The following is a 133,193-nucleotide window of genomic DNA, read 5'->3' as shown; positions in this document are numbered from 1 at the left end:
CAGCGCCGCCATGTGCGGCAGTTGCTGGTTCACTCACGCCAGAACGAAGCGGCGGAGGGAGGTCGCCGGAGCAGCGTCTTCGGAGCTGTTAGATTAGGTGACGTCGACGGAGGGAGTATCTTGGGGTTTTTCCGCCGGGAGAAAAGGGAAGAGGAAGCAGCGCGCCCCGCGCGCGGATTGACGGGAAAGCTGGACGGCGAACTCGCCGTTCCGGCGAGCATCTCGACGGTGAACCCTCGTCGTTCGTCGTGCGTGCAAACCTCGCACGATGAGATAACGATGAAGGAATATTTTAATGATTTTTAATTCCTAAATTAAAAGATATCATTAAAAATTATATTATTTAATGAAATAAAATATTTTGGGAAGATTTTCCTAGATTTTAGGAATATTTTGATTATTTTCTATATCTATGGAATATTTTATATCCTAGATGATATAGATAAGAATAATTTAATAGTTTCCTAATTATTATATGATAGAAAGCAAAGATCTTTAAAATATGGTAAATCTTGGGCCCAAATCTAGGTCAAATCGGATTCGCCGCTTTTCACGGCGGCCGCCACATAACCTCCGGCGGTCGCCGCGGTAGTCTAGAGTCTCTGCCTCTTCAGCGGCGGGCCGCCGCACATCCTCTGGCGGTCGCTGGACGAGACTCCTTTGCAAGCTTGAATTTTCGAGGCGGGTCGTTACACTTCATTGGCCGGCGGTCGCCGTACAGATGCTAGTCGTATTATCTCCCAAAGGGAAAATGCTATAAAGGAGGCGAGCAGATCGCTTCGAAAGTGTATTACATGTGGTGCGATGTGCCATCATGATTCGAGATCATATCCAGAAAAAGATACGGATATAGGCAATGAGAAGCGTAAGGGGAAAAATAAATCGTGATAATTTTTTTATTGTTTTCCAAACATATTGTTTCTAACAGCTGCTTTGACATCTACATTATTTAGTACTGAATGATTACATTATATTAATGAGTTTTCGTACATATTTACTATTGAATGACTACCTAATTTATGAGTTTTTGTACATCATTCGTTTAGGCAGTGAATGACTACATTCTTCACTATTCAATGACTACATTATATATGAGTGAAAGACTACATTAGTTATGACTTGTATGTACCTCTTCCTATTATTCTATTACAATGGTACATTACTATATCATGATGCGTTACGTTCTCCTTACATTTACATTACCAACACACTTAATAAATAATGTACACATTTTTATACATTTATTGTACTATTCATACAATAAATAATGTACAGTAGCATAATGCACACAATGCTATCATTAGTGTACAAAAATCAAATTGTACATAAATATTTTAAACAATGTAAACGCTTTTGTGTCACGCTCAGTCACCCAATCCACAACCATTTCCTCCCTAAATTGGTGTATAAATGAAAGGGGAATGTCTTCATCAAAGTCGGTGGTTGTCCACTTTGATTCTAATAAGACATGCATACATGTATTAGTCCAGATGTAAATTGAATGTCTAAGATTGAAATAATCGATGTAATATAATGCTTCAAATTAGAATGATGTACAAATAAGACTGAATAATGTATCAATACATTGTAATTAATGTACACATTAAATCCTTACACATGTATATTAATTGTCACTTTTCATACATTATTAATTGTATGCAATCTAAAACTCATGAAAAAATGAAATTCAAAATGCATGTGGTGGTACTATATCCTAATCCCATGGATTTCTAAACCCTAGGAGAATGATTCAAACTCCCTACCCATGGTGATGTTTCTGTTTTGTTAGTGGGTACTACAACCTAGCCCCATTGATTGCTAAACCCAAAGGGTATGGATTCAACTCCCGCCAAACATTAAACCCTACAATTGAAGGCTAATTTTCGTACATTATTTACCGTGTGAAAATCAAAACGCACATAAAAAAATGAAATCATATAAAAATAGAGCATATAAAAATAATAATGTAGACTGGAAATAATGTACATATTTGATTCAATGATGAAACACAAACAAACAAAGAATGTATTATAACTACATGATGTATCATAACATAGTAATGTATCATTGTAATAGACCTTTTGTCAATTTCAACCAGATATAGGATGCTAATGTAAATGACATTAACTTTATCAAGATTCAATTTTGAGTAAAAAAGGGTAATCAATAACAACCGATTAACTAATGTAGACGGAAAGCTTGAAAATAATGTTGAATAATGAAAAGGAGAATTACAATGCAACATCAATTAACAAAATTCAAATTCAAACCAAAAATCAGCCACTCAACCATGGAAAAAAACCCATCAACACAAACTAACCTAGAAATCAAAATTGATATGAAATAATGTACACAAACAACCTAATAACAAATCCTCAAGTTTAGAAACTATTGGAATTTGAAGAAAATTTAAATTTTGGGTCTTACCTTTCACGCCGCCGTCAAAATCAGTCGGTATTTGAACTGATTTTGTTATTCCACCAACTCTTCGTCGTTGAAACTGAAGTTCCTAATTATAAACTGGAATTCCCGCTTCGTGATGGTCACCGATTCGCCGTCCTCTATGTCGTTCGTTGAGATGAGAGTCGGTAGAAGTGATTTTGAGTGAGGCAGCGACTAGGGTTTTCATCGATTAGCGATTAACGAGGGAGGAGAGAGGATGGAAGAAAAATGGGGGAGAGAGTGGGAGGGAAACGAATCGCTTCTGAAAAGAAATGCCGTAAATCTCGTAAATGAATTTTGAATTGTGAACCGTCTAATGTTTTGATACCCAAATTGCCCTTTAATGTACGAAAACAGTATCATAATGTACCGACTGATACTTAATCAAAGCCATCATATTTGTTGATCCAAAGGATTAAATTAGACCTAGTTTTATACTAGGGGGTGATAAGGAGGGTAATGCACCCCTATATTCATCTCACAAATTAATTAATTACGATAAAAAGTAAAAATACTAATTATAGTTGTTTTGGCTGGGTAGGAATAATAAAATGAAGGATCATCAAACAAGAATTTCTCTAAAAATGGTTATTACCGAAAACATCTCCAAGGAAAAAAGATAAATTGAAAAGATATATTTCTCATTTTCCTTTTCATAAAGGTAAGAGTATCTCCAAAGGGAGAGATAAATGGAGAGGTAAAGTCAAATAGTAACTGCCATATTTACCTTTTTTTCCATGAAAAATCATTCTCCAAAGAAAAAAGTATTTGAGAATGTGTTATACATTTTCCTCTCCATTAAAATCTTTTACCATATTTACCTTTTAAAGAGGTATTTTAGCTCTCCATTAAAATCTTTTACCTATTTTCATGAAAAACCATTCTATAAGGGGAAAGTATTTGAGAAGATATTGAAATTTATATTCTTTAATATATTTTGTACTAATATTTTTTTTTTTAAATGATTTACTTTCTATATACTCCCTTTTTCCTTTGAATTTTGGAATGTGTTCACTTTTGGAAGGATATATTTCACTTTTTGAGAAGGTAAAGAGATGATATACCTCTTTCATTTACCTTTTCTGGTTGGAGATGCTCTTACTATACCTTCTTAAAAAGTAAGAGCATCCCCAATGGTGCTCTTGGGGAAGGACGCCGTTCGTGCCGATGGCGCGGCACCCTGCTGTCTGCCGCTGTGCTCGTGCCATTGGCACGGTCCTGCTTTATGCATAGACCACGTCCGTGCCAACGGCAAGAGCACGAGCAGCCGACGTGGCATGCTCTGATTGACCGTTGGTTTATCATTTTTTATAATTATTATTTTTTAAAAATTCGAAAAAATCTGAAAATTTCTGATTTAATAAAAAAAATATTTTCCCACTTCATAATAAAATATATCCATTTTTTCACACTTTTAATTTAATTTTTCATTATTTTTACCCCAAAATTCATACTTTTATCTATAAATACTCTCATTTCAAACACAAAAACAAATGACATTATACCAAACAACTCTCTCAATCTCAATTTTTAGGATTTAAATTATGTAATTTTTAATTTTTAGGATTTTAATTACGTAATTTTTAGTTTTTTAGTAATTTGTAATGGTATTGGGTATTTTTAATGCATTTGAATATTATGGAAATGTTTTTAGTAATTAAAGTATTTAAATTAAATAATAGAATGGTGGGACTCTTGAGCATGCTCTTGCGATAAAGCAAGGAATAAAAAATGAATAAAAATGGGTCCAGGCCCACTTCCATGCTCTTGCCAAAGAGCATGGTTGGGGATGCTCTAAGGGCATTTGCAATAAGGGCCTATCTCCGGAACCCATCTCAGAGCCTATCTCCGTTTTATCCTACCACGTCGGCAGGCTCATCCCAGAGCCTATTTCCCTGCAATGAGAGCCCATCCCAGAGCCTATCTCATTTTCACATCATTATTTTTATTTTTATATATTTCATTTTTTAAGACAAGATAATAAAAAAGAGCAAATTTCATTTTTTTAAAAAAATATTTCATTAAAAAAAATTACTACAATAAAAAAAAACAATTCTTCATTAAAAAAAAACATACTACATTAAAAAAATAAGATAGATAAAAACAACAAACACATATCAATCATTAGGTTCCGGCTCGTCATCCTCGTCAAGACCCATCTTCTTCTTCAACCCTAGGATGGTGTTCCAGATGGACTTCTTCACAGATCGAGAATTGGATTTCATGTGCATGTTCTTAGAGTTTGTATACTAGAAATCACGTTTCGAATGATTGAATACTGTAAAACTCTTATTTTATTTTCCAAGTAATAAAACATATTATTTTTTTCATAATGTTGTTATGTTTTACATTTAATGGATGTTAATTGCATGTTTAAATGTATAAGTTAACTTAACAAAGTCTAAGTCTTTGTTTTAGTAGACCGGTTGTGGGCGGCGTCCACTTTAAGTTAACATGGTGAATCCTAAACAAAGAAAAAGAAGAATTTCACAACCTAGATGGAATTAGACTATCCATCGTGAAAGGTTGCAATGTCAGTCCGCATATTTCTAAGCCTTACTGAAATAAGATGACATTGGTGTGGTATAGCACTGCACGAATCTAACAGCAAGACTTGTCCTTGGGCTATCTACTGAAAGGCGAGGTCTTGATAAATATTTGTTTCTTAATCAATGTAGGTTAGCATTGAGCATACGGTATTGATTATGCATTACTTTGACTTATCTAATGGTGCGGGTTTTTCGTAACCCAATAATCCTGATATATTGGGTAGTGGTGATTAATATCTAGGGGTGCTAGGATTGCTATTATGTTGAATCGTGCGCGAGGTGAGTCTCATTTGATAATGTCCTCAAGAGGAGCGCGAAACAAGGTTTTATTATTCGGAACCTAGCTAGTTGGAGTTTGATCACTCTATGAATAATAAATCAGTGTTTCATGCTAAGTCCACTCTTGGAATTAAAAAGAAATTCATTCATTAAGTCCATAGCAGACATTAATTAATTAATGAGCATTTTTATCTTAAGCGCGGGAAATGAAAGTTAAACGAAAACCCGGATTACTTATAATTTCGGATTTGGATGGGGAGAGTTCAATATTACTTCTGTAGTGGCTGCTCGTAATATTCCAATTAAATCTTATAATAAATTGTGGGTTCAATTTAATTAGTAAAAAGTAAATTGGATGAGCTCATATCCAAAACCTTCCATAGATCCCTGTCTTCTTTACAGCAAAATCATAATTTTTACAGCAAAAATTTCGCCCGCCGATATAGAGAAGTGTTCGAATTTTTCCTCTCCTCATAGGAGTAGAACTTATGTCTTCTTTATTTAAGTCCTAGTATTCCGGTGAGATCAGCCACACTGATATCGGAGTACAGTTCGGGAACCAGAGAGAAGATCCATGGTCTAGTATTCAAAGCGTCACGTGGAGAAACTACTAGCCATCATTAATTCTTTGGAGAATTAATTAGGTATTTTCCTGCTTCGTAGAAAACATGTTTTAAGTTTCAATATTCTTAAAGCATGATTAATTCAAGTTATGAGCATGATACATGTGAGAATTACGCGAATAGATTTTGTCTAAATAATCTGCTAAATGGATCTGATTATTATGTGATTTATTGGCTCGATTAATAATTGTTAAATTATGATAATCCCACCCAAAACGCTTCCGCTGCCAGTTCCTTCAATGTTGTAGAGGCCTACCATTGATTGTGCGAAGGCGGCATGACTGATACGCTTGGATTTTGTACTGTTTTAAGACCATTATTTGGTCCGTTTTTAATGTCAAAGTTACATTACATGTCCATTGTTTGCAAATTTTATCTATTTTGGTATTTTTACATGTTTTGTGAGAAATGTGCATATTTGAGCCTAAAAAGGGAGTCAAAACGCGAAAGTAGGAAATCTGGAACTTCAGGTAGCGTTCGGCTAACGCCGCAACACTTCCGACGACCACCAGCGCTCAGCGGCTGACAAAGACACACCCGATGACCGCCGAGAAGTGTGTGGCGACCGCCACAAGGAGTCAGAAGCTTCTAATTGACGCGCGGCGACCGTCGGCCAAGGTGCGGCGGTCCGCCACAAAAACGTGGTGCACGACAGCTGTGTTCAAACTCACTTTTCTGGTGATCCTGAAGTCCGATCAGAGCGTTCTACATGTCATTATCTTCTTCTTCGAAAGAGCTTCGCGTTGGTACCAAGATCATCTCAATCGGAGTTTTTTAGAAAAAGTTATGGCCGTTCTACAAAGGTTATGCAAAACTGTCAAGTGCAGAATTAGGCGGAAACTCAAAGAAGGAAAGAAGACATTACCTTGTGAAGCCAAATCTTTTCTTTCTACTCTGGGGAACGAAAATTCCATCTTTCCTATTGCTTGGAGGAGACTTTTTACCAAATTTAAATCCTTCTCAAGCCTATATATACCCCATAACCTAATTCATAGAATTGACCCTTCTATAGCCCCCAAAGGGGAGCTCTCATAGCTCCTCCTCCAACCCTAATCCTTCATCTTTTTGCCAATTAATTACACATCATAAATTTGAGAGTTCTTCATTGTGCAAGGGGTTGGAGCAAGAAGCAAGAGATCATCAAAGAGCTACAAGGATTCAACCTTTGGGTATTATTTGCTTTAATACTTATGTTTATTTTGTCTTCACTTCAATCTATGTTTTTAGCTTATTCAATTATGTTTAACTAAATTCATAGGATTCCTTGGATGTGTTAGAACTTTTATTGGTTTATACAACTCCTTTCTTCTATTTAATATCCGTTTTGTTTATACTTTGTTTCTTCCCTAAGTTAATCTTGACGCTTCACGTTTGAGTGACACATTCTGTGTTGATCTAATATAACTTGCTTCGTAACTATGAGAGAGTTCCAGCGAGTTAGGTCCACTTAGTAGACACTACAATTAGCTTCCTTTAAAACGACACTGATAATTGAGAGTGAGGACTTTTCAAGGGTCTTAGGAGCTTTATGGAGTTACGTGTTACGATTGACAACCCTAATGTTAGTAATCAACACATGAACATAAGCTAGATGACTTGTCCTTTCAAAGTATAAACTGTGCTAGGGTATTGTAGTTGGAATTTTTATAACCATAATGGTGAACGCACATCCATGAAATTCTCTTATCTCTCATATTTTATCTTTGTGATTTAATTGCATTTAGTTGTTTTCTTGCTTTTAACTGTTTTTACTTTCAAAAATCCAAAATTCTCTTGTTTCTCTAGATAGTATTTGACGCTTAGTACATAATAGCCAGTTGCAATTATATTCCTCGTGTTCGATATCCCGGTACTGACCTTTAGCTATACTATTCCTACTCTGTATACTTGCAGATATTTATAGTGCTAATAAAAAGTGCATCAATGACCTAATGCATTATTAGCCTGGATCGGTGCGGATTGGGCATCCGTTCCGCTGGACTCTGCCTTCCTCTTTCCCTTCCTCGCTTTTGCCTTTGGCTGCTTTCATGCCCATTGGGCGCTGAGGAGTAGTCTCAATGGGCGATTGGTCCTCTGACAAGTCTATTGGCTCCGCTCCGCCGCTGCTATAGCTCCCGGAAAGCGTGAGGAGTGTCCGCACCGATCTCGTCCGCAACACCTCCGACATACCCGTTTTGAATTTGGGAAAATCCTACAGTTGTTGATATGTATCCCAGTACTTGAATCCTTTTGAGTTAACAGTGGCCCTAAACTCATTCATCGACAACTCTCTGACGGAGAGTTCGTTCGCTCCGCTACGCATTTCCCGCAAGCTGCCATCGTAGATACCGTGAAATTTAGCGCATTCGAACACTAGGCATTTCCAATGCTTGCGTAGATCGCCAGGCTTGTGTGTCAGCGCTCCATCGGGCTTGACTTGTTCATATCGTTGCGTGATACTCCCCCAGAAACCGCGCCCACCCTGATTGTTGACTACAATCGAGCCCTCGGAGATATCTGCCCAACAACGAGCAAGAGCAATCGACTCCTCGATGGAGTAGGTACTCCTTGTGCGCCCTCCTCGATGGAGTAGGTACTCCCACTTTCTCCTTCTTCTTCCCCTTCGCCGCCGCCTTCGCCCTAGGAGGAGATGGCTCTATATCGGACACCTCGTACTCGTCGGTGCTGAAGTTCAAGTCTCTTAATGAAATGGATGAACAGCATCACTGGAACTCGATGTGTTCATCGGTCTACCAGCACCGACGTAGCATCGACGTAGTCGCTTTGTGGGAAGTCGAGTATTGGGTACCGTGGAAAAAAGGTAGACCTCCTTGAGACAGAATCTTAGTTGAACATATCCCAAACTGGGATGATTGGGTTCCCAACCCGAACATGTTTTCCGCAGGAAATTGGCCGCCTCTAGGATATTGGTTTCCCGCTAGTAGGTTCGAAAACCCACCTCCTTGGCCAGTAAATTGGTTTTCGCTGGAATTATTGCTATCATTGGGATTCATTTTGCTAGAGAGATGAATGTGTGAAATGAAATGGATGAACAGAAAATAAATTATGAGAGTGAATGTGTGCAATGGAGGAAGGATGTATATATAGAAGTAATAAAATTAAAAAAAAAATGAAAATCGGCTCCGTCATCGGCCCGAGTCTTCGCAATGGAGGTCCATCGCAGGGCCGATGCGCCATCGGCTGGGGCATTTATCGGTCAAGGGGCGGAGACGTTGGGGAGGAGGAATCGGCCCTCCCCCCACAACGGTGACCTACCGAAGCCGATGAGGGGGCCGATAGATAGGCCCTTACTATCGGCTCCCATTGCCAATGCCCTAATGAACTCCAATAAAAGAAGGTAAATAGAAAGACAAACAAAAGTAACCAACTTTATATCTTTTGTATCAAGAAGAGGTAAAAAGATACATTCGCAAAATTAAAAGAAGGTATAATATCTTCTCAAATACTCCCTCCGTCCCAGATAATTCGTCCCAGTTTTCCATTTCGGTCCGTCCCACATAATTTGTCTCACTTCACTTTTACTATTTTTGGTAGTGGACCCCATATTCCACTAACTCATTCTTACTCACATTTTATTATAAAATTAATATATAAAGGTAGGACCCACATTTCACTAACTTTTTCAACTCACTTTTCATTACAATTCTTAAAATCCATGTCCGGTCAAAGTGACCCGAATTATCCGGGACGGATGGAGTACTTTTTTTTCTTGAGAATAAATTTTTATGAAGAAGAGATATAGTATATGATAGTTGTCTCTTTTACCTCTTCAATTTATCTCTTCTCTCAAGATGCTCTGACAACGACAATGAAGGTGATAGTCATTGAGAATTGTTCCATTTCTCTGTATTAATCACGCTACTAATGGTTAATAAGATAAAGTAATTGAGATTTGTTCCATTTCTCTGTATTAATCACGCTACTAATGGTCAATAAGATAAAGTAATTTGTTCCATTTCTCTGTATTAATCACGCTACTAATGGTCAATAAGATAAAGTAATTTGTTCCATTTCTCTGTATTAATCACGCTACTAATGGTCGATAAGATAAAGTAAAGCTATTGTTGTTCCATTGTGTCTTTAATAAAGCCTTAATAGAGGCTGATGCCTCGTATTACTCTAACCAGTAACCATTCAAGTAACGTTAAAAATGAGCTAAACAAATGACGAAGACAAACTAAAATGGGTACTTATTATTATCTAAAGTGTTAGATTTCTTCAAAGAGAAAAAATATTTTTATTTTGAATTTGAAATATTGGTGGATTAATTAAAGCATAAAAATACAGTAGTAGTACTAATATTATATGAGAGATAAGGAGTACATAAATAATGTAATTAAACTACTCTACAAACAGATTACTTTAATGAACACTAATTCCCAAACATATGAAAACCAAATTCGACGGTTGATTTCTGCAGTAATATGAAGAGTTGTTACTATCAATCTTATCCTATCAGAATCATCCATGAGTGCCAAATTGAATCTATAAATAGGGCTGGAATGGGTGAGAGTAACTCACTCCAAAAAAAGAAACAGAAACAAAAATGTCTTCAATTTCTTTCAACGCTACGACCTCCAAATACCATGTCACCTTCGGCGGAACTACCATCGAGACCACCGTCACCGACCAGGCCGCCACCGCCTCCGCTTGGGTCCAAGAGATCAACGCTCTCTACGGCGGCAGCCCCACCGTGGTCGGCCTCGATGTTGAGTGGCGGCCCCACCACGTTCCCTACATGAGCAACAAGTCGGCCACCCTACAACTATGCATAAACAACAAATGCCTAATACTGCAGCTCTTCTACATGGACCAAATCCCCCAATCAATCAAAGACTTTCTCCTCAACCCTAATTTCACCTTCGTCGGGGTTGAAGTGGAAGACGACATCGCCAAGCTGAGGAACGAATACGGGCTGGACTGCAGCGGGAAAATGGACGTTCGGGCAGCGGCTAAGGCCCGGTGGCCGTATCGGTTTAGTCGGCCTGGATTGAAGGATCTTGCGCGTGTGATTTGTGGGCTCTACATGGCGAAGCCGTTGCACGTGTGCAGGAGCAATTGGGATGCGAGAGTGTTGAGTGAAGCTCAAGTTGAGTATGCATGCATTGATGCTTTTGCTTCTTACAAGCTTGGCCATAAGCTGCGCTTTGAGCTTTAATTCAATGTTTTCATTTTATTGTGTTTTTCTATTCCAATTTAGCAGCTGGCTTATGTTGTGATCACCTTATTAAACAATGGGAATTTATAATAAGAATGCTATGCTGCCTATTTTATTTAAAATGTTTCCCGAATGGGATGTGTTGTTTATAAAGTATACTAGTATTTTCAAACAAAAATATAAAAACTTATTTATAAATAAGTTCTACGTGTAACTAAGCCGTGTTATATAAGTGCCGCCCTCTACATTATAAAGAGATTAATCGCAACCTTTTGCTAGTACTCCTAATACATTTTGATTTGGTTATTACATGTACAGATGTACTCCTAGATTAATTCAATATGTAGTATTTTCATTGTCGACTCTCAATATTATCTCCGCTATCAATACTCATGTCTTTTCTTTTTAGTTGGTGCACAAAATTCTTATTCAATTTGGTTATCTAATTCTCTCATACAGCATATTTTCTTTTCTTTTTTTTTTGAACATCACATTTTCGTATATAGATGATTCAGTTGAAAAAATCTGAAATTTTATGATTTGAAAGTTTTATTTAATAACCAAATTTTCAAATTTTAAATAACCATTAATCTTATTTATAGTCAATTCAATTTCGCCATAAAATGCCGATTCATGATGTTCGTGTATGCTTTATCTCTATGTACTGAAAATAATTCCCAGATACTGTTGCCAATGGAGGCCCAATGCACATTTTTCGCTCACCATTTCGCACCTGTTATATCTCAATTTCTATTGAACTTAATTATAAAAAAATTAATTTTATCTTTTATTGTTTCTCATTTTTACCCTACCAAAAAAAATCATATATTGGTGAAAATATTATCTCTTGTTGGAGTAGGGGAGGTTCGGTACGGTATACAATACCGAAAGTTACGGTTTGACAAAACACCATATTGATACCGCACCAATTTTTTTGGTATACCGGAGCTCGGTATACCGGAAATTCGATAAGGTGGTTTTTAATACTGTTATCATGTCGTGTTTTCTGTATACCATACGTTTGCGGTATACCGAACTGCGGTACGGCATACCGTTGTATCTGTTATACCCGAAAAAAAATCTATTATACCCAAAATATTCAAAAAAACAATTATAGTGTATAACTATTCGAAAACTCCAAAACAATTATCATCACAATCAAATCTTGTTCATACAATCATATTTTTAAAAAACTTTTAGTATAAATATAGCATATACAACGTCTCATTATATTATGTAAATTCACTCCTTATTGTCGAACCGCAAAACTTTACCAAATTAGGGTTTTTAGATATAGTTTTTTATGGATGAGATGTGTAAATGTATAAATTATTTTCGCCTTCATCATGAATCTATTTTACTTCATTCCAGAATATACATCATTCAAGTAGGTTTTTACTTCATTCAAATATGATAATTATTTCATTCCAGCACATACATGATGTTTTGCGGACGGATACGTCAAGGCCACCTCGTCGACGCTGTGATAGTCCCGAAATTCCAGCTACGACAACAAAATAAAGTAATAGCCTAATTGAATGGTGTAATAAGCACATTTAATAAACTATTTGAATGAAGTATGTGTAGAAACATTTGAAGTCCTACTGTAATGAAGTAAATACCTTGTCTGATGAAGTAATAACGTTGTTGAATAAAGTAAATACATTGTCCAATGAAGTAATAACGTTGTTGAATGAAGTAATAAACCTATTGGAATGAATTGTAGTGAATAAAGTAAAAACCCAGTTTAATGAATTCGAATTAAGCATGTGTTGAATCATTTCAAAACATACTGGAAGTAAGTAAAAACATACTGGAGTTTCAAGGTATTACGTACCGGAATGAAGTAATAAACCGGCTAGAATGAAATAAGTTGGGCTTGTAATGAAGACCGAAATAATTTACACATCAGCAAATTTCATCAAAAGGACTAGATCTAATGGCCCTAATTTGGTTTCTAGTTTGGTCTTTAAAATTAGTTCGACATTGATTACAACTCTAACATATATATTTATATATGTTTATTAGGTAGTGATAAAATGCAAACTCGTATATTGTACAAACTCCAAACTTTTCAAAACAACGTCAACACAATATCAACACAATGTCAACACAAACTCCAAACTTTTCAAAACAACTTCAACACAATATCAACACAATGTCAACACAGTGTAAAATTTCAAGATTTTGATGCCAATACAATCTCAATACAATGTCAACACAATATCAACACAATGTCAACACGGTGTCAACCATTGACACTGTGTTGATATTTTCTGTTTCTGTTATTTTGTAATTTGTTGACATTTTTTAACGGTCCAGATCATAGTTTGAAGTTTGTACAATATTTAGAGTTTGCATTAGATTACATTCCTATGTTTATATATATATAATAATCAATCGGTATACCGGTATACCGAAGCGTTGGTATATGTCGACGATTCGGTATGCCGCGGTATAGGAAATCTAATACCGTTACTGTACCAAATCTTTCAGTACGGTATGATTACCATACCGAAAACTACGGTATACTGAAAAATTGGTATTTCGGTACGGTAATTTCGGTATTACAGCATAATTCTCCACCCCTAGCTATATCCGTACAAACACCAAAACTTGGTGCTTGTATAATGATTCGGAGGTGTTGAAAATCATGTTATATTCATTCATTTTGTACATTTTGTACATTAGTGTATTTAATCGTTGTTCTCTTGTGACGGTTTCTCCTGTCGACCAAGCTACTGTTACCGAGCAAAGTGCTTATATGCTCTTTTACGCCAAGGAGGGTAGTGGTTGGTTTGAAACTGCGGCAGTCATTTCTGCCTCTAGCTCTTTTTATTACTAGTTTATTCTCAAAATTTTGTGTTGAATCTGAGTCTGTTGGCATGATGTTTCTCTTCTATCTCTTGCTTTTGCTCTTTGTAATTAGCATTTGTTTCTCTTAGTCTGTTGATTGTTTTCGAAATTCATGCATTTTACATGCTAATATGTTTCTTAATTTCAAAGTTGAGTTTAGTAGTGAAATTTAGGCATTGTGTTTCTCTCATTCGTGTTTGAGTGAATTTGGCATTTGAATTTTGAGAATTTCTACCAAACAGGAACTAAAGAGATGGCTAGCTCGTCGACCTTCCCACTACGCATATCGGAAACTGAGGAGGAGGAGGAGGAGGAGGAAACTGAGCTACCGCAGCCCAGACCGAAAATTAAGTCACCAAGCACTCCCCTCCTTCCTACCAAGGTAACAATGCCACCAAATATTCTGTTCTACATAGTTACTAGTGTTGTGTTTGTGTTCATATATACTTTGTTTAGACTATTGATTGATGTGCTGTGTTTGTGTTCATACTTTGTTTAGGTTGTTAGATTATGTGTTTTGTATACATATACATCAATAAAATTTCATAAAGTAGCTATAGTAAATAAACACAATCGCAACATTCACCGGTGAAGCCAGAAGTTTTACAATGGGGGGCCCAAATTATTGTTAATAGTCATATGATTTTTCGATGATCGCGACGTTGGAAGCTCGAAATAATTGATAGTTTCAACTTTTACATATGTATAATGGATGGAAATGATTTTTTTTAATGTTTAAATGTCACCATATCAAATATCAACGAACATAACAAAAATAATACAATAACTATTTTTAAAAATATTTTATTATAATGATGGAAGAAAACAACTACAAAGTGATAACGAACTAAAATTAACATAGTTATGATGTAAAAGAGAACAAATAAAAAGTATGTTTAAAAAATATAGAAAGCAAAGAGAAACAAAGTATATACATTATATTGCATAAACAGATTGAAGAATAAAAAAGTTGCATTAATAGAAAGAATGAGAAAAATAAGTTGTATAAATAAAATTAAAAGTTGCATAAAGAGATAGAAGAGATAAAAATATAGGAGAAATGTGCCAAGCAATTGCACTAACTAATCCACATATAATTTTGGGTTAGCCCCCACCCCACCACCCCCACCTGACAATATTGGTATACAAACATGCATACAATTGCTATAAATATGTAGATATCTTCCCTTTATCTTTAATTTCTTGGGTTTTAAGCTTACACATTTTATTCATGTTTATGTATTCTATTCTAGTTACTTATTTAACTTTTATCATTAATTTAATAAACTGATTGATTACTCTATGTCACAATCCAAACTATTTCAAAATTCAAAACTTAGATTCTAAGGTTAAAAGGTTAATTGTGATTAATATGAGACATGAGCTAGACTCGTCATATGGAATGGTACAGAGCTGCACAAAGAGGAGATTGGGATATGGCTGGACGAGAACTGACTTCTAAAAAAGACGCATTCCTAGTGAGGATAGACCCTTATGAGTAATCACCACTCCACATTGTCGTGGCCGCTAGGAAGTCAGACAATTTTGTGTCTAAGCTGGTTCAAACGATCCCCGATGGCGATGACTCTGTACTAGCTTTAAAAGATGCGATGAGAAATACCTTACTCCATGATGTCATTGTCGCGGAAAACTACCATGCCGCAGATCTATTGTTAGATACATTCCCAAGCCGCTCACCATGTCAAATGATTGCAACAGATTCCCCTATCAATTAGCGGCTGAATACGACAATAAGAAAATTCTTCAGACGCTAATAACCTAGACTGAGAAGAATGGTAAAATTAGTCCCTTTGATGATGATGCAGGCCTCCAGCTTATACTTTGCATGATAGATGCTGATTTTTTAGGTGAGTTTCGTCAATTAAGATATTTATATAAATAACTGCGGATCATATCTATCTTTATCAGATTTGGCATTTGGTTTGGTCACGAAGTATCGCCGGATGTGCCAAGGGAATCATCGGTTTATTGGTGCAATTTTACAGTGGATAGCATCCAAGGACACATCATTCTCCATCGACCATCAATGCAGCTTTGGGGGACACATACACTAGAGTGAGTAGTTAACTAACTTGATATTTTGGCAGCTCTCAGAGATTTTTGCTTAATAATATTAGCTTGAAATTGAAGGGATGAATGAGGAGGAGTATATGGAACTAATATATGTTGCCATTGAGAGCCAAACAACATACAACACTATTTCAGGCAAGTGATTCACGTCCACATCTAAAATGACTTCTCTCTTCTATTTCTAACTATCTAATACTCCCTTCGTCCCACGGAAGATGACTCATTCCTTGGGCGACACGAGATTTTATGTAGTTTTTGTTGTGTTGCGTGGAGAAGGCAAAGTAAGAGAGAGTTAATAAAGTAGAGATAAAGGTGTTTTTCCATTTTAAGTAATGGGTCATCTTGGTTGGGACAAACCAAAAAGGAAAGTGTGTCAATCTTCAATAGGATGGAGGGAGTATGATTTTGATGATTCCATCACAGAGTCGTCTAATCCTATCGTAGAAAAGCTTTCAGATCTTTGTCGACAACTTCTAGATTTCATTCTTAGCAATGAAAGAATTCAATAAAAAATGTTGATGCACCATAAAACACTAAAGATGGTCAAACTTGTGCGGTCGTGTGTGATCATTGGACTACAAAGATGCATTTGACATCTTCATAGAGGCCTTCTTAACCGCAGCCAAATCAGGAAACCATGAAGTTGTAAAAGTGATCATAGATAATTTTCCGCTTGCTGTTCATAGGGCTGGGGAATTATACCGGAATACCGGACTTACCATACCGAAAAAATACTGAAAATACCATTTTTTCGGTATACCGTAGTTTTCGGTACGGTATGATACCTTACCAATAGAGATCGGTACGATAACGGTATAAGATTTCCCATACCGCGGTACCGCGGTATACCGAAGATTCGATATACCGATGCTTCGGTATACCGTGGTATACCGGTATACCGATTGATATATATATAACATATAAATATATATTTATATATGTTATATTTAAACTATATTTTAAAAATAAGAATTTTTATTATAAAAAAAATAAAAGAATCAAAATTGGGAACCCTATTTTTTGAAGTAGTTGAAAACTAGATTTTTTTTTTAATATTTTGGATATAATAGATTTTTTCACGGTATAATGGTATAACGGTATGTCGTACCACAAAACACGGTATAACGGTATATCGGAATGCCATATCGCAGTTCGGTATACCGCAAAAGTACGGTATACCGATAACACGGTATGGTAACGGTATGGAAAACTGTCATACCGAATTTCCGGTATACCGAAACTTATGGTACGGTATCGGTATGGTTTTTGTCATACCGTAACTTTCGGTACGGTATACGGTATGGCACTCCCGGTACGGTATATCGTACCGAACCACCCCTAGCTGTTCATATACAAATTCTTCGGGCCAGAACTCTCTCCACTTGGCCGTGGAGAACCGCTGCGAAAACGTGTTTAATCTGATTCATAAGAGCAGCAAGTACAGTTACCAATATTCAAACACACTCGATAAAAATGGTAACTCTATCCATCACTTAGCTGGGTGTTTAACACCTCCTCACAAGCTCAATTTGATTTCAGCGGCAGCTCTGCAGTTGCAACTAAACTACACTAGTTAGGTAAGATTAGTATTTATAAATAGAATACAAATATTGCAATATAATAATAATAATAATAATAATAATAATAAATAACTTATAGTATTGTGTTACAATGATGTGATTGAAAGAAAACTCGCAAGTTTGTTGTTCCTTATATTAAGGAACAACCAAACCATAGTAGTGATACTGCCTCGATAATATTTACAAGAGAGCACGAAGAGCTGAATAACCAAGGAGATAGATGGATGAAAGATACGTCAACGCCGTATAGTGTTGCAGCAGGATTGATTGGTACTGCTATGTTTGTTGTTGCCATCACAGTATACGCTGCCCAAGCGACTATTAATTGGTATGGTCACACTTTTCCTTTCCATCTTTTCTATGATGATGGCCTTCAGTGCGACACTGTATTTAGTATTTTGCAGGGAGAAGACATGGGCTATATATTTGTTGGCTCTGGTTACTATGTTACCGATTGTTTCATTCGTGTTGTTGGAGTTCCGACTTTTCATTGAAGTAGTTTTCTCCACATATAGCCGTGGTGCTTTCGGCAAGCCAAGTGGTCGTCAATTTAGCTAAAATCACATACAGATATCATCATCAATATTGTCCTTTCCGTCATTATTGTTGTTTCCTAAACCATCTTGTTACTGCTGGATATATAGTTTCTTGGGATGGTTGCTTTGATATATTAATGTACAAGCAATGTATGTGAACTAATGTGGCCTTAGGCATTATGATTATATATTTACATCTTTTAAAGAATGTATCCCTCATGTGAGGGGTGGTTCGGTACGGTATACCGTACCGTGAGTGTCATATCGTATACCGTACTGAAAGTTATGATATGACAAAATACGATACTGAAATCGTACCAAATTTTTTGGTTTTCAATATACCAGAAATTCGGTAAGGTAGTTTTTGATACCGTTACCATACCGTACAGCATTTCGGTATACCGAACTGTGGTACGACATACCATTATATCGGGAAAAAATTTATTATACCCAAAATATTCATAAAAAACAATTATAGTGTTCAACTACTTCAAAAAGTCCAAAACAATTAAATTTCATCACAATCAAATCTTGTTCATATAGTCATTCTTTTTAAATTTTAGTATAAATATAACATAAGATGATCCAAACAAGAATTCTAAATCCTGAAATGCAGCTCAAATCTTAGCCCTAGGATTATATGATCTAATGGTCAATAATTAACCAAAAACACGGAAGGTCATAATTAAGCAGTTTTAGGTCATATTATAAGATTTGAGTTTAATGTCATGTTAATTTAGGGGTGTGTTATATTGTTAACTCACTCTTAAATTGCTAACTACAACTAAATGATAAGCATTAGATTTTTAAATCAAGGACCAAAACCATTCAACTCCAAGTATCAATATATTGCACGAAAAAAGTCAATTAGGGTATTTATGTCAATTAATAACAAATTAGTTGTAACTAACTTTTAAAAAATATTCCAAAACTTAAAATACATATAACTATCTCGATTTAAATTATTTTTTCACACAATATATATCAAATTAAAGATAATTCTATAAGGATTCTAACGAGATCCTACATGCATATGTTTCGATGTTAAAATTTGATAATATTTTCATAAATTTTCATATATTTCGTCAACAGTTATATGTAACTAACAAAATATGTCACTTTAATACATGTAAAATGTTAATATGAAACTGCGTAAACATATTCAAAACATGGTGTTGATATGTTTAATTCACTGTATTTACATTTTGATCAAAAACCCTAAATTTAGAGGTGAATTAGCAATTGATCACACCCATATGTTTATATACATAATAATTAATTGGCATACCGAATCGTCAGGTATGCCGGTATATACCGATATACCGCGGTATAGGAAATCTAATACCGTTACCGTACTGAATCTTTCGGTACTGAAAACTACGGTATATTAAAGGATCAGTATTTTTGATATTTTTTCGGTACGGTAAGTCCGGTATTCCGGTATAATTTCCCACCCGTATGTTGGAGTAAAAATGAAGAAGGAAAGGCTGCCGATTTTGACTGTTATGGGCCAATCTTAGTTCTAAACACGCTCTTTTGCTTTCATTTTTATATAAAAATTAATTTTCATTTATAATTTTTATAAAGAAATTAATGCTAAAATTACGTAATCGCATGCATTTGAAGTATAAAAAGATTATAGCTACCTCCTTATATGCATTCATGCTATGTTGTTCATGAAATCTTTCATTGTATTGCACAATTGTCGATCTTGTTATCTCCTGGTGTGGACAAAAAATACAAAAAAGAACGAAGTTTGGCTATCGATATATATATAAAGACTTAGGAAAAAGAAAGATAAATTCTCGAGACTTGAAATGACTCAAGTCTACACACCTAAATGTACAAAACCCAAAGGCATGAAGTATATTCTTTGTAATGCAACAACCGTACGTGAAAAGGACTAAATACTTTTAAAGCAAGCTTGCACTTCAAACAATCCAAAACACGATTTGCCAGGCCAAAAACTATCACAGACGAAACCAAGAAACCGAAACAAACACAACGACAAAGTTTAAAACTCAAACTTTAAACTAGAGGGCACTTCACAAAACCTTTTCAACCAAAGTTGAAGCCTCCTGGAGGAACATTTGGCTTGCCATTGGCGAAACTGAAGCCTCCATCTCCTTGATTTGCATCCGCGCCATCAGCCAGATTTTGTTCTTCATCTTCCTCAACCCAGTACTTCTCTAATATCTTCACAGCCTTTTCGTATATTTCATTGTTGTCATGGCTCTGGAGATTCTCTATTTTGTCCAGTCCTTCACTCTCATCAATCATTTGTGCATATAGATTGATTCCACCATTTTGGCCGTTTTCTTTATCAGCCTCGCCTACCTTCAAAATGTTCTCAAGTCCCTCCAGGCATACAGTAACAATCCTTGCATCTGGACAAATCAAGAGATCACACAGCGGCTTAATACAACCTTGAGTCACCAAGAATCTGCAATTTGACATTACATATAGTCAGTCAGCATGTGAAGGTCCACAATCAAAAACAAAAGAAGATATATAAGGGACATAAGTCTCTGCTGATTCCTGCTAGCAAAAGCAGGAGTTAGGTGGGTCCAGAAATGCAGGAAATGTGGATAAACCAGTAAGAGATCGTTACTAGATCAATATAAAAGAATGTTAACTACAAACAATTCCTGAGAAAGAGAGCACAAGATGGTGCACAATATGGCCTATGATGCCTATACTAACATCACTGCAAGTGGGTGACAACAGAAATAACTAAAATTAATTTGAGTTACACCATACTGAATGCCCAAAGTGATATATTTCAAAATGATATTAATAATGAACAGATTGTGGATCATGGATTTGGATTTGGATTTGTTAATAGAAACAGGAGGGTCAAATCGGTACCCCCACCCAAAAATGGCTTGGTACTCTATCCGATACCCAACCCAAATATTATTTTGGGTACCCGATACCCAGCCCGACATTATTTTGGGTACCCGATAACCGATGCAGGTAACCCAACCAATCAGGTCCTGGAATGGATGCAGCAAACACAATGAGTCTTCTAAATGCCACGCATATGCAGCCCTTTCTAAATACAAATACCAAATCAAGGACAGAAACATTCCGGCCTCAATCATACATGAGAGCATGACAAAATATTGTCAAACTAAAAGTGTTTACACAGATTACAAGACTTAATGCTACATACTATATAACACGTGTGTGTATTTCCAGCACTAATTAATTTGGAGTATTGTTATCATTCTATCACCCTAATTTACACTGTCAGTTCTACAATTATTGTTATTACTCCTATTTTGTCAATATATTCACTCATAATTCACAAATTAATGTTATAGAAAAAGGCAATGAAAACTTACACCCCCTTCGAAGTTAATTAATATGTAGTGTTGTAGGGAGAGGCTTAGCCACTTAAAAGTTAATTAGAATTGAAACCCTAACCTAATCCTCCTTGAAATCAGGTATTGGGTATACTGAATATGCAACACGCACACACCTATTACACCCGATCATATACCCAATACCTGCCGGGTATCAGATCGGAATGGGTAATACCCGATATCCGATTTGACACCCCTAGATACAGAAATGTGGTGCCTCACCTTATAACCAAAATGACTCTTGACACATATATTAAGATGAACTATTTTCTGAAAATTCCCTTACACTCCAAAATGCCTAGGCTGCAGGCAGATGGCATGCTATAAATTCATTGATCTCTCTAACATTTTCAAGAAACCCCTAATTTCCAGTGCAAGAGCAAACCCAAATTCTTAGATAAAGAAAAACCTTTACATTTATTTATGCATACATTGTGATGTTGTCTACAAAGATCACTAAATGCATTTTCTTATTGCTTGTGATGGTTTCTGATAAATGTAATTATATGCAATTGTTCTATTTTACCCTGATTTGGAGCTCACATATTATATTCACATACATTAAATAAGATTATTTTTAATATCAGAAACTTTTTAAAGACAATTCAAATTAAGAGAGTGGATTACAGTTTGGGAATCCCAGATAGGAATTGAGGACTAATTTCTTGAGAAGGAAGGGGTATATGTGAAAAGAGGAAGGGAGTCACATTTGAGGGTAGAGGGATTACTTAGCATGTCCTTCCAAATTACTACAGACGACCACCAACCTATTCCTTTTAAATTCCATTATTGGGTGCTTCCAAACTTATCTCTAGAAAAGCATTAAGATCAGCTACATATAAGTATTATGCCTCCACATATATCAACCATATAACTCTGATATACCTAATCTGCTCTGGTGATCCACCAGAGGTTGCATTCGAGATAGCCCATGCAGCCTCTTTCTTTATATCAAACTCTGCATGCTGGAGAAGTTGCACCAACGGCAGAATGATGCCTGACTCAATGACAGCCTGTTCCAGAAACATAGAGGTGTAGATAGGAAACCAGTAACAAAGCACCAGATAAAAAATAGGTAGATTACAAATAAATTTGCTTCTCTACGTACTTCTCTCTCACTTCTGAAGAAATTCTCAAATAAAATCGAAGTCTGTAAATTGCCTCTTCATGCATATAATTACATTCAGTTGAATTCATATTGAGATTATAAACATCTAGCCTTATCCTTTCCTTTAAGATTAAACTTTATAGACATACTGCCCTCTAGGTTTATCGAAACCAAATCATAATTCACAACACCTACCTACAATTGTATATATTGAACTGAAAAAAATATGGCTGGAAAGTATAAACTATTGGAAATGTTTAATTGGCCTAACAAAAAAAATATGTTTACTTGTTTGGACTATTCCTCAAGTATTGCCATATAGAATGTCTTACATTATCTTCTCAATTATCAACTATCAACTACATGTGTTAGAGAAGACATTAGATTTGGTTTTCGGTCCATATATTGCAGGAAGAATAGCTATCTAACAAAGACTCACTTCTAACGATATAAAAAATCAACAACCACTGAAAAGCCCAAAAAATTTGAAAAAGTCCATTAGTGTCCATTCATTTGTATTTGGTTAAGTAGAGGCAGTATGGTCCATTCATGGATTGGACAGCTGAAATGCATTTTATAAAATGGATTCCCTAGCAGGAACAAAGAAAGCGTGTGTGTTGAAGGTACCTGAATTTGAGCTTTATTACCAGCAGTAATATTAGAGATTGTCCAACAAGCTTCCTTTTTTATGCTTTTCTTATGGTTCTGAGTAAGCAGCTGTTGGAGGCAAGGGAGCACTTGATTGTCTATCACAAACTGCCAAATAAATTAACTGAGCAAACATTCCGAGAACATGAAATTGAAGCCAAAAAAACCCCTATAATGAGTATTGCAAGTGTTTTGTGTCTAATGTTCCATCTGAAAAGGGTAAACTCGAACAATCTTATATTTGTCTCACTAGTACTCCACAGCAAGTCATCAAGTCATGGGTATGAACACGACAATTAAAACTAAATAAGATCTATGTGAAGATGCTTGCTTAATTAGATCCCGAAGTACACTACCAAAAAAATTACATGCATATAAGATTCTACAGATATTGTCTTTCATACATATCAATTGAGATCTTAATACAGGACACCATTACAGCTAGTTAATAAAGTCCTTCATGCATACAAGAACGACTGTTTGGCCTACTACACTCACTGCATTGAAAAGGGTAAACTCGAACAATCTTATATTTGTCTCACTAGTACTCCACAGCAAGTCAAGTCATGTGTATGAATACGACAATTAAAACTAAATAAGATCTATGTGAAAATTCTTGCTTATTTAGATCCCCAAGTACACCTCACTGCATTGAATAAAGAAATTGTACACATGCATTAATGTATACATATGATTTATAACTAAGAAATTAGATAAGTAGGAATGATACAAGAAGACTAAAGCAACATAAACATAACTTTTAAACTTTTACAAGAATATTTGGTAGTCACTATATCATCCATAATCATAATGAAAGTATATCCAATAATCTGAACCAATGGGGACTCAATTTTCATTGTAACTAGATAAGATCTTACCAATACTGGAAGCACATTCATCTCCAATAATTAAAAGGAGAGATAAATTGCATCAAGTTCTGAAGAAAATAGTAGGCACAGAGGAAATGTATGAAGTAACCACATACCTGTGTCTGGGCATCATCACCAGTGACAATATTCCCCACAGTCCGAAGAGCAGGTACTAGAACAGTGGCCGATGGATGGCTTCATGAGAAACAAATTGATGTTAGCAACATATAATTGATAGCTACACATTTTAGTACTTCTGCAGTGAGGCAATATATAAAATTCCATTAACTGAAAGAAATATTACAATAATATATATCTATACATAAAGAAAAAGATAAATGAAATTGAGCAAGAAAAAGAACATACAGTAGGAGCTCTACAAGCCTTGGACAGACACCTGCCTCAATCACAGCTTGGATTTTGTCATTTGTTCCATCAGACAGATAAGAAAGAGCCCAACAAGCATCGGTCAAAACCTCCTCATCATTTAGATGAATAAGTTGCCGTAGGACGGGCAATGCAGGCCTTACCTTGAAATGTGCAGAGAAAGACAATGCTAATTTTGAAGGCTATTTATAATAAGAGCAGATCTATGGAAGAGCAATGACCAGTAAAGTTTTTGGCTTTTTGCAACATCTCAATTAAAATTACCAAGAAACTAGACCTCATATTCTAACAACCTGTTCAAATGGAGTAGGTGGCTTCCCACGACAGAAATTTGAAAGTGTCCATGTAGCATTTCTAAGCATAGAGAGCTTTGAGTTATCATTTAACTGAGCTAGCAGTGGCATAAGAGCACCATGCCCAAGAACAAGATCCCTACAAGTTGGAGAATCGCCTGCAACATTACCAAGAGCCCAAACTGCCTGCACAGAAAGAGCAGTTAAAGGAAGATGCACTAGCACCCACTTGGATACCAATAGCAAAAGATAACCATATACATTTATATTTATTAACAACCTTGGTTAAGAAGTAACATAAATATGAGAAAACTCTCCAAATACCTGCTCACGAACATCATCACTGGCAGAACTGAGGAGTTCTACAAACTTAGGTACAGCACCGTGATCAATAACAACTCGTGTGTGTTCAGATGTCCCAGAAGCAACATTTGTCAAAGCCCATGCAGCTTCAAACTTATCACAAAAATAAGAAGTTATTGATTATTTTTTGCTTATATTATGAAAGAATTATCCAAAATTCCAAATGGAGAACTTACTTGCAGTTGAGGCAGATCTTGCCTTGCAAGGAACTCAATGAATCTTGGGATAACCCCAGCTTTAATCACCTCATCAATAGGCGGGCTTCGCTCTGCAAATTGAGGTCACAAAAATATATAGTGTAAATAATATAATCCAGATAAGAAAGGAAATATAGGCTTATATAGATAGTACCAATTGACAAAAGCTTTCTAAACTGGGTAGTTGCATCCAGTTGAGCATTTGTGTCATTTGACCACACTCCTTGCACCATTGAAGGAATACTTTCTAACTGTCAGGGGAATTCACTGTAAGCATCATCGTAAAACAGATTGTATCAAGTGCTAGTAACTTCATCATTTGAATCAAGTAACCGTAGCTTCCACCAATATATAGCCAGCTTCAGATAAAAGTTTTAACAAATCCAACAATAATTTATAGCATAAGAGCTTGAGATATGCATGTCACTTCTTAAGACATCTCAAATACTTGGACCTATAACCACTGGGAAAAGTTATTTTGCATTAAAAGGCATGAGCATGAAAGCAATCATCACAGTCAAGTGAAAACTAACCATCCATTGGTTGATTTCACTATTTTAATTTTTAATTAGGAAAACTGGGCTAAGCCAAAGCACATCGAGAAGATAATATAATTACATCATCTTTCAGAACCAATCCTCAATTCCAAAATAAAAATCGCTAGATAAGAGCTTTCCTTCTCCTACATTATCTCGACAGACCCCAATGAAATACCAAGCGAATCCAATCTGCCAACTATTCCTCTCAGAGATCCTAAAAAACCATAAGATCATTATTTTCTCACCGAAGTCTAAACAAAAATAAAACCCAAGCCACACACGCACCCTCAATTTAAAATCAGTAATCGGCAGATCACTAAGTATTACAGCAATCTATAGTCTATAGCCACTAATTTGCAAAAGGAAAAGGAGGAAAAAACGGATACAAACTTTATTCTCGGCGGCCGCAGGGGATTGCGATGGATCAGGAGAAAAGAGCGGCGTCTGCTGGGGAAAACTGCCATTGAGAAGGCCCTCGCGGCGCTTCTTGAGGAGGTTATCCTCCCTCTTACTCTTCCTGATCTCGACCAAATTGTCCTCCCTCCTACGCCGCGCCTCGTCGGCGTCGACGCCAATCTTGTAGCCCTTCTTCCGCACCTCCGCCCTGCTGCCCGGTCGCAGCGACATGGCTGAGCTCCGATTGGTCTGGTCGAGTTGTTGTGGCGCAGCTGTTGTGTTCGACGAAATGGGCGAGAGAGAAACAGAAGCAATAACCTCAAGAGTAAGGAAAGAAGACAAGAATAGAAAACGCGCAAATAGGTGACCCAAGTCTCAGTTCAACCTATTTATCCAAATTCTAAGCCAATCATCGATTAGTAGTGTATCATTTTTTTTATATTCTCCTATATGGTAAACTTAATTGTCACTTATTTATTAATCCAATTTTTAAGATTGTAGAAGTAGTTATTTTATGGCACGATTGCAATAAAAATATAAGTCCAATATTTACTCACTATTATTAGACTTGACAGCTACTGACTACAGCAAAACATCATCTTTTATTTCATTATAATCGAAGGGCTAATTATAGCTTATGGCTAGAGACCATTATTGTAGTTATGTTATGACATTACGTTAAAAAAAATGTACTCCCTCAGTCCCATAGTTCTCCTATTATGGTTATGAGTTTTAAAAAATATAAAAAATAGTGGAATAGAAAAATTTATGAAATATGAGACCCACTTTTTTATATTGATTTTATAATAAAATATGAATGAAATGAGTTAGTGGAATGCGTGACCTACTTACTATTTATAGTGAACACAACAGCCTGCGCCACAAATCAGAGTATGTTTGACTAGATTATAATCAGAGTGGGGTAAGGTGAACTTATTAAGATTGTATTGCGGCTAACTCGTTGGCATAAATCTTATCAATATTGTATTGCGGTTAACTAGTTGGCATAAATCTACCGTGCTTTTGCCTTTTTTTTGTTTACTCCTATCAAAACATTTTATTCTTGTATTCTTGGTATAAAAAAAAGTTTATTTGTATTTCTTAGATTGGTGCAAGTATCAATGTAACACACTTTAGGTGGAAAAAAATTTAATCCAAATTTAAGAAGCGAAATTGAATGTTAAGCCACATTTCGCCAAATTTCCTTCTTTGTTATCATGTTAAGGTGGAAATTGTGGCTAAGCCAATTAGAAACCTCTGAATTTTATGCTTGTACGACAATGATAACAAAATGTTTTAAAGGAAGAAAATGTTGGAATCGTAAATAGTCAAGCAATTTGATTAGACTGTATAAATAAAGTAAGGTTTAATTTTATTAAATTAAACGGTATATAGAAACCTACATTTTGAATTGATGATTGGACTGTATAAATAAAGTAAAGTTTAATTTTATTAAACTAAACGATATCGAAACCTACATTTTGAATTGATGATTGTGTTATATTTAGTAAATGATATAGAATCAATCTATAATTTAATTTAGTTTATCACTTAAATATTGAGTTTATGGGCCGCAGGCCTATGCCTAAAGCTACAAAGTGGACTTGGACTTAGATATTGACAATTTGCCTTGAATTGTTGTCCAGCTAGTTCGTAGGGGCTAAGTCCTGGACTATTAACTCGAGCTACAACTTGCCCAACCTAAAGATCATTATGCGCTTGGATTAGGTCGGGCTTGTTCTGCATAGGAGATCGTTCAGGTTCATGTCTCGACCTGCCCAAATGTGCATTTTGGTGTTCAAACATGAATTGACACCAATACCATTGGTAACGTGAGGGCGTTACACTAGTACTACTAATGATCAGTCTTGAATGGGTTGGCTGCAAGTTGGGCTATCAGTTACTTTTATAATTGCCCAAAACTTGATTACAACAAAACTCTCATATGTCGTGGGTTGGGCCTATAAATAAAATAGTCATCCTAATGCATTAAAAAAAAAAGGCTTGGCAACATTCTTGCTAATTTTAGAAAGACAAGAATTTGCACTCACTTTGAAACTCAAACTTTGCATACATTTTTACATTCATACCTTGTTAAATCTTTGCACTAACCTTATCCAGTTCTTCAGAGCTAGTTTTGGTTTACAGTGCTGCTACCTTCAGGACGAAGTTGTTTTAACTTTGGGATGACACATCTAAACCAAGAACATTAAAGGGTGTATCTTGTCTTGTGGGAGAGGGTTTTCTTGGCTATTTGTGGTTTTTAAGTTACATTATATTTCGATTTTGTAGTTATTATTTCTTTATATTTTCTTCTCATCTATTAGTCATATTTGAGATTATATTAGGTCCGCAAATATTTTGTAACTCATGCCAATTTATTTAAATGAAAAACCACCTTAGAACACTGCAATAGAAACTTGCACATGGTTGGTTAAGAGATAATTGTATTTTCGTGCTTTGTGAACGGTTGCTTACTTAGTGATTATGCAACATAATTTTGGTCCCCACTCTGATAGATTTCAGAAAAATGGATTTTATTCATTGACCTTTTGTAATTTGAAATTAAATTCGTTGACCTTTTAAATTATTAGATCGAAGCATGCGAATTTTTTATAATAAGGGAATTTTGTTTTTTATTTTTTGTTTTTATCTTTTTTCTCTTTCTTTTCTTATTATTTCTTTCTCAATATTTATCAATTGGCCAAACTACCCATCTTATCAAAATTCTGAAAAATAATCAACATAGTTCTACGATTTGCTGGAGAGGGGTTGATAGAAAAAAATGAGAAAAAAGAAGAGAGAAAAGATACTAAAAATAAATAAAAAAATTTTATTCTGAAAAATTCGCATGCCTCGATTTCATATTTCGAAAGGTCGACGAATTTAATCTCAAATTATGAAAGGCCAGTGAATTTAATTCGTTTTTTCTGAAATTATCTCTCTCATCTCCGTATATTCATGCGATGACGCTTTGATTATGCTACAATTGATTTGCTTAATCTTATTTTGTCCTTACTTTTGTCAATTGTTTGAATTATCTTGTTTCACTTTATTAGGGTTGACTGGTTGTGCTTTTCCCGAATTTTCCAAATACATAAACATTTAATTGATCATTTAATTATATTAGAGTAATTATCAACTTATGGCATCAATTTTACAAAATTATTGATTTGTCAATACTTGGGAAACATTCACAATCTTCAGTTTAGCATGAATTTGGTTGTTTTACAATTACTAAACTAACAGAAATTTAAAGTCTATCAAATCCAATATTTATTTTTGGACATTAATCACTCTACCACTAGGCTGATACACACAAACAATTTTGGTTCTTTCTAATATAATTATATGTTGGCGTCTAATGCCTGAATATATAGATAAAGTTTTTCAAAAATGGATTTACATGTGCACTTCAATCCATCAAATAAAAAAGTATTTAAATCATAACTTTTATTGATTTATGTCCCATAGAACTATTTATTCGGTAAAATTGGTAGCATAGGAGTCGAATTTCCGACGTGGATGAAACGCCAATTTTTCAAAAATTTTATCATCTAGGTACTCTTGAAATGACATTGTTTCAATCATTTTAATCAATTATAGGATATTTCACCCATAATTTGCATCATTAACATTTAAATTTTAGGTTTCGTTATGTGAGGTGTGTGGCTTCGATTGACGACTATAGTTAGCAACTCATCTTTACATGGTAGTTGGATTGAGATCAATACTCAAATCCTCAATTAGGGCATTCACAGTTTGTATTAGGACAATTGCGAATTGTAATAAACTTACGATTTTATTTGTAAAGTTTGTATTAGGACAATTGCGAATTGTAATAAACTTACGATTTTAACTAAAGTGTAATTAAAAATTATAATTTAAATAAAAATTTTCTCATAGTTTTGATGCAATGACAATCCTGAAAAAATGGATGAAACATTAGAATTTGATAGGATATTTTGTAGAAACACAACAATGCTAGAATGGACGTCTCTCTCATCCCATTATAAAACCTGCTCATAGTTCAAATAATTTTCCATTTCATAAAAACAAAAGAAAAGAAAATAAAAGAAAAGGATGTGCTCGTTTTAAAACAGCAATTAATTTAGGGAAGTTTTTAGATGATAAAATATTTCAAAAGTCTACCTCCTTTAGATGGTGAAAAGAAAATTACGAAAAATTGCATCAGATTGCTATAACAATTGTCAAGAAAAAGTGAACATAACAGATGATAGAATACGTAGATCTAATCATCTTATCAAGGTTTTTAGTATTTACCCACTTGGGCATAGATTGTATTATTATTAGTAAAAGAACATAAGAAGAAAATTTAACAAAATCAGGATTTGGAAGGCACTAGAATAGCTATGGTAAGCTTATACATGGAAGCAGAAGATTCAGATTCCACTGGTGGCACTGCCTTGAAAATATGATACCAGTGAAAATGAAGCAGAGGGTTAAAGCATTTACACTTTTTGCACAAGAAAGGCCGCTATGAAGACTTGGGATCCTGCACTACAACCAAAACACAATTTAGTTACTCATTTTTACACAAGCATGAAGCATTTAGGAGGTAAGGGCTACATTTGTTGATAAGATGTGCAGGTTACTACAGATGATTTCTCTTTCTCGGATTGGTCGACTAATTACATATACATGTTATGTTCTACACGACTAACATGGTAGTAAGAGCCATCCTACTACAATGTTATTTCTACTTACCTCACAAATTCAATCACTTGTGCTAAAAGATATTCTTCACAATCATCACCAATTTTATGATTTGCATATATCAGTTTACAGCTAGAAAATAGGAGTAGTACCTTGGCGGCAATATGCCATTCGCCATTTATCCATTCCTGATGCACCCGCAACTGAGAATGATAATACATTAACTCCTTGTCAGGCGTCTCAAAGTATACGAAGTATCTTCCTCTTCTTTGAACCTTCGTAATCGTACCAACCCACCAACCATCATTGTAAGGAGCATCAACCTTTTCGTTAACTTGAAATCTGTCAGTGACTCCAACATCAGGAGGGCTTGGCCTTAAATAGAGTCCATCAGTTTCTTTTCTCAAGAGGCTTGTGCCATCATCATTCATCATTGGTTTGTACACAATCATATAGTTGTCAGCCTCTGTTTCCTCAAGAACAATTGCAGGGAACCAAGCACCATAAAAAGCATCTTCATTAATCATGGCTTCAACATGGTCTCCTGAGTTAAAGTTATGTTCAGTCACTGCTTCCACTTCAGGATAGAACTGCTGTGTTAAAAGGCAAGTTATTTTTAGTCAATGGAGTAAAATACCTTACTACCATAATTGGTAAAAGAAGTGATTAGGAATTTATTAAGAAAATTAGTACTTACACATTGGTTTAAGATACTTATTTACTTGTGATACTTCATCTATGTATCTAGCTTGAGCAATAGTTGTCAACAAGGTAAAATGGGACATCCAAGTACTTATTTCACAACTTATACAGGTTCAAACAATTAATCATCAAGATGATCAGAAACAGCAGGCCACATATCAACAATTCGAATTCACAGAAGTATCATTTAAAGGATGCTTACATCAGCGTTGTACGAGGAGGAGGGATCCAAAGGGGGGACCCACCTCTCGTTGACCCAGTCACGGTGAGGCCTCAACAGCGAGGAGGTGAAGGAAAGATGCTCCTTTGTCATGTCCAATAACACCTGATATCTATCCGCTTCCTCCAATGTTTGGGTGATCTTCCCCTCCCACCACCCATCGTTTAAGAAAGCATCAACTTTTTCGTTATATTTTAATCTTCCAGGGACTTCACCATCAGGAGGGCGTGGCCTTAAACGGAGTCCATCGACCTCTTCTTCAAATAGGCCTGTTTCATCACAGTTCACCAGTTGTGGGCAGTCAATTAGATATTTGCCAGCCTCTTTTTTCCCCAAAACAATTGCAGGGAACCAAACACCTTGAAAACCATCGTCATCGCTTCTGGCTTCCACACGGTCTCCTTTGTTAAAGTTGTGTTCAATCACCGCTTTAGACGGTGATGGAGTTTTCTGTACTAAAAGGCAAGAGATATAATAAGCACACGCTCTGTTGCGATTTCAGCTATGGATGAACTGAAATCGCAAGCTCAATCACACCCTTGCACAATCCATGGCGTAATCGACACAACAACTCCACGATCCACACCAATCAATACAAATCAACACCCAATCAACACTTTAAACTATAACAGAAACTATAAGAACACAGATGAGTAACACCAAATTGCATAAGTTGAGCTGAATATGGATGTAATCGCGAAGAGCAACGAGAGTACGTAAAGAAAACGATAAGGAATCATGGAGACAAGCCTATTGACCTTCTTCTTTATCATTGCTGCCTCATTCTCTCTAATTCATTTTTATAATTGGAACACACTTGTTCTCTTGTTCCTCCGCTTAAGCAACTACTCTCCATCTTTGCAGCAACACGCTCTTAGTCATTGAAAACTAGGGAGTAAAATGCAGTAACTAACCATAGTTGGAAAAGTAAAATCAGCAATTTGAAGAATAAAATCAAGAAATAAAATAAAATCAAATCAAATCAAGAAACACATATCAGCAATTTGAAATGACAGAAGTATGATTGCAAGGGTGCTTACATTTTTCGAAGGGAGGACCCACTCCTCATTGATCCAGTCGCGGTGCAGCCTCAACTGCGAAGCGGTGAAGGGCAGCTGCTCCTTCCACAGGGGGAAGTGCACCAGATATTTACCCCTAAAAGTTTGGGTGATCTTCCCCACCCACCACCCGTCGTAGTAGTAAGCATCCACTTCGTCGTTGATCTTAAAGGAAGGGCGGTTCTCCTGAGGCGGCGACGGCCGCAGCTGCACCAAGTTCAGCGGCTCCCTAAGTGCCCGCTTTCCCTTGTGGTTCTCCGCCAAAGTTGTGTACATCACAAGAACGCTGCTGGATAAGTCTTCCGGCGCCCCAAGCACGGTGCCCTCGTACCAAGACCCGCGAAATCCGTCGTCGTCGATCTTTATCTCGATTGCAGCTCCTTCCTTGAAGTATTGTAAGATGCCGTCGTCGCCGGCGCCTTCCATTCCGCCCAATTTTTCTAGGGTTTAACTATTGCGGTGATCGGAGCTGAAAGAGAAATGGCGGGACTCTGGAGAATTTGATTTGTCAGTTTTCAGATGACGTGTATGCTGCTCAACTTAATTTTGGTGGACAAACTATATTGAAAAATAAAATATGAGGAAGAAAAAAATTTAAAATGGTAAAATAAAATTGTAAATAGAAATGAAGTTAATTTTTGTGGACAAACTATATTGAAAAATTATTTCTCATGAATGTCTATCATGTAACCATCATCCTATCCAACTTGTTCAACTTTTTAATAAAATACTCGTATACATAATAATCCTCAATCCAAAAATATACTAGCGTTCAATTGTTACTGTACATGGGCAACAATAACAAGATAGATCATGTGATTGTTGAAAGTGAACTAATTACATTAGTTTGGAGCTAAAAATTTAAAAGGGGTCATGATACTTTTACTAGCTGAAACGAAATAAAAGGCTAATTTTAAAGACCAATTGAACCAAATGGTGAATATTATCTAAGTTGATCTAAGTTGACGAGGTGACATATGCATGAAGGTGTATTGGAACATTTTAATACGGTACAGTATAATCATCTAAAAACTATACATATATATGAATATTTATTGAATGATCTGAGTAGATAAGTCAGTCATCTATATATAAGTAAGAGGACTTTTGTGCAAATATCATTTTAGATAATTTTTGTGATGTAAGTAGATGACAAGTTATTAACCAATATTAACTGACCTTGAATTCTTTTCTTCTACCAATTAGAGTTTTTTTTTTCCTTGTTTACTTCCTTTATAATTTATTATCTTTAACTTTTTTTCCATAAATTTAAGATTTTCTATGTCTATTTTAAGGTCCACATTGCTGGACGACAAAAGCAACATTTGAAGATTAACAACTTATGACTTTTATCTTCTTTCTTGAATTTTCGATTTATTGAGTCTTTTATCAGACATATAAAACTAATTTTCACATGGCACCATTCATCCCAATTTTACTACTTATCAACCGTAACCGTTGTGGCGCCATTCACCCCTCTAATCCATCCTTTTAAGTCTTCCGCCCCAATCTTTTGATACATTCTTTGTCGTTCTTCAAACAAGCGACATAAGATCGTATCATACATGGGAGCAGATGGCTCTGGGAACACATGATCATCGACATAGGGAAAGAGAAAGAACTATTGAGTCTATAATAATTAAAAAAAATTTAGTCGAATAATGAAATATTTATGCATCACATTCACAAGTTGAAAAATATCATAAATTTGTCTTTCTGATCTTACTTACCAAAAGGACTAAAATAGCCCATAGGCACATTTTCGACCAAAAATATTCAAAAAGTGTAATATTTTATCGAGTGATATATCCAGGGTTAGAGTATTTAAAAATATTTTTATCAGATGAGGGTTGCGTTTGATATTACTGTAGAGGTGATGGACAATTGGACATGGATCATATTTATTGCATTTGATATTACTATAGAGTTGATCGTATTTTCAAAATAGAAACTATTTCTATTTTGAGCGTCTCTTAAAAATAAAAATTTTAGAATCTTTCTATATTTTGGCGTGGATCCCACAATTTACTGACACTATTTTCACTAGTTTTTCTTTTCTTCTTTTTTACTTTATTCATTTTTTTTCATTTTCTTTATTAATTAGTAGTACTTTACTATTTTTTTTATTTTATTAATTATACATTAAAATTCATACCATTTCAAATATTTTTATTTTTCAAAATATGAAGATTGTATTGGTCTTAGATAGCAAAGGAAAACATTATTCATCGACTTTAGACTTTTCATTAATTGCATTCATTTACCTGAACATAAACAAGTTCCTATGCTCTTTTATGGATTGAAGCATTAGAACCATGACATAAAATAATTGGCATTATAAAATGCATACGTTCATATATTAACAAATACTGTGAGATAAAAAGAGATAAGACGTTTAAAGATGTGTGAAAATATTTCTAAAGTAGGGAGAGCGCAAAAGTGTAAATGACAAAGTTTATTGGCTAAACTGCAGTTCTTCTTCCAATAGAATGAAACAGTGAAATAATTAATCTAGAATGAGCCATAAAATTTGAGGTTATTTTCTGGATTGCCCTAGTCACACATATATATTCTCTTTCTTTTTTTCTTTTTTTTTTCTTTTTTATAAAAAACAAATACTCAAGCCACGAAATGGTGAGCTACAAAAAGCAAGCCAAAAGGGGAGAGTACCAACAAATTCGAAACCCCCTACCTTTCAGAATAGAGATTCAAAATAAGCAAAAAATCAGCTAACCAAACAGTCCAAAGCAATAAAGCAACCACCCTCTCACTAAGCCAAAACCTACAACAGTGCCATAAGAGCATCTCCAATGGCTTTAGGTCAGCCATAGGCCAGCCAAGAAACCCATCCTGCCACATCATCAGGACAAGAAACTGGACAAGAAATAGTCTAGCCATAGGCCAGCAAACAATCACAAAAAATATGGAATTAAATTTACGACACAGATATGGGAAAATGCGATAATTTTATTTAAATTAAAAAAAAATTACAAAAAAAAATTACATAATTTTAAAAAAAAATCTATCGTCGTGCAGTCTTCCGCGTCCACAACTCTTCAATTAAATCCTTTTGGAGTTGAATATGAGCATCCACTTGGCGCATGTCGGTATGTGCCTTGAGGCGGCCGACTTCACCGTGAGGTACCCCCCTTCGTACGTTGGGGGTGGCAACGCCATGGCTTAGACCGGCTGCATTAGCATCGTCATTGGTCCAACTGGTCAGTTGTACGCCTTCATCTTCGACTATCATGTTGTGTATGATAATACATGTGTACATTATATCAGCAATGCAGTCGACATGCCACAAACGCATTGGACCCCTAATTGCCGCCCATCGGGACTGGAGCACACCAAATGCCCGCTCCACGTCCTTACGCGCCGACTCCTGCCGTTCCGCAAAGTAGGCCTTTCTTTCATCAGATGCGCATCTGATCATCTTCACAAAGATGGGCCACCTAGGGTATATCCCATCCACCAAATAGTAGCAGATATCATGCTGGTTGCCGTTGGCGACAAAACTGATGGCCGGACCGACATCCTGGCACTGCTCGTTGAAAAGGGGCGATGAATTGAGCACGTTGCGGTCGTTGTTCAACCCGGCTACCCCAAAATACACATGCCAAATCCACAGCCGGTAGCTACGGCCTCGGGGATCATCGTGGGATTCTTTTCCTTGTAGCCGGTCGTGTAGAACCCTTTCCAGGCGGCGAGACAGTTCTTCCACTCCCAATGCATACAATCTATGCTGCCCAACATCCCTGGGAACCCATGCTTCTCCCCGTGCATCTGCATCAGATCCTGGCAGTCTTCGGGGGTAGGGCTTCGAAGATACTGCTCACTGAATATTTCAATGACGCCCACTTCAGACAATCCATGGCAGTCGTCTCGCCGATGTGGAGGTACTCGTCTCACATGTCTGCCGCGCCTCCGTAGGCCAACTGCCTAATTGCCGCAATGCACTTTTGTATAGCTGTGTGGCCGGGTTTGCCTGCCGTGTCGTACCTGAACCGGAAACATAGGTATCGACGCTCTAAAGCGTCAACGATACGCATAAACAGTGGTATACTCATCCTAAAACGCCGCCTGAAATGGTTGGCCCCAAACCGCAGCTCCGGAGCGAAGTAGTCTTCATATAGCCGCTTATGTGCAGCGACGTGATCCCGATCAACCACAGCTCGGCGGTGGACAATGGGTCGAGGTACCGCCGGCTTCTGCGGCTGCAAGACCCTTTATTTCAGCCGATTAACCTCGCGGGACATATGGGCGTCCAACTCTTCGTTCAACCACCGTTCGAACTCCTCAGCATCCCCACCACTACCACCATCACTACCACCACCACTACTCATTTCGCGATATTGCTCTTGTACATAAATTAAGAGAGAGAGAGAAACTCATTAAAACAAGCAGTGTGAATGAAATGACGTTAATATCGCGTATATATAGAGTCTCGAAATTTTTTTAAAAAAAGGGGCGCTCGCCGATCGCTATCGGGACGCTACAATGGCGGCCAGCGGATCGGAAAGCGAATTGGCTAGCGCACGCGAATCAGCGTGGGCTAGCCGATTCGCTCACCGATTTCGCGCTCGCCGATCCCAATGGTCGGCTAGCGGACCGGCCAGCGCGCGCGGAGCGGCTTGCTGGCCCGCTAGCTGCCATTGGAGATGCTAAGGTAAAATCAACAAGAGCCCAGAGTTCAACAAAAGTCAGCACAACACACCTCTTCGTGAAGCTCTTGCTCCTGTCCAGCCTCTGACAACCTTCAACTCATTCACTAACAACCCCGGTGCAAATGAAAATTCTGGGCACTATCCGATCAGTTAGGTTTGAAATCTTGGAATGCCATTTTGTTTCTAATATGCCAAATTGTCCACACAATGACATAAAACATGGCGGTCCATAAAACGCTTATGAAATTTTTTGAACGGAGTACCCACACAAGGAAGCAGATATTTCTTTGGATCTTTTTTAAAACAAAAAGACATATCCCAATATTTATCACTCGAATATTTGCAGATAAAAAACAAGTATTCAACCATTACAAATATATATTCATAAATCGTAATTCAGCCGCATTAAAGAACATTCATAATGTAAGGCTATTTTCTTTTAATCTAAACTATCTTTTTCTTAAAGGTAATTGTAGGGTGAGTGAAAATTTTGAGACCTTGTTACATTATTTTAAAAGTTAGATTTAATTTACATCAGTTTTGCAATATTAATTATGATGTACTAGTAATTTACACCTAATTAATCTATCGTAAGTTAGGAGATTACTGTTGTATGAGATAGTCTAATCTAAGATGACAAACTTTGAAGCCAAGCCCATCTAATAAGATTATACTCCATCTGTTCCATAATAGTGAATTCATTTTATCATTTTATCATCTGTTTCATATGAAAAAAGGTACTGATATCAGAAGACAACATATTTCTAAGACTACTAAGATGCAAACATAATTCTGTCATCTCACAATAGCAGTAAAATATTGTAGCGTACAAATACACACAAGGGGATTCCCTAATACTATAGGACTCAAATTTTACCAAAATTCCATTTTATTCATCACACAAATTCTTTATCATTCTTCCTAGTTGGTTTTGCTGCCTCTGTTTTATTAGAATCACACAAACAAATCAATTACAAGAACTAATCAGATGCTGAGAATTTGATAGGATTTTGTATACTATCGATCAGCAATAGAGCATTCTAACAATTATGAAGAATAAGATAAACCCTAGTTGAGGTGCTAGAGGGCGATTTCCGCCAGAACCAGGAATGAGAACAAGTAATTAACTTTATTTCTCGATGAATAAAAGAGTACATAGACCTCTAATTTATAGAATACTAACTAGAGTCAATAAAGATAAAGATCGCATAAAAATAACTAACTAAAATAGAAGATATGCTAAATAAAATAAAATCAAGAAATATATGTTGGAGATCTTGGATGAGATATTCTTGCCGAGAATCACAAGATCAAGGGCCCTATCAACTCCCCCACTGTTGAAAACCACCTTACCCTCAAGGTGGGTAATGAAATAAGAACACGTGTGTCTCGTCCAAGGTGGAAGTACTCTCAAAATCTCCAGGGTCAAAAATATGGACTCCTTTCATCGCACCACAACAAAGAGTTTCATGCCCCTGTCTCATACGAGTCGTGGCAAATGTTGAAGTAGTAAAGAAAGGCGATGATACCCGCTCCTCCAGAAACTTGTGGCAATAATAGTGAAGCATCATGACATCCGCAACACAAGCAGAGACACAGGCACCGACAAAATCCGACGAAATCAAAATCTCACCATCAAACTCTCCATGAAGAACTCCATCGCCAACGACACCAAAGTTCTTCTCAAGGAAAGCATCTGTCAAGTACATGGGCTTAACATCCTTGCCCAGTGATTCAACAGCATGATCGTAAACCTCTACACTTTTTGGCAAACCAAGGGAGTGTTGAATTTTCAAGTGCCTCGTGTCGCATCCACCACCATCAGTCTCAAAGAATGCATTCACAACCTTAGATGAGTGTTTGGCAGCACTAGTAGGGACCTTTACCTCACGTTCCTCAGAATTTGCAGCAACAATGGTAGCGGCTGTCTCATCCCGCTGTAACTCAGACAAAGTACAACTAGTAGCCAGCTCTCCGAACCGAGGAGGTATAGTGCGAGCATCGCCGTATAGATCGAGGAGCCACGTTGCATCACTTGGAAACCCTCGAATAGGCCGTGTCTCAACGTGCAATATACCCTCGCCAATCTTGCAGCTTTGGAAATTAACATCCACACATGTTACAAATGTAACAGTTGGCTGCGCAAGTTCACACGCAAAAAGGGACGTAGTATCTTCATCTTTAGATGGGTCTACTTCATTCGATCCCAAACTCTGATCATACACAACCTCATCCATGCTAAATTTTTTTGTAGCAACATCCAGAACGGAGTCTGTAGCGGCATCAAGAATTGAAGAATCCGCCGCAACAACAAATTCTTTCAAAGGTAGAGCATCTAATTTATTTTCTTCACCTACATCTAAGATCTCCTTGTCTAATTCTAAGATCATCTTACCAACTTCGTCCGCTGGTTGGGTAGCACGAGCGGCGGTGGTGGCCGAGGGAACAGCCGGAGACGGAGCTTCTGATAAAGTGAGCAGATCCGAAGTGGAAGAGTGAGGCTTCCGAACAGGAGTAGGCGAGTAGCATTTATATATATTAGTGCAGCCCCATCTGTTTCTTCACCCATCCCGTAGGTAGGGACATGTCGGTCCGAGGTATCGACGCCAACGACATCTAAGGAGGACGTTTGTCGCAGGGTTGCAAGTCGCCCTTCATACGGATCGGGGTCAAATCACCGGTTGACCGCCAATAGAAAATCATCCCAACCCTTGCCGGAATTATTATCCATCCAGTATGCCAACCAATCTGACGTCGGGTAATCAAACAAGTATTGTATAAGATAGAGGCGATCATCTAGCGGTGTGTAGTGGTAGTTATAGTACTCTTGGATCTTATGGATCCAATCTCGGGCGTTCTCTCCATCAAAACGTGGTGGTTCGAGACGGAGGCGTGGTTGGGCTTGGGGCTTAATACCCAGCGGTGCGATTGTGACCGATGGCGGAAGAGACCAGCCCCGTTGAGGTCCCGTGACTGTCTGCTAGTCCGGTGGCCGAGTATTCCACGACTGATGTGGAGGTGAGCGCTCGGCAAGGCTTTCCGGAGCCTCCTCGGTATGCTGTCCGAACTTGGCTAGAAATTCGCCGTGAGCAGCGACTAGACGACGTAAGTCCATGAGAATCTCGAGAGCGTGTTGTTGTGATTCCATAGTTCGTCGAGAATATGAGCGTAATTTTGTGATGTGTAGAAAAATGGAAGATTGAAGAGAACATGGCTTGAGTTTTTGAGATATTTTGGGAGAGATTTGACGTGAGTTTGAAGGATTTTGAGAGATCAATTTGGATGGAGGAAGAGTAATCAATGAAAGCACCAATTGATAGGATTTTGTATCCTATCGATCAGCAATAGAGCACTCGAACGATTATGAAGAATAAGATAAACCCTAGTTGAGGTGCTAGGGGGCGATTTCCGCCAGAACCGGAAATGAGAACAAGTAATTAACTTTATTTCTCAATAAATAAAAGAGTACATAGACCTCTAATTTATAGAATACTAACTAGACTTAATAAAGATAAAGATCGCATAAAATAACTAACTAAAATAGAAGATATGCTGAATAAAATAAAATCAAGAAATATATGTTGGAGATCTTGGATGAGATATTCTTGCCGAGAATCACAAGATCGAGGGCCCTATCACAATTACACGAACAAATCACATACATCAAAATTAGAAAACAAAAATAAAGACTTCAAGTAGTACAAAACTGTAGAATTTTATAAACTTATTTATGAATTAAAAAAAAATCATGAAAAACTTTGGTTAAAGAAAAAATAACATAAACTAAACTAATAAACAAATTATAAATCTGTTGATTTAATCAAGCATCTTACCTGTTAATGGAGTTAATCACGAAATTGAAAGATCGAAACGAAGAAGAGAACTCGGTAGTGAGATATGAGAAGAGAAATCGGCAGAGATGAGATATAAAGAAGATAATTAAGCAAAAATATGGAGGAAAAAAATCGCTAGATGAGATTTGGATAAGAGAAATCGAAGAATTAAACGTATAGAAGTCAGAGAGAACATATATTTTGTGTATTTTGGCCGTATCTTTTAAAATCCTCAAAGCGGGGAAAAAAGGATAACAGCTTTAGACTGAGGAATCAGAATCCTAATATTTCCACTAACTTTTCCTAATTTTAGGAATAAGATTACATTCCTTATTTTCTTATTATTGAAACAAACAAAGAATTTTAAAATTCTAGGAATCAGATTACTTCGTCAGCTGACAATCACACGGGGCCATAGAGACATTTCGCAGGTTTACTTCCTAACATTTTAACCCATAATGTTCCACGTGTTCAGGTAACAATTACTTCGACTTTAATTACGCGTGGGGTTTAAAGCTAAGTTGTGATTATGTAATGTCAACATACAGAAGGCACGTGGTGATTGGTTGGGTCCCATGTTATATCTACACGTAGAAATCTCCAGTCTTAGCAGTTAAGATTTGGTTCTCATATCTCTACACGTGTCCCAGTGGAAGTTATACCTCATTAGATTTTGTTGGTCGTTAATTAGAGTCTTCATTTGGCGCTGTGCTAATTTCTTGACTTTGTATTATTCTATAACGGCATTACCGACTAGATAAGTCATTAGCGGGGATTAATATAAATTGGTAACTTTTGCAATGTCCAGATTTAGCTGACTAAAGCGAGATAATCATATTCATACAATCATACATACCCATTACAATCATACATACCCATTGCCTTTACTAAAACGACAAATTAATAACTAAACAACATTAGGTAGTTTGGAATTAATCGTAGTAAGATAAATTGCTGCAGTAGAGGGATATGAAATTTCAGTTACGGATAACTAATCTTGACTGGAATACAAAGACTGATTTACAAGTCTTAAAAGTTACAATCCAAGTCTTACTAATTCATTATTTGTTTATTGTTTTTACATAAATTGGAATACTCTAGAGTGACTATCTTAATAATCATTCTGATTTTTCAGCCTATATATGATTAAAATATGCCAATGTTAGATGTGACTCAACGTTTTCTCTGTGTTTTTTAATGTCCACGAGAAACACTTCACTTTAGAAAAATGCAATAGAAAGAATAATTTAATAACTGGATTTAGCAATTAGTTGCAAAACACATTCAGGTGTTCATGCGTATCTGTGATTCGATCGAGTTAATTGTGGTGGGGGAGAATTTCTATATGTGATCAATTTTGAGTTCAAAGCACAAGAAAGAGGTTTAAAAATGCATTTATACATAAGTACTAGTGTTAATATTAGGGAGCAAAATGGTAAACATATTTGAGTTATTATATACTCCATATTTGAAGTAATTACAAATACACGATGAGTCACCGGCGGTAGGATTTTAAACCCAATACAAATACTACTATATGATAAATAAAAAGGAAGAAAACACAGGCAGGCACCCCAGCCGGTTTCCCCGTGTAGCGCCCAACTATACTAAAAAAAACACTCCATAAAAAAGGTAAAAATAAAATTAAAAATAAAAAATGTTTGCAAGCCATGTTTAAGTCTAAGCGGCCGAAGGGGCGGGAACATAACGAACCACTCCGGCCATGGGGATCAACTTCTCGGCATCAGCGAGGTCTCCCTCTCCCTCTGCCTTGTAGTCAAGCGTCTCGTCGTTGTAAATATCCCACCACTTATCCACCAGCGTCTTGATGTCCTGCCGATCCATGTTCTCCTCCTCGCCGGTGTATCGCCACGGCTTGGACCCGGCGGCGCAGTAGTGCACCACCTTGACCTCCTCCAGCCGCACGTTCTCCGGGTGGCGCCACAGCATCGCCAGCACCAGGTTGTAGTTGTTGGGGATGGGGCGGTACACGTCCCGGAAGAACATGTTGAGGAAGTCCTGCTCCGCGAAGGGCGTCGCTGCCGTCACCTTCAGCGTCTGCAGCAGGTCGTGATACGTCGGCAGGCTCGGCTCGAACACGAACATTCCCGCGTTGAAGTACTTGTGCGGCTTCGGGCCCAGGGACTCGGGCCACTTGACCCGCTCCGGGCTCTGCTGGCAGTACCCGATCTGGAACTGCGGCGTATGGCTCCACGTCTTCTCGCAGAAGCAGTCCATCACTGCGTACAGATAGCCACTTTCCATTTCGAAGAGATGGTCGATGTTCTCCAACACCTGGATATCTCCGTCCAAGTAGATCATCTTGCTGTACTCCACAAACTGCAAATTCGATTTATAAAATCAATTCTGCAATTAATTATGTGATTAATTGATACTCCTATATTATATATACCTCCCAAATGCGGAGCTTGGAGTAGTTGATGACGTAGTAGGCCATGGCGAACTGCGTCTGATTCTCGGGCGGGTACACGGGCTCGATCTCGCGGACGATGCAGCCTTGCTCGACGAGTATCCGGCGGTGATCGGCGGGGACGTCGGGGAGGACGGCCACCACGAGAGGGTAGATGGTGTTGACCTTCCTAAGGCCCTTGGCCAGACCCACCACACCCTTCACGTAGTCGCCGTTACCGGCAAGGAACGTAACGTAGGCACGGCTGGGAAGGCTACCGGCCTTCGCAAGACCAGAGGCACCCCTATTCAAGGGACGGTTCATGATTTCCGGCGCCATTTTTCAAGGGAAGTGTAAAAGCTTTCTTGTTTAGGAAAGAGAGAGAGGTTTTTTTGTTAATGTGTTTGATATCGAAGGAGGGGACTAGTGGCCGCCTTATATAGAAACGTTTTGGGAGGAAAATTGACTATTGCATGGAATATACTACGGACTACGGAGTACTATCATCTTTTGCATAGAAAATGTTAGATGAGTCTAGGTGGGAAAATGTATTCATAGTGAGAATTTAGTTTTGACTAAGTAGGATAAAATATTCGGAGGTGTTTGGTCAGTAGTAGTACTACTAATAGAGTATGTATCTCAAAGAATCTGGGGCGTACGCGTGGTAGGGGTTGCAAAAGTAGGGCGGTGGAGAGTGTAAAGATAAATAAGAGGAAGAATATTCCTTAACTTAAACTAATTGGTGATTGGCCCACCGTTCCATCTCTTCCTTATTACATTTTCACAAACCTTAATTAATAAGTGGCGATTAAGTAATTATCTCTTAATGAGGGGATTGCACTTTTGCCGCGTTGATTGAATATTCATGAAACATGATTTTGGGTAACATTTTTCCGATTCAAGTAGGCCCCATCTCTTTAATTTCGCGTTTCTATTTTTATTTCTCAGTATTCTTATTCTATCTGAATCAGATATAATTGATCTATATAAAATTCTAAGATTGCAAATTAAATACGTACAAAAATATCATATATTAATTCGATCAATGAAATCTATTTAATTATTTAACAATCAAGTATACAAGACACTGAAATTGATTATTTTATTCACTGATTTTGTTTTTTAGTTTGACATAAAGTGGTGATACCAAAAAATGCAATAGAAGAAGTGATGCATATAGTGATTTAAATCTAGGCTAATCTAACTAGCTTACCCTAATTATTACATTTAGCAAAGAAATCACCGAACAAGATCGGCCTAGTTGGAGCTCCATACGCCTTTGCTTCACTCAAGTTTACCTTTTGTTTTGCCATGTTCACGAGTCAATTAACACATTAAAACATACGGATTAAACTCTTACCTAAAAACTGGCTTAAGATATTAAATATTTATAAAAAGAGTAATTATAAATAACCAAATTTTGTACAACCAAAATAAGGCTATATTAATATTTTGATATATTAATTATAGGGATGTAATCAATTGCTAACTAATTACCAATCCCAAATTGAGACCAATTTCCAACCATTAGATTAGAAGATCTTGTGGTTAATATGATGCCAAGTGTAATACTCCCTCGTCCCATTAGAAATGAAACGTTTTCCTTTTTGGTATGTCCCATTAAAAATGAAACGTTTCTAAAAATGGTAACAATACTCTCTCTACTTTTTCTTCTCTCTTACTTTACTCTCTCTTCACTAACTCACAAAACAACACTACATAAAATCCCGTGCCGAAAATCAAATGTTGCATATTTAATGGGACGGAGGGAGTATATTTTAAATTTAAATAATTATTAATTAAATTAAAAGGATATTAATGTCAAATCCTATATGTAGTATTTATAACTAACTACTTTCTCTCTCCTCATAATCATCTCAAATCTTTAAATTTACGTAACTCTCTCAATTTAAATTATTTTTTCGCAAAAAATATATCAAATTAAAGATAATTTAATAAGGATTCCAACGAGATCTCAATTGCATATGTTCCGACGATGTTCGGGTGATGAAATTTGATAAATTATATTTCAATTTTCGTACATGTTGATAAGCAGCTATTTTCAACAAATGCAACAAAAAATCTCAATATATTGTAGGCAAAATCTCAATATTATGCATGTCCAATCTCAATAAAAATGTGTTGATATTCCAATGTCATATTGTTGATATTTGTAATACACAATGTTGATATAAAAAAACACTCACGAAAATTATCATATGATAACATAATGACGATATTACCCTTTTGTTGATATTTTGTCTACTATTTATTGAGATTTGTGAGCTTTAATCTCATCCACTCATTTTAAAATCCAAGGGTGTAGATTTAGTCTTGATTTTGGATTAGGGTGCTAAAAGCATTAGAATAGGACCCATTAATTATATATTAAAATAATAAATATAGTAAGTAGACAAGTTAAAAAGACTTATTAGTCTTCAACCTTATTTTTTATTTTTATATTTGAATTTCCTTCTTATTTTTTTTAAAATTTGAATAAAAATATGCACTAGTTATATTTATAGTTCTAAACAAATAAAAAAAATTATATACAAATCATAAATATATGACCATAATATTATACACTTTCCATGTACTATATATACATTCATATACTTTAATTAAATATATAAATAATTTTCTTTTAAATAAATTAATTTTTAATTGTATAAAATTTGGTCACATAAATTTGTTGTTATAAAAAACTATATAAGTGATCCATGAATCGGGGCGCAAATAAATTAATTGTAGTTTAGTAGTAGTACAATATCGTCACATACCGGTCTGCTGAATCATACGCTTAGTGCACCAGATTCCACCACGTGGCAAACGGGCAGCCTCCTTCCATTTGATCTGCCTTTGGATAAAGAAACAGAGCAGGGTATGGATGTTTCCTTGCCGACCACACTTAACTATCTCTTTGAAAATACAAGAGATTTTAGATAATGTGGTGACGTTGACTTCTCTATACTACTGTATAACTATAAATTTATTTTTCGTCCACTAGTATTCCAACACATACATTGTTTCTTGTGGGCAAGTTCTTATGAATTTATTTAACCTATTATGGTGCATTTCTATTAGTACTATAAAAAAGGAGTATAGAGGGTGTGGAATCCAGATGCGCTAAGATAGAATTTTAGTATACTTGTAACAAAAATCTACAAGAAATAGTGGGCTTTCAAAATGGGCTTCATAGTACTTGTTTTAGATTATTTTTTATTTGAGACTATTGGGCATCTACTCACCTGATAACTACAGCGGGGTTGACCCAATTCTTATTGGGCTTAGCTTTTAAGCAGTAAGTGGATCTGTTAAAAATATGTGGGCTTGATTCGAATTGCATTTTTTAACGGGCTGGTAATTGGAAATGAAATGCAATGACAATAAAATGCAAAGACAATGAAATGCAAAGACAATAATAAAAGAAAGAAGAAAGTAACACCCTTGGCATGCATCGTAGATAAAAATTACTCTTTCTTACTTTACTCCCTCTTATTTTATTATCTCTACTTTATTCACTTTTTACTTTATTCTCTCTACCTTTTTCTTTTTCTTACTTTATTTATTTATTTATTTAATATACTCAATATTTCTTTCTTAAATTTCATGCCGAAAAGTTTTGCCTCAACTATGAAGGAATGGAGGAAGTGCTACTACTATGAAGAATTAAATAAAGCTACTAGTAAGTAATTTACCATGGCTGGACAATGGACATGGATCCAATACATTGGAGCGTTGGAGGAATTATGGTGACGAGTGATCGAACTTGAAGCACACGACATCAGTCTTGGACCAAAATAGAGCAATGGTAGTAATACCAGTGGATTGTGATTTTCATGTTACAAAATAAAGAATTTAAAAAAAAATTATTTTTAAGAGGGACTATAATTTTTAGTTTTAAGGAACGAAGAGAGGGAAGGTAGTAGTATTGATTTAAGAGATTGAAACATTGGACATTATTTATCCAAATTTTACTACTCCTATTAATTAGTAATGAGATATTATTAACAATGTTTTTTATTTTATAATCAAATAAATAATTAGACTAACATGATAAAACTAAGAAAGAATTCTCTTGTATACAAAATTATGATGGTTAAAAAATTCCCTTAAACATGAGATGACGTCATTACTAGAGGCGAAAGGCGAAATAAAAAATTATGCGTGAATTCACACACTCACACTCGCCCACACCGGAAATCATGGTGTCGTCAATTTCTGGCAAATTGGTGTTCCTCCTGGTCCTGGCCATCAATTCATTACTATGCATCCCACATTTAGCTCACTCCTCTACCTGCACAAATCCTCCAATCATCTTCAATTTCGGCGATTCCAACTCCGACACCGGCGGACTCCTCGCCGGCCTCGGTATCCCTATCAGGTTTCCCAATGGCCGTGCTTTCTTCCGCCGATCCACGGGTCGCCTCTCCGATGGACGCCTCCTAATCGATTTTCTCTGTAAGTGATGCTGAATCTGTCATTGTCGATATTTCAATGTTTCCCGGCGATTGTGCGAATTACTTGCTTAGTTTTCAGTAAAGTGCTGTTGCAAACATGTGGTACCCCACTCTACTGCCTGCTAATAATTTAATTTACTTTAATCTAATTTAGAATATGTCAATTAAAGGTAGACTATTGTCAAGACATACTCGATCTTATCGCAACGCAAATTAATGCACTTGTGTCATCCTGCTCAATTATGGGCCGAATGATTATATAATGCCAATAATCATATTATTACTACATTGTCCTAAATTGTTTCATGCCGAGTAACAGAATAAAAAATATAATGTCTAGTGAAATAATGAATTAATTATAATTTTTAAAAAAAATAGGAGTAGGAGATAAGAGTAACACGAGGGACTAAAAAGATTAATTTTCATTAAAATAGAAAATTTCTCACTTATCTTGGAACATCCAAAACATGAATAAAAATGTGTACAAAAAGAATATTTGTAATTAAAGAACATGGATAAATTGTTAAATAGATTTCCAACCCGGTTTCATTCTATAGTAGTAGTACAAAAGTATACTCCTATTGTAGTACTAGTATATTATAGTCGTCAATATGTACATATTTATTTACGAACCAAATAATTTAATTTGACGCAGTAAGTAAATAGTACTAGTAATGCAATAGTTACATCAAAAATATTTCAGGATCCGGCATAACTATAAATTTTAGAAACTTATGACATGAACACAGTGAAACCTATGGGGTTTACTAAATATTATGCAACTGCTCACTAATTATGCTGATTATAAACTTTGTTTTTGCTACTATGATTCAACCACAACTTTGAGGAGCATGCACTTTTTTCCTTGATTTCCATCTTTCAATTTTGAAGATATAATTGAAGAGGATCTAAAAGATGAAAAGCATCCATTCATTTTTTTGCTATTCTACATGGTTATTTTGGATTGGAGGTTTTCCATGTAGATAGTTAACCTATGTTTGAATCTTGATTCTCTAAACTAATTCAGTTAATTGTACTGCTTTTCTGGGCTGTGAACTCAGTACCGTCACGTTGAGTGATGAGAAAGATTCTTATTAAATTTGCAGGCCAAAGTGTAAATGCAAGCCTTTTAAGGCCATATCTGGATTCTCTAGGATCCAGCTTTTCAAATGGGGCAAACTTTGCTATTGCAGGGTCAACCACGCTACCCAGAAATGTGCCGTTTGCATTGCATGTTCAGGTCATGCAGTTCAAGCATTTTAAGGATCTCTCAGCTGAACTTGCTAGTACAGGTAGTCCAGTTAATATCCAGAGAATATACATAAATTTCACAGACTAGTATCTGCTGTCATGCTCAAGTCGATCTGTCGATGTATGCTATATGCAAAAATGGAGATGAAAGAAGTAGCTAGAATCCACTATCATACATATACACTTCCCAGTGTACATACTAGTAATACATTTTGAAGTAATTATTTTTATTTTTTTGCGTACAGGTGTCAATGGTTTGGTAAGTTATGATAAATTTAGGGATGCTCTGTACATGATTGATATTGGACAAAACGACATTGCTGATTCATTTGCTCATGGCCTGTCCTATGCACAAGTGGTTAAAAAGATTCCTTCAGTATTGGCGGAAATCAAGAACGCTATTGAGGTAAATTCACAGGACTAATCTTGCATGGAATGCAGTGGCAGAGTTAGGCCCGGAGAATACAAGGGGCAAGATTTAGTTTCATTTTGCCCCTATTTTTACACCATTAAACCATGTGGCTCTGCCACTGATAGGATGTAAGAATTCCTTTATGCTTGAGAGCGGCCTCAGTATGATGAAAATCATAGAGTACTTGCTTAATTTATACATCACTTCATTATTCGGTCACGTTTGGTATGTAAATAAAGTACAGTCACACACATACATGCACACTCTAACTGTTATTCTGCAATGCTCAGGAAATACATGATCAAGGAGGCAGAAAATTTTGGGTTCACAACACTGGTCCTTTGGGCTGTTTACCCCAAAAACTTGCTTTAGCGCAAAACATCTCACAAAATCTTGATTCCGTTGGATGTATTTCAAGTTATAATGCAGCTGCAAAGTTGTTCAATGAAGGCCTGCTTCATATGTGCACGGAGTTAAGATCAGAGATAAAAGATGCAAGCATCGTGTATGTTGATGTATTTTCCATCAAGTTTGATCTGATAGCCAATTCAACGTCGTATGGTAAGAATCATTAGCTTATAGCCCTCTTTTAGTAAAAAAAAATAGTCAGAGAGTAGGGGAAAACAAACAATAAAATATGATTTGGTTTTAATTGTTTCTGCAAAACACTCCATCCCATCCCATGAGATTGTTGTGTGTATAACATTTGTTAAATGAAAAAATCTCACATGGTCGATGACTGATACAGGTTTTTCAAACCCTGTGACGGCATGTTGTGGGGCGGGAGGGCCACCATACAACTACGAGAGGAGGGTGGGTTGTGGGTATCCAGGGTATCAAGTATGTGATGAAGGAAGTCGATTTGTGAGCTGGGACGGTGTCCACTATACTGAAGCAGCGAATTCCGTTATAGCCTCTAAGATACTCTCCACAGATTATTCAACACCACCTCTTGCCTTTGACTTCTTCTGTCAGTGATTATATATACATATACTACTACTCTTGTGCTCAGCCATAACTCTATGGTTTGCCATAACCTAGTAAGTATGGTATGTATCATGAGTTTGCCTTATCTTATCGCTCAGGCTTTGTCTTTACTACATCTATGATGTTACAGATTTAAGATGATTAAATCTAACTTTTACTTCAGAAAAACGATGATGCTTCTCTATGTATTTGAGAGTGAATTGATATATTGAAACTAGAGTTGGATTTGATTGAATTCTTACACCAGCTGTGAATTGTGATACTCCAAGTATGGATAGTAAGTGATCCCAAAATCAGTTATTGGCAAGAGAAAAATGAGTGCCAAGTTATAATAGTAAGCAGTTGAAAAAATTGAAAGTGAGGTAATGATGTAATAGTGAAGAAGGCGTGTAGTGATTAATTGAATATAGTGTTGTTGGGACTGAGTGGGAATGCAAAGTTTGTGGGAATAGCCTATCTATAGCCGACCCATCACTCAAGTCTTTTTTTAGCACAACCTTCATTTGGAATTTCATATTCCTTTTCAGATTGGACCTAGATCAGTTTGTGGATTCATGTGTTTTACTTCACAAATTACAATTCCAATAGGATTTATGATAGCAGAGAAAGTTAATGGTCTAAAGCATAAAATACTCATGCTCTCAATAGTTTTAATTTTGAAGTACAAAAAACTTGATAGCATTGTTCTCTAGGCAAATTTTTTGAAATGATATCTTTATTTTCATGCCCTCCAGCTACTTTATCGCCTACTTTGATTTTACGTTTCTGTGAAATATATACACGAATCATAGTAGATGTCACACTTTCCTTTTATGTTTATCCCACAAAAAATGTCACATTTCCTCTTTTGAAAATAGTTTCTTCTCATATCAATTATAAAATTATATTTTCTCTCATCACTTAACACACAAAATAATATCTCCTAAAATCCGGTGGCTCGTGCCATCTCCCAAGTGTGACATCTACTTGGGACAGAGGGAGTATCATTTTTTACAAAATGAGTGCGTAAAAGTGACCGGGACTCTTAATGGCAGTCGGAAGGGAAGGGAGTAATATTTTTGGGTTAGGATAATAAAATTAGGCATGTGGTGGTAGCTAGGTCATAACTTTCCGTACCACTTATTGGAGGATAAGCAGTAATTAATTAATAGTGTAGTGCGAGAATCTTATAAATGGGCCGGTCCGGTCGCATTAGAGTTAAACATAGTTTAGTTAGATTTTTAATTTACGTGAGCCTATATTACTAAAAAATGTGAGGAGCCGAGTTTTGGATTGCATTGCAATGAGTTTGATCCCATGCGATTGTAATTAATTAAATAAAAATTATGGGATGATAATAAATCAAAATTGGATGCTGAGATTGAGAATATTTAGTCAAAAGTGTAGATGCGCCCGTGCAGGTGCAAGCATCCTTTGTCATCACGCATTTTTGTTGCAGTGAGAGTGAGATTAGATTCAATGATTAGTGAAGGAAGCGCCGCCCTTTCCACTTGTTTGTCTTTGCCTTCCCTTTTTCCGCTAAAGTCTTCTCCTTTTGATTGCTACACTCAAACTTTACAAGTATTCGTTTTTAAACTGCCTTAGATTTTTAGTAAGTGGAGTATTGAATTTTGTGTGAGAACAATCTGTGACAAGTGACAACATTCATTCCGGTCACATATAAATATAAGTCAAGGACAAAATTCATTTCTATTGATGAGATCTCTTGCTATTATTCAATTCAAGAACAACCTCACTTTAGACGTAAAACAAGGGTACTTCAAACATCTTAAATGGATTATGTTTTATTTAAAACGAAAAGCGTGGATGTTTAAAAAAAACAAATTTACGTGATTCCACGTACGCTTCAAAGGTAGATATCGTATTCAATTGGCTGGTAACTGAATTAAATCCAAAATTTGTGGCATGGAATTGGGTTTTTATTCTTTGCTTCAATAATACTATTAGATACGAGAATGTCACCTACTTTGTACTTTCATATAACTTGTGATTGTAATGTTAATGTGTCCAATAATCATTCCACTAATTATAAGATACTCATGTACTGTACCTATAAAGCTTCTTATATCCATGTACATTCACGTTACAGATTAGTCAATATTCCACCAATTAATTTACTCATTCGTAAAATTCATGATGAACACAAATTGACTCTTCGCTTTCTAGTGCTCAAATTTTCAGTTATATGTATATTAATTATATGTATCATGTCATCTACATATAAATTGCAACTAATTAAGTTAGTTCTATATACTTTTTTTTAATCTTAAAGATAATCACTATTAATAGTTACTCCCTAATGTCCCATTAATTGTCTTTGTTTAGTCATTTTTGTCATATCCTTATTAATTATTCTAGTTCATGTTTACTATTTTTCATATATGTTTCCCACATTCCAATAAATGCATTCCACGTATAAAATTAATATAGTAGTATAAAAGTAGATTCAAATTTCACTACATTTTCTCTCTTATTTTTTTAATAAAGTCAAATAATTTTTTAAAATCTTCACCAATCACCTATGAGACCAATTAATAGGAATCGGAGAGTATTACAAAATGGATCGTGGGTGAAAATGTAAATAATATGACTATTTTACAGACGGTGGAACATGTCACAAGAGAGTAATGAATACAAAGTTTTGTCTGATATACAGATTGCAAGGCAAGTAAAGATTCAACATAAGACGAATATTCCTTCACTAGTAGTCCAGACCCTATTAGAAAACCGAAGTGCTGAACTAATGTTCTCCACAAATCCAATTGCTTCGTCTAAAATAATCGTCTTTTCCTTATCCAACTATGCCAATAAAGTTCACCCACTAGTATATTAAAAGTTGATTTATAAATCTCCTAATTTCAATTATGATGTTAGCAAACAAGTTACAATACTCTCAAGTCTATACCTCAAGATCTTAGTGTTAAAATCAAAATTGTAAAATTAAAAGGTGGTATTTTTTTATAATCACATTTCTGTATTACAATGATGTTTCAATTATTAATAAGAAAAATAATAAGAATTCTGAAAAAAATGTGCAATTTTTAGAAGCCTGAATCATACTTTCTACATACCTTCTCTTAGTTCTTGAGTAATGGAAAGCCAGGTAAATATAGTGTCTCTAATTCTCTATTATTGCAATCTGAGAGATATCAATTCAAGGGACATGGAGTAATAGTTAAAGCGACACTTTGTTTGTTCATTAAGGTTGCAAGACCATGATAAATACATGCATGGTTGATCACATAATGCTGCCATTCTGGTTCAACACATATATACCTTCACTCTATATAGATAAGGATGCTAACACCGATCCACGTCGTTGGTCGGCAACGTGAGCGGATTACCCTGCATCAAGCAGAAGAGCGGCGGAATGGTAAAGTCAGCGACGGCTCCATATGCATTCCAGCAGTAAGGGTCGAGCATCCTCTGCCCCTGCGCAGGAAGCAGCTCCACATCCGTCACCGTCAGATTGGTGCACGGCACCGCGTCGCTGCAGGCCAGGTGCATCGCCGGCGACCTCACGTCGTACGTGCCCTTGATGCCGCTGTACGAGACCCCGCTGATGTACACCGCCGCCGTCTGGTTGGCGCATGACTTGCTGCTGCAGTAGTACTGGTCGATCATTATCGGGTTCCTCACGCTCTCCATCACGATGTTGCTGTACCACACCTCTGACACCATCCCGTACCCTCCCTGCCACGTCTTGATCCGCACCCCGTTGTCCGAGTGCTTGATCACCGAGTCCCGCACCGTTACGTTCGTCACGCACGCCCTCGTGTTCCTCGGCCCCAGGCTGCCGATGCTGTGGAAACCATATATCTCCAAATTACTTTTCTTTTTTTTTCAGAATAAATAAAATAATAGTATATTTGATTAATTTAGTGTGGGTGAATGTACCTTATTCCATGTCCAGGACCACAGGTGATGTTCCTTATGTCTACGTTGAACGTGCCAGCGCCGATTGAGACGCAGTCGTCCCCTGCGATTAACAAATGGGACTTAGAAGAGTCAGGATCACCAATTTGTCGATATGAAACATAAAGGGGGTTTGAATGATGAGATTAAAATAATGGGGAATTAATTAAGTACCGTTAGCGATGACAGAGTTGTATATGTTGACATTGTTGGTGTTCTCGACGTGAATTCCATCGGTGTTGGGACTGGAAGAGGGTGCTTTGATGTAAAGGGAATCGATGTGGACGTGGTGGCAGCTGTCGAACCGGAAATGGAACTGCGGGCTGTTCTTTATCTTGATTCCTTTCACCATCAAGTTTGAGCTCCAGAAAAACCTTAGTGCCTACATAGTAATACTTTCAGTGATGCAGGTTCTTAGTACTCCTATAACTTAATTACCAGTATACATGTTTATTTAAATTACCACTGGGCTATCGCAGGGGCCAGGTAGAGTAGTTCCATTCACGCCCTGTGAATATCAAACAATAAGCTCCCGTTGACAAAAAAATGAATATATATTGGAGAAGTGATTTAGTTAGTTAGTTAGTTACTCTGTGAGGTTTGCATGGAAGGTCCCACCATTTCTGGCCTCTTCCATCTATGAGGCCACTGCCTTGTATCGACATTCCATCTATCCTGTAAAACACTAGCCACTGTCGCTTGCTGTTGTTTTTCGGCCAAGAATCCGGACCATCCGGCGCCAATATACTTCCGTCAATCTGTAATCACTAACACTGTCACCTTTCACGAACAACAGACAAAAACTATTGCATTCAATAAATAGTTACCTGAAAAGTAAGTTCGTTTCTACAGGGGCCAGAGAAGATGGCCGACTGGATCATGAAACTATAATGCCTGGGGACGAGGATGACAGCGGGGTCCTCGGCTTGGCAAGCGGCGTCCCAAGCCATTTTGAACGACTGTGTGTCGTCAGCCACGCCATCGCCTACCGCTCCATATGACAGCACACTGAAAACCGGAAGCAGGCTGGATGGTGCAAGAGAAGGCGGTGCGGAGATTTGAGATAGGATGCGATGTTGAGCTGAGAGAGTGAAGGAGCATAATGTGATAGAAAGAAGCAGAGCAAAATGTAGATTCGTGGAATCCATCATCTTACTATTGCTATAACTATTGCTATAAATTGGAGTTTAAATAGGAGGGGGGGATAATAAGCAAGTTGGGGCGCATGCAATGAAAATTTGAAAAAATGAGATGAATTTGAGAGTGAAGGAGAGGAGAAGGAATTTCAGGGTAGCATAGGTGTAGTAGAGTTTGAGAGTTGGGGCAGTATGTGACCACTGGATGAACAAGTTGTTTGAAATGGAGTTGAGTTATATACTGGGAATTGGGAGTGGAAGTAGCTCTGCTTTTTGTATTTCTTAGGTCGGTATTCGGTTATTATTATTATTATAGTAGCACCCCATTCAAAACCGCCCAATTCCATTTGGGGAATGTTAATGGATTTTCTGGTGAGTAGAGCTCCCACTCACAAAATCAAACCTCTCACGTCACTCATATTATTATATGCCCAAACTAAGTAGGAGTAGTAATGTGTACCAACTACCAATGTAATGAAAAGATCGATCAAGTAATTGAATCTATTCAATTATATTGTATTGAGTTTAGGACTTGTAGTTAATAAAACGGTTGTTTAAGTTTAGATCCTCTTTTTTTTTCTCTACGAAATTCCATAACGCACTATTATTAAATTTTCTATAATACAAACAATCATTCGTGTGTAAACAAACAATTTATTTTTGACACGTAGGAAAGCACCAGTGTTACGTATGCAAATTGGATCATTAGCTATTTCCAATCAACAATTAGAAAATCTGCGATTTGGGGACATGAAACTCACCATTTATTCAACTCCACAATGTTACAACAAAAACTACATAAAGAAGTACTACAAAAGTTCAAACTAGAGACAAGAGAGACAACAAACAGAAGCAGAGAAGCTTATTCAGAGAGACGGCGAGCATGTCACGATAACTGATTAGGCAGCAAGCGTGGTGGGCTCACAACCATCATGCACACAAGCTAACACATCTCTGTAGTCCCTTGAGATGGTGAAGGAGTCATACACCTCCCCATCACTGCTCCTCTTGTACTCAAAAAGAAGGGAGCTACGGTTGAACGCCGTCATCTTCACAAATCCAAAGTCTAGGTCCTTGTAGATGCTCCAGAACGTATCAATGGTAGTGAAATCCGATAGGTGGCTTCCTCCTCCTCCAACTACAACGTGGATGGTTCCATTCACCGTGCCAGAATAATGTGATTTCTCTGAGTTCACACATTGATTCTGCAAATACCAGATAAGATTTGTGTAAATAGAATACCTAGGTTTATACATATATATGGACAGCAAGGCACCTCACCTGGTAAATAGGGCAGATCCTTTCATAGTTATGCACATGACCATAGAAAGCAATGTCTACTTTGTACTTCTGCCACAGCTTCTGCAAACTCTCCCGCCCCATAGGCTCTTCGAAAGACCCTTCTAAGCCATACCAGCTGTTAGACGAGTAGCCAAGAACACGATGAGCTACGAAAATCAACCAAGGTTGTTTTTGCCTGTCTGCAGATGCCAGACATTTTTCAATGAACTTGTACTGCTCGGATCCTTCCCTCCAATCATGCTCCGAATCTGCAATGCAGAAATGGAACATGCCATAGTCCGTTTCGTACCTGCAAGGAAAAACTCCCTTGTTTAAAATCGGAGCGCTACAATGCTAAACCACCAAAGCAAGGTAGCCATTTAGTTTGCATCTATGCTCCTATACTACAGCAATGGCTCAAGTGAACGGCCACGAGAAAGTTAACTGGAATGAATTTTACCAGAACTTGGCTCTATTTTCTGCAGGAACGTAGTACATGGTCTCAGCAGGCACACCACATTCCCCACCAGAGTCGTCAGTGTCGTAAAAAGAACCTGAATTTGGCCAATCACGCTCATGATTGCCGCTGCAAGAAATATCATTTATGTTTCCGGATTTACAGTGGGGAAAACAATACACACACACACACACACACACACACGTGCGGAGAGACAAAATATTGAAAAACTGAAGATGAAGTAGGCATGGAAGACCAACCTTGCAATCATATAAGGCTTTGCCGATTGTATAGGATCCACTTGTGCAGTAAACTGATCCCACTGAGAAATGTAACCATTCGCATATGGGAGATCTCCAATGTGGAAAACTATGTCATAGTTATCAAGGTCTTCAATAAGACGATCAGTGGTATTGAGTGAGCCTGGCTGATAATCAGCATATTCATTGGAACCATCGCGCTCCGCCTGAAAGTTTGCATCATCCGGTTGTGATTCATATCGATTATTTGAATTACTTATTACAGAATGGAAAGGACATTGAAATAATTTAGTTTCCTCACAACATGGAAAATTACTACCTTTCCCATGTCACCAAATATTATAACGCGCTGCAATGATTCTTGTCCGGGATATGGTGATGACTTGAAAGAATATAATTTGCTCCAAACATATGAACCATTAGATAATATGTGACCCATCCTATAGGTGTACCTGGAGTATACAGGATTGCAAATTGAGAAAGAGTGATAGCTAAACTTAATGCTTGCGGAGGACAATAAAATTGGAGGGAAAGAGAGAAACGAACACAGTGTTAGGCCACAAATCCTTTAAGAAACTTGTGTGGAAGAAGCCTGGATCACGCCAACCAACTGTACGAGCAGGTCCACCTAAAACCAGTTTTAGAAACTCCGTGAGCTACAGTCCCGTATGCTCTTAGCGTTTGCATGGAACAAGTGCCTCATCTTTTCTCTATTCTACAGGATTCAAAGCTATTCCCACATAACATGATCAAGAGGAGCTATAAATCTATTCTACAGCAAAACATGTCAACCAGCTTCCATGTTGTGCAATGTTAACTTTTTGTTCACAAACTTGACTTGAACCACGCAGTAGAAACATGGAGTGAAGTTCACAATCATCTTTACCAACACTAGAAAGATCTGTCATTCAAAATATTACTAGGATGATAAATTTATTATTTATATGAGGGACTCTAACGTATTTGAGGAACACAAGTTGAAATATTCAGCCTGATTTACTTCACCTCTCCAATTTATACACAACAAAGTGAGCAAAATCTTTAACCATAAGCATTTTTGCTTGAACTATCCAAAAACCAATTGCATTTAATCTAGCGATAGGAACATAGAGCCTCCACAAAATTCTCTTAGTTCATGTTTGTCACAAGAAGTTGACTTAACTGGCATATTTTGATAACTTGCTAATAAGAGATTCTAGTATCATCCTTATTTTGAGGTTAGAACCAAGTAGGCTTACCGCACAAGCTTCCTCGAGAAAATGTCAGTGTCCCAGCCGGGGAACGTACTTGAGTGTGTCCCTTCCAGCCCCATTCAACAAAAGGAACGGCTTCATCAATATTGTAGCCGCTGGTCCAGGTAACTGTCATCTGCAGAAAGCAACAAAAAGAGGAATGATAATGCCAACATTTTATCAAAAATAAGACAACTGTTTAGACTATCAATAGAAGAACCAGTGCAACGGCAGGCCAGATTAGCTTACAACGTCCCAAGATTTTCCATGAGCAAGCCGTGGGTATAGAGGCGCCTTTGGATTTGCAAATGATATATGATTTGAAACTGCCACCAGTTTTGGCTGCATGCCATGAAATTCTCATCAGCAAATATAAGCGTAATCAAAATATGTCTGAGGATCTATTAGCTCTATACTGTCTAACATGAAGAATCATCAGAGGGTAAGTGTTGAAACTTGTACAACCAACCTAATGAGACAAATAAGCTTTGAGTCTTACATTATCCAGTCCACCAGTAAAGAGCGCAAAGGAGAAATCAGCGCGCTGATTGATCAATTGGAACTTCAAGGTAGTTTTTCCAGTTTTGGTGTATTTGATGTTGGAGAAATTGGCATATTTGTACTGAATCAAACGCAACAAGAGAGTATAAAATATTGGGGATTAGATCGATCGAATTAGATTATAAACAAAGAAACAACCTTGATCGGGGCTGCGCATAAATATGGAGCTTCGCCTTCATCGAGAGCACCTGGTTCCGGCTCACAGATTGATTCACTATCGCACAAATTGAATGAGAAATACTACCAGTCATATTGTAAACAGCGGAGATAAAATATGAATGCAGAGAATGAAATATACTTGAATTTAGCTGGAGAAAAAACTCCAACCCAATCATCTTCAGAGGGTTCAGCATTTTGCAGACGAACTTCCACCCATTCAGTGTCCTCGCCCTGAATCAAAACTCTATTTTGTTAACGAATGATCAAAATCTTTCCTCAGTTTACTGTTACTTTATCAGTATTAACTCATTTTTTACTTTAGGGCTGAAATTGCAGTATTAACTCATTTTCTATAAATTAAGATGTATATTAAAGAGATATTGTAGTAGTGGTAGTCGTCGTCGTCGTCTTCTCGATAGGAAAGACTAAAGAACGACTTGGGATTATTGATTGGACCTGGGTGGGTAATGTGTAATTTTGATATATGTAAGGTGCAGAAATGTAAAAAGTGGATGTATAAAGAATATTCTTCTTTTCGAATATGTATTTGAATTTTTATTGAAGCTCAAATATTGTACTTGCAAGTGTTAGGTATATTTCATTACTCAATATAGGACACATGTACAGTACTAAAGTGTCTTTAGTTTGCAAGATTCTATCTGTTTAGTTTGCAAGATTCTATCTGAGATTAAATTTGTAGTGTGTTTGGTTTATGAGATTCAATCTCACAACTCAATTTTAGATGAATAATCATGAGATAATTAGTCATAGCTAACCCCTATGACTAAAATAATCTCACAACACAATCCTAGATTGTATCTTGATATTATTTTATCTTGGAAACCGAACACCACTTAAGAGACTAAGTTAGACTATGTCACTGTATCAACGTGGGATACGTATATATAGTACTATAAGAAACTAAGTTAGACTACGTCACTATATCAACGTGGGATACTAATATACTATTCCCTCCGTCCTATAATACTCCCTCCGTCCCACTTTAAGAATCCCGATTGAGTTCGGCACGGGTTTTAAGAAATACAAAGGAAAGTTGGTGAAAAAAGATAGTGAAATGTGAGTCCTACTTTTATATATTAGTTTTATAATAAAATGTGAGTGGAAAAAAGTGAATGGAATGTAGGGCCTATTACCAATAATGGAATATTCCAACCGGGACTCCTAAAGTGGGACACCCAAAAGTAGTAAAACGGGACTCCTAAAATGAGACGGAGGGAGTAGATGTTATACTTTCCTTTTTAATTTGTCCTACAAAAAGGATGTCATATTTTCATTTTTGGAAAAAGTTCCTTCTCACATTAATATAAAAATTATATTTTTTCTCTCCATTTAACACACAAAATAAAACCTCCTAAAATGTGGTGTTATCCCACAAGTATGACATCTTTTATAGGACGGAGGAAGTACTACCTAACAGTAAGATAATACTTACATTGTACAATTAAAAATGAAATATTTTTCTTTTTAGGTTATCCCATTAAAAATGAAACGTTTCATAAAATAAAAACATCATGTTTATTATTTCTCTTACTTTATTATCTCCTTGTTAACTTACAAAACAATACTTCCTCTGTCCCATAGAAATAGGTTCTTTAGGGTTGACATGAGTTTTAACGTATAATTGGTAAATTAGGAGAGAAAGAGAAAAAGTAATTGAAATTGTGTAGAGGGTGGTGGACCATAAATGATAAAGTAAAAGAGAAAAAGAAAAAAGTTACCATGAATGGATATGGACTATTTGTATGAGACAGATAAAAACGGAAATATGACCTATTTCTTTAGGACTAAGGGAGTACTATGTAAAATCTTGTACCGAAAAATAAGTGTTTTATTTCTAGTGGGATGGAGGTAGTACATAGTTAAACAAAATAAGTGTGCAATGTGCATATTTATTTCTGCCCGTCCATCTCCGTTCAGATTTAGACACCCCATTTCCCTTTTAACAAGTTAACGCAGCCAACTTGGGTGATATAAATCCAAAAAAAAAGGATAAATAAATTAAAGAGTCATGTGATTCAAATTGCATACCAGCAGCATATACACAAAAATAAAAAATTCAATAAGGACAGCATGTGTACAAAAATGCAATTTTAACATGACTACTACCACTTAAAATAGAATAAAACAAATAACTATATACATAGAGACAGAGATATATACCTTGATTCCGAGGAGTAGCGGAGAGGCTTTAACAGCGACAGATTGGCGGAAAGCAGCAACCGTTTTGTGGATTGCTATTTTGGACAAGGGTTGCTCTCCCACCACCACCCTACCCTTCTCTTTACCATCACTGTGTTGTTTAATCACTGATGAATATGATAAAGAAGAACAACAAACAAATGCAACTGCAAAAACTATAGCTATGAGCTTCATCTTCTTCCTTTCTTAATTATTGTCTCTGCTGCAACCACAGCTCCTATTTATATTTCCAATTAGAAGCATAGAAAACGTGGGAATATACACATTTCATTTGTTTTGTTTTCTTGTGTGTGATATGAGGTGCAGTTTTAATCCGGGCTGTAAACCACATTTCACGGCCCCATGCTTATAAATGTCGATAAAATTTTATTCTATAGTACACAACTCTAGATCATATTGGATATGATTTGGTACTATTTGTTACTTTTTACCCAATAAAGCTCCTTTCGGAATGACCAATTGATAAGTCTCGTTCTAGCTAGGCCTCGGTTACTGGTCAGAATAACGCGCTTAATTGGATAATATCTGCAAAAATATCTCCACTTCACTCTCACAGCTCACTTTAGTTAGTTCTTTACTTGAAGCTTCCAGCCACCTGCCACCTGCCGGAAGAGGGAGTCCATCGTCCATTCCAGCCAGTTTGTTACCCTAGATCCAAAAGTTTCTTCAGTTCTATCGCTCTTAGGAGCTCAAAACAATCTCTACTTGCTTTATTTCATCGTTTCCTAGTTTAAGTACTTTGTTGTTTTTGCATCCGAAGTTGATTGCAATGAATGTTTATGTTAGATTTATCTTGTATTTCACTTATTGTTGAATTTCTTGCTGCCTAGTTGAATAGATCTGGTGATTTCTTAAGTATTCAATAGTTTAATCAGTTTTATTGTTGAAGAGTGCATGAGATCTGTGTTTGTTTAGTTTCCGCCACCTTGCATGTTAGCCAGGATAGGTATTTGTTGCTTTCTGCATGATTTAGTTATCGTAGCTTGATTTCTCACCTAGATCCTGATTTAGTGACTTAATCTTGAGTTAGATCGGACCTGTTTGAGTTTGACTCCAAGCATTCATCAATTGAGTTCTGAATTTCTAATCATTTTTTCGTTGCCTGGCAAAGAAGACAAGGTCACAATCTAAGTTGGGACCACTTTGTTGCTTTTACCTTTTGTCCTTTCACTTTTCAGCCTTTCTGCATGTTTAGGTAGTTAGTTAGCCATCATTGTCTGCTATTCTTTCTTACTTTTGTCTATCCATTTTAAGTAAGTTTACACTTTTTACATGTACGCAAGCAGTCCAGTATTCACATTCACGTACACACTCCATAGTATGAAGCAATCAATGACCTATTGGTCAGGATAGGCATAAGTTCCATTTCAGTTTTTCCGTCTAGTTTAACTCAACCCCAAAAGCGGGGTAGCAAACCAACCCTTCCAGAATGTCGTCGCAAGTGCATTTCGCCTACATCCATCTTTGTGGGATCGATCGTTTACTCCTTTATACTAGCCAATAGAGTGGGTTGAGGTTTTTTTATAGAAAAAAAGGATACAGATCCAACGACATAATTAAGTCTAGGTACCAACCTAGCCAGTTGGCACACACACAAGTCTAATCCTAGCATCTGAATCCAGTAACCCTCATCACCAATCAACTGAGATTTTATTATTGATGCAATGCAAGGTATATATGGAAAATTCATACGGAGCATATATTATACTCCCTCTAACTCATGCTATACATCACACTTTCTTTCTTAGTTTATCCTCAAAAGATGTCATATTATTGGAATGGCCATTTCATAGATAAATGGATGAAATGTCTATTTCTTTTTTTTCTTTTTTTTGGTTTGATCATAGGTGTTTCGAATCCACCTTCGGCGGAATCGGATTAATCCTGCTCGACCGGGCTTGCGGATTAAGGCCGAAAGTCTCCCAGCAGGTATGGGGTTTGAACCCGGGGTTCTAAAAGAATAGTGATTTCTAAGCAAAAAATATACCAAGCGTCTTGTGTTGTTAATGTTTTTATTACCTCGTTGAAAGTAGGTGTTTCTTCCTTAGTGCGTACAGAAGGAAATAACAGGTTCCCTAGGTCCAGCAAATCCACTAGATCACGCGGTCTAGGAACTCGTTGGTCGCAGGAAATCCTGGTCGTCGGACACACAAAACACTTCTTTCAAAAAACCCTCAACCACTTTACTAAACCTAGTATAGGGAAGTAGGGATCGATCCCACAGAGAAGGATGCGTAATACTCATGTTCAAGGATTTGGATTTGTTTTTGGTGTTGGCTGCTGCCACGCATTTTTTCTTGGGTTGAGGAAACAAATTAAACTTGACTTGGGAATCTTAAAACTCCTAAGCTAATAGCTAGACCTAGGCGAAATAATAGGAGAACGTTGCGAGAAAATTAACTGCTCGATCACCAGATCTAAGAAAACTACTCCAATTACCTAGACCTAGGAAATAAACTGACTGTGGGGACCATGACTGAAAAAGCAGAGTACGGACGAAAAGCTGGCAGAATAACTAACTCTAGTACTAACTAACAGCGACATCATCTTCTACAACCAAATTGCGCAAAAACTCATAAGAAAATCAACATGAACGAAATCAAAGCAGAGCAAACTAATTCTAATTCAAATTTATGCATAATCAACGAAGAACTAAACAGATCTGCAGACGCTAGACGAAGTAAAACAGAAAACAAGAAGAAAACTCAAATCCATCTAACAACTTCCTTTTCTCACTTCGGATCCAACCTCAGACGCTAAATCCACTCCGGATCCAAGCGTCCAACACAAACTCCAACCAACAGAAACACTTCATCACTTCAGATTCGAACAACAACCTCCAATCAGTCAATAAACCACAGATCTATCACCAAATTCCCATATCATACACCACAACATCAAAATAAAACAGAGATCGACATAATACTTGTAAAAATAAACTTCCAGCAGCGAGATCTATGTAAATCAACTCAAAATATCACAATTAAACACAAATCAACAAAGCGGAAAGATAACGAGTATCATCAACAGCCAAGTCGACTCCCAAAAGTGAAGTTCGACCGCAAAAGTGCAGAACAAACGGAATTAAAAGAGATTGTATCTTCGTCCACACGCGGACGGTGTTGCAACTGCGAAACTTCTAAGAAAAGAACCCTTGTACCCGACTACCCCAGATCTCCCATTCCCAAGTGTGTGTTATGTGTGTGAGCTAAAAGAGAGTGAAAAAGTGATATGATGTGCGTTGCTTGCTCTTCTATATATAGGCATTGGAGTGGGGCCCAGCGAGGTATAGATAGACTTTGATGCCCTCAGCTATTGACTTCCTCTGTCACGCCTTCTTTTCTTTTAAATCCTGCTCACTTCACTTCATTCCTTCGCTAGACCATCTCCTTCAGCATTTCCTCGATCTAACGATTTTTCTTCACACACCTGGCTTAGGAAACGTGTTAGACCCAGCAAATTATAACGCTTTTCACCATATAACCGATGCACGAAATTAGCCTTATCACTCGTCCATTAATAAACTTGTGAACTCTAGGTATTTGAGAGTAGCTCTGTATGTTTATTTAATTCCATTTTTTGATATCCAAGAATTATACTCCATAAAGAATTATTCAAGAATTATATCCAAGAATTATACTCCATAAAGTTCCCTCCGTCCTATAGAAATAGGGCATTTGGGGTTGGCACAAGTTTTAATGTGTAACTGGTAAAGTAAGTGAGAAAGAAAAAAATAATAGTTGAAATTGTGTAGTGTACGGTGGACTCCATAAATGATAAAGTAAAAGTGAAAGAGAAAAAAGTTGCCATAATTGATATGGACTATTTCTATGGGACGGAAGAAAAAGGAAATTGTAAAACCACATATCTTTTTTTTAAAAAGAAGCTATTATATTTTTGGGTATTTAAAAAAATTGAAATTATTTAATTGGCAATTAATTAATTGTAAAAGTTTGGAACTAATGAGCTTGATTTCCAAATGTTTTACAGGTTGTCCTACTTGACTGAAGACGCGCCCTTGCAAATTAAACAAGGTTTAAGTGTTTGTATTTGATTTAATGGTGAAATTAGTAAATATAAGAAATTTGAAAGGAAATTAGAAAAATAGAGATTTTGATTAATGTCATTCATAATTCTAATTGTGCTCTTATTATATGTTAGTTTTACACTTGATAGATTGATTGAGATTTAATAATTGCTACATGTTTGAGCAATATAAATATTTGTATGATTTTATTTTATAGTCATAATAAGAAAAAGAAAATAGAAGGATATGAGAAATATCTACACTAAGGGCATCCTTAAAACCCCGTACCAGATTTGGGCCGCAAGTCCCCTCCACGTCATCATTCCCTCAAATTAGGGGTTCTAGGCCACAACTCCATTAACTCCGCTGGCCACAACTCAAGCCACAACTATTCATTTGCACTATTCACAACTACAACATATTTTAATCGTAAAATAGAATACGTTGAACAATTAAAACCGGGAAAATTCATTGTTCAATCGAAAAATAGAAAATTACAACATTGAAATTTAAAATTTTCAAATTTTTTTTTTTTAAAACATAAGTCAATTGCGGTTCCAAATTTCTTCAATTAGATCCGCTTGGAGGCGTATGTGTAGTTCTTCTTGGCGCATCGCGCTGAACGGGCCATGACATTGCACACGTCGGGAGGAACACCTTGCACGGGCTGGTCGGTGACAGTGTAGCTACTGCTGGTGCTGGCGAGCGGATCATCGCTCCAGAAAGTGACGTTTTCTTCCTCTTCCTTAACGATCATGTTATGCATTATGATACATGCATACATGATGTCTGCGATTATTGGAAGGTGCCAACCACGGGCCGCACCCTTCACTATAGCCCAACGTGATTGGAGGACTCCGAATGCGCACTCCACATCTTTCCGAGCCGCCTCTTGCTTTTTGGCAAACAACTTCCTCATATCCGTTGTCGGACATGTGATGGTCTTCACGAACACGGGTCATCGAGGGTAGATCCCGTCTGCCAGATAGTACCCCATAGTGTATCGACGGTGGTTGGCTGTGAACTCTACGGTAGGCGCTCGCCCGACACACAAGCCGTTGAACAATGGAGACTCGTTCAACACATTGAGGTCGTTGTTCGACCCAGCGACTCCAAAGTAGGCATGCCAGATCCACAACCGTTGGTCGGCAACGGCCTCCAACACAATCGTTGGATGTGTGCCCTTGTGCCTGCTAGTGTGTGCTCCTCTCCAAGCCATTGGACAATTCTTCCACTGCCAGTGCATACAGTCGATGCTGCCCAGCATCCCCGGGAAGCCGTGGGTGTCCTTGTGCATCCACACCAATCTGCGAACATCGTCGGTCGTTGGCTTTCTCAAGTATGTGTCCTTGAATGCTTCGACCACTTCCCGGCAGAATCTAGCTAGGCAATCGTGTCCACTATGCTTGCTCACATGGAGGTACTCATCAAACATATCTGCAGTTGTTCCGTAAGCGAGTTGCCGTAGGGCGGATGTGCATTTCTGCAAAGTTGATATACTTTGTCGCCCGACAGCATCGACGGTCTGCATGAAGTACGAGTCACGAGCTACAACTGCGTTGACAATGCGCAGGAACACATGCCTCCGCATCCGGAACCGGCGACGGAACATCTGATCACTCCATCAAGGATCTGCAGCGAAATAATCCATGAAAAGCCGCAAACCAGCTTGTTCACGATCTCGATGGATATACATCCGAGTACGTGGTACTCGGACGTGTTGCTCGTTCCACGCTTGAATAGCAGCTTGAGAGCGTTCCACCTTGTTGTTGATTTCTGCTTGGATTGCGGGCATCCCCGTCTCTAACATTCGAGCCATTTGAGCTACGATTGCTCGTTGACCTTCACGGCGAGGAGTCATTTTTCGAATTTTACTGTGAGAGTGAGAGAAATGAAGTTGAAGTAATATGAAAATGGATGGAAGAGTGGTATTTCTATATAAATTTTCAAGTTTTATAAAAAAAATAAAAATAAATAAATTATGAAGTAGAGTCCCCGTCCGGCCCGAACCCCAAATAACGCCGGGCCGGGACTCTCCGCGGCACGGCCCAACACGTTTAACCCTAGGCCGGGACGGGACTCGGGAACGGCCCAGGGACGCAACTGCGTCCTTGGGACCGTCCCGGGCCGTGACTCTCCGTCCTCCAACGCTAAATTCGGGCCGGGACTTGCGAGTTGCGGCCCGGCCCGCCTGCGTTAAGGATGCTCTAAGAACCCACCATACACACGTGCTACAGTCTAGCACCGACTGACACACACTCTAAATATCTCTCTAGCTTTACACCTACTAAACATACACATTACACCAAATATATATTCCCTCCGTCCGTGAATATGAGTCTCGTTTTTCCATTTTCTTGCGTCCGTGAATAGGAGTCCAGGTTCACTTTTACTATAAATGATAATAGGGTACCACCTTCCACTAACACATTCCACTCACATTTCATTTAAAACTAATACTCCCTCCGTTTTTTAAAAATAACAACTATTTTCATTCTGGTTCGTTCCTTAAAAATAGAAACTTTATTCACTAACTCTACTTAGTACTTTTTCACTTAATTTCTCTTATCTAACTCATTTTTCTTTTCATCTCTCTTACTTTACCAATTTTTCTCACTTACTTTACTAATTATGCATTAAAACCTGTGTCGTTTCAAATGTTTTTATTTTTTGAATATAGAGGGAGTATATATAAGTGGGATCCTTATTCCACTAACTTTTTTCCATCCACTTTTTTAACATTTTAAAAAAACCCGTGTAACCCATAAATGAGACTCCTAATGAAGGACGGAGGGAGTACTAGACAATTACCCACAACGACAGATTCATACACATAGCCAGTGGCCAAGCCACGTTAGGGGCGGGGGGGGGGGGGGGGGGGGGGGGGGGGATGGTCCCCCAACAATTTTAGTAGTATGAAGTATGAACTATATACTCCCTCCGTCCCAAGATATTAGACCCTTTTTTTTTTGCACAGGAATTTAGGAGATGTTGTTTTGTGGTGTAAGTGGAGTTGGTAATGAAGTAAATTTTTAGCATAAATAGAAATGGCTCAAGTATGTTGGGACACCCCAAAATAGTATATGGGTCTAATATTTTGGGACGGAGGGAGTATTATATATAGATATTAGGTTTAATATAAAATAAAGAGGTAGAGTCCACCCGACTGCTGAAGTTTTGTTTTGACTTGTTACTCTAATTTTTTGTTTCTTCCATGAAATTACCGTATTCAATGCAAATTAATTGTAAAAAATAATTTTCAGATTGTTTTGACTTGTTACTCTAATTTTTTGTTTCTTCCATGAAATTACCATGTTCAATACAATTTAATTGTAAAAAATAATTTTCAGATTGTTTTGACTTGTTACTCTAATTTTTGTTTCTTCCATGAAATTACCGTATTCAATACAATTTAATTGTAAAAAATAATTTTCAAATTGTTTTGACTTGTTACTCTAATTTTTTGTTTTTTGTTTCTTCCATTAAATTACCGTATTCAATGCAATTTAATTGTAAAAAATAATTTTCAGATTGTTTTGTCTTGTTACTCTAATTTTTTGTTTCTTCCATGAAATTACTGTATTCAATGCAATTTAATTGTAAAAAATAATTTTCAGATTTGTAAATGAGTAAATATTCATCATATGTATCACTAGTTTCTATTGATCATGCTCTAGTTACTCTAATTTTTTGTTTCTTCCATAAAATTACCTTATTCAATGCAATTTAATTGTAAAAAATAATTTTCTGATTTGTAAATGAGTAAATATTCATCATATGTATAACTAGTTTCTATTGATCATGCTCTAGTTATTTCACTTATATACTCATGCAACTTCCGGCGACGGCACCATTGAAATACCAATTACCGTTAACACTAATTTGGGCCCCGAGTATTTTTCTGGCTTCGCCACTGCACATCACCCTTCACTCCTCTGTTTGATGGTTTTTCTAGCCACCAGAAATCGCCGGCTGCTACCCGCCGGTGCTGTGGCTTCCGGCTAGCCTCCCTCCACTCAGCTTATTCATCCTCAGCTTCCATAATATCCATTAAAGTCGGAATCAAGGTTTGAATCTTTCTCAATTTCAATTTCATTTTTTTATGATTTAGAGTAAAATGTGAAATTACTCCTTGATTGTATGACATCCCATGTTGTGTTTATGTTCTTTTTAATTGAAAGTTATATGTGCAATAATATGTGTGAGTGGAGAGAATTGATTTTTGTGTCTTTGCTTGCTTGGCTATTATATTTGTTTGTTGGAGATGATTATTTTGTGGTTTTGAAACTTTGAATTGGTTAGTAGGATTATTGAATACTAGAGCTAAAAGAAAGCTTTTTTTTTTTTTGTTGTTGGTGCAATTAATTCTCTATTTCACTTTAGAAATAAAGAAATGAACTTTGGAGTGAAGTCTTTGAATGTCAACAAATACACAGTTTCAAAGCAGTGGGTTTCGGGGCTTATTTGACAGACCAAAAGATTTTGGTTCCAGCTCATATTTTACTAGAATGTATCCTTAGATGTCTTTTACATTTTCGCCAAAATTCAGCTTCGACCGACTTCATATGGATTTATGATGAATTTTTCTAAAAGGACTGCCATTCATAACAGGTTCCGGGAAAATATTTACAAATCCTAAACGGATAAGAATTTCAAGATCAAAATAAATCCTTATAAACTGGACTTTTCTTCTTATCTTTTGCATTTTAGTTTCGTCGGTTTTCGACTTATGAGTCGAACGGAATGATTTTTCAAAGTTAGTGGAGTCCACTGTGAATAGTAACTGATAATAGTAAAAGTGACTTTGTTAGTTTTATTTGAGTAATCTATTGGTGTGAGAGGATTATGAACTTGAGATATCATGTAAATAATGATGTAGGAAGATGTGTGATTATTCTTGGAAATCGTTTAAAAACCGTTTTGCATTGTTTTTTAGAATTACAATTGTAGACCATATGAGTAGTAAGTGTGACAATTTTTATACCTTGATAATTTGATATGGTTGAGTGATAGGTTTTTATATTTTGAAACATATGGTGAATGTATTATGTGCTTATGTGTTGACAGATCCTTTGACTGAGATTCATTTATTTAACCGTCTTGTGTGTTGTAACTTGTTAGTTAGTGGAATTCGATAGATTCTATAGATGAAAGAAGATTATGGGTAGTCTGTTTGATGTTCGAGTGCTTTAAGTTTGTTCTAATGATGGAATGAGTTCAAGTTCCTAGTTTAAAGTTTAAAGTTTAAATTTAGGATTGTATAAACTGAGCTAAAATGCTTATGTGCTAGGAGTGGCACATCCAAGGCTCGAGGACGAACAACCGAACCAAGTTTAAGGAGGTTATATTGAATTGCGTCTTGCCAGGTGGGGTTACTTTATCTGTAAGCATAGTGGTTACATGGTTATAATCATTGTTGTGTCGTGCGTCATTCAGATGAGCCTATGGGCCCACGAGGGGTCAGATCCACGAGGGATCATATGGGTCGCTGACAGGCCACCAATAGCCCACGAGGGGTCAGGTCCACGAGTGATCGAGACTAGTCTCATATAGATGTCAGCAAAGTTGAGATGGTTCATTATGTTATATGATTCATTACACAATTGATTATAACTGCTTGCAGCGTATTCCCCACTGAGTGTGCTTGCATACTCACACCCTATTGTTTCATGTGTTTTTTCAGGTTAAGGAATCGGTGACGGGACAACAGTCAACGAGGTCTATGATCTCCCAGTCAGCTATTTTGACTTTTAGTCATTTGGGGATTTTGGATAAATATGAATAGTTTGAATATTATTGTGCTTTGAAATTGTGTGGTTGATAATATTGATTTTTTGTTGGTTGTGACCCAAAGATATGACTTTTGATAACTTAAGGGGGTTTTTTAAGGGATGTGACATGAATAGGAAGAGTAATTTGATTTTGGTGACTTATCCGTTAAAGAATATACAATTATTAAGAATATTTTGTGGGGTTAATATTTCTTTTATTTAAAAAGAAAATGTTAGTGATGTTTGCCCTTTCCAAATTATTAACCGTTTTCACTTCCTCCTATTTTATGGGGTTAATATTTCTTTTATTTAGAAAGAAATTGTCAGTGATGTTTGCCCTATCCAAATTATTAACCGTTTTTACTTCCTCCTATTTCCCATTAAATTTTTATACTTTAAAGTAAAAGATATTAGTATATTATTAGAATTTTAGTATTTTGGTAGCGTCCCTCGTTTTAAAGAGTTTGGGGCGTTACATAAATATGACATATTTCTATGGGCCGGAGGGAGTATTTACTACGTTCAATCTTGTTAGATAATACTTCTAGTGACACAACCCATGGTATGATTTAATGGCATGTGGGGGAATCAAGAGAGGATCTAGTGTTAGATTAGGATTGATGACACTATAGCCAATATCTAAAAAAAATAAACTTGAAAGTGAAGGCTTTATAGAGGTCTAATTAATTTGTTTGAAGTTATTGGATAAGATTGACAACCATAATGCTAGTAATCAACGCTATTCGGTGAACGTCAATAATTAGGTGACTCGCCATATTATCTCTGAAGTCGTTGTTTGGATATCATAACTGTGTTTTACTCCCTCCGTCCGCGAATAAGAGTCTCATTTTTCCATTTTAGTCCGTCCGAAAATATGAGTCCCGGTTCACTTTTACCATACATGGTAATAGAGTCTCACCTTCCACTAACTCATTCTACTCACATTTCATTTAAAACTAATATATACAAGTGGGACCCCTATTCCACTAACTTTTTATCCATCTACTTTTCTTAACATTTCTTAAAACTCGTGTCGCCAAAAAATGGAACTCCTAATGACGGACGGAGGGAGTAATAGACAAAAGTAGTGAAATTTTATCTCTAGAATTCCCTTGTCTATATTGTTTTCTCATCAAATCTGATTATTTGCTTTTGCTTTAATTGCTTTGTTTACCTGCTTAATTGCTTTAGTTTAGTTAAATCACTTAAAACCTCGTTTCTCCAAATAACATATGAAGCAAGTATTTGATAGTCAATTTGTGAAACTATTACTCTCTCTGTCCTTAAATAGGAGTCTCATTTCTTTTTGGTACGAGTTTTAAGAAATGTTAAAAAAAGTAGGTGGAAAAAAGTGAGTGGTATATGAGTCCTACTTGAATATAAATTAAATGGAATATGAGTTGAATGAGTTAGTGGAACTGGAATGTGTGACCTATTACTACTCCCTTCGTCCCATAATAGATGATACACTTGGGGATTGACACAGGATTTTAGGTGATGTTGTTTTGTGTGTTAGGTGGAGAGAGAAAATAGTATATTTATTTTAATGTGAGAGAGAGCTTTTTCCAAAAAAAGGAAATGTGGCATCTTTTGTGGGACAAACTAAAAAGGAAAGTGTGACATTTATTATGGGACGGAGGGAGTACCATTTATAGTAAAAATGAATCGGGACTCCTATTTGTGGACGGACCAAAATGAAAAAATGGGACTCCCATTCGCGGACATAGGGAGTATCTGTGTTTGATCCCATGTGCTTACTTTTACTATGCTATTTATGTCTTGTATACTTGTAATTAGTTGAAGTGATAATAAATTGTGCATCACATATATTGTCTATTGCTCCATTTGTTTGACACTTTATTGACAATTTTTATAATATAAATAACTAAACAAAAAATAACCTTTAATTTTATTTTTAAATTGAAGGTTACTAATATAATACTTTCTCGTCCCATAAAAATATAGATTTTTTTAATTTTGGTACGTTCCATAAAAATAGTGAACTTCTATTTTTAGTTACTTTTTTCTCTCTAATGAGATGTGCCATATTTTCTATTAACATGCTCCAATATTTTTTTTCTCTCTCTCGTACTTTACTCATTATGTACTAAAACATGTGTTGTCCCAAATGTCTCTAATTTTATGGTATGGGGAGTAATAATAATAAATTGGAAAATTCACTACAATAAATATTTTAATTTTTAAAACATGCTTTTAAATTTTTGAAAATACATTTATATTTTATATTATTTATACTAATATTAAATTAATATTTAATTATAATTAAATATTTTACATCTTATAACTAATTTTCATTATTACGTATTGGATTGATCACATGTAAATTTTATCGAGAGCCACTCGCTAAGTCTATTGGTCTAGCCCGAAATCCAAACCCTGATAGCTAGGGTTGAATATTTATAACCTAATAAAAATACAATTTGATTAGACAGCACCAATTAACCTGCAACACACTTAGACTGACCTGATTACATCTCTATACAAAATTAAATCTCTCAAGTCACTTGCACTAATATATGTCCAAATTAGGGATGTTAGTTAAACCCGAACCTGCTGGATTGACCCAATTAGCCCGCTAAAATTAAAGGGCTGATGTTAACAAAATTACAACTAGATTAGAAAATCGGCATATCGAGTTTAGCCCCATCGGACTGGCGAGTTAGGCGGGTCAGCCGGCTAGGCTGCGCAAAAATAATATTTTTGTTTACATATTTTCATCTGTCATGTGTCACGTCCTTTTATTCGAACTATTCCTCCACATTTTCTTCTTTTTTTCTTTCTGAAAAATATACGTCCTTGTATAAAAGTTTAGACGAAAATTCATAATTGTCCTAAATTATAAAAGAAAAAAGATAAATACAAATATTCTACTGTATAAATAAGTGCTTAAGAAATAACTATATTTCCTTATTTTCTTACAAATCGTATATTTTTTTTATATCCACCTTATATTTTATTTTTTAATTCTAATTTATGATAAATATTTTTGTATTATAATATTTATTTTGCTAATGATGTAAATGTATATATTATCTATAAGAAATTTAGAATTTTTATGATTAATAAATAAAAAAGATAATATTAATTATTATTTTGTAGTCCGATTAGCCCACAAGGCTACCCCAAATGGGCTAATCCCCAAAATCCGATCGTTTAAGGTTAGGATGGTAAATGTTAATTCCAATCAAATTCTAGCTCGATGAGCTCGTACAGGATTAGCATGTAACCCTAATAGAGTTAGACCAAAACCCGATAGAATGACCCGATTAAGATCCCTAGCCCAAACTAATAAATAATGCATTCCAGTATTATGCCTTACCCAAGAGACCAGAGTTTATTGTCATCATGTCATGTATATAATCTAGAGTAAATGCCTACCAGTTAATTAGTAGTTAATTGTTGTTCAAGATTATATCATTTCTTCTTTCTCTTTGAATAAATCATCCATTCAGTAAAGTTCCTTAGTAATTAACATGAAACTCACCATTTATTCAACTCCGCATAGTAACAACTTAGTGACTTACAATACATAAAGAGCTTCAACAAACAGAAGCAGAGAAGCTTATTCAAAGAGACGGTGAGCATGTAACGGAAACTGGTTAGGTAGGAAGCGTGGTAGGTTCACAACCATCATGCACACAAGCTAAGACATCTCTGTAGTCCCTTGAGATGGTGAAGGAGTCATACACCTCCCCATCACTACTCTTCTTGTACTCGAACAGAAGGGAGCTACGGTTGAATGCTGTCATCTTCACAAACCCAAAGTCAAGGTCCTTGTAGATGCTCCACACCGTATCAATGGTAGTGAAATCCGATAGGTGGCTTCCTCCTCCTCCAACTACAACGTGGATGGTCCCGTTCACCGTGCCAGAATAATGTGATTTCTCTGAGTTTACACATTGATTCTGCAAATACCGGATAAGATATGTGAATAGCTAACCTACGTTTATATATATATATGGACAGCAAGGCACCTCACCTGGTAAATAGGGCAGATCCTTTCATAGTTATGCACATGACCGTAGAAAGCAATGTCTACTTTGTACTTCTGCCACAGCTTCTGCAAACTCTCCCTTCCCATAGGCTCTTCGAAAGACCCTTCTAAGCCGTACCAACTATTGGATGAGTAGCCAAGAACACGATGAGCTACAAAAATCAACCAAGGTTGTTTTTGCCTGTCTGCAGATGCCAGACATTTTTCAATGAACTTGTACTGTTCGGATCCTTCCCTCCAGTCATGCTCCGAATCTGCAATGCAGAAATGGAACATACCATAGTCCGTTTCGTACCTGCAAGCAAAAAATCCCTCGTTTGAAATCGGAGAGTACAATGCTAACCTCTGAGGCAAGGAAGCATTGAGAGCTACAATTCTAGGTTCTGACATTCCAACTTAACGTATGTTTCATTATTGTATCTATGCTCAGCAATGCTCAAGTGAACGGCCACGAGAAAGTTGCTAACTGGAATGAACTTTACCAGAACTTGGCTCTATTTTCTGCAGGAACATAGTACATAGTCTCAGCAAGCACCCCACATTCACCACCAGAGTCGTTAGTGTCATAAAAAGAACCTGAATTTGGCCAATCGCGCTCATGATTGCCGCTGCAAAGAGAAAACATTTATGTTATCTACACTAAGGAAAACAAAACACACACACACACGTGCGGAGAGACCAAAAGATTGAAAAACTGAAGATGAAATAGGCATGGAAGACCAACCTTGCAATCATATAAGCCTTTGCCGATTGTATAGGATCCACTTGTGCAGTAAACTGATCCCACTGAGAGATATAACCATTTGCATATGGGAGATCTCCAATGTGGAAAACTATGTCGTAGTTATCAAGGTCTTCAATAAGACGATCAGTGGTATTGAGTGAGCCTGGCTGATAATCAGCATATTCATTGGAACCATCGCGCTCCGCCTGAAAGTTTGCATCATCCGGTTGTGATTCATATCGATTATTTGAATTACTTATTACAGAATGGAAAGGACATTGAAATAATTTAGTTTCCTCACAACATGGAAAATTACTACCTTTCCCATGTCACCAAATATTATAACGCGCTGCAATGATTCTTGTCCGGGATATGGTGATGACTTGAAAGAATATAATTTGCTCCAAACATATGAACCATTAGATAATATGTGACCCATCCTATAGGTGTACCTGGAATATCAAGGATTGCATATTGAGAAAGAGTGATAGCTAAACGCAATGCTTGACGAGGAAAATAAGATTGGAGGGAAGGAGAGAAACGAACACAGTGTTAGGCCACAAATCCTTTAAGAAACTTGTGTGGAAGAAGCCCGGATCACGCCAGCCGACTGTTCGAGCAGGTCCACCTAAAACCAGTTTTAGAAACTCCGTCAGCTACAGTCCCGTATGCTCTTAATGTTTAAATGGAACAAACAAGTGCCTCATCTTTTCTATATTCTATAGGATTCAAAGCTATGCCCACATAACATGATCAAGAGCAGCAATAAATCTGTTGATTCTATTCTACCGCAAAACTTGTGAACCAGCTCCATGTTGTGCACTGTTGAATTTTTGTTCACAAACTTGACATGAACAACCCAGTAAAAACATGGAATGAAGTTCAAAGTTATCTTTGGCAACAGTGCAACACTTCATATTACTAAGATGATACATTTATTATTTAGAAGAGGGACTCTAACGTATAAGGTATTTGGGGAACACAAGTTGAAATATCAGCATGATTTGCTTCACCTCTCCAATTTAGTCTCAACAAAGTGAGTAAAATCTTTAACCATAAGCATTTTTGCTTGAACTTACCAAAATTCAATTGCAGTTAATCTAGCGATAGGAACATAGACTCAGAGAGCCTCCACGAGATTTTCTTAGTTCATGTTTGTCACAGGAAGTTGACTTCAATGGGACTTTTTGATAACTTGCCAATAAGAGATTCTACTAGTGAAAACAATTCAGAGGGGTCACCCTTATTTTGAAGTAGGTGCACTGAAATTTGAGGTTAGAACCAAATGGGCTTACCACACATGCTTCCTCGAGAAAATGTCAGAGTCCCAGCCGGGGAGTATATTTGAGTGTATCCCTTCCAGCCCCATTCAACAAAAGGGACGGCTTCATCAATACTGTAGCCGCTGGTCCAGGTAACTGTCATCTACAGAGAGCACAAAAAGAGGAATGATAATGCCAATATTTTATCAAAATTAAAACAACTGTTTAGACTATGAGTAACTAAACAGAGGAAAAGCAACGGAAGAACCAGTGTAATGGTAGGCCAGATTAACTTACAATGTCCCAAGATTTGCCTTGAGCAAGCCGTGGGTATAGAGGCGCCTTCGGATTTGCAAATGATATATGATTTGAAACCGCCACCAGTTTTGGCTGCATGTCATGAAATTCTCATCACGACACAAATATAGCAAATATAAGCGTTGTAAAAAAATGTGAGGATCACTCAGCTCTATACTGTCTAACAAAATATTAAAAGCTACTATAACTCATCATCAGAGGATATATTAGCATTGAAACTTCTACTGCCAACCTAGTGAGAAATAACTTGAGTACTTGAATCACGTTTCTGTATAATTACTGAATAGTTTTTTATTAGGGCGAAGTAAGAATGAATGTTGTCTTACATTATCCAGTCCACCAGTAAAGAGCGCAAAGGAGAAATCAGCGCGCTGATTGATCAATTGGAACTTCAAGGTGGTTTTTCCAGTGTTGGTGTAGTTGAGGTTGGAGAAATTCGCATATTTATACTGAATCAAACGCAACAATGAGTATAAATAGTGGATTAGATGGACAGAATTAGATTATAAACAAAAATCACAAGGAAACCAACCTTGATCGGGGCTGTGCATAAATATGGAGTTTCGCCTTCATCGAGAGCACCTGGTTCCGGCTCACAGATTGATTCACTGTGGTACAATTGAATGAGAAATACGAGTCAATTTTGTAAACTGCGGAGAGAAAATATGAATGCAGAGAATGAAATTTACTTGAATTTAGCTGGAGAAAAAACTCCAACCCAATCATCTTCAGAGGGTTGAGCATTTTGAAGACGGACTTCCACCCATTCAGTGTCCTCGCCCTTAATCAAAACTCTATTTTGTTAAACGAATCATCAAAATCTTTGAATTGTAGAGAAAATAAATTTGTATTCATCATTTTCGAACGAGAGAATTCAATTGTGAATTTAATAATCAAACTATATTTATTTAAAAGAAACCTGTACAATTATAAAAAAAGCATTTTGCAAATTATAATAAAACAATATAGTAGTACTAAATTAATAATTCTGTTTAATGCGTAAATCTCTTTTCTCTGTATTATTACCACTTTTTACTTGTTAACGAAAAAGCTATGATGATGAATTAACTTTCATAAAAGGTATACTCCATAATAATCACAAGAAAATGTATTTTTACATGAATTAAATATTTAATTAAATTGCTGATAAATAAAATTTCTAATCATAATCAGGACAAGGGTATGACTAAACAGTACCTATCACTCTAATTTTTACATTTTCAACGTGATTTAATTTTCCATTTTTTGAGTTCATTATTTACTTTTTGTTGGGTCTAGTCTAATATTTTAGTTTTTTTGTTAGTATGATGGGTGTGTTGTTTATACTGCGTTGTTTTAGCCGTAAACACTTATGGCAGTGGCAGATCCAGGATTTTGAAATTGGGGATGAAAAAAAATATTGTTGTAACCTAAAATTATGATAATAAAGACTAATGTCAAAAATGCAATGATTAAAAAATGCTACTCATATATCACCCTAAAACTGCAATGCTAGGAATCGAACCCTGGCCTGTTACTCTAAAGACCAACCCTTCAACGACTAAGTCACTTATAGGGCTGGGTAAATATACCGAAAAACGGTATATCGATCGTATCGTATTGAAAAATATCGAAATATATCGAATTTTCGGTACACCGAAACTTTCGGTACGATACAATACCGTATCGAAAGTTTTCGGTATGATAACGATATAAATTTTCTTATACCGCGATATACCGTTTTATATCGAATATATGGTATATATCGATATTATCGGTATTACCGAAATATATCGAAAATCAATACGTATCGAGTTATCGATACATATCGTTTATACTATTTATATCGATAATAATAATAATAATAATAATAATAATAATACTAATAATAATAATAATAATAATAATATAATTTATTTTTTTAAGATCAGAAGTTTAAATCATAAATATATCCATATAACTAAATTATATATTTTTTATTATGAAGATGTGGACAATGTTTATTTTATTAAGTTAAAATTATATTAATTTTGGTTTTATTTTTTAGTTTTGAAATTATAATTTTTGGTATAAAGGTATTCGAAATGGTATAAAATTTCAGTATATCGTACGAAATATCGATATACCATTCAGAACGGTATACCGAAGTTCGTTACGATATACCGAAATTTTGAAACGGTAACGGTATAGTTTTTTTCCATACCGAAATTCCGGTATACCGAAATTCGGTATACCGAAACTTTCGAAACAATAACGATATAAAATTCTTTCATATCGATATTTTCGGTATGATAACGAAACAAAATTTTTGATACGGTATATCGTATCGACCCAGCCCTAGTCACTTATGCTACAGCAGCAGGATATCGATATTATTAATTAAGACCGTATATTTTGGGGGTACAGTTGTACCCCTTTTATAAGCTGCATACGCCACTGCTTATGGCATGTTCAAGAATCATGTATTTAATGTTTCTAGTAAGATGTGTATAAAGAGAAATACTACTACTAGTCATGGTTGGTCAAGCTGAAGAACGACTTGGAATTATTATTTGAAACTGGGTATAATGTGTAATTTTGAGAAATGTAAGGCGCACAAACACAAAAAGTGGATGTATAAAGAATATTCTTTGAATTTAATTGTTGTTAGATGGAGTATGAAGATGCACAAGTGTATATATTTATTTCTCACTGTCCATCTCAGTTGAGATTTTATATAGAAAGAGTAATCCCCATAACTCAAATAAAATATGTTTTCCATAAATTGCAAGGATTGATATAAGCATTTATCCATTTAACGGGAGCCAACATGGGTGAAACAAAACCAAAAAAACTAAAAATAAATCAATTTAAGATATGTGATTTAAATTCCAAATTACATTCCAGCAGCATATACACACAAAACTGAAATAATGACAACGGGTGCACAAAAATGCAATTTAAACAGAATACTATACTTCTAACTGAAAAACAAACAAATAAATAGATAAATAAATATATAGGATGTGATTAAAAAAATAACTAAATTCTAATATAGAACTAATAAATATCTCAACTCCGTATATTAAAAATATTAAAACAATAATATAAGTTTACTAACACAATTTTATGTTGATAAACTTATATCTTTTTGTTTACAATGACATAAGTTTATCAACACAATACTACGTACATGGGTTCCGAGGAGTCGTGGAGAGGCTTTAATAGAGGCAGAACGGCGGAGAGCAGCAACAGTTTTGTGGATTGCTATTTTGGACAAGGGTTGCTCTCCCACCACCACCCTACCCTTTTCTTTACCATCACTGTGTTTTCTAATAACTGATGAATATGATGATGAAGATGAAGAAACAAAAGTAACAATTACTGCAAAAACTAGAGCTATGAACTTCATCTTCCTTGCTTAATTGGCTTTGCTGCAACCACATCTCCTATTTATAGACTTATAGTTACATTTTTTCAAACGTACTCCAGCAACTATTCACATTTGATTTTTTTGCTTTCTGTTATATCATATTTTATTCTGTGCTATAAACCACGTGTATTGGCTTAAACAAGTTTCTTTCTCAATGCATTATTGTTTTTCCAATAAATGATATTATCCGCTGTAGTGTAGACAAATTTTAGATCATATGGGATATGATTTGTTATATGATTAGTGACTACTTTCACCCAATAAAATAAATACCTTTGTTACTTTTTATTTTTACCCAATAAAGACCCTTTTTGTTACGGAATATATTCATGCACAACATTATGTAAACTCTACTACCTCCCTTCATCCTATCAGTTTTTTAAGACTATTTTATTAGAGTTAACTCTTTTTTCTAAAGTAAGAGTACAATTTATTTATTGCTTTTATTTTATTCCCCCATATTTTCACTCCTTTTATCTTATTCTTTCTTAACTCTCCTATTTTATTCTCACGTGCTTTATTCATACTCCATTTAACTTATAAAATATTTATTCCTTAATCTCCGTACCTAAAAGGATTCCTACAACAATAATGGGACAAATTAAGGAGTATCTGGCTAAGGGATGATAATTTTCGACAATACAAACAGACACAAAACTAATGGGTTTGAGTACAACCTTATTCAGTTTTTGTCCTTGTCAGATTGATTAGTTAGGAGCCCGATTATTTCGATTTTGATTCAGATAATTTGCTAAAAATTAATATTATTATTTAATTATTTAATTATTTTTATTATTAAAGAATGAAGCACACATGTGACGATGCAGGTTCAACAACAGTGTGTCACCGTATTTTTGTGGTATACCTGACTATCAAAATCAATGAAATTAGATCATTTGTGTTTTTAGAATATTATTTATATTTTATAATTTAAAAAATATATTTTATTCATAATTATATTTATATTTCACGATAGATTATATAATTTCAAAATATATAAAATATATTTTATAAGTAATATAGTTATATTCATGACTCTTACGGTATGTACCTTAGTTTACAGTGTATACCGAATTTCGTACATAGGCGGTATATCGCGGTATATGAAAGTTCATACCGTTATATCATACCCTACCGCAAATCACGGTATACCGAAAATTTGATATTTTCGGTACAATAAGATCGGTATTTCAGTATTTTTTCCAGCCCTAGTACTCCATTGTTCCGCATTAATAGAGTTGTATTCCTCTGTGTGGCATTCCAACATAATAGTGTTACTATTTTTTATTATATTTTCACCCCTCCTACTTTATTCTATTTTCACCTCTCCTACTTTACTCCCTCCTCTCTCCGAGCATCACCAACAACATCCCTTAACAAGCCCGGACCCATCTTATCGGGACAAGATGGTTAAGAGATGTCGTTGTGGGTGCCCCGCCCCGTCGGGCTTCTTGGTGTGGAGGGTTGTCCCGTCCCATCCATTAGTTTTTTTTTTTATAAATTAGAAACAAATTAAATTTAATAAAAAATTCCCTTCTCCGAACATCAGTTTTTCCTTTTTATGTTTTTTCATATTTTTATCTTCCAATTCATCCCAAAATCATCTATAAAATATCACATTCATCACATTCTTACCCAAAACTATTTCTCACACTCATTTTTCTCTCTAAAAATTTTCATTTGCTTTCTAAAAATTAAATTATGCAATTTTTATTTTTAGGAATTTGTAATATAATTTTCAATTTTTTTAATAAAATTTTATACTATATAAAATGTTGTTTTATTAATTGATTTTTAAATTGAAGAAATGAAATAGTGCAAATAAAACGGTTGGGGGCGAATGGTTTAAGATGATGTCTTTTAAATAAGGCACGAAGTAAAAATATTGTGCATGCATAATCTTCTTAATTAGTGAAGGGGAGTACTCCATTTTTATTAATTTTACTTGTAGAATTTTCTTTGTTTCAATTGCATAATTATATTTACGCTTATCAATAGTCAATCAACAACAACTCGCAAAGGGCGAAGATCGTACTAGCAAGCATTTTGGAATTGTTCTCTCTTTAATTGTACCTTCTTCCAATCAAACCCTAATCAGGTTACCTCCTCTCTCCTCTCGATTCCGCAGTTGTGCATTGTATTCACGTATCAATTCATCTTGAGATCTGTTACCTGGTTTGCCGGTGATGTTTTTTTCAATTTTTATTTGTCTTTTAATATCTTCTCTGTTTTTTTTTTCTGATGGATCATTATGTTCGTTTTGCCAGTCGAAGGCGTCATGTTAGGTGCTTTAAGACGGAAAGCCGCTTCCGGCGCCTCATCTGCTTCGGTAAATTCTTACTTTTACGTGCATGTAAATATCTCAGTATGCAATTTCTCAGTGATATTCTGTTTTGCTTAATGGAAAAAGATGCTCGTGGGAACTCACTTGTGCACTTCGTGGATTAGGTTTGTGGAAAATCATTTTACAAGCTTAAGCCTGCAGGATCTGCCCCTCGGGTGAGCTCTCCAGTGGTGGAGGAGGTAATGTGATGGTTTCATTTAAATGCTAAAGAATCAGTTGTTATCATAAAAATGTGAAAATCATGCATTTATAGTCTGCTTTGATCTGTTACTCGAGTTTTGGTGTAAAAGACATTGTGTCGGATTGTTGTGAAGTGTGCTATTCAATTGGATTTAATTTTTGATTGAGATGTATTCGACTATATGTGGCAGTCACTTATATTTAAGATGTTGAACAGATAAATTGCATAAGGGGATTTGGCAATGTTCGAACTTTTTGTCACCTTCCTTCCGCTGGTATGAGTAGTTTCATTTCCTTTGCCCTCACATGGCCCAAATTACTCATTAGATGGGTTTTCACTAATTATTCATGAATCGTATTTATACAGGGCAGAGAATGTATTTGATGCCAAAAAGGTTAGTAATCCAATATTTATATACATTTACAAGATTTTCATACATTGTGTAGATTTTACTATATGATGAATGCTAAGATAAAAATGGGTTTGGCATAATAAGGCCAACTATTGAGATTAATTATAGTTTAAAATCAAACTTAAGTTTGTTTAGGCTTATTAGGTAGTATGATCGTAGAAAATTGAGTTTAGGAACCAAATGTATATTTTAGACCACAATTGTGTTGGACTTGTGAAAGCAAAGATGTCATAAATTCTAATTGCAGAACAAGCCTCAATAAACTATACTATTAACTTGATGATGGAAATTAGTTATATCATAGAGAGTGCCAGTATCCTGAAATGTATCCTCAAGATCAAGTGGTACAGTTGTCACTTGACTTCACGTCCATTGGATTTTCTGGAAAAGGCATACATTTTACGTCCTACTGAAATATTTAGGAGGAATATGTATGTTAACTTGTTTGGGAAACTTGCCTCAGATGGATATGATTTTTTGTTTTATTTGCAGGGAAGCACTAAACAGTTCCCTCAAGAATGTCAATTTGCAGAATTGGAGTAGGCCATTCAGTTCTGACAGTGGTATGGTGTTTACTTGGATGACCTTTACAGTTGCCAGTGATTATGGACAAGCTTATCATGTTTCAGATGTATGCCCTTTTCTTAGGTTTGCGGCCCAATTAGATTTGTATGAATATCAAAAGTAGGTTTTCAAACAATTATGAATTTAAGGACATAAATAATTTATCTGGGGCTAGCAAAACTAAGAATTAGAAAGGCAGGGAACTTAATGTAAATTAGTTTTGGATAAGTTATATCCTTCTATTAGTTTCTCTAGGACTCAGGCTCTGCCTTTTTAGTGGAGTTTAAGGTGTTCCCTTGGTTAGCTCATCTTTACATGCTAGATGACATTTGCTGGCTTCTTCTGCAGTGCCGGTTTCATTATATTATTTGCATTATGGCCTTTAATTTTTTGGTATCTTGTTTGCTGTTTGTATTTTTGGCCACCAAATTCCATCTATTGACTTGTATATAATTTCAGAATTAAGATTGGTTATCGCCATGTAGATTGCTGGGAGTCACATTCAATGCATTTATTTATTGTTTTATTCATTTCATGATCATGCTTGTAACTTGCTCCTTATTGATGCATAAGCAGATGGTGATGTTTTTGAAGCTGTTGTCCCTTTTATGGGTGAATCTATAACTGATGGCACTTTGGCAACATTCTTGAAAAGTATGTTTCTCTATAAATATTTATGACATCACTTTTTTTCACAAAAGTTATTGTCATCTGATGGTGAAATTTTAACTGGTTGATGTTCTGAGCAGAGCCTGGGGATAGAGTGGAAGTTGACGAGCCAATAGCTCAGATTGAAACAGACAAGGTACTCACTAATAGTGAACTCATAATAGTTCTCTACCATTTCCTGCAGCAGAATCATCATCTGCTGTCACTCCCTGGCCCCTGCTATTGATGATTCTGGATGGTAGCGTGAGTGCGTGACATTTGTTTGCATATTTATATTGTGTTGCGTATCCAGAACTAAGAGAAGCAACTTTTTATATGTGATTCTTCTCCAAGGTTCTTATCTCATATTTTCCATTTGTTTGCTCATCATTCCAGGTCACCATTGATGTCAATAGTCCTGAAGCTGGTGTGATCAAGGAGGTGCAGTTTCAAAATTTTGAATAGCACTTTATTCTCATTATCTGTTTTGTTACTTTGGGTGTTGATTATTTTTCTTATTGTCTGCTAATAGTTTGTAGCTAAGGAAGGAGACACCGTAGAACCTGGTACCAAGGTTGCTATAATATCAAAATCCGGTGAGGGTGCGACTCATGTTGCACCTTCCGATGAGAAACCATCCGAAAAATCTCCTTCTTCCCCATCACCTCCTGCGGAAGAGATAAAGGAGAAGCAAGCACCTAAAGTTGAGACAAAACCTGCTGTAGCAAAGCCCAAAGGACCTCCTCCCAAACACTCTGCTAGTGAGCCCCAGCTGCCTCCTAAAGAAAGGGAAAGACGTGTATGTCCAAAGTTTTCACGTATTTGTATGAAGCCATTATAAATTTGTGATAAGTGGAGTTTGTAACGTTATCTGCTCTGGTGCAGGTGCCTATGACGAGGCTTAGGAAACGAGTTGCCACACGATTGAAGGATTCTCAAAATACATTTGCATTGCTGACAACATTCAATGAAGTTGACATGTGAGTTTACTCAGCTCCAGGTGGTTTTAATTTCCTAAAGAAGGATATGGGTCTGTTCATATACTTGTAATTTCTGCGACCGTTGTGGTTTAGTCAATCATATTGTCCTGTTCTAGCTAAAACAAAAGTAGGTATTTTTTTTATGCTCAGCAAGAGAAATGCCCATATGAATATATGATGATGTGGCCATTACCAGTTATTTATCCTGCTGGTTACATGCTTTGTTTCAGTTTGTATCTGGACTTTGTCCAATTTTCTTATTTGTGCAAGTTTTAGTGTTTGTATTGATTTCTGAGTTCATCTTGACATTTGTATAAGCTGTTTCACCACTATCAATAGGGCTGCAATGGCTGCTCAACAATATTTGGAATATTTATCCCAGTTGCTTGATTACCCTTTTCTGGAATCTAGATTTTTTATACTACCATATACTCCAATGTCCATGCAACATATTTGACCACTAGACATTTGATTTGTTTTATATCAGGACTAATTTGATGAAACTTCGTTCTGACTACAAGGACGTATTTGCTGAAAAACATGGTGTGAAGCTGGGTTTAATGTCTGGATTTGTTAAAGTATGCTGGAATTAATATAAGTATTTATTCTTATGCATGTTTCATGTTAATTGAACTTTTTATTGTTTGTATTTCAGGCAGCAATAAGTGCTTTGCAGAAGCAGCCAATAGTGAACGCTGTTATTGATGGAGATGATATCATTTACAGAGATTATGTAGATATTAGCATAGCTGTTGGTACCCCCAAGGCAAGATACAATTTACTTAGAGATGAAACTTTGATATATTTAAATTTTGAAGTACACTGCTTGGAGTGTAACATAAATATCTATTTGCATGATGTGCATTTGAAGTAGGATTAATGGTAATATCACTTCCATGGATAGATATAGGGTTGTGGATAGACAATGCATCCTTTTCAAGTTGGATATGCCTCTCTATATTTTTACACATAATCTTGCTAGGAAGTTTTTGTTTTATGAAGCATACGAGAAAAGCCAACTTAATAGATTTGGCTTTACCTTCCCTCATATGCCTTTTGGTTACTCATGAATTTATAGGTTTTCTCAATCACTTGTTCTGAGAAATTTATATGTCATCAGGGTCTTGTTGTTCCAGTTCTTCGGAATGCTGAAAATATGAATTTTGTGGAGGTCGAGAAGGAGATTAATAACCTCGCCAAGAAAGCAAATGATGGCAGTATATCAATTGATGAGATGGCTGGGGGAACGCTTACCATATCAAATGGTGGTGTCTATGGAAGTCTTCTTAGTACTCCCATCATCAACCCTCCTCAGGTTTGTACCTCTTCTGTCTTTTAACATGTTGGTCTTCTCTAAAGTATAAGCACATATTCATTAAGTAATCGATTGTTGAAATTGTAGTCTGCTATCCTGGGGATGCACTCGATAGTGAGCCGCCCTATGGTGGTTGGAGGCAACATTGTTCCAAGACCCATGATGTACATTGCACTCACATACGACCATAGACTGATTGACGGGAGAGAGGCTGTATTCTTCTTGAGAAGAATCAAAGATGTGGTGGAAGACCCGCGTAGACTGCTGTTGGATGTATGATGCAGCTGTGGACATTGATGCATCAATGAGTTTGAGATGGGCAAAAATAAATGCACAATGTTGAAAGTTTTGCAGTTTTTGCTTATTGCTTCGTCTTTGAACAAAGATTGTCTTTCCATGTGGCCTCCCGTCTCCAAATTGGAAAAGAGATTCTCCGAACACAACCATTCACGTTTCTCCTCACTTTCGAAACCGCCATGTATACGGTGCTTGATTATTGAAAATTGGCTAAGTTGAAACATCACAATTTATTAGTACTGAAAATTGCTTAAGTTAAAAACTTCACTTTGGAAACGCCATGCACATGTTGGTGTTAGTGTATTTTTTTCACACAATTAGTGTGATGTTTAGCAATTGCCTAATTTAAATGGAACTAATAGCTAAATGAGGAAACATAAAATAAAATTATATATACATGTTGGACTTTACTAAATAACAATAATCTCTTAACAGGGGCCATAATATTAAGAAAAATGGGTATACATTACTTAGATGTAAATCGTAAAAAATAATTTCTATTTGAAAAACTAATTCTAAATTGTCTCATTTGTCTATCCAATGGAAATGCAAACTTGCAAAAGACCGTAACATAAATCATTTAGACGATAAAGAATTTATGTGTATAAGAGTAGTCAGTAAACTAATAGCAAAATAAAATAGAGTACAATCTTATAAAATGAAAACAAAAAACAGAGTATAATCATGATTTCATAAGAGCAAAGCACAGCAATTTATTTCGTATCGATATTGAAAGATCGTATTGCTAATCCTTCAAAGAGTCATACACAAATATTTACCACAAAATAAAATAACTCCTGAGTTTACCAAGTAAACTGCCAATATCATCCATATCATATCATAAGATTAAAATTAATCCTTGTTAAGATGGACCAATCAAACACAATGCACACAACAAATTAATTAATTCCGGTAATATGTTTTAGCATGCATGCTTTGAAGTGGGAGATATATATATACTTATTTATATGAAGATGTTTTGGTCAAAAGTGCATTAAATCTTAAGAAATTTTTTATAATTAATTAAGTTAGATGGGGGAATGAGTCCGAATGAGAATGGGTCATAGATACATAGAATTATGGAAATGGTCCCAAATAAGTGAAATATATATAGAAGACAAATAAAATTATGAGAAGAAAGGCCGTTGAAGATGGATGACACCATCCTTTAAAAGCATGGGGTCTTCTCTTTCAAAATTGTCTCTCGGGTTATCTTCATTGGCAGTCTCAAAGTACCTAACTTTGTATCAAATCTCACCATTTTGTTTTTGTATCCTTTTGTATCCGATGCATGGGAATGATATTGACTCCTAAACTCCATCATACTTCTTACACACACCTCCACATACATATGAAGACCTTTAAATAAAAACGATTTTCCTCTACTTGATTGAGAAGATTCATAATAGATGCATTTTCCTTGCTAACTAGATAAATACATGACCAATGTTCGCAATGTAGTTAATCTAATTGTAAATCAGTAAGGTGGTATTCGGTTTCCAAGATAAAATAATATCAAGATATAATTTAGGATTGAGTTGTGAGATTATTTTAGTCATATGGGGTTAGCTATGACTAATTATCCCATGATTTTTCATCTATGATTGAGTTGTGAGGTTGAATCTCATAAACCAAACGCACCATAAATTAATCTCGGATGCAATCTTACAAACCGAACACCCTTTAAATGTATCGCCTGTAGTGGCTGATCCAGACCACAAAATAGAGGGAGCGGAATAGTAAATGTCCCAAGATATATTCTGGAAAACATGTTTTATGTTGCTTGTATTATAAAAATTTAATTTTCACGCATTTATGAGTAGAAATTTATTTATAATATGATTTGTGATTATTATTTTAATTAATTCATAGATAATACTCCATCCGTCTGCGAATAAGAGTCTCATTTTTTTCCAACATAGTTTTTAAGAAATGTTAAGAAAGTGGGTAGAAGAAAGTTAGTGGAATATGAGTCTAACTTGTATAGTATTAGTTTTAAATGAGACGTGAGTGAAATGAGTAAGTGGAACGTAGAGCCTCTTTACCATTTATATTAATTATGAACTGAGATTCCTATTCGCGGACGGACCAAAATGAAAAAACGAGACTCCTATTCACGGACGGAGGGAATATTAAATAATTGAACAAACAGTATTTCTTCTATATTATAGACTGATGGATAGCCTCATGGTTACATAAGATCTTTCAGCCGATACGTTGTAGAAATAAGTTATCGACATTCTCAAACTAGATAGATGTTGACAATCTGTTGCAAACAGTTGTTGGTATTGATCTGAAGTCACTTCCTATCTTGGATGACTAATAATACTGAATGGATCACTAAATACTTCTTGATGGTTAAAGTACGAGGTGTGCGATTATTTTATTTCTTAATCTATATCTGCAACATTGAATATACAGTGTTGGTCATACACCTTTTAGACTTGTTAATATGTGCGGATTTGTTCGTAACCCAGTATTCATGCCATTTTAGGTAGCTTGACCAGCATACGAGAATGACTAATATTTTTCACTTATAGAATCATATCTGCTCCAGAGTTGAATGCTAAATCAATATTAACCACGATAGTAACACAAATTAGTACTCCTTAAAGACTTTAATTTAATTGGGTAAATTAAATTAACCAATCACTATTGAGATAAGATTTGTCCAAATCTTCCTCGATCCCTAGCCAAGCCTAAAAGATGGTCTTGAAAATGAGAAGAGAATCTGATCACAATATGATTGTATTGTGATTTTAAAAAATTTCGGAAATCTTGAGAATGAGAAATTTAGAATTCTCTCTCTCGTGATATTTTCTCTACTCCATGTTTAGAGGTTTGATAATTTATTGCCCATACAATAATCAAACTTTTGAGTAAGAATAAATTACTAGAAGATTTGAGGTCAAATCCAATTGGTGGACTGACGGCAGTAGCAAGCCCTCGTCTACAAAGAAAAGATCGGCATAACAAAGGTAATCTTTGATCCATAGGAGTATGCATGACTGCTTATCAAATTACGTTCTAAATTAGATACGGAGTATTAATTTTGTAAATGAATTTTCAGAAATGATCATATGAGATCCTCATGACAAGGATCTTCGAGTATCCCGAGAAAAATTACCGTGAAAAAATATATGGAATAGTATTATTTTACTTATGTCGTAAGTCCTCAATTAACAACATTTGTCAAATCTATTAAAGACCCACAACGAGGAAGCATTGATTGTTTTCTCAACATCAAGAGTCTGCACGAATATATTTTGAGCAAGCTTTTGGCATTTTGCAAGCTCGTTTACGTTTTATCAAATGCATGTGTCTTACCTAGGATCGTGATATTGTGAAAAAATAATGATTGGTTGCATAATCATGCACAATATGATAATGGTGGATGAAAGAAACACATACATAATCGTGTTCTAACAGAATCTATACAAGATTGTCTGGGATAAAATAATCGACAAAGTGAAGATGAAGAACTAATGATTTCGTATACTCCATGAATAAGATTGCAAATCTGACTTTTTTATAGTACTCCAATGAAAAAAGCACAACTTCTCGGTAGAGAAACTTACAAAACGTTGTTAGATGACTTAGTTGAGCATATATGAAAAAATCGATAATTGTAACTTAATTTTTAATTTCCGTATGTTGTTTCAGTTTCGAGTTTCGTATAATTTAGTTATCGTAATTAATATTTTTTGTTTGTTTATTTACATTTTTTAGTTTGTCATTTTTTGTATTTTTTAAAAATAATTTTGTAGTAATAAAATGTTTTAATTGTCTTTATTATAAGTAATTATATTATTATTAAAAATAATATAATAAGATATACTATAATAATTTGGTTAGAAGATTATTAATAAATCATTAAAAAATACTACTGTATATGATTAAGTTGGAAGAACAAGAGATAATATTTACAACTTGTAAATATTATCTAAGAGTACTTAATCCAAATCCAAGGGTAGCAATAGAATATTGTATGCAATAAGATAAGGAGCAACAAAATCACGAGAAAACTACTTTTGTGGCCAACTTCGAATTTCCAACCAATTTTTATTTTTAACCTCTTCTGAGGATGCCCTACACCTATTGAATTTATCTACCTCGGCTTTGCCCTTATTGCATCCCATTCATAAGTCATGAAATTTTTTTATTCAAATCAAATTAATTTACATTCCGCGGCTTTTCTTACTTCGTATATGAGAGAATTCATTCAATAAATTTCACATGTATTACCAATGTAAAAAAATCTGACATGCATTGCCTTAAACAATCAATATGGAATACCGGAGTTCAGAACAATTGATCATCCATAAAAACCAACGTCCCCATTAACCATGACTATGTTGGATCATAGGACTGTAGAATCCGTAACATTCGATCTTTCTTGAGGACCAAATGACCAACGATGTCATTACTCCAAGTCACCTTACGCAATAACAAGTGATGTAAGACACTACTCGAATTACGTAAATAACAAGTCCATCCGTCCCAAGATATTAGACCCACTTTTTTTGGGCACATGAATTTAGGAGGTGTAAGTGAAGTTGATAATAAAGTAAATTTTTATCATAAATAGAAATGGGTCAAATATGTTGGGACATCCCAAAATGGTATATGAGTCTAATATCTTAGGACGTAGTGATTACGATAGATTGAGATATTTAATAAAGTATTTCAGCAAAATAACATAAACCCTGACAAATTGGCCTGTTTCTAAAATCTGCGCATTTATATTGTAATATAATCTCCAATTTTAAAATACTTTCTGGATATTTCTTTCTTTTTCCAATAGTTTTAGAATTAAATCAAATAAAACGTACACGCCTTTGAATATTTTTTTGGAACTATACCTCCAATCAATGTACTAGTTGGTTTCAAACTCACTGAAATTCACCCATTTGTACATACACTTATTTATCTTGATACACTCATCAATCACTATGGTGAACCGGAATAAAATCTACTACAAAATCAAGGTCGAAAATAACATGTAAGTTTGAAATATCAAAAAAAATCACAAGCAATATAGATAATGTTTAAGAAACGTATTAAATATAATCAAAATCCATTGAACAAAAAGAGCATAACGTGTAAGTAAATAATGCCACACACACTTGAAATCATTGCATCCAAAATCCACCTCTCCCCTTTTTCTAGATTCCCGTGAGAAAGGTTTGTCCACATCAGCAGTCACAATCCCGGCAGCCAATGGCAGCGCTCCACCTCATCAGATAATATATCCCATGATAGAATTAATTGAGTGAATTAGATTTGGGGTTTGGGATTATGCTGCTAATTACATAATTGCCCTTTGCTACTGAACTCTAATCATTAAAAGCAAGGGCCTTTTTGGTAAAGCAAAGGAAAATAATTTGTAGTAGTACTAGAAAATAAGACATTGTGGTCCATCAGCATTCACAGAAGCCATGCTACCTTCTAATCCGGTCATCCCCATTCGCCATAAGAGGGGTGTTTTGTTGTGGACTGTAATTACAGATAACAGTCTTCCTTCATTTCTCCTTTTTTTTCAATCCCACCTCTCCCGTGACTTACTACTAAATATAAATACTCTTTAGATATTTCATTCAACTCAACTACACCACCTTTTCTCAAAGCAAACAAGTTTTGTGAATTTGAAATTGATGAGGTGAAAGCAGAGGTGTTTAGACAAGAATGTCGTCGTCTTGTTTGAGCAGAGCATACAGATTAGAGGCGCTGGACCTTGACATTATAAAATCCCCTTCTTCAACTTGTTGGATTTCCAGCTCTTCTTCGCCGTCATCAACGCTATCGGAGTCCAGCAACGCCATCTCCACGAGGAAGCCGCGCACGCCGAGGAAGAGGCCGAACCAGACCTACAATGAGGCGGCGGCAATTCTGTCCACGGCGTACCCCAAGATTTTCCCGGCTGCCAAGGCGGGGAACTCCCACGGCGGCGCATTCATGTTCGAGCCTTCGGAGCTGCTCATGCCGCTCCGCCAAGTGGACACGTTGCGGATGCTTCTCGACCTCGATCTCGAGAAGCCGGTTGACATCAAGGGGCTGAGGAAGGCGTGCTGGAGCACCCCCGAGATATCGAACTCGTCGCAGTGTGAAGACGAGGAGGAGGAGTTCGACGCGGAGTCGATTTTGGATGAGGAGATTGGGGGTGGGATTGAGAGCATAATGGGGAATCTTGAAATGGAGAATAAGGAAAATGATGCTCCTGTGAATAACACGTTTTGCTATGGATATCCGGTGGGATTGGGATTGGAATCGAGGGCGATGAGGGGAGCTGATGAGTGGTGGAAGTTCCCTTGTGTTAATGTGTTTGATGTGAATCCGAATGTTGTTGGTGGAAAGAAAAAGAAGAAAGTGGAAATCAAGAAAGTGGAAGAAACAGAGGACTCTGTTTCCCCTGAGCCGAATGCTGGGATGCTCGGCCTCAAATTGAACTATGACTGCGTCGCGCACGCTTGGTCGGATAAGCCTTGGCCATTCCCCGATGAGTCCCCGGAGTCCGACGTTCGGGTAAGTTAATGTCAATCACTTTCTGGTTTTGGTTAATATCTTAGTACACCCTTTTTTTTTCATTCATTTTGAGAAAATCGTAATAAATAATTAAAGTAGATAAATATTGTTAGTAGAGTAGTGAATAGTCTTTTCTATGGTAGTATTTGAATTTTCTGAAAAATGAAAGAATGATAATGCAGGCAAGATTAGCACAGATAGAGCTGTTTTCGGAGAAGGGGGGAGTGAGAGAGGCGAGCGTGCAGCGCTACAAGGAGAAAAGGCGGACGCGCCTCTTCTCGAAGAAAATACGATACCAAGTCCGCAAAGTCAATGCCGATCGTCGCCCTAGAATGAAGGGACGCTTTGTTAGAACGCCCACTTCATCTGATGATTAGACCTCTTTTTTCTTTCTTTTTTCTCTAATAATTATTTACAGTGGAATTGCATATATGAGTTGCAATGCCTAGTGAAGGAGTAGATGAAATTACTAGTCTTAGTTTTTCTGCTTTTTCTAAAAATTTTGGCCCCCAACTTTAGTTTGTATTCCCATTTACTACCTTAAACAAGTGTTATTCAACCAAGACATAGATTGCATTTTTCACTTATTTATGGAGTATAACATTATTCTCTTATCTTTCATTATGAGTATTCATTATTTACAGATTAGGTTAATTTGTGTTGAGGCTTTAAATTAAATAAAACTATACTCCGAAATTAAGTGTATCATCTTTCTTTTTTATCCACTATTTAATCTTATTATCCATTTATGAGTCTACAGCAGTGGTCCGAAATAACACAACTTTTTAGGGGTGGGTCATTTAGACATTCCTATATTGTCAAATTAAAATGGTTACATCTTCAATTGAAATATACGATGATGTAGTCGACCATTTTTAACATGCTACACACAACATACCCTAAAATGAGACTGATGTGAAAATTGAAAACGAACTTCATGTTTATAGTTCAGTATTAAAAAATGTAGGATGAATCAAAATTTGATTAATTTGGCAATGTGATCTTAGACATTTATTAATAGATGTATTATTGCCATATTTGAAAGAGCATGTTTTGTGGCAATTTTAGACATTATACATTTTCAACCTTGTCACTCAAACATAGAAAATAAAAAGAAACATTAATAGTCCAAAACAACGTGAGCTTGAGCTATGTAGTCAATCACTTTCTGGTAGTACAAATTCGTGATGTCGGGAGCATCTCGACCATCCAATTTCCAAATTAAGCATTAGTTTTGTTTCTTCATCACAAATTCTCATGCTCAGATGGAGCCGAGTGTGTGTAACTTTGTTCACCTATCGTTTATTTATAGCTATCTCACTTTATCATTCTTTTTTCTAGAATGACAACTTTAATGATTTTTTCTAAAATGACCAACCCTATCGTTTATATTTCCTATTTTCCACACTTGAATATATTTTGATGAAATAATACACGTCTGATTACAGTAATTAACATCATTATTCAAGTTGCTTTGTTTTCGTTCAAGGTAATAGTATATTGTAAACAATTAAACTGCTATTTTCCAAAAATGGGATACTTCTTGAAAATTTATTACAGGTCACTGGGCATAATAAACTGTAGACTGGTTAGCGGTTACCCAGAAGACAAAGATCTAGATATGGACAATAATAGTTATATAAATATGCCTAAAGCTGTAAGCTTTATAGGTGAACATCAAATATTCAGCCAACATAGTAGGGTGTAACAAAAGAATTAGAAATAACAAGATTGCCCACTATAACTAAAAAACTTCATCTGTTACTATATTAACTCATTGCTGATTTTCATCTGATAATACATGGCCGGACTCAAATATCTACAACTACAGCACAAGTCTTGAGATGCTATCTATTCACCAAAAGCAAATGACTCTTTATCTCTCTAATTGCAGAGAAACAGGCATATTGCAGAAAAATGTAATGCAAAAAAGTGTCTAATAATAATTTCAAAAAAAAGTTAAAAAAATATGGTCACATTTTCTCCTTTAATTCTGCTATTGGTACAAAAAGAACAGAGCAGTCACCTGAGTTATTACCCTTGGCTTTACCTAATCTCGAGCATGGAAGTTCAAGGAGACGTCGATGCAGTATCTCTATCCTACTCTTGATTTCACAGAGCCTTTTCATCTTGGTTTCTGATTCCAGCATACAACCCCTGCTTTTGCTATTCAGCTTCTTCTTGGCTTCTTTCGCTTTGTCTCGTAGATGCTTCAGGCTCACATCATCACCAGGATCCACACTCATCTGACAGCAGCAAATTTCAATGAAAAAGATGCCCGTGTATACTTTGGTGCAAGTCAGCATTTTATATCCATGAAAATTATATTCCATAGATGATACAGCAGAACAAGAATCAGAGATGCAGTTGTACTTTTTAGGAATAATACCTGGTTTCTGCCTGATTGTAACAATGGTTTCCGTCGCTGCTTTATCTTATTAGAATGGTTCAGCAAGTGGGTATTCCTTCTTTGAAGAATTCCTTTTGAAACCTTAGTCTTTGCTGATGCAGTATTGTTCCTCGATTGGATTTGATCCCAGACACCCTCCTTAGTATCTGATGAGGATTCCTTTTGAATACCAGGGCTAACTGGAACTTCTGCACTTCCGGTCTGTTCAAAGACATTGCTTATCAATTATTACAACTTCAGATCTAAATATGCATGCTTAATACACGTATAATGATTTCACTTAAGACATGACATATAACTGCTATTCCTTTATTAGAAAAAAACAGAAGATAAAATGGTTGTTATTTGGTTTGTATTATATCCAGTTAGACCACCTACACTAGAAGACTCAATGATTTGGCAGCCCAAATAAAGGAAAAAATTTAAGAAAGTTCAATAGAAAAAATTTTATAAACTGGGAGCTTAAACAGATACTTACTTGCTTTCTCGCTTTCAACGCCAGGTACCGTGCATTCTTGAACCATTTGTTCACCTACAAGTACAAATGCAAAAAAAAAAGCAATTATGGATCATGCATAGCCAACAGTAAATACTCTGTGCATCTACATATGTCTATTCTGATGGATCAATGTCTGGCATGTCAGTATATTGGTTGGCATAAGGATTAGTAGTCTCTTTTGCCCCTTCTTTGTGGATACTCTTATTTCCTTACAGGTATAATTTGTGACTGGCACGCAATAATACACACAATAACATAACAATTCACACATATTCAATAGTGCGATTAATTATCTTATTTCATATTTCAGACTACTTAGCAAGCTGTGATGAACTTCATGTTAGCTAGCATAAATGCATTGAAAAAATGATGAAGTCAGCAAATTTAAACAATTTTGGCAATAGATGTTGTTTATGAACGTCTGAAATTTGTATTATCTCCCTTTCATCTGTTCAAATCTAAATCTTTCCAAATATAACAAGGCATTACCTTCTCAAATTCTAGGCCTAGCTGCTTCGAAAGACTCACTCTCAAAGCTCTTTCTGGAAGTTCATTCTCAGCAAAAACAAGTCTAAGCTTCTGAAGAAAATAATAACAAACAATGAGCATACCTGGTGAATTGATCATACTTACCAAGAAAACAGAAGCAATGTTACCTCGACTGCATCATGCGGGAGTCTGAAAATTGGTCTTTTCATCTTCTCGGTCAACTGTTTCTCTTTCAAATCTGAAAGAGCTTCCACACAAAATTTGTTATCAGTTTCACCTAGAGTTATCAAAGTGCTGGCAGCATTAGTCTCCGTTGTTTTCCGCTTCTTTTTGGTGGGACCCCAGTCTTCATCTTCACTGATTTGTTCACTTTCAGTAGCATTCTTTCCGAACATTTCCTAAAGACAATGGGGCAAAATCACATGCCTGACAATATGGTTTCTGGATTTCTATATATTTATGGGAGGTAGATGAAAAATATCAAGATTTCAAATAATGTTCTCACTCATGCATGTGCTTAATGGTTGAAGACATAGATTTCAACTTGTGATTCTTCCTATCTCAATAAATAAGCAAAAGAAAATCATTCAAGAATTCAGAAAACAAACCCACATCCCCTTCAAAGAATTCAGTGAATAAATTAGTCTTCCTTATCCTCGAGATAGCAGATTTTCAGAAGATCTTGGAACTTTTTAGGTAAAAGTACATTAAGCAAGCACAAATCAATCATTATTCACCAAGAAGTATAGCTGTGTAGAGTAAATCTTGATTCCTTACATTGTATAGCTTGATATAGTCGACAGCTGCTCTCTGTCTAGGATGGGATACAACTTCACCATTCTGGATCTCATCAGAATCTCCTCCAATTAACTCCAGAGTTTCATCAAAAGATCTATTGCTTCTAACTTCAAATCTTCCATCTTCATCCTCAAGCGAGCCCAGGAAACTGGAACTACACCGAGAAGCATCAGATTCAGATGTAGACATATTGCCACTGCAACTGCATTCATTTCTATCTGGATCATAGTCATCATCTTCAGAATCATCGGATGGCCATTCCTCTTCTTGAAATAACACAGAATTTGCACCATCAGGTAATGCAGCTTCGTCCTTGAAAACATCCTGTTATAATTCAAGATGGCACTGTATCAAACTATGGACAATGCTTGTGTAAATATCTATGCGACTAGTTATAGAACATCCTACTTGCCAACTACTATCCAGGGGAAAATGAGTCCCAAGGTGAGCATTTGTTGCTTCCAGTATCTCTGTCTTCTTCTTACAAAATTTGCAAAACCACCCTTCATCCCCTGGAGGAACTGGCAACATGGCTAACTTCACATGTAGTTCACAAAGAAATAGAGTTTTGGCATATGCTACTGTAAAGGTACAAAATCCAACCTATTGATTAATCTACATTAAACAATAAAAATATAGCTCACTATTTTCTGTAGACAATGGAGGATCCATGCACTCTTGGTGAAAAGCACGGTTGCATGTCCCATCACAAAGAATAATGTCATTATCTGGGAGCTCTTCACGCAACTTACATTTGGCACAGATTATCTGAGCATAAAAAAATAAGAAAGCCATGAATCTTGTGAAAGAAAAATGCTATGTAGGAACACATATAAAGGATTTTGCTAAAGAGATTATTTACTTCCAAATATGACAAAGAGTAACTATATATGCTTAATGGATTATGGTTCGGCAGTCAAGAGATCAGTTGCTAAACACATATGAACATCATATATCCCGTCAAATTATATGAAGAGAGAAAAGGGGGAGCTGACATGTTCATGGTGCATAGATCCATCAGGAGCAACTGCTGCATCATTTATACGCCCATCCGAACTTAGCAAATCCAATTGATGAATGGCTTCACGAATCCCAAGTTTGCACTTCAATATCTGCTGTTCAGCTCTTTGTAGTTCTTTCTCTGGTTTAATCTTTTCTCGGCTGGAAGGAAAAGGTCACTTCATGTAAGTAGAATGCAGCACGTTCCAATGAGAACAATATGAGATAAAAAAAATATAGTCTGATGGAATTGATCCTGAACAAATTTAAGCCGCAGCTGACTTTTCCCACGAAGGAAACCAATTTTACATCCAAATCAATACAAAAACAATGTTTAAGCAGTACACTATCCACTCTTGAACTATCACCCAAACCTTCTCCAACTTAAAACTACTCACCCTAAGGCTAACATAATAGTTTGATTGCAGGATATACAGCAACACATAAAGAACTGCATCCACAAGTAGGCAGCTTAGATAAAAAACAAAGGGGCGTGATTATATACCTCTGACCTTTCCAACCTTCTGCTGAGTATGCATCAATTAGGTTCTGCTCCAGTTTCACTTTTATTAATAGGTATCTTGTCCGCCTTTGCAAGCGAGAAGCTTCGTCAAGCTCCACATTGTTTTTTTTCTTCTTTTTCCTTCTCTTTGACTTCCGTGAGTTCGCATCTTTATCATTGGCCTTATTAGCATTAGTAGATTTATCTTTCAGACCACCGAAAGATGGTTGCTTCTTGAAGGTTTTGGTCCTATTGAAAATGGTTTTCTTGACAACCTTTCTCCTCTTGAAGCTCACATTTCCATCATCTTTTCCTGAGCTCTTGCTTTTACACTTAGATAAGGATGAGTGAACCTTGATGCCGGATTTTATTTCTCGTGCTTTTCTTTTAGATTTTGAGGAGTGGCCCTTGTTTTGGGGTTTTAGTTCTCGTTTCAAGCTTTCCAAAGTTCTTTCATCATCTTCTACATTCGACTTCTTACGAGTTGTTTTGGCCGCCCCGGGCATACTGAATATACGATATGAAGTATCAGCATCAAACCTGAGAATATATACAAAGATAAACAGACATGAGCAAGATCAATCAAACAAGTAGACTTCACCTTCAGTTAATCGTACCAAAGGAAAAACAGACATGAGTAAGATCGATATAAACTTCATCATCAGAATACAGGAAGCAGAAAACTATTTTACAATAAATATATCCAATTCTTGGCAAAAACCCCATTACCCCCAATTCAGTAGCTACAACACGATCACTTAGACAATGACCTACTCTGGATTAACAATCAAATTCTAATAATTTGATCAGGCACACAGAATTTAAATCACCTTCGATATCATCATACAGAGAAAGAAACGCACAGCAATTCAACAAACTCCGAAAAAAATTATTCTAGATTTCCATCCAAAATGCTCAAGATAATAAATAGTCATGTTCAAACAGCTAGTGGAGCAGGAAATAATAGGTCACCTCAGAAAAAAACCAGAGAATGAGAGATCTGCAAAAGCGAGCGGAGGCTCATGCAATGACCGGTGCCGGTAACATACAATTCAACCAATACTGGATAACTATTGAGAGACGACTACGAGAAATCTTAAATCATAGAATTGATAAACTGATTGATTTGATGTGCATTAGGGAAAGTGTATTGAAATATTTGAATATAGTTGAATCTGGTGCAGAGAAAACAAGTCGCCGGCGCTATGAAAGTTCACGGCCAGCCAACCGTCTTTTATTTTGCGTGTTCAAACGAAGCTTTTTATCAAGTTAAAGTGTAACATTACTACTTAATTAAGTATCATAACAGAGAATTGAAGGGTTAATGGATTTCAAATAATCCACTAAATAGAATTAGGGCAGTAGTCAAATTTGTTACTAGGATAGGACAGATCTCTCTGCGCATTATATTTCTTTGCAACATTTTAAGAGATCTAATTATTTAATTTTTAAAACAATAGAATAAATATATAATTTTTAAAATTTTAAAAAAATTTTAAAAAATTCGGGTAATTTGGCTGTACCCGACGATAACCCAAAAATTCTATACCCGCACCTGGTCCCGAAACCCAAAAAATTGGGTATTAGGTATCCAATTACCCGATAATTCGAGTTTGGATATCGAGTATCCAATATCCGATATCCATTTTGACAGCCCTAGATCCACTAACAAGGTTGATCTGCCCCTACTCATCATCATAAATTTAAATCGGCAATCTTTTACTATTCGTGACTCTGAACACAATACCATGCGATTGTCCCTAACTAATGACATATCTATTCAAAATTAATTCAAAGTGAGTAAGGGATTGATCAACATTTTTTTACCAAGCAAGGATTGATCTTGCCTTTTGTTAATTATTATTGTATATAATAGAATCAAAGAAAATTGTCGACGTTCAAATCTAAATGACAACCTTCCCTTGGATCAGAAGGGTATTAATGACATCCGAGAAATCAACACTTATGACCTTGATTATCACTACTCGAGACTTTGAATTCCAAAACCCTATCACCTAAATGTAACAACTAACAAGCAATCATGTGCTATTGCACAATCCATTAGCATTGGTTTATGTTTATTAACAACGTCACAAGAGTACCCTTGATACGATCGTGGAAGTCGTGCATCAAAGTTTTCACTCAAGACGTGAACCAGGGATAGATTGAGGCCCCAAGAACAGGGCAAAGCCATGCAAGGAGGTAAGTTGTAGCTGGAGCAAAATACAAATAGTAATCGGTATGACATCCAAACAGACCAAAGTCTCTAGAAAGACTACAATCGTCTTCATCTTCGAAAAAGCTTCGCGCGAGTACCTCGTCGCCTCAATTGGAATCCAATGAAGATAGTTATGACCGTTCTACGAAAGTCGCACATTTAAGCGTCCGATTTACGAGATGGATGAGTCCTACTCCAAGGAGACCGAGCTACCTGGGTGGCTATCTTGTCAATGCCACATGATCCGGGTGAGAAGCTGAGAAAAACGCACCAAGTCCAGAATGCCTGAGTAGGGCGGGTGGCTCCCCTGTCAAGTCCACCCTGTCCAGGTGAGTTGTGCTAGATGGCCATTTTTTCCAACTTATGTTATTTTTAATTCTTTGTTTAAGGGTTAATATAAACAGACCCCTTAATTATTTTGCAAATTAGACAATGATGAATTATTAAATTGTGAATTCCTTGTGAGGTTTCTTCCCTTTGGAAATTTATTCAATTCTTATAGGATGCTTGTTTTTTCCTGTGATTGAATCAAACAGAGGTATGCACACATGGCTTGTGTATCCATGGAGCAGTGGATTCATAGTGGTCTAGCATTGTGAAAGTTACCTAGGAGATCACATGCTTGATTTCAACTCATACACTTCTTCACTTTTTAATCACCCATAAAATAGTAATTTTATTTCAACCATCTATACCAAATTCAAAAGTAAAAGAATATTCTATATCAACTTCCTTTTTATCAATGTTTTAAAAACCGGACCGGTGAGTGAATCGGCGGAGCTACTAGTTCATGGTTCAATCAGTTTGGTTGAACCGTTTTACTGTTACAAATTATATATATAATATAAAAAATATTTTCAATTTAATAGATGATAAAATAAACTCTATGTATAACAAAATACTTTAAATATATAAATATTAAAAAATAGTAGATAATAAAATCTAATTAATTTTTATCAATAAATATAGTTAAATATACAAGTTAGTGTGGATAAAAATTTTACTATTTTAGATATAAAAATAGATAAGTTCATATTATTTAAAAATATATATATGGCAATATATATATATATAATATATAAGTAAATATGAAGTATTAGTTAGTTTTAATAGAAAGGTATATAGTAAATAATTTAGTAAACCTTAGGTATAACTACTACCTATATTATAAAATACTAACAATTAAATCTAGTATAGAGTAAAATTTAGTAAATGATAAATATATTATCATATTAATAACTACTTATTGGAATATAAATTTAAACATGAATGATTAGTTTGAGTGATAAAAAGTGTTTTGTTTTAATATAAGAATAACTAATGTTGAAGTTATTACCAAGAAATGCTTTTATTGGAGTGGTAATAGACTTGGTTTCTTGACCAAGAGGTCATGAGTTCAATCCCCACCAAATTCATAGCATTTTACAAAAAAAATTTAAGAGGTAAAAAAAAACGGTTCCCGGTTTCCGGGCGGTTCACAACGGCTAAACGTGTAACTGTTTTTATAGAGCAAACCGGACCGGACTATGCATCGGTTTGCAGTTGGACTGGTCGAACCGACCGGCCAGTCCGGTCCGATTTTTAAAACACTGCTTTTTATACTCACAAAATCTAAAAAAGTTACTTAGATTCATTAAAGTTACGTGGATTCATTTTAATGCAAATTCAAAAATAGATACTATATTTTATCCAAAAACCTAAAATAGAATGTGTTTTGTAGTACTATTATCTACTCCATTTTGAATTTTAAATTTTAAATTTTAAATTGTAGAGTACTATTGCACAGTTCCTATATAAGAAACGAATAAAAGATGATTTGCTAATAATAAACAAAAGTAATCCAAACTTCTCATGTATGTAACTCCCTCCATTAGTATCTTATTCTACATTACAGATAATATATTTCAATTTTTAGAAAAAGACTTTTCTTAAAATGAAATCTTTTAAAATTTTATACTCCTTCCATCTTACTTTAGAAGTCTCATTTGAGTTCGATATGCATTTTTAAAAATGTAAAAAAAAATTAGTGAAAAGAATAATGAAATGTAAATCCTACTTTTATATATTATTTTATAATAAATATGAGTATACAAAAGTTAGACGATATGAGACTTATATTATTTATGAATTATTTAAATAGGAATTTCTAAAGTAAAATATTCAAAAATGATAAACTGAGACGTGGACAAATGGAGTATCATCTAAGCCTAAACATTGTAAAATGGAGTGAATACATTTTAATAAAGGTCAATAATAATTTCTAGCATAAGATTTAATTACGTACTTATATTTTAGGTAAGGTTTGATACTTTGATTATTATTCCCTTGGCATCACCTAGACACCAACCTCTCTTCTTCTTCTTCTTCCCCATCCCTTTTCACTTTTCATCTATCATCTGATGGCTATGTCTCGAATTCTCTCCCAATCCCAGTCCCAATCCCTCACCCGCGCTTCTCTCCGTCCCTCAAACGCCCTAATCACCCACCACCGCCACCGCTCCACTAAACCCGCCCACGCTCAACTCATCGAGCTCGACCTCGACACCGCCTCTCCATCGCAGCCCTCCATCAAAAGCCTCGGGGACGCCATCCACAGCATCATCGTCCGCCGCGCCGCTCCCGATTGGCTCCCCTTCCTCCCCGGCCACTCCTATTGGGTCCCCTCCGCCGGCATGATTCAAGCCCTTCACAGACTAACTTCATCCGAGGCGGAGCCCGCCACATTGCACCATGAATTGTTGTCCGAGGACGAGCAGATGTCCCTTTTATCCGCCAAGGGTTGGCCTTCCTCCACTTATTTTATTGGAGGTAATCAAATTAATCATCAATTGCTTTCACTTCTGTCATTGTTTACATGGAAGTTGCTATTTCGATTGAACTTAATTAATTCCAATCTAGACTGCTAAAAAGGTTAATTCCTCCTGCTATCAAACTAGAATTCGAATAAGAGTGGGTAAAACGTGAACTTTGAGAATTTGAACTCCTTATCCACTGGTATTGTGCATAATCACTGTTATTCAGAAACGTGTCTGCTTTGATTATTTGTGTCTCTGCCTAACTTAATTTTCTAGGATGATCCTACAAGGCCTTTTTGTGTCTGATTAAACTTAGAGGTCAGGTCCCAATTCTCATTTTCTTTACACATCTGTTGTATTTTATCTAGAGCATCCATACACGCAGATAAGATGTAGTATTTTCCAGTTTGGTTAAGCTTATATGGGAGGTTGTAAGATGTTTCTTTAAGAAAGTAAGCCAACATTTTCAGGGGGATTGTAAAACCCAAAACATCTCATCATATGTTTTTAGGACTTTACATAAGTTAGTAGCATATTTTAGTTTGAACTCCCTCCTTATTATGTACACGAATGCACTGTGCTCTATAGATATTAATGGCATATTCACACTTAACTCTATGAAAAAGTGATGTGGCAAATCTGAAGACTCTCTCTTTCACATATTCTTACACTTTCGTTGAGATGCATCTTCAGTAACTGCATCTCATGTCTTGCAGAATCTGATATCTTGTTTGTTTTCTCTACCATCATGTTAAATTTTAAATAATCGGAATATTTGTTATACAAGGTAAAACAGTTGAAATATGCAAAAGATCATCACCTACTTGTTTGTTTCATAACAGTTCTATTTGTATTCATGATGTGTGGTGTTTTCCACTCTAGTTACTTCACCGCATCATCCAATCCAGATAATAGTACTCCCGGAAACTTCTAGCTCCAAGGATGAACCTTGACTATTGCTTGGGCACATCAGGTCTGCTGCACAATCCTGTAATTATGGAATATAGCTTTCTATGTTATTTTTATGTTGGGTGATCATTCAATGCCTATTTTCATTCTTTAGAGTGAGTTTCCTCCCCAGGTACATTTTGTATCCTTTTTCATGGCTTGGAACAATTGCCAACTATTCGTAGCAAATTTTTGTTGACAAGTTAATATTTCATGTCAATAGGAATAATAGGTACAGGTAGCAAGGCCCCTGAAATTTGTCCCCTTTTTTGGCAGGGTTGCCGTCGTTGCAGATATGGAAAGCATGGAAAAGGTCAAGGTGGAAAGCAACTTTGAAGGAAGAAGAAGCAGATTGAATTTGCATCATCATTTCCTTAGTAGAATGAAGACGTCCTGCAGTCTTTAAAACATGCTTGTTTGGTATCTTGTACCCAAATAGAGAATGTATATTATCAATTTTAGTCAATAGTTTTATGTGGTCACAATTGATGAAAGTTGAGTTGATTAAATAAAGAGCTTGTTTTCCACAGAATTCTATTTATCCTACACAAGCGAATGCTATTGTTGTTTAGGTGGTTGTGATGTGATCACTGGAATTGGAATATATGTAGTACAGTTTGCCAATCTCATTTTCTTTACCCTGAAACATGTACATTTACAGCCTCTATCAAAGTAAATTGTTATCACAAAAGCTTTTACTGGATATTTATTTCGTAAACAGAATAAAAGCTTGATTTCAATACACTTGAACTTTTATTTCGAAGAAGTCTGTATATACAACCAACCACATAATGGTAATACAAAAAAATGATGGGCCACAACACAATAGAAGCCGTAGGACCGTTTATTGTGTTTACTCGAGAGGGAAATGATAACCGAATATACATATTAATAATATCATCAAAATCACATCTCAGATAGAAGATTGCTGATCTTTCTGAGCTCTTTGAGCGCAGCAGTGGCTGTAACCTGTCCTTTCCCGACTAGACCATTCTTCGACATGTTGTCCGAGGATCCTCCAGCTTGACCACGGTCCTGCTGGAACACAGACTCCAGTACCTGCAAGGTTCAAACAGATAGGTTAGACACTACACATACTACACATAACCATGCATGGGAAAAGACCTTTTTACAGATAACATGGTCAAATCAGATGAATGGTTAAAAATATGCAAGCTTGTTCTTTTTTGAAATTCCTCTGATCTAGAAAATATAAACCGGTTTCATGTCCATGACTACCATATTTGAAGCGATCAAGGAAGAAATAAACGTGAAAATTATGATATTAGAAGACGTATCAGTATGACTATAGAGTACTGAGATCCTTTGTCCTAGCATAACGATTATACTTCAGCAGAGTTTAGATTAGTACCTGAATGTTCTCAATCATGGATTGACCAAGATTCTTCCAGCTAACCATCAAATTTTGGTCCACTGTCTCCCCCTTGCTGGTTCCAGATGAGCGGTTACACGCATCAGCAGTGGAAATACCAACTAAATTGTTCGGATCACTTCCATTGTTGCAAGCTTTTGCATCCTCAGGAGCAGTTCTCACAGATGTGCCCTCGTTGAGATTCCTTCCAAATTTCCATAACCACTGAAACTTTCCAGATAGATGTTTAATCTCCTTTACCCCCGTAGCTAATTTTCCTGCAGAGTCATCATTTCCGTCTGGTTTTGATGAGGCGCCATCATGGTGGCTTGAGACAGATACAAGGGAGCATTCAGTATTATTAAAAGACATCTGAGTATCATTTTCATCAAATGATGAAGCGCCATCTTGGAGATTTGAGACAGGCAGCGGGGAGCATTCAGGATTATTAACACACGTCTGAACGTCATTTTCATCCATTGATGAGTTTGATGCAATGCTACTTCTTTCTAATTCGTTCTCATTATCACTACTTCCATGAATAGGACCAGAAGGATTTGAGAAGTTGGAATAATTGTCTTCACTCCCAGCAGCACTAGAAGAACTCTCATAGTTTTTATCAGATCCATCTTCTCCGTTGGCTTCCATTGAACCCCCAACGCCAATATCTGCATCAGATTCTGTATCCTCTTTAGCATCTTCATCTGCTCCGAGCTGTCGTGCAAGATCCGCCAACAAACTTCTCCTGACAGATGGCTTCGGAATTTTGGTTCTTTCATTTTTCTTTGATGGGGAAGGAGGGGATTCATTCCTAGACAAGCGGAGTCTTACTCTTTCGGACCAACCCTTTCTGCGATTTGGAACTTGATCTTCTCCAGCACTTTGCTTTTTTTCTTCCTCTTTGTGCAAAACTCTCCATTTCTCTTCCCAGTAGCTATCAGGTACCACAGTTAGAGGAGATTTTGGAGAAGAAGAATCCACAGAAAGGCTATGGCCTCTAGTTAAGTTTGACTTCTTCCTGTCATATAACTCAGATTGAATCGGCATAGGGGTTAACTTCTTTGCATCTCTGGCAACTGCATGCAAGGATTTTGCCTTCGCCAATAGCTTTACAAGTTTAATATCATCAGGGAAATTCAACAATCTCTGAAGACAGATAGTAGCATTCTCAGTGGCAAGCAATGAAGACCTCAAGTTAAGTATCATAGAAACTGCAAAAGCGCAAATGAATGCACCCCTAGGTGACTCGAGTAGTGCAAAGGTGGATTCAGCATCACAAGCAAGATCAGCACTAGACACCTTATTTTCATGCGCAAAGATTTCATCCCAGATTACCAGAAGATCTTCCAAAGAAAATTCACGTCCAAATAATACCCTTAGCCAGCGAAGTGCAAAATACTGGGGTTCAACTCCCAATTCTACAAGGTGTGTGTGAAGAGATGAATCTACATTGTAAAGCAAATGATAAAAGGCAGCAGAAGCTTCAATAACAGGAGGGCTTCCAGCATGTGACTTCCCTGCAGGAGAGTAAAAATCGACCATTGCTATGGCACCACCAGATCCACTCATTAAAGAATCAAACATAGAATAGGCATCATGTTCCATAAACTTCTCAGACAAGACAATCCCAAGTTCACCTTCTGCTCCATAAGCATCATTTAGTAAGACAATAGTTTGAATCTCGGGATCAAGTTCACTGAGACTACTAGGCTTTGCAGAAGTGTTTTCAGTTCCATTATTATCCCCCTCAGACTCCGAGAATTTCTTAAAGTCAAATTTGTATGTCAAGTCATTTTCATGAAATGAGAAGCCATCAAATTTATCAACGAAGTGGTCAGCATATGCTCTTTTCACTTCTGACAGATGTTCCACGTCACCATGAAGAACATATAACAGGGGAGCCAAGATTTCATGCATGCCTGAAAATACAGTTCGGGGAGACGCATCAGTAACCAGAGATAAAAGATTAAACAAATATAGTAATTCAGAATGTTTTAAAAAATACAAGCTCCTTGGTCTCATTTAACCATCAAAAACACTTTTGAAGTTGGGGCAATCGAATGCCCCAATCTAAACAAAATATAGTCCAAATTTAAAATTTATTCTTCCACAAAGGGAATTATATGTCGTGAGGATGGTTGATTTTACACTGCTCCACCAAATCCCTAAAGAGATAATCAGACATTTATATTTCAAACCTAAAAGAGCCATCTAAGAGTGAACATCTTTCCCAAAGTGAAGGACCAGAGAGATCAGATACAAATAATAATAACCTACCTTGTCTGTAGCCATATTCTGGGTGTCTAAGGCACCAGAGCAGTAAAATCCTTCTTAAAATGCCTTGGCATACACTTGTCTGGAAATAGCTGCCTCTTTCAGGATACAAGCGTGTCAGATCTTGATCCAACATTCTCTCCAGTTCAGCATTTTTGAAGAATCGACCCCACATGCTATCTGATAGAGGAAACATCAGTGACAAATAACTCAGAGACGTAGAAGTAGGAGGAGGAGTACGTTAAACAATTGTCAGTCAAGCCCAAAGCAGATAAAAGACGCAGATGACAGAGTAGGAGTATTTTTTCAGTGACGAAAAGAATTACAAGTTGTATTTCAGTGAGTTAAAAACAAAGAAAAGCGGCATGCCCAACCCCTCCCCCAACCAACGGAAATCACCCTAACTAGTATCCATGTCCACGCATAGCTTAAAGGATGTTTTCCGAAAGATTCATAACGCCAGGATCAGAACATCAATAATATTACAGAAAATAGAAGTAATGTGCATTCATCAAAATCCTACCTGGGTTTTGGGATAGTGGATTGTCCATGACACGATCAGGAGAGCTACTTCCATCTTTCGGCACGTGCGGATCAACTAGAAGCTGTCTCCTTAACGCAGCATACCTGCATCGTCATGAACCCAATTCGAGATCACATCAAAACTCGCTACAATTTGATATACTTCCAGATTTAAATCAAATTACCGACCACAAACTACATACAAATTCTAAAAGATCAATTGAGTTGAAATACTTGCTGAACTCGCTTAGTATTGAAATGCTGAAGCATTAAATTGGTGATATATTATTTGGTAAATACAACCCCAAAAGTTAAAAACGACCGACAATTTCGTACAACCAACCAAAACGAGTAACACGAAACACGATATCTTCAATCATTGGCCTCAAAACTAAGCATAACAATAATACTTAACAATATGAAAAGCTATGAGTTTACCTTCTCCGAGAATCGGCGGTAATCCGGCGGAGATCGTCGACGGAGGCTGAAGGATAAGATGGTAAAATCCCCAAATCTATACGCCACCTTACGCCTCTCAGATTTCTGAAGGGGTGAGAACCTCCAGAACACGACTCCGTTTCAACTATCTCTGTATCTATAGAAACCTGTGACATGTGTGAGTCTTCTTTGTCTTTCTCCTTTTTCAGTCAATTCAGCTCAGAATCAAGAACAGAAAGCGCAATTCTCCACTTGAAATACTTCGGCTTAGAAACTCAGAATTTGCTATAAAACAGCTAGAATTGTGGAGAACCCAGAATCGTCACTAAATTCATCCGTAACATCAAATAAATGACCTTCACGGAACAGATCTCGATTCTCGAGAAATAGGAAGGACTTTGCAATTAAGGAATTACAGAGAACGTGCAGTAGATCAAGAGTAGTAGAGAAAATTAAGCTAAAATGTAGGCAGGGATTCGGAAATGCAGAAATTTAGAGAGAGAGAGAGAGAAGATGAAGCTAAAATCCGGAGAGGAATTTCGGAAGGAAAAAAGAATTAGGTGAAAATACCTTTTCAACTGTATTTTGTTTGTATGACAGTATGAGTATAAATCTACCAACCAATGATTTTTTATTTACCTTTTTCAAGAAAATACTACTCCTATAATTCATTTTGCTGCATTTATGTATTCCATTCGCCCACAATTTTTTTTTATTTTCCTTAATATATTCTTTAAATTCTTAATCATTAAATTAGTAGTATATTAATATTTTATTTTTTTTGTGAGTGCTTAACATTTATTCGGATATTCTTGTGGCGGATTTACTCTTTCAAATGCATTGAATGTGTAAATTAAAGGTTGATGTTATAATTTTGATGACTACATCCTTGCTTGTTAAAAAACAGAACCTAATCATGAAATCTAGAGCTTTTTATTATTGTTTAGAGTAAATAATAAATTTGTTTTTTTGTGTGAAGAAAAGTAAAGTAAGATTGGCTTGTTTTATGTGGAAGCTGCGGGACACCATCTCAACATCCATCTCATGTTGGACTCAACTTTTCTTTTCTTTATGTGCGCAATCCAAATTCAACCAATCAATCATTTCTATACTAGTGCATATACAAATTGTCCTAATTTCAGCAGTGTAAATCATGATTTAAAACAAAGCATTTTCTTTTTATCCAAGCTATTGTTTTAGTTGACTTATGACTAATCAAATCAACGCGTTTCAAGTTAAGTTTCCAAAAATTTGCCACTAAATTTGATATTGATGTTGTGATTAATAATAAATAAAATTTTTACAATAAAGAAATAATTTATTACTACCACATGATAATATCCACATCACAAACTAAGAGAGATAAACCATGTTTATAAATTTTGAGCAGAGTCTTATTTCAAAAGGACATTATATGCGAGAAATAATAACTCTTGTGTTCTTATCGTACGGATGCGATGACAACACTAATAATATAGGAAATCAAAAAATTAATTATTTGTTTTAATATAATTGTTGGCGCATTGAAAAAAATCCCACCTAAATCAAGTATTAGAAGTATAAACAAGGCCAACATTAATATATTATAAGTATCATTTGCCAAGCTCATAAAATGATTATTTATTCCGCGAGTAATTAATAATATTTACGATTATACAATTGGAGAAGTTTGTGTTTGCTGAGACGCTATATGCTTTCATGACTTGGGAAAGTAGTTAGTTCTTGTTTTAATAGGAGTATTTTCCAACTGCGTGTATCTAAAATATTTCCGGTTGCTCAAATATTAGTATATTATTACTAGTATTTTATTACGGTTTGTTTGACCTAATACATCTAAAATATATACGAAAGATACCCCAAGAAGATTATTTGGATCATTTAATAAGTTAAGACAAGAACTAATTAAGATGAAGCTAAGATAGTAACAGTATGCAACTATGCATAGAGTTGAATTAAAATAAAATGTTTTGACATATAATGAGGAAGCAATAAATTAGGCATAAAACATTAATTCTAGTCCTACCAAAAGATAGGCTATCCTTCCCTTGTAGTTGTAACACGAAATCAGCCACCAAATTTGATCGACTGTAGTGTTTTCCAATGAGGAAACAATAATTGAGCTGGAGAATATTTTATTTGATTATCTCTATATAATAGAAGTAATAGAAGTAATTGAATGTTGGGTAAATGAGGGAGAAACATAGCATGTGGCATGGAAAGACACCGTAGAATCTTCAATTTGGACAAGAAATTGGAAATCAAAATCTAGAGGCAACTACAAAAGAACCATATCCAGAATGACGTGGCCAAGCTCTCTCTCCCAACCTATTTTATGGTTGCACAATTTCATTTGACAAAATCCTATCCTAGTCGGACATGACAATCACACAAGTTTCTCGTTATTATCTTTTACTACTATATACTCCACATTATTTAAATAGAAATAGATCTATAGACCTAGAAATAACGACCAGTATTATTAACTTAACAGTTATTTTTACTATACAAAATTCCAGTGGCAAGTATAATTTGGGTATTCTTTGTAGTAATAACTAGAAAACTGTTTCAAGTCTATCAATAGAACTATCATCATATTAAAGGTAAATTTTTCGCATAATGTGAACACTACGATATTGTATGGTGTATCCAATATCTCCAAAATAAGAAAAAAGTTCATTTTATTTTTTTCCAGTTAAAATAGCGCATCAATTATCCAAGTGGATTTTGTCATTTAATATAAAATTGGCATTCGGCAAAAAGAAATAAAATTACTACATTACATTAATTAGTCCAAACCTCAATTCGACGAATATAGAAACAATTAATTCCAGCCTGTCATGGTGACGAAAATAGTGGCTATTTTAATGTTGTTTGTCATCTATCATGCATAATAATTGAAAGGCTTGTAGATTGGGCATTTTAGACAAAGCAATTAACAAGTAACAAAACGCCACCTTTATTTGATTTTGGAGGGTGATTTAGACCTACCTATCTCAGAGTCAAATTAATCAAAAACAAAAAGATAAGTCACAAACACGAATATCAGAATTATGTTGCGTTCGCAATCATATTCATATCATACATATATTCCGTAAAATAAATATAGAAAAGAGATTATGGCCTAATTCGTGTGGACTCTTGCTTGAACCTCACTTTCAGATTTAGCTGTACCTAATAAACTAGGAAAATGACTCCATCATTTATCAAATTCTTAATTTCATACCTAATATTCACATTAAATGCCCTTAAATTTCCACCATTTCTCAAATTTGATTAATTATATTCTAGAGTAGTTCAATCAGAGCGCACGCTAAAATTTTCACCTAATTTTGATTCTATTTCTACCTCATCTACCATTATTTTATTGATTTCATATATACTAATTACATTTGTATTTTAATAACGAGGTGTGGATCTATCCTGCAGTGTTCAATTATTATAACTAATTCATAATAGGGAGATAGGATATTCTTAAAGATCCACTAATTTTGTTAACGACTGATTTAATTTTACTTAATGTGCTTGTTTTCAAGAATAAAAAAGTGTAATTATTAGTGAATGGAGTAGAAACCGACGGTTGATTTAGGACCATACAAATACAATCGCAGCTCCGACCCTTAGTTTAGGGCCACATGCGAATTCGACAACATGTTTAAATTAAATTATCAACCGACCACTACTGCACACTATTTTTTTTCTTATTTTTTTTAATGTTTTTGGTGGCTTCCAATAATAATTCTTCCACTTGCGTCCACATTTTCTAAAGTAATCCGAGTATCAAATTGATTTGTTTCTGGATGGAGACATCTTAGCTTCATTGCTGTGCTTTGTCTCAGGAATGATGAGTGTATTCCTGTGCTACATCAATTAAAAGGTTGTTAATTTGGAGCCCAACAAACCTCGGAAAATAATTGTATCTGCTTGTGGACACGTCATTTCCATAATTAATAACTTAATTAGTACTTTGAATATGTCCAGTGGAAAAAAGCCTAGTCTAAGATTACCAAGTTACAAAGCAAGGTAGTTTTGCTTTAAGCAGACCATGACTAATTCCTCCTATTAATATTACTATAATAGTAACAAATTAAATTATGCAACAACTTATGATCACAACTTGAGCCTTGCTCTAGTATCAAAAAGCATCTGTCCCTCATTGATATAGACTAAATAGGAGACTACATTTAATCTATATATCCCCATCAATTGTTCTCACCACCGATGTGAGAATTGAGTCTATAACACTCATCCATCCACACACACCTAAACCAACTTGGATTCATCCCCAACTTCATATTCACATGTAAATCTATTTGCTTATGTATTTTAATTAAAAGTGGACAAATATATGGATGTTCGAGCAGCCTCCTTTTCCATGTCGCCATCTTCCAGCAATCTTCTCGACCTCGAAACAGCATCCCAGTTGTTATTCATGGCGTATAAGTTGGATAACAGAACGTAAGGCGAAGCTGCTGAAAGAGGACCGAGTTTTACGAGCCTCTTAGCTATCCGTTCCCCAACGACAACATCTCCCTGCAGTCGGCATGCAGAAAGTAAACATCCCAAAACAACTTCATCATCTCTTTTATCACTATATTCTTCAGCCTCGCTTAACCTTCCAGATCGCCCTAACAGATCAATGAGGCAGCACAGATGCTCGCTTCCAGGGCTTATTCCGTAAACTCTGCTCATAGAATCAAAAACCATCCGGCCCACATCAGCAAGCCCAGAGTGACTGCAAGCAGTCAGCAGTTCAAGAAATGTGATGGAGTCTGGCTCCACACCTGCTGTCTTCATCTCCTCGAACAGTGCCATAGCTTTTTCAGCGTGGCCGTGATTTGCAAATGCAGCAATGATGGTGTTCCAAGAAATAAGAGTGCGAATCTCCATTTGCTCAAAGACAGTGTATGCTGAGGTAATGTTTCCGCACTTAGCATACATGTTGACAAGTGCATTTCCAACGCCAACATCCCAATCCGGCCCTGTCCTGATCAGACGGCAGTGAATCTCTTTGCCAATTCTCATGGAGGCCATGTTAGCAGCTGCCGAAAGCAAACTAGCATACGTGTAATCATCTGGAGCCACGTCCATCTCTCTCAAAACATCCAGAGCCTTTGAGTGATCATCACAGTGGCAACAATCAGAAATGATAGTATTCCAGGAACATACATCTTTTTCTCCAATGGACCTGAACACCTTGTCGGATTCTCGAAACAAACAAAACTTGGAGTAGAGTGTCATCAGAACATTCCCAGAAAACGACATACAGTCAAGCCCAAGCTTCACCATTTGACAGTGCAGTTGCAGAACCGTTGATAAACCATATAAGGCTTCACCAGCGCCTAATAATCCCGCAAAAGTAAACCGGTCTGGAAGCAGACCCCGTCTTAAAAGAATCACAAACAACTCCATTCCCTTCTCGAACTGCTTGTTATCCACCAGCCCAGTGATTGCAATGTTGTAGGAAACTAGAGTTGGGTGAACAAAATTGCTATCACTAAAAACAGATAGTGCATCAGCACACATGCCACATTTCATGTACACCAAAATCAGTGAATTAACAACGAAACTAACAGAACAATAGTTGAGCTTTAACGCGGACGCATGAATTTGCGGCCCGAGATTTGAGTCCCTTGAGCTGGCGCAGGAGCTAAGAGCGCTCGAGAATACTGAATCATTGGGCTTAAAATGCTTCTGCATATTGCTGAAGAGTTGAAGCGCTTTATGGGGTCTGCCCCAAAGGTTATAGCCAGATATCATGGCAGACCACGTGACCAAATTTCTGTGCGGCATTTCATCGAACATCTGCTGGGCTGGGTGAAGAAGTCCACATTTGGCGTAGAAATTGAGAATGTGATTGCAGATGGAAGTTTCTGCTACTCGTCCTATCTTAATAGCTGCAGCGTGGAGAGAAATCCCACTTCTTAATGCCTTGGCTTTGGCGCAATGGTGGAAAAAGAAACCAAGATTTTGCAGCAGCATCATTCATCACTTTTCGGACGACCAAATTTGATGCAGACCTCAAAATTAGTACAACGTATATATATGTCTACTCTTGGACTTGGCCAATAATATCACATTTCGGAGCTGAGTTTCAAATATTTGTTTTGACCGAAGCAACTCCAATCAGCTGAATCAAAAACTGTGTAAAACGATAACTGAATTACTCAACTTACTTTATGGACATTTAAACCAAGTAGTAGTGTGAAACAATTAGAAAGTTTCTTACATCACAACGGCATCCCCATTTTGGAATACCGACTTTAAAAGAAGGAAAACCAAATTGGAATCAAATAAAAAAAGGGACGAAAATCGCAACAGTGCAGCTCAAAGTCCCTCACAATGTAAACATAAAATAAATAGCTCGAATAAAATGATCATACTGAGGTTGGCTATTTCTTCATCTTCTGTGGCTCCGCTTGCACTTTGACACGGCACAACTTGTTTTACAACAAAGGAAGCTAGATCAGAATTGGAGATGAATGGGGTCGAATGCAATCGACCAAAGAATGCATATCGTTGGCTGTCAGTCTGCCTCAATAGATGTATAATTGGGGAAAAGGCGTAGCAACTTATTCAGTGTTTCGGGTAAGAACTTCCTTGCAAATAGAAAACATGGGCGTTCGACTCCATTCCACAAGCATGGCGTAATCCTGGATTGTCTCTGAATTCACAAGGAAAAGCAAGCAAGGTGTGAGCATCATGATTTTAACAGAATAATAATACTACTGTACAAGTACTATTATACTAACCTTTTTGTCACTTGTTACATGCAAACTTTCTGCGATAGACTGCAAAAAACTTGTAAAGTTTAGTGTCTAGATAGTTGTCTAGGTAGTTATCAGGCACAGCTAGTTTACAGGAATAATATCTTATCCAATGATTATTTTCAAACAGAAATCCAAATAAAGTTATAACTATAGTTCATGTATAAGCTTTGGAAGAACATTGCCATACTGTGATATTTCTTAAAAGCTCCATGGTGACATCCTGCGATTTGTATGATTTTGGGTGCCACTTAAATTCTGACCAATCAACATGTGTTACTGACCAATTGGCTATTCCACCTGGATCAAGCATCTGAAAATGCAAACTAGAATTATACACAAAAAGAAGGGATGGAAGAGTGCATCTTAACCAACTGAAAGGAGAAATTTACGAAAATCTCACATAGAAAAATGTTGGCAAATAGTGTTCATCCGAGTAGCAGTTGCGTCCTCCTTCCATGCCAGGCTGTTCAATCAAGAGAGGCATGAGCATTACCACTTCAGTACAATGTGATAGTGTGATCTCCATATTTGATCAATATGCCACAAAAAAATGAATAAAGAGAGAGTAGTTTTAATGAGCAAGATAGATCTTAGAGAAAAAGCAAGAAAAATTTAAACCCTATGACGTAGCATGAGCCATGTGGTAATATATGTCCTAAAGCCTCTAAAGTAAAGACTTGCAACACATCACTAATACACAGGATGTATGCTCCTGCGCCGCGCACAGAGGAAAGCATGATTATCGACCAAGCAAGAAACAAGGGGTGCATTTTGATGTTCACCATTCCTAGATAAATCGGGAAGATATCAGTCAATGAATGGAGTAGGAAAGCCGACGAACCACTGAGATCAACTAAACACCTTTGAGGTCCCACTGGATCTATACTGTGGTCTATTGGGAGTTCATTTTGCAATTAGCAAAGAAATGAACATTTCACAGAAGAAGAATAAGCACCAAATTTAATTCACTATGTGTAGTGTTTCATATAAAATGTAGTCAATCAAGACAGAGTTCTGCAGAAATAAAGCTCTATTAAGTATTGTGTTAGAGCAAGAGATATCCATGGCTTGTTAAAGTGGGTGACCATGCACAAGTGCGAGAGAGAGTATTGATATAGTAGAGAGAAGGGCATGGCACAGTTTAACCTATATGAATACATAAAAAAGAATTGCTAACAATCAATTATTGTGTTTGTGAAATATTGCATCCTATAATATTTTTGAACTAAAAATCATACGGAGTAATATATTTTCTGTTGAAAAATTAATACTCCCTCCATCACAATGAATATGACCCACTTTCCTTTTTAATTTGTCACAACCAAGATGGCCATTACTAAAAATGGAAACACTTTTATCTCTACTTTATTCTCTCTTCACTGAACATACAAAATAGCACCGTATAAAATCCCGTGCCATCCAAGGAAGGGGTCATCTTCCTTGGGAGATAGGGAGTTTAAAATTTCTCTTTCGAAATCAGCAAAACTTGAATACAAAAGGACTCTCTTTTTCTGTTTTTTTCAAACCAATGGACATTTAACAATATTTAAGTTACAAGAAAAGAGTGTGAAAAACATCAAATGTTGACTCGTCGAGTCAACATAATTCCTTCATCCATTTCAGACTAGAAACTGGAAAATTGAATGCATTAATTTGATAAACACGAAAAATGTAGTTTTATGTGTTAAACATTACATAAAGTCATGTGCATTACAAAAACTTTGAATCAGTAAACAATTCAAGTAGTAACAGTCTACCTACCATGGTACCATCAACCATGTAAAAGTAACTGCCAACATGCTACTACAATATAGCCAAAGAAAACAAATGTAGAATGACAGAGAAATAGCATCCAAAGTAGAATGTCACAAATAGAGAGAAAAGTAAGGTCGGTATCACAAAAGTTAGAAGAGTATGGTCAATATGCATAAGACAATGAAATGGAAATTATATAAGGGTTATAGTAAACATATGATTATCGAGCATATTTCTTGTCCTCTAACCTCGTCTTCCTAAACATACACATGAATATATAGCATGCTGATAATCTACTTTATTTATGGTAGATTAAACCTGCATTCCTAACTTTTACACAAAGAAAAAGAGACAATTTAAGGTACATGCATTTCTAGCAACAGTAAGAACAGTTGGGTTTTGTGCATCTTGTTCACGTAAGGAATACTCCAATACAAACCACAAAACCACAAGGAAGAAGCCTATGAAAGTGCAAGAATAAATAAAAAATTTATAAAATGCGAAAGTTGAAAAATCACTTTTAGAAGTGTTATTTTTAAAATAAAGTATAATGACCTTGCAATGCTCCCTGAATTTCCTAAAGTAGAGACTGTCAGCCATGATTATAATAGCATGCTGCCGCTTCATTGTGAACCACTGCATGTTGAAATGCAGCATGTTATGGAATGAAGAAAGACAAAAAAAAGTGAATGCATCTTGTCATCTGTAAAGCTCCAGTAGATGAGTAGCTAAAAGAGAAATTGTAAAAATTATCGTACAGCAGAAAGAGCCTTCAAGGTCCAAATACAAATTGAAAGGAATTATAAATACTTGGAATAATACAACATCTTGATACTTATTAGGAGCAGAGCAACTCCTATTTACTAAACCATCAAGATTTTGGAATAATTTCAAATCTGTACTTATATTTCAAATAAACACATGATTATTATGCAATATGATATACACCTGGGATCCTTTCCGAAAGTCTTTCTTCTCTACTTCAGGTAGCATATATTTAATGTACCTGCCAGTTCCATGAGGACCAGGATCCTCATAGCTGCAGAAATAGTATCGTAATTAACTCTGATTAGTATTCACAAGTAAAGTTCATATTTACAGCAAGCGCTAGCTCTTAATAAACAGTATTCATTGATACCTCAAGCAGAATTAATCGTCAAAATCATTCAACAATATGAATCTTTTTTAAGGTGAATACTTTTTAAAAAAACTTTTATGGCAAATAATCGAAATGGGGAATCTGTTGTGGTTTTTACAGGGCTTACAACAAGAAAAATATTTTTAAAACAGGGAATACGTGCATACATGCATACTTAAAACTTGCTGCCAAGTGTTACATAAAATTGAATGAATTGGGAATATGTAGCCGAAAATAAGCAAAGGAAAAAGATTAAGGATGGAAAGGGCAGACTTACCAATCTACAAAGCTAACATTTGTCTGCATGAGATAATCGTACACAAAATCAAAACTACGAAGTGGTATGCAGCTGCGTCAAATAAAATGCTTGATTAGTATTTGAGTCTTTGCATGAGAGCAAACCATAGAGAAAATGTGAAGAAACTTGACAGAAATAACATTCATCGTACAGCTACCTGTCAGAAAGCAGTACGAATTGCTGGTTGTCTGGATCTTTTAGTGCATTGGCTAGAAGCCGTCTTTCAGCATCAACCATTGAAATTTTCCCCCACTCTACCTGCAATTGTGACATTTGCACGAATCAGATCTAATGGATATTTCAATACATCAGTAGTAGAAGGGTTTTCTAATCTCAACCTGGACAAACCAGCCATAACACGGATATATATTAATTATTGTTACAAACCAGGATGCAGAAAAGTCTTGGCTATATTCTTTTAAGTAAAATATGCTGACTCTTTAAGCAAAAGAACTTCATTGATCAAAGTTTGAAAAAAATAAACGATTTGGTTAAAAAAGAAAGCAGTCAACATAAACTCAAGCCACTATCGATAATATTTCAGTTGGGCATGCTAGCTTTGTTCAAATACTTAGGCTAAAATCTTAAAAAACAATGTTAATCTTAACTGTAGTTTGTTATCCATTAATACATAGGTCTAAAGATATTCTGATATAGTTTGCATAACTGTTTATGCTTTTTTTAGGAAGCACACGAAGCTCCACAAAATATAAGAGGTTGAATTACAATAGCACACTAGTAATAGATTCACTACGAATGGTAAAGAAATTGAGAACAGACCGTGTCACTACGAATTTCTCGATTGACAAAATAACGGCTAAAATGAACAGGTTTATCCTTGGATGCATGCACATACACAGAAAATCTTCCTTCATTACCCTGCCATAAAACATGAATTTTTTTGAGAAAAAGTGGTTGCCAAACTGAATAACATAAAAAAAGAATGTCATATGATTCGAAGCATGTACTCAATATCAATTCAAATTTATATAAAAAGAAGTCTTTATTTTTCACCCTTCACCTCATGGAATTTAACTGCTCTTGCCAGCATACTTTTGTGGCTGGAAGAGTTGGTTCATATATGGGTGATGGAGCTAGTTGGTGGATACTTTAGCTTCCTTTATCATGTGTTGTGTATTGACCCAAGAAAATGATTTTATTCTCCTAGCAGCTTTAACCTCTTAGAAGGACTTTGCTTTCAATGTGTGTGTTCTTATATGCTAAACTTGATATTTAATAAGATAAATCACAATCATATATGCTTTAATCAAGTGGAATTTTGTCAATCAACATCCTTATGAACTAGAGACACCAGAGCTTTTAACAAAAGGACCAAAACTAACATTAGATAAACATGTCTGTAAATGCTTCCTAAATAAACCTCATCTCGTCAGGTAACTAACTACAAAGAAAGACTCTATTTCCCTGAAAAGACATGGTGGAAATGTTGAGAAAATAATATGTGATCATAATTGGAATTGGACAGTAAGAAGAAGTTGAATTACCTGGAAAAATTTGTCCCATAACTTCTCAAACGGTAAAGCACCGGGTGTCAAAAATAAGAAGGCAATTTTGGGGTTCAAGGATATAACAGAAGGCCTACTAAGGAGATCTTTAATTACAACTCGAGAAGCAAATTCATCATCAGTCAGTCCTCTGGTAAGTGCAGGAGGAAGCCAATTTTGCAATGCCTCGCAACCATTATATGAGAATATATAACATGCTGCGAAATTCTGAGGGGGATAAATATATGAACAGATTACGAAGAAGCTGACTAATGAGACCAATACAATAATCCATGTCGGCTTCTTTAAATGGCTGCGAGGGCGAGCCATAAGCAACATAGGTGATTCTTTTGTGCCCATACGCCAGCCCTGAGTTGACTTCATCTAGAAATGATGCATCATTGTATGCCAATTCTACAACAATACTCGATCGTGTTCCACTGCTCGCCTTAAACACGAAATGCACCAAAGTAAGATCACATAAACCGCCTAAAGCCGAGCCTGCATCAAGAGTCTGAATATTAAGAACGTTAAACTTCATCAGGCTCATTAATTCAACTATTGTGATATACAGTATATGATTAAAAAAATGGTTTAAATACTGATTTGGCATAACACGGAAATTGCAAATAGGATAATCATGTTTGCAAAACAGGGATCAGAGAGATCAAATGAACGATGTATATAAATTAGTATCACTATAGTACTAAAACTGCAGATTCAAATTCCCAAAATTCATTCGGCCACACAAAATCCAAAAGGCAAGGACGAATCTGAATCGACGACTTTTTTGACGCTGTTAAAATTGACAAGTGAAATCCGAGACGGATAAAGCTAGTCTAGATCAAAATCAGGATGAGTCATGCAGTCGCAGAAGAATGTAGAGAAGAAAGAAAAGAGCAATTTACCTGAAGAAGAAGAAGAGGAGGGAAGAGATGCGAAGAATTGAATCGTGGAGCAGAATGATGTGTATTGTATGAATGTGTATGTACGTCTGCGTATATATAATTATAGTATATGTGTGTGAGATCTAGGGCACATCGAGCTAGGATTTGACCAATGAGGGAGAGAGAGGGGTTGACGCTACAATATAATTAGGCTCAGGCTCAATAAAGACAATTGATGCATAGGAGATGGGTGAGGATTCCAAGCTCTTGTGTTTGTGTGTGTTCGTTCTGGTGTTGGCTTCTGCATTGGTAGAGAGAGAGAGAGAGATTGGTAAACTAAACGTTATGGAATTCCGTCCAAGCATAAGAAACATTAGAGCCGGCGAGGAGTGGAGGGCACGCGCAGGGAGAGCGCATGTGGTCGCCAAATTGAAGATGCAACAAGTGGGCATGTGGGTTTTGAACTTGTCCATATATTTACAGTCCCAAATTCGTGGACCAAATCAATCATAATCGCAATATTAATTACTCCATTCCATGGCTAAGGAAATGACCACGAAATTAAGCCTACTTGTACCAATTCCTCTTTATCACTACTAATTTTCAATTTCAATGACCGGCTCCCCATTTTATATTTTCTAAATGTTGAAAATTACTAGTAGTACATAAATTGGACAATGAATAATTAATTAATAGAGTATTTTGTTGTAATTAGTTAGATAAGGGCGAAACAAGTTTATAAAGAAAAATGAAGAGACGTGAGAAGAGCATGCAAATTTTTATAATGGATAGAGGGAAGAACATGCAATATTTAATCGGCGCATTCATCCAACTTGAGCTTCCAGATTCCTTCTCCGGTCCAAACTCAACCGAACCGTTGACCCCATTTCAAAGAGTCTCCGCTTCGACCGTCGGTTTCTCCAACCAGTGGCGGATCCAGGATACGAAATGGGAGGGGGCGAAATAAAATAGTCAATCCATCCACGAAAAATAATCTCATCTTTCCATTTGGCTCCGTCCATAAAAAATAGTCTCATCCAAAAATGAAAATTTTCTCTAAACTACTTTATCAGCTTTTACTCTTTCTCTCTCATGCTTTATCCACTTTTTTTCTTCTTCGTTATCTTATTTTACCAATTTCTTATTAAAATCTATGTCATCCACTTTTCTCATTAACTTCAATAGCATTATCATACGTTGATCGCAACAACTAACTTCTATCAGTATCCATATATTGAAAACGTTTCAAGATTCACTCGATCAATCATCTTTCATCGTATTATGCAATTTTATAGCATAGCATACTCTTTCAACCAAAATAAAACTATGTTTTTTCGTAAAAATTTTAACATTTACCTAGTCAAACAAAAAAATACCACACAAATACACCAAATACACCAACTTAGCAAATAAAAATGCTTAAATTGACACCCCCACGACACCACACCAATATGGCAATTTCCGTTCACTCCTTTCTAGTACAATATTTTAATGGATACTATTATCAATCATTCCAAATCCCACACCATGTATATCCTAATTCACCGCAAACAATTTCTTTCATCCTAAATACTAACTCCATCTTCAACAACAAATTTTCACAATGAATACCAAAATTAATTTGTATTAGTAGTTAGATGTATATCAAAATTAAATTCAGTTGTATTTATTGGATTCACACCAATAACTCGTTAACTATAATCCTCTGGTCCAGTAAAATAGTAAAATAGTGGTAAAGCCAAGTCATTTACTATTTCCCTTTCTTCCTCACTCTACAATGCTCTGTTTCTCTGTGTTCAATCTTTTTAATCTCGTCTTTGTTACAGAGGCTAGAACAACCAGATTTACTAATACTGTAAAAAACTGATTTTTTCCACATAGAACTGCTGGCATCGGGTGATTCTTTTCTTCCTCGGGGCGATTTCGGAAGCCAACGGAAGGGGAGACCATGGAAAATTTACGTTCGGTTACATGGTAAATGGTCGCCGGGGAGGGGCGGTCGCCCCCTCCTGCCCCTCCCTGGATCCGCCGCTGTCTCCAACTATACTTATATACTGTTGTAGTATACGGCCGTATACGTATTTACATTTATAAACTGTATCGTAAGTTGCACATTCTTTTTCTCTGATTTTACTTATCAGTTTATTTGTATTTATTTTAACTTTATTGAAGTAAATAAAAAATTCCATCCGTTCCACTTAAGATATTCACTTTTTAAAATTAACTTGTCCATCGAGATATTCACTTTTTATATTTGGAAATAAATCTTTCTTTCCTCTTTCCTCTTTCCTCATTAAAATTTTTAACTATTTTTTCCCCCTACTTGTAGGAGGAAAAATAGTTAAATTTTTTAATGAATATAAACATCTTGAGTTGAACGAATGTAGTATCAATTTTTCCAAGAGTATATAAAACAAGCCTACATTACTCAATTTGCATATTTGTGTGATTCAGTATTCGTACTTACCTTTAGCTAAGTACTATGTACTTTCTCCGTTCCATAGAAATAGATCATTTAGGATTGACATGTGTCTTAATGCGTAATTGGTTAAATAGGAGAGAAAGAGAAAAAATAGTTGAAATTGTTAATGCATGGTAGAGCCCATAAATGATAAAGTAAAAAAACTGAAAAAAAAAGTTGTCATAAATGGATATGGACTATTTTTATGAAACAAACAACAAATGAAACACTCCCCCTATCCACAATAAGAGTCCTGTTTTGACATTTCGGTCCGTCCCACTATAAAACTCCTATTTCACTTGTCCCACTATAAAACTCCTATTTCACTTTTACTATAAATGGTAAGTATGTCTCACATTCCACTCAAATTTTATTAGCAGTATAAAACTAATATAAATAAGTGAGACTCATATTCCAGTAACCATCTCCAACCATACACAAAAAATGAGTTTTGGTGTAGAAATCTTCTCCAACCGTACACTAAACTCAAACACATTTTTGGCTTTTTTTTTGTGAAACGACACCATATTTGGTGTTACTGCAAAAGTTTTGTGAGACAAAATCCCAAAAATGGTGTAAATCTTAAATTTGGTTTAAATGGTTGGAGTAAAAATTATATTTTGATGTGACATATACTCAAAAATGAGTTTGAGTTTGGAGTAAATGATTGGAGATGGTCTAACTTATTCAACTCACTTTTCTTTACATTTCTTAAAACTAATGTCATAACTAAATAGGACTCCTATTCTAGGACGGCAGGAGTATGATTTATTTCTATAGAATGGAGAGAATAACATTTATACTCAAGTTTGATTTTAGTGGTAATAAATTGTGCTTCAATTTTTTGGCACCATTGAAACTAATTTTCAATTAGTCTGATATTGTGAAATGGTCGATAATACTCCATTGGAGTGAACTATTTAGGGATGTCAACCGGGTCGGTCTATTGGGTTTTGGTCCAACCCGACTAAGGTTGTGGATCAATCGGGTGCGGGCTAATCGGGTTGTGATTTCTTTCAGGTTATAAAAGTTCAACCCTAACCTTTACCTAAAAACTCAGGCTTCAGGCTAGCCCAACGGGTTCATCGGGTTGCTACTGATAAGATTAATGTGCGATCAATCCAATAAATAATTATGAAAATTAGTTATATTCATATAATGTAAAATATTTAATTATGAAAATACTCCCTCCGTCCCAGTTTAAGAGTCATGTTTGCCATTTTCATTCGTCCCAGTTTAAGAGTCTCATTTAGAATTTACCATATTTGGACATAAAATTTAACCTCATTGATGATGAAATTTACACTCAATGCCATTACTTTCATAAAAATAAAATAAAACAAAATCTTAAACATACAAAAAAGTCAAAAGGGTCACACTTTCCACTACCTCACTTGAATTATTACACACTCCAACAACCACTACCTTACTTCAATTATTACACACTCCAACAATTTCTTAAAACTCATGTCCTAACTAAATTGCACTCCTAAACTGGGACGGATGAAGTATAAGATAGATGAGTGTTTCATAGGACGACGATCTCGCCGATTGCCTCGCACTCCTAAATTGTACTCTCCCTTCATGATTTGTCACTTTTACCCTTCCTAGAAGATCCTTCAATAAATGTTTTTCTACTCATAGCTGCTCCCGCCTTTGCTCAAGGTTGCAAACTGGCTTCTTCACTCCCTTTTCCTTCGATTTCCTCTTCCTAGTAAATTTTCCATCTGCCTCCTAGATCTGTCAGATTCTCTACGCACCTAAACTTATAAACGTGCGTTAGTTCATGAAAATTACAGATTTTAACCCCATAACCGATGCATGAAATGAGCCTTATATCACCGTTCTAACAGGCCGATGCACCAAGCTATATACATCGTCAGATCCCTATTACGTCACACGCGCTCTGTATATGTAGACTAAAATGAGTTGTATATGTAATTAACAAGTATTTTATATGTAGTTAACATAACTTGTATTCGTAGTTAATATGGATTGTATATGTATTTAACATAGTTGTATTATATATGACAAGGATTGTATATGTAGATAACATGACATATTTATGTATCAACATGTATTGTATATGTAGTTAACATGACGTGTATTCGTAATTGGTATGGATTTTATATGTAGTTACATTGTTGTATTATATATGTAATTGATATGGATTGTATATGTTTTAATATGACCTGTATCCGTAGTTACGTGCTGATGGACATGGATTATGCTTATTGTTAACATGATTTGTATATGCATTTCATGGATTATGCTTACTATTAACATGGTGTATGCACTATATTCACATAGCTTATGCTTGCTCTTGTGACTAATATGGTTTGCGTGGTCGATTAACATGGAATATATTTGTTGTTAACATTATTAGAATTGCGGTTTCAGATGTCGTACATTGACTTTGTTTCTGTTTCCTTTTATTTTAAGGAACAAGATAGGGCAGTGCAGCTAAGTGATTAGAAGTACGAGGCCGCTAATAGCCTATTATGGATAGCTGATGCGCATTACATGCAAAAAGAATATGAGTAACAACTAAAAGAAACCAAAGCATAGAAAGAAAGATCCATGTAAAAATGAGTTGCATAGATTATAGAACTCACCTAATGAATTGTCTGCACCATTTGGGTGCTGGTACGACAAGTGAAATATTCCACTGAATTGCTGCAAATATATGCATAGTTACCTTCGTAAGTGAACTTCATGTATAAGATTGGATCAATTGTTTTGCTACGTTTTTTACTAGAAAAAGAGAGAAAACGAAATAAACTTATAGGCTTTTTTTAAGCCTTATATGGACTATCATCTACTAAAAGCGTATTTGATTCGTTATACATTATACATACAAGCCCAGATTCAAGTCACATCTCATGCTTATTTGAACCCCGGAAAACTCAAGGAACAAAACAGAGTGATGCAACAAATATACGGCGGGAAGCAGGAAAATGACTTACCCATGTAAAAAGCAGCTTTCACGTATCATTCCCCAAAAGAACATCAAGGACTTCCTGCATATTACGACCGCAAAGGTTCCATGAGTTTACATGGCACGTTAGAATACATGATATATATTGCAAGAAACTCATGGGAAATTCATTAAAAGGCAAAGGTCGAAAAGTACTTGACTTATGAAGTCCAAACACCCACATTGAAAACTATCACAGTGCGGTCTCTTAAAAACTGATAGAAAATTAAACGAATGTCAGTCCATAGTCGAGCCGCATTAGAGGCGACATTTTACAACTTATTCATGTACCTGGTCTTCACCCTACGGTAAAATCTGCACCATCGGCTAAAACCCTAATTTCTTTCATATCAACAAGCAACCCATTCACATCAAGAACGAGAAACATTTTTGGCTTATGGCCAGCCATATCTTTGTCAGATGTGTTTTCCTGTACCACCTTCTCCTTTCCTTTATGTCCTTCCCCTTCCATCTCCAATTCAGTTTGTTGTTTATCCATATCCTCCTTAATAAAACGTTCATAAAATGAGCATGTCACTTCATTAAAATCTTCCAATCTGATGCACATATATTGTTACCTTTTACTACATGTCATGTTGTTCATCCAGTTTGTTGTTCATCCATGGCAACTCACTCAAATCTTCACTCTCTGCCCAAAGAGATTCTTATCAGATGTACTTACTTAATGGGGTAGTTCATCCAGTTTGTTGTTCATCCATGTACATATAGGGCATGTTTGGTAGGCTTTAGAAACTTATAATACCTCATAAAAGCCCACTAAACTGGTCAACATTTCACCTTCTCCCCCATTTAGTAGCAGGCGATTTTCTCTTAGAACCCGACACTAAATTCTCGGATCTCACCGAATTTGACAGAAATTTCAGCGGTTCCAGCAATTCCTTATACTAGAAAGTTTGAGGTATTATGTTTTCTCCGATATTCCGACTTCATGTTGTGGTTTTTTATTCCCAAATTAATCCTTCTAATTTCCGATCTCTACAAACACAGCGGCATCCCATTCGACACTCATTGGCGGCGGTAATTCGAGGTATCCGGAGTTGTCAAGGATTGGCTCCTAATCGCATTCTCGTGGTCAATGATTAAGGACACCGTCACGCCGGTGAATATGATCGGGTATGGATTGACATTTTTAGGCGTCGCATACTACAATCACTCCAAATTGCAGGAGCTGAAGGCGAAGGACGCGCAGAAGAAGACGGCGACGCCAGATGAGTAGACGACGAAGCTGATAACGGAGAGAGAAGGGGATGGGGAGAAGGGGATGGGAAGAAGGGAGATTCATAGGCTTGATTCGGGGATTTTGTGTAAATTAGGTTACGGGTTAGCCGAGTTTTATTGGAATAAATGTGAAGAAGGAGAAATTTGGGGATTTCTTCAATATTGGTAATTTCTGCTTGAATTTTCCTTTTTTTTCATACACTTCATTTATATCTATAACATAATTTGCATAAAAAAGGTGTTGGATGGATTTTTCATTCCAAATTTCCCTTTTTTTCATGTTAATTTCTTCAATTTGTTCAAATTCTATTTACAGTTTTGCAAATTCGCATATTGAATTTAATGAATTTGTGTATCCATTTTGTGGCATTCATTTGATTTGATGAGCCAATTTTTTGTTTTTATTTTTATTATTTGTATGGAATATTAAATTAGGATAAAAGTACGTCATTCCTCCCAATTTATTTTCTGATGAAAAAGCAAGGCTATATTTGTCAACTTAATGTGTAAACGCATTTTCAAGTATAAAGCCAAATCTCTACCAAATGATGTATTACCTATAATAAGATTTCTATCAAACAACATATAAAATAATCGAAAAAGTCAAATATGTGGAAACTTAATAAAAGCAAGTCAAATATGTGGAAACTTAATAAAAGCCATGGAAAGCTACCAATCGTACCTTTTACTACATGTCATGTTAACTACATAAAGTAATGTTTTACATTGTGGTATACCGATGTCAACAATATGATGTATTAATGTCAACAAAGGCGCAGTGTACTTGCTTCATTAAAATCTTCCAATCTGAAAGTTGGGAATGCATTCATGTTTTCAAGAATTTTCCTATCCTTGTCAATTTTCAGTATCGACTCATATACATCATTCAATTCATTGTAAGCAGCTGACGCTTCCTGATGTAGAGACTGGGACAGAAGCAAAACTTTGTTCTCCAAAGAAGTAAGTTATATAGTGTGTTGTGGACATGGAAGGACAAGGATTATGCTTATTGTTAACATAGTGTGTGTATGCATATAATGGATTATGCTTGCTATTAACATGGTGTGACACTATATTCGCATAGCTTATGCTTGCTCTTGTGACTAACATGGCTTATGCATTTGTCTACCATGTAAATGTTTTCTGTTAACATTATTAGAATTGTGGTTTCAATCGTACATTTCTATAACATGTTCTTGTTTACGTGCTCAGGCTCATTAAACTGAACCGTTTGTGTGGTGGCGAGTTTTGGTTTCAAAATTTCTTACTCCCTACATCCATATAATACCCACAATGAAGCTTATTACAACACTCGAGGGTTCACACCAGACGAACCAGCTTAATCATCGAACACAAACCAATCATTACGTACGATTGGGGAGCAATATGTACACAAAACCACACCCTATTTTACACATCATATCAGCATCAACGAATCAAGGACTACCACAAAATATTTTACAATCATAACAAAATTAGGTGGTCAAATAGCGTAGGGAACATATATATGTATATACTAATGACAAATCACCAAGGATGGCAGAGAATATTAAAAATCTAAAAGCATAGTGGCACTTGAATGCGGGAGTGATGTGACATATTAGTGTTTAAAATGGCCAAACTTGCAAGCTCCCTCCATCACTCGGTTTAGCACTTTCAGTTGCGATGACGAGCCCTTAAATTATGTATAATTTTGTTAAAGCTATTCAAAAATTAGTTATGTAAAATGTACCTGAAGGTTGTCAAAGAAAGAGTCAAATTTAAGATTTCTATCTAAAACCATATACCACCTCAAATAGCGTGGCATGACAGATTCAAATCAACAACCAAAACACCAATTCAAGAAAATGCTGAAAACAAGAACAGAATAACTGTCATGTGGGCTTTGAACTCCATGGGTTTAATTTTGTCCTCAATTTTGATCTTCCAGACCTGCATTAGCCACAAAAATCCATTAAGATAACAATGTACGTATAAGAAAATACTGAAAAATGGAAACTCTTGATAAATTTTACGTTGGAGAGTAATTCTTAACGGGGTTCCTTGTTCTATTTCCATCAACGATGTTTTCAAAGAGCGATATGCCTGAATGTATCATATTTTCTTTTCTTTTCGGCATATGCTTCGGTACGACGATCTGAAGACGCTATGGAAGATGATGGAATTTGAGATTGACTTTCTCCGCTTGAGCAACCTTCATAAGGAACCAGCTTGGAATTCGTGAAGGCGGCACCTCGTCTCCTCCTTCGGCTTAACGATCATGTCCATCACAATCACGTCTATCGCGGGACACCAGTTTCCATGGTACAAATATGTGCTTTGGGGAGGGATGTCCATTTTTTATAGAGCTTTGGAGTGGTTCTTGATGAGATGACGCAGAGTGTACATATGGTGGACGTGTACAAGAATGCAGAGGAGAATGAAGCTGCTGAAGCTGAAGCTGAAGCTGCTGAAGTGATGAAGCTGAAGCTGCTGAAGTGAGAAAGAATGCAGAGGAGGATGTGATGAAGATGTTGTAGTGGTAACATTTACTAACTTGAGTGGTAGTATTTACTAATTTGATTGACTAGTATCTATCACAACCATCATTACACACGCATATTGACGCCTATTTACTAATGAGTAAAGATATTTCTCATTTATTAACTCAAACCGCTGAAATTAACATGCTCTATTTTATTAACACCAAAATACTCCTTCCGTTCCGCGGTAGTTGAGTCATTTTACCATTTCGGTGCGTTCCATAGTAGTTGAGTTATTTCCTTTTATAGCAAAAGTCAACACATTTCTTATCTCTTACTTTACACTCTCTTAATTTATTCTTTCTTCATATCTCTACCTTTTTTACTTCTTACTTTATTCTTCCTTTATTTAACCCACTTAATACAATTTTTCTTAAATCCCGTGCCGAAAAAGAAACGCCTCTACTACCGCTGAACGGAGGGAGTAAA

At 36.0% G+C, this 133,193-nt stretch overlaps 16 protein-coding genes across 26 annotated transcripts; 5 read left to right on the top strand and 11 right to left on the bottom strand.

The window, feature by feature from the left end:
• The first annotated feature begins 10,423 nt into the window (after positions 1–10,423).
• On the top strand, positions 10,424–11,173 carry LOC125208470 (3'-5' exonuclease-like). Its single transcript, XM_048108097.2, has one exon. It carries the CDS (start codon positions 10,440–10,442, stop codon positions 11,049–11,051), a length of 612 nt encoding a protein of 203 aa, XP_047964054.1. The 5' UTR covers positions 10,424–10,439; the 3' UTR covers positions 11,052–11,173.
• Positions 11,174–19,896: 8,723 nt separating this feature from the next.
• On the bottom strand, positions 19,897–26,649 carry LOC125205556 (importin subunit alpha-4-like). 2 transcript variants are annotated; one of them, XM_048104583.2, is made up of 10 exons: positions 26,277–26,649; positions 25,502–25,598; positions 25,327–25,418; positions 25,112–25,243; positions 24,788–24,973; positions 24,474–24,637; positions 24,224–24,302; positions 23,218–23,346; positions 22,368–22,495; positions 19,897–20,557 (listed from the first exon to the last, which is right to left on the bottom strand). In XM_048104583.2, exons 1-10 carry the CDS (start codon positions 26,511–26,513, stop codon positions 20,173–20,175), a joined length of 1,629 nt encoding a protein of 542 aa, XP_047960540.1. In that variant the 5' UTR covers positions 26,514–26,649; the 3' UTR covers positions 19,897–20,172. The 2 variants fall into 2 exon arrangements, with proteins under 2 accessions (XP_047960540.1, XP_088917134.1); XM_089061008.1 differs by having other exon boundaries at positions 25,502–25,614; positions 26,277–26,390.
• A 3,868-nt stretch (positions 26,650–30,517) lies between these two features.
• On the bottom strand, positions 30,518–33,445 carry LOC125208599 (protein AGENET DOMAIN (AGD)-CONTAINING P1-like). Of its 2 annotated transcripts, none has more exons than XM_048108248.2 (4): positions 32,922–33,445; positions 31,864–32,331; positions 31,112–31,549; positions 30,518–30,803 (listed from the first exon to the last, which is right to left on the bottom strand). In XM_048108248.2, exons 1-4 carry the CDS (start codon positions 33,363–33,365, stop codon positions 30,654–30,656), a joined length of 1,500 nt encoding a protein of 499 aa, XP_047964205.1. In that variant the 5' UTR covers positions 33,366–33,445; the 3' UTR covers positions 30,518–30,653. The 2 variants fall into 2 exon arrangements, with proteins under 2 accessions (XP_047964205.1, XP_088915964.1); XM_089059838.1 differs by having other exon boundaries at positions 30,634–30,798.
• Positions 33,446–42,872: 9,427 nt separating this feature from the next.
• LOC125207197 (galactinol synthase 2-like) lies at positions 42,873–44,406 on the bottom strand. The gene is made up of 2 exons (XM_048106441.2): positions 43,853–44,406; positions 42,873–43,779 (listed from the first exon to the last, which is right to left on the bottom strand). The coding sequence occupies exons 1-2, from the start codon at positions 44,186–44,188 to the stop codon at positions 43,120–43,122; spliced, it is 996 nt and encodes a 331-aa protein (XP_047962398.1). The 5' UTR covers positions 44,189–44,406; the 3' UTR covers positions 42,873–43,119.
• Positions 44,407–47,956: 3,550 nt separating this feature from the next.
• Positions 47,957–51,194, top strand: LOC125207196 (GDSL esterase/lipase At1g09390-like). Of its 2 annotated transcripts, none has more exons than XM_048106440.2 (5): positions 47,957–48,310; positions 49,503–49,601; positions 49,806–49,966; positions 50,263–50,533; positions 50,721–51,194. In XM_048106440.2, exons 1-5 carry the CDS (start codon positions 48,013–48,015, stop codon positions 50,948–50,950), a joined length of 1,059 nt encoding a protein of 352 aa, XP_047962397.1. In that variant the 5' UTR covers positions 47,957–48,012; the 3' UTR covers positions 50,951–51,194. The 2 variants fall into 2 exon arrangements, with proteins under 2 accessions (XP_047962397.1, XP_047962396.1); XM_048106439.2 differs by having other exon boundaries at positions 47,959–48,310; positions 49,416–49,601.
• A 2,934-nt stretch (positions 51,195–54,128) lies between these two features.
• Positions 54,129–56,221, bottom strand: LOC125204723 (polygalacturonase At1g48100-like). The gene is made up of 6 exons (XM_048103436.2): positions 55,702–56,221; positions 55,465–55,632; positions 55,338–55,382; positions 55,049–55,256; positions 54,857–54,938; positions 54,129–54,761 (listed from the first exon to the last, which is right to left on the bottom strand). The coding sequence occupies exons 1-6, from the start codon at positions 56,023–56,025 to the stop codon at positions 54,260–54,262; spliced, it is 1,329 nt and encodes a 442-aa protein (XP_047959393.1). The 5' UTR covers positions 56,026–56,221; the 3' UTR covers positions 54,129–54,259.
• A 530-nt stretch (positions 56,222–56,751) lies between these two features.
• Positions 56,752–62,369, bottom strand: LOC125205330 (nucleotide pyrophosphatase/phosphodiesterase-like). Of its 2 annotated transcripts, none has more exons than XM_089061952.1 (12): positions 62,142–62,369; positions 60,100–60,191; positions 59,940–60,015; positions 59,740–59,862; positions 59,490–59,582; positions 59,247–59,376; positions 58,555–58,636; positions 58,328–58,460; positions 58,009–58,214; positions 57,752–57,877; positions 57,292–57,601; positions 56,752–57,215 (listed from the first exon to the last, which is right to left on the bottom strand). In XM_089061952.1, exons 1-12 carry the CDS (start codon positions 62,352–62,354, stop codon positions 56,910–56,912), a joined length of 1,890 nt encoding a protein of 629 aa, XP_088918078.1. In that variant the 5' UTR covers positions 62,355–62,369; the 3' UTR covers positions 56,752–56,909. The 2 variants fall into 2 exon arrangements, with proteins under 2 accessions (XP_088918078.1, XP_047960153.1); XM_048104196.2 differs by having other exon boundaries at positions 60,129–60,191; positions 62,142–62,279.
• Positions 62,370–66,778: 4,409 nt separating this feature from the next.
• Positions 66,779–67,798, bottom strand: LOC125206226 (uncharacterized). The gene is made up of 2 exons (XM_048105511.2): positions 67,361–67,798; positions 66,779–67,150 (listed from the first exon to the last, which is right to left on the bottom strand). Exons 1-2 carry the CDS (start codon positions 67,796–67,798, stop codon positions 66,779–66,781), a joined length of 810 nt encoding a protein of 269 aa, XP_047961468.2.
• Positions 67,799–75,460: 7,662 nt separating this feature from the next.
• LOC125205332 (nucleotide pyrophosphatase/phosphodiesterase-like) lies at positions 75,461–81,667 on the bottom strand. The gene is made up of 12 exons (XM_048104199.1): positions 81,449–81,667; positions 78,987–79,078; positions 78,830–78,905; positions 78,624–78,746; positions 78,277–78,369; positions 78,013–78,142; positions 77,264–77,345; positions 77,037–77,169; positions 76,718–76,923; positions 76,476–76,601; positions 75,979–76,288; positions 75,461–75,904 (listed from the first exon to the last, which is right to left on the bottom strand). The coding sequence occupies exons 1-12, from the start codon at positions 81,665–81,667 to the stop codon at positions 75,599–75,601; spliced, it is 1,896 nt and encodes a 631-aa protein (XP_047960156.1). The 3' UTR covers positions 75,461–75,598.
• A 1,966-nt stretch (positions 81,668–83,633) lies between these two features.
• Positions 83,634–88,706, top strand: LOC125205331 (dihydrolipoyllysine-residue succinyltransferase component of 2-oxoglutarate dehydrogenase complex 1, mitochondrial-like). Of its 3 annotated transcripts, none has more exons than XM_048104198.2 (15): positions 83,634–83,871; positions 83,956–84,017; positions 84,137–84,211; positions 84,430–84,487; positions 84,580–84,607; positions 85,118–85,188; positions 85,766–85,843; positions 85,939–85,994; positions 86,234–86,278; positions 86,370–86,636; positions 86,723–86,817; positions 87,305–87,395; positions 87,473–87,583; positions 87,938–88,132; positions 88,220–88,706. In XM_048104198.2, exons 2-15 carry the CDS (start codon positions 83,967–83,969, stop codon positions 88,409–88,411), a joined length of 1,413 nt encoding a protein of 470 aa, XP_047960155.1. In that variant the 5' UTR covers positions 83,634–83,871; positions 83,956–83,966; the 3' UTR covers positions 88,412–88,706. The 3 variants fall into 3 exon arrangements, with proteins under 3 accessions (XP_047960155.1, XP_047960154.1, XP_088917263.1); XM_048104197.2 differs by having other exon boundaries at positions 83,635–83,786; XM_089061137.1 differs by lacking the exons at positions 83,634–83,871; positions 83,956–84,017; positions 84,137–84,211; ... (1 more) ...; positions 84,580–84,607; positions 85,118–85,188 and adding an exon at positions 85,209–85,256.
• Positions 88,707–93,920: 5,214 nt separating this feature from the next.
• On the top strand, positions 93,921–95,514 carry LOC125204373 (protein CHLOROPLAST IMPORT APPARATUS 2-like). Its single transcript, XM_048103024.2, has 2 exons — positions 93,921–94,951; positions 95,134–95,514. The coding sequence occupies exons 1-2, from the start codon at positions 94,115–94,117 to the stop codon at positions 95,326–95,328; spliced, it is 1,032 nt and encodes a 343-aa protein (XP_047958981.1). The 5' UTR covers positions 93,921–94,114; the 3' UTR covers positions 95,329–95,514.
• Positions 95,515–96,696: 1,182 nt separating this feature from the next.
• LOC125208086 (pathogenesis-related homeodomain protein-like) lies at positions 96,697–101,916 on the bottom strand. Of its 2 annotated transcripts, none has more exons than XM_048107644.2 (11): positions 101,621–101,916; positions 100,652–101,188; positions 100,143–100,308; positions 99,792–99,915; positions 99,556–99,668; positions 99,127–99,471; positions 98,517–98,747; positions 98,350–98,439; positions 97,840–97,893; positions 97,341–97,562; positions 96,697–97,197 (listed from the first exon to the last, which is right to left on the bottom strand). In XM_048107644.2, exons 2-11 carry the CDS (start codon positions 101,152–101,154, stop codon positions 96,925–96,927), a joined length of 2,121 nt encoding a protein of 706 aa, XP_047963601.1. In that variant the 5' UTR covers positions 101,155–101,188; positions 101,621–101,916; the 3' UTR covers positions 96,697–96,924. The 2 variants fall into 2 exon arrangements, with proteins under 2 accessions (XP_047963601.1, XP_047963602.1); XM_048107645.2 differs by having other exon boundaries at positions 99,556–99,659.
• Positions 101,917–105,172: 3,256 nt separating this feature from the next.
• On the top strand, positions 105,173–107,141 carry LOC125203786 (uncharacterized). 3 transcript variants are annotated; one of them, XM_048102231.2, is made up of 3 exons: positions 105,173–105,674; positions 106,544–106,634; positions 106,886–107,141. In XM_048102231.2, the coding sequence occupies exons 1-2, from the start codon at positions 105,266–105,268 to the stop codon at positions 106,612–106,614; spliced, it is 480 nt and encodes a 159-aa protein (XP_047958188.1). In that variant the 5' UTR covers positions 105,173–105,265; the 3' UTR covers positions 106,615–106,634; positions 106,886–107,141. The 3 variants fall into 3 exon arrangements, with proteins under 3 accessions (XP_047958188.1, XP_047958189.1, XP_047958187.1); XM_048102232.2 differs by having other exon boundaries at positions 106,544–106,651; XM_048102230.2 differs by lacking the exon at positions 106,544–106,634.
• Positions 107,142–107,339: 198 nt separating this feature from the next.
• Positions 107,340–111,783, bottom strand: LOC125203785 (uncharacterized). Its single transcript, XM_048102228.1, has 5 exons — positions 111,216–111,783; positions 110,779–110,882; positions 110,259–110,435; positions 107,982–109,900; positions 107,340–107,668 (listed from the first exon to the last, which is right to left on the bottom strand). Exons 1-5 carry the CDS (start codon positions 111,389–111,391, stop codon positions 107,516–107,518), a joined length of 2,529 nt encoding a protein of 842 aa, XP_047958185.1. The 5' UTR covers positions 111,392–111,783; the 3' UTR covers positions 107,340–107,515.
• A 3,562-nt stretch (positions 111,784–115,345) lies between these two features.
• On the bottom strand, positions 115,346–117,246 carry LOC125207143 (pentatricopeptide repeat-containing protein At4g39530-like). Its single transcript, XM_048106363.2, has one exon. It carries the CDS (start codon positions 117,195–117,197, stop codon positions 115,539–115,541), a length of 1,659 nt encoding a protein of 552 aa, XP_047962320.1. The 5' UTR covers positions 117,198–117,246; the 3' UTR covers positions 115,346–115,538.
• Positions 117,247–117,375: 129 nt separating this feature from the next.
• Positions 117,376–124,006, bottom strand: LOC125207144 (glycosyltransferase BC10-like). 2 transcript variants are annotated; one of them, XM_048106364.2, is made up of 11 exons: positions 123,587–124,006; positions 122,679–123,192; positions 121,954–122,052; positions 121,331–121,431; positions 121,153–121,224; positions 120,686–120,776; positions 120,293–120,373; positions 118,383–118,445; positions 118,170–118,292; positions 117,965–118,003; positions 117,376–117,876 (listed from the first exon to the last, which is right to left on the bottom strand). In XM_048106364.2, the coding sequence occupies exons 2-11, from the start codon at positions 123,060–123,062 to the stop codon at positions 117,739–117,741; spliced, it is 1,191 nt and encodes a 396-aa protein (XP_047962321.1). In that variant the 5' UTR covers positions 123,063–123,192; positions 123,587–124,006; the 3' UTR covers positions 117,376–117,738. The 2 variants fall into 2 exon arrangements, with proteins under 2 accessions (XP_047962321.1, XP_047962322.1); XM_048106365.2 differs by having other exon boundaries at positions 122,679–123,179.
• Between the last annotated feature and the right edge of the window lie 9,187 nt (positions 124,007–133,193).

This window comes from Salvia hispanica, chromosome 6, assembly GCF_029641045.1.
Source record: "Salvia hispanica isolate PSC_SH4W2 chromosome 6, Shi_PSC_v1, whole genome shotgun sequence".
Taxonomy (NCBI): Eukaryota; Viridiplantae; Streptophyta; class Magnoliopsida; order Lamiales; family Lamiaceae; genus Salvia; species Salvia hispanica.
This window is presented reverse-complemented; position numbering and strand designations above follow the sequence as displayed.

What these genes read in the sequence shown, in the direction of transcription:
- LOC125208470 (XM_048108097.2), top strand. Translation starts at nt 10,440, where the DNA reads ATGTCTTCAATTTCTTTCAACGCTACGACCTCCAAATACCATGTCACC.
- LOC125205556 (XM_048104583.2), bottom strand. Translation starts at nt 26,513, where the DNA reads ATGTCGCTGCGACCGGGCAGCAGGGCGGAGGTGCGGAAGAAGGGCTAC. An exon ending in CTGCGGCCGCCGAGAATAAA is followed by an intron (nt 25,599 to 26,276) that starts GTTTGTATCCGT and finishes TTCCCCTGACAG; the next exon opens with TTAGAAAGTATTCCTTCAAT. An exon ending in AAGATCTGCCTCAACTGCAA is followed by an intron (nt 25,244 to 25,326) that starts GTAAGTTCTCCA and finishes TTTTGTGATAAG; the next exon opens with TTTGAAGCTGCATGGGCTTT.
- LOC125208599 (XM_048108248.2), bottom strand. Translation starts at nt 33,365, where the DNA reads ATGGAAGGCGCCGGCGACGACGGCATCTTACAATACTTCAAGGAAGGA. An exon ending in GGGTCCTCCCTTCGAAAAAT is followed by an intron (nt 32,332 to 32,921) that starts GTAAGCACCCTT and finishes CTTTTAGTACAG; the next exon opens with AAAACTCCATCACCGTCTAA. An exon ending in AATGGCATATTGCCGCCAAG is followed by an intron (nt 30,804 to 31,111) that starts GTACTACTCCTA and finishes TTTTGGTTGTAG; the next exon opens with TGCAGGATCCCAAGTCTTCA.
- LOC125207197 (XM_048106441.2), bottom strand. Translation starts at nt 44,188, where the DNA reads ATGGCGCCGGAAATCATGAACCGTCCCTTGAATAGGGGTGCCTCTGGT. An exon ending in CCAAGCTCCGCATTTGGGAG is followed by an intron (nt 43,780 to 43,852) that starts GTATATATAATA and finishes TCGAATTTGCAG; the next exon opens with TTTGTGGAGTACAGCAAGAT.
- LOC125207196 (XM_048106439.2), top strand. Translation starts at nt 48,013, where the DNA reads ATGCGTGAATTCACACACTCACACTCGCCCACACCGGAAATCATGGTG. An exon ending in AGCTGAACTTGCTAGTACAG is followed by an intron (nt 49,602 to 49,805) that starts GTAGTCCAGTTA and finishes TTTTGCGTACAG; the next exon opens with GTGTCAATGGTTTGGTAAGT. An exon ending in AAATCAAGAACGCTATTGAG is followed by an intron (nt 49,967 to 50,262) that starts GTAAATTCACAG and finishes TGCAATGCTCAG; the next exon opens with GAAATACATGATCAAGGAGG.
- LOC125204723 (XM_048103436.2), bottom strand. Translation starts at nt 56,025, where the DNA reads ATGATGGATTCCACGAATCTACATTTTGCTCTGCTTCTTTCTATCACA. An exon ending in TTCCATGCAAACCTCACAGA is followed by an intron (nt 55,383 to 55,464) that starts GTAACTAACTAA and finishes TGATATTCACAG; the next exon opens with GGCGTGAATGGAACTACTCT. An exon ending in GGTCCTGGACATGGAATAAG is followed by an intron (nt 54,762 to 54,856) that starts GTACATTCACCC and finishes TGGTTTCCACAG; the next exon opens with CATCGGCAGCCTGGGGCCGA.
- LOC125205330 (XM_089061952.1), bottom strand. Translation starts at nt 62,354, where the DNA reads ATGAAGCTCATAGCTATAGTTTTTGCAGTTGCATTTGTTTGTTGTTCT. An exon ending in TTTTCTCCAGCTAAATTCAA is followed by an intron (nt 60,016 to 60,099) that starts GTATATTTCATT and finishes TTTGTGCGATAG; the next exon opens with TGAATCAATCTGTGAGCCGG. An exon ending in AAGCCTTATATGATTGCAAG is followed by an intron (nt 57,878 to 58,008) that starts GTTGGTCTTCCA and finishes TATTTCTTGCAG; the next exon opens with CGGCAATCATGAGCGTGATT.
- LOC125206226 (XM_048105511.2), bottom strand. Translation starts at nt 67,798, where the DNA reads ATGCGGAGGCATGTGTTCCTGCGCATTGTCAACGCAGTTGTAGCTCGT. An exon ending in CAACGATTGTGTTGGAGGCC is followed by an intron (nt 67,151 to 67,360) that starts GTTGCCGACCAA and finishes GTGTTCGTGAAG; the next exon opens with ACCATCACATGTCCGACAAC.
- LOC125205332 (XM_048104199.1), bottom strand. Translation starts at nt 81,667, where the DNA reads ATGAAGTTCATAGCTCTAGTTTTTGCAGTAATTGTTACTTTTGTTTCT. An exon ending in AAGGCAAATCTTGGGACATT is followed by an intron (nt 78,143 to 78,276) that starts GTAAGTTAATCT and finishes TGCTCTCTGTAG; the next exon opens with ATGACAGTTACCTGGACCAG. An exon ending in GGATCTGCCCTATTTACCAG is followed by an intron (nt 75,905 to 75,978) that starts GTGAGGTGCCTT and finishes CGGTATTTGCAG; the next exon opens with AATCAATGTGTAAACTCAGA.
- LOC125205331 (XM_048104198.2), top strand. Translation starts at nt 83,967, where the DNA reads ATGTTAGGTGCTTTAAGACGGAAAGCCGCTTCCGGCGCCTCATCTGCT. An exon ending in CTCAGATTGAAACAGACAAG is followed by an intron (nt 85,995 to 86,233) that starts GTACTCACTAAT and finishes TCATCATTCCAG; the next exon opens with GTCACCATTGATGTCAATAG. An exon ending in TAATGTCTGGATTTGTTAAA is followed by an intron (nt 87,396 to 87,472) that starts GTATGCTGGAAT and finishes TTTGTATTTCAG; the next exon opens with GCAGCAATAAGTGCTTTGCA.
- LOC125204373 (XM_048103024.2), top strand. Translation starts at nt 94,115, where the DNA reads ATGTCGTCGTCTTGTTTGAGCAGAGCATACAGATTAGAGGCGCTGGAC. An exon ending in CCCCGGAGTCCGACGTTCGG is followed by an intron (nt 94,952 to 95,133) that starts GTAAGTTAATGT and finishes ATGATAATGCAG; the next exon opens with GCAAGATTAGCACAGATAGA.
- LOC125208086 (XM_048107644.2), bottom strand. Translation starts at nt 101,154, where the DNA reads ATGCCCGGGGCGGCCAAAACAACTCGTAAGAAGTCGAATGTAGAAGAT. An exon ending in GATCTATGCACCATGAACAT is followed by an intron (nt 99,916 to 100,142) that starts GTCAGCTCCCCC and finishes TTTTATGCTCAG; the next exon opens with ATAATCTGTGCCAAATGTAA. An exon ending in TAGGCCTAGAATTTGAGAAG is followed by an intron (nt 97,894 to 98,349) that starts GTAATGCCTTGT and finishes TTGTACTTGTAG; the next exon opens with GTGAACAAATGGTTCAAGAA.
- LOC125203786 (XM_048102230.2), top strand. Translation starts at nt 105,266, where the DNA reads ATGGCTATGTCTCGAATTCTCTCCCAATCCCAGTCCCAATCCCTCACC. An exon ending in CTCCACTTATTTTATTGGAG is followed by an intron (nt 105,675 to 106,885) that starts GTAATCAAATTA and finishes CTTTTTTGGCAG; the next exon opens with GGTTGCCGTCGTTGCAGATA.
- LOC125203785 (XM_048102228.1), bottom strand. Translation starts at nt 111,391, where the DNA reads ATGTCACAGGTTTCTATAGATACAGAGATAGTTGAAACGGAGTCGTGT. An exon ending in AGAATATGGCTACAGACAAG is followed by an intron (nt 109,901 to 110,258) that starts GTAGGTTATTAT and finishes CTGTATTTTCAG; the next exon opens with GCATGCATGAAATCTTGGCT. An exon ending in CCATGATTGAGAACATTCAG is followed by an intron (nt 107,669 to 107,981) that starts GTACTAATCTAA and finishes TGAACCTTGCAG; the next exon opens with GTACTGGAGTCTGTGTTCCA.
- LOC125207143 (XM_048106363.2), bottom strand. Translation starts at nt 117,197, where the DNA reads ATGATGCTGCTGCAAAATCTTGGTTTCTTTTTCCACCATTGCGCCAAA.
- LOC125207144 (XM_048106364.2), bottom strand. Translation starts at nt 123,062, where the DNA reads ATGAAGTCAACTCAGGGCTGGCGTATGGGCACAAAAGAATCACCTATG. An exon ending in ACTTTCGGAAAGGATCCCAG is followed by an intron (nt 120,374 to 120,685) that starts GTGTATATCATA and finishes TTCAACATGCAG; the next exon opens with TGGTTCACAATGAAGCGGCA. An exon ending in AATTCAGGGAGCATTGCAAG is followed by an intron (nt 118,446 to 120,292) that starts GTCATTATACTT and finishes TTGATTGAACAG; the next exon opens with CCTGGCATGGAAGGAGGACG.